This window comes from Telmatherina bonti (genome assembly GCF_933228915.1).
Source record: "Telmatherina bonti genome assembly, chromosome: 24".
NCBI classification, from domain to species: domain Eukaryota; kingdom Metazoa; phylum Chordata; class Actinopteri; order Atheriniformes; family Telmatherinidae; genus Telmatherina; species Telmatherina bonti.
The window spans coordinates 9,694,412-9,838,590 of NC_136633.1; the positions used below are offsets into that span (position 1 = coordinate 9,694,412).

At 40.2% G+C, this 144,179-nt stretch overlaps 4 protein-coding genes across 4 annotated transcripts; 2 read left to right on the plus strand and 2 right to left on the minus strand.

The window, feature by feature from the left end:
* Window positions 1-40,641: 40,641 nt before the first annotated feature.
* On the plus strand, window positions 40,642-42,155 carry tceanc (transcription elongation factor A N-terminal and central domain containing). Its single transcript, XM_079264008.1, has 2 exons — window positions 40,642-40,725; window positions 40,873-42,155. Exon 2 carries the CDS (start codon window positions 40,878-40,880, stop codon window positions 41,826-41,828), a length of 951 nt encoding a protein of 316 aa, XP_079120134.1. The 5' UTR covers window positions 40,642-40,725; window positions 40,873-40,877; the 3' UTR covers window positions 41,829-42,155.
* A 2,920-nt stretch (window positions 42,156-45,075) lies between these two features.
* LOC306773956 (ras-related protein Rab-9A-like) lies at window positions 45,076-53,612 on the plus strand. The gene is made up of 2 exons (XM_079263906.1): window positions 45,076-45,119; window positions 52,281-53,612. The coding sequence occupies exon 2, from the start codon at window positions 52,331-52,333 to the stop codon at window positions 52,934-52,936; it is 606 nt and encodes a 201-aa protein (XP_079120032.1). The 5' UTR covers window positions 45,076-45,119; window positions 52,281-52,330; the 3' UTR covers window positions 52,937-53,612.
* A 3,755-nt stretch (window positions 53,613-57,367) lies between these two features.
* Window positions 57,368-92,743, minus strand: LOC306774053 (neuronal membrane glycoprotein M6-b-like; the record flags this gene model as incomplete). The annotated part of the gene is made up of 7 exons (XM_079264035.1): window positions 57,368-57,520; window positions 61,620-61,685; window positions 61,768-61,841; window positions 66,363-66,531; window positions 66,801-66,960; window positions 69,125-69,311; window positions 92,674-92,743. 7 exons carry the CDS (start codon window positions 92,741-92,743, stop codon window positions 57,368-57,370), a joined length of 879 nt encoding a protein of 292 aa, XP_079120161.1.
* Window positions 92,744-116,707: 23,964 nt separating this feature from the next.
* gemin8 (gem (nuclear organelle) associated protein 8) lies at window positions 116,708-121,215 on the minus strand. The gene is made up of 4 exons (XM_079264007.1): window positions 121,135-121,215; window positions 120,879-120,923; window positions 117,244-117,547; window positions 116,708-117,167 (listed from the first exon to the last, which is right to left on the minus strand). The coding sequence occupies exons 1-4, from the start codon at window positions 121,147-121,149 to the stop codon at window positions 116,908-116,910; spliced, it is 624 nt and encodes a 207-aa protein (XP_079120133.1). The 5' UTR covers window positions 121,150-121,215; the 3' UTR covers window positions 116,708-116,907.
* Window positions 121,216-144,179: the final 22,964 nt, after the last annotated feature.

Genomic DNA, 144,179 nt, shown 5'->3' on the forward strand with positions numbered 1-144,179 from the left:
CTGCTGGCGTGTTTGGAGATTATGAACGCTGCCCGTTGTGCTGCGACGTCTATATTTAAACACATGGGACCATCTGGCTCCTGCTGCATTGTCACTGGCCGCCATAGCAGAGTGTCTGATTAACGCTTACAGAGTAAACACGTGGCTGGATCTTTGTCTGCTCACAGATGCGACTGGTTTGGGGTCACCAGTTGTCACTGCAGGGGAGGAATTGTTTCAGCCACTTTAATAAACCTGAAATATTCCAGTTATTGGATGGATTTCTGGGAAATCTGATGATATCGAGGATTCTGAGAAAATAAAACACAACAGTGTTGCTTATCCTCTTATCCTCTCCTGCTGAGCCACCAACAGGTTATCATTTTCACTTCATTGTATTGTTGGAAAAACCTCCTAGATGGCTAAACAAGATGATCCCCTGACTTTTCCCCTCTGGAAACACCATTCAGCCTGAATATTATCTATCTGTACCTCATTGGCAGAGACAAACACCGGCTCTGCTGTGGATTTCCATGGCAACCACCCTCCCAGGAGCTACATTTGCTGTCGCCGTCATGGGGGGATGTGTCTGCCACCGGCCGCACATTCAAACCTGACCACTTTTCTTTAAAGATTTCGGGCTTTATGGCTGCAGAGACACAAACAAAGCCAAGAGGCCAAACAGGAAGTACATGTTTTGGGTAGCATGTTTGTGTCATTACAGCTTCCTGTTTAAAGCAGATATCTAGACAGTCTGAGAGCTTTTAGTTGCATGTTGCAGACCTGTTGTGTCATACACACAAAGAAGGAGCACAAGTTTCTGCAAGCTAATATGCAGCATTTGTTCTTTTATAACCCGCTGCTGCATCAGAGGTCAAATACAACTTTTTATATGAACACGTGGGAGTGTGGAGCATGTGGGGTCAGCCTAAAGCATGTGACTTCAGAGAATTCTCTAAATACCCGGGAACTTCCACGTCTTCATATGGAGGAAACTGAGATCTTTAAATTAGACCAGAAACAACACATCTTTCATGTATTCTCTAAAGTTCTTGAAGTACAGATCCAACCTGAGCCTGTTGTAATTATTTTGGGTAGTTTAGACACACTGAGATCACTAAGTAAAACAACTCTTTTTGTCATACGGTTTGATTACAGCCAAGAAGTTGATTTTAATGTGTTGGAAGAGGACAAAGGTCCCCACACTGAAAAGATGGTTTACAGAACTAATAGACACACTTCATTTAGAGAAGATCAGGCGCTCCATTAAGGATAGAATAATTTGAAAAGATTTGGCGACCACTACTCTCCTTCCTGGAAAAGGAGCAGACCTCCTCCTAATCTATGTGTTTGGGGTTTTACTGCACTGCAAAAACTCAGCCTTAAAAAACAAGAAAAAAAATATACAAAAATGAGGTAAATTTGGCTTAAAATAAGATAAATTATCTGCCAACAGAACAAGAAAATCTGGCTTGTCAAGACTTCTCAAAACAAGTAGAAATACTCTTAAAATGAGAGGAATTCTCTGGCATAAAAACTAAGAACTATCTTACCTTTAAAAAAATAAGCATATGTGTATTTAATTTAAGATTTTTAATCTTAGATTTCAGTTTTTGCAGTGTGGCGAAGGAGGGTGTAGAGGGCAAAGCTTTTTTTTGTTTTTTTTCTAGGGGGGTTTCTTTGTTTTTATGTTTTCTTTATGTTTCTTTTATGGCTTTCTTTCTCTTTTTTGTTTGTTTTTTTGGTTTGTTTTCCTTCCTCTCTCCTTCCTCTGGAGTTTTTGTCCTTAGCAGAGTACTTTGAATTTTGTATTGGACCCCGCGTATTTCCCCCTCTTTTATTTTTGTTTTTTCTGTATCCGTTCTTTAAATGAATAAAATAGTTATGGGAAAGGAGAACAGGAGGAAAAACGTACCTTCGCTAGGTTAGATTTTTTTTTGTTTCCCTTTTTTCTTTTTCACATTAAGAAAAGGGGGGAAGAAGGAAAGGGAGGAAAAAATATGTTAACTATATATGAAATTATTGTTTGTTTGTTTATGATTTGTCTTTTACACATAAAAAGATTTAAAACCGGAAACAACACAAGAGGTTTATTATTCTATTTTATTTTAATTTCTCTTTGTGTGGATAACAGTGAAGGGTATCGTAATGTATTAACGTTGTTATGCTAGGAATCAGTAACTGAGGCTTCTGGAGACAAACAGTCATGTGACACACAGCAAAGTGATAGAAGGAACCACTATACCTGCAGATATGTTGTTTTTTTACAGAACAGACAAGATAATTGATCTTTTATTTACACGTATAAAACCACAGATTTTCTTATTTAATAGAGAAGAAGCTGGATGGAGGTTGGGGGTGGCGTCACAAAGATGTGAGAAACTGATCAAATCCTGCAGTAAATGACTTCAAGTTGCTAAAGGTAGTTCTAAAAATGTTTTTTTCACAGGTTGCTTGTGGTTTTTTACCCACTGCTTCTGCATTTTCTTCCATTTCTTTATAACCTTACATCCTGACATGACAGGGACTTAACCTCTCCATCCCTTTGAAGATTCTGGCTTGAAAATGACATACTCAAATACAATTGCATATTTCTCTGTGATTATACACTCTACATAAACTATCTTGGTATCAAATTAAAGCTAACACTTGTGGGATTCTATCTGAAGTGAAATAACACCCACAAGTGTTACTGTTTTAATGTTATTGAAGATGGAACATGAGAAAATGTTTTTTTTTTTTCCTCGTCTAAATAATTTTCGCATTTCAAAGAATATAAAAGCTTTAAAAGTTGCCACTGAAGGCAAAAACACCCAGAAAACCATTCCTCAACATGTGGACAGTACCTGTGCAAAGTTTCATGCAGCTGATGCAAAGCACAACAAAGTTACAGGGATTTGAGTAAAGAGGTGGCCAGGCGTTCTTCAGTTCGGCACAGTTTGGTACCATGACCACAGATTTAAATATTTTAGTGTATTGTAGCTTAGACATGACCCAACTTAAACCCTTAATGCTGACTGAAGCTAATCACAGAGTTAACATACAACAGCTGGAGCTTGGAAATGTTTCACCAGTCATGTCCTCTTTCTGTGCAACGTGTTTACAGAAAGGTGCCAGAAACTGACTTTTTATAGCTCTTGTCTGAACAAAGAAACAAAGTGCTCTGACACTAAAAAGGTGAGCAAAACACTCAGAGCGGCCAACTGCATTAAAAAAAACAGACAGTAGAGGAATCAGTCTTTGCAGCTACAAAGGTGGAGCTAGATTTCAGACTGTGTTAATGACAAGGTTTGGTTGATTAAACTGAGACTTTTATGAATTAAAAGGCAGAGAGTGAGGATGGCCCCATGTTTCAGACTGCAGCAGCCTCAGCTGCTTGTCTCTCGCTGGGGTTGATTATCCTGGACATGCTCTATTAGTCTGGCCCCTGGAGAGTCCACATCGATGCTGCCTGAATGGTGTCGACAGTCCCTGTTGCCTGTAAATGCATCAGCTGAAGCGTGGACTGGGAATCGATACAGCTGCAGAGACAGCAGCACTCATCACTGACTCGTTCTGAGTCGATGAGAAACTCCAGAAAACACCAAACCCAGCAGCGTGCATCTGACTCCTGCAGCTGATGTGTCACCTTCATGCACCTGTCGGGTGTAAACACGGACTGACTGCTGCCCTGGTGTTGACACAAAGCCACAGCGCCGACGCGACGCCTCCTCCCCTGCTGCAGATCTGGGCCAGTCTGCAGCTCCTCTACCTCCTCACTGGAGATGATGCTGCAGGAACAGACACTTCTGCTTTTAGAAAACAGAGCACAGTGGAATTTTCTGCAGGGTGCATTGTATAGCTTCACCATTTTCATGTACTTGCAGGAAAAAATAAAAAAGTATTTTTAGCTTTACTGTAGCTGACTTCTGCTTTCCAATAAAAGACTAAATGGAAAGTTGCTGTGGATTAAAAAGGTCTTAAATCTAATTCAGAGCAAGGTGGTGTAACTAACAGGGGACTCAACAGGTCAAAATATTTCTACTTTATGATATTTAAAGCAGAGAAAGAGGCCAAATCCCTCGCTGGAAAGATGTTGATCATTAGTGTTAATTACCGGGTAATCCCTGGAGAGATCTCCTTAATTACCAGGCCTTGTTAATAACAAGCGTGGTCATGCTGCACCCTTATTCAGGTTTTCTTCCTCAGATGGAGACAGAAACCCCCCAAACTGACTCAGATGCTCCCTACTGCTGTTTGTACTGCATCTAAACAATAAATAACATTTTATCATGTATGTCTAACATACATCTGATATGTTTAAACAATATATGTGAAGGTAAAATGTTTTAACAGAACTTATGGTAGAACCATATTTCCATTCATATGAGGAGGGTTTTGAAATCTTCCCAGAGGGACATACCTGGAACACCTCACCAGGGAGGTCCAGGAGGCATCCTAACCAGATGCCCGAGCCACCTCAACTGGTTCCTCTCGATGCGGAGGAGCAGCGGCTCTACTCTGAGCCCCTCCCAGATGGCCGAGCTCCTCACCCTATCTCTAAGGGTGAGCCCGGCCACCCTGCGGAGGAAACTCATTTCAGCCGCCTGTATACGAGATCTGGTTCTTTCGGTCACGACCCACAGTTCATGACCATAGGTGAGGGTAGGAATGTAGATCGACTGGTAAATCGAGAGCTTCGCCTTCTGGCTCAGCTCCTTCTTCACCACGACAGACCGGCGCAGAGTCTGCATTACTGCAGACGCCGCACCGATCCATCTGTCGATCTCACGCTCCATCCTTCCCTCACTTGTGAACAAGACCCCGAGATATTTAAACTCCTCCACTTGAGGCAGGACCTCACTCCCGACCTAGAGAGGGCAATCCACCCTATTCCGGCTGAGGACCATGGTCTCAGATTTGGAGGTGCTGGTTCTCATCCCAGCAGCTTCACAGTCGACTGCGAATCGCTCAAGCGAGAGCTGGAGATCACGACCAGATGAAGCCAACAGGACCACGTCATCCGCAAAAAGCAGGGACCCAATCCTGAGGCCACCAAGTCGGATCCCCTCAACACCTCAGCTACGCCTAGAAATTTTGTCCATATAAGTTATGAACAGAATTAGCGATAAAGGGCAGCCTTGGCGGAGTCCAACCCTCACCGGAAACGAATCCGACTTACTACCGGCCTGCCAGATCTGACCGGCTTCCTCCCCCACCATCTGAGCCAACTCACCACCAGGTGGTGATCAGTTGACAACTCCGTCCCCTCTTCACCCAAGTGTCCAAGGCATTTGGCCGCAGGTCCGACGATACGACTACAAAATCGATCATCGAACTGCGGCCCAGGGAATCCTGATGCCAGCTGTACATATGGACACTCTTATGTTGGAACATGGTGTTCGTTATGGACAATCCATGACGAGCACAGGAGTCCAATAACAAAACACCATTTGGGTTCAGAGGGGGGGGACCATGCCTCCCAATCACTCCCCTCCAGGTCTCGCTGTCATTGCCCACGTGAGCATTGAAGTCCCCCAGCAGAACAATGGAGTCCCCAAAAGGAGCACCCTCCAGCACTCCCTCCAAGGACTCCAGAAAGGGTGGGTACTCTGAACTGCTGTTCAGCGCATGAGCACAGACAACTGCCAGAACCCGCCCCTCCCACCCAAAGGCGGAGGGAAACTACCCTTTCATCCACTGGGGTAAACCCCAACGTGCAGGCACCAAGCTGGGGGCTGATGAGAATCTCACCAGGAGCAACTCCAGAGTGGAAGAAAGTCCAGCCCCTTTCGAGGGTACTGGTTCCAGCCCAAGCAATGCGTCAAGGTGAGTCCAACTATATCTAGCCGGAACCGCTCAACCTCACGCACAAGCTCAGGCTCCTTCCCCACCAGAGAGGTGACATTCCACGTCCCTAGAGCCAGCTTCTGCAGCTGGGGATCGGACTGCCAGGGTCCCCGCCCCTTGCTGCCGCCCAGCTCACATTGCACCTGACCCCTACGGCTCCTACTGCAGATGGTGAGCCCACTGGAGGGCACGCTGGAGGGATCATATCTCTCAGCTGGCCTAGGAACGCCTCGGGATCTCCCCCGCAGAGTTGGCAAATGTGGCTGGGGAGAGGGAAGTCTGGGCTTCCCTGCTTAGGCTGCTGCCCCCGCTACCCGACCCTGGATAAGCGGCATGAAGACGAGACGAGACGGGTTTTGAAATCAGCGACGATAAATAACAAAGTGTGGTTATGAATAGAAGTTATAATTTTACCATTTATCCACAGATTCGTACAATCTATGTCTTCTCCAACAAGAACTATGAGGATTCTTTTGCTTTTTGACCCCCTGCTCTGCATGTTTCAGACATGATCCTCCTCCAAAACACGTGATTCAGATTATTACACTTCCTCGTCAAGTTCTTTACAGCCTGTTAACAAACCTTTATTTCATCCAGGTGTGTTCAGATAGGGTTTATTAGAGTTAAGGTAGGGTTTATTAAAGTTAAGGTATGGTTTATTGAGGATAAGGTAAGGTTTATTAAGGTTGAGGTAGGGTTTATTAGTGTTAAGGTAGGGTTTATTAATGTAAGGTAGGGTTTATTAAGGTAAGGTAGGGTTTATTAAGGTTAAGGTAGGGTTTATTAAGGTAAGGTGGGGTTTATTAAGGTAAGGTAGGGTTTATTAAGGTTAAGGTAGGGTTTATTAGAGTTAAGGTAGGGTTTATTAAGGTAAGGTAGGGTTTATTAAGGTTAAGGTAGGGTTTATTAAGGTAAGGTAGGGTTTATTAAGGTAATGTAGGGTTTATTAAGGTTAAGGTAGGGTTTATTAGAGTTAAGGTAGGGTTTATTAATGTAAGGTAGGGTTTATTAAGGTAAGGTAGGGTTTATTAAGGTTAAGGTAGGGTTTATTAAGGTAAGGTGGGGTTTATTAAGGTAAGGTAGGGTTTATTAAGGTTAAGGTAGGGTTTATTAGAGTTAAGGTAGGGTTTATTAAGGTAAGGTAGGGTTTATTAAGGTAAGGTAGGGTTTATTAAGGTTAAGATAGGGTTTATTAGAGTTAAGGTAGGGTTTATAAAGGTAAGGTAGGGTTTATTAAGGTTAAGGTAGGGTTTATTAAGGATAAGGTAGGGTTTATTAAGGTATGGTGGGGTTTATTAGAGTTAAGGTAGGGTTTATTAAGTTAAGGTAGGGTTTATTAAGGTAAGGGAGGGTTTATTAAGGTTAAGGTAGGGTTTATTAGAGTTAAGGTAGGGTTTATAAAGGTAAGGTAGGGTTTATTAAGGTTAAGGTAGGGTTTATTAAGGATAAGGTAGGGTTTATTAAGGTATGGTGGGGTTTATTAGAGTTAAGGTAGGGTTTATTAAGTTAAGGTAGGGTTTATTAAGTTAAGGTAGGGTTTATTAAGGTTAAGGTAGGGTTTATTGAGGTTAAGGTAGGGTTTATTAAGGTTAAGGTAGGGTTTATTAAGGTTAAGGTAGGGTTTATTAAGGTAAGGTAGGGTTTATTAAGGTTAAGGTAGGGTTTATTAAGGATAAGGTAGGGTTTATTAGAGTTAAGGTAGGGTTTATTAGAGTTAAGGTAGGGTTTATTAAGGTAAGGTAGGGTTTATTAAGGTAAGGTGGGGTTTATTAAGGTTAAGGTAGGGTTTATTAAGGTTAAGGTAGGGTTTATGAAGGTAAGGTAGGGTTTATTAAGGTTAAGGTAGGGTTTATTAGAGTTAAGGTAGGGTTTATTAAGGTAAGGTAGGGTTTATTAAGGTAAGGTAGGGTTTATTAAGGTTAAGGATTAGTCTGATCTGGTTTGGTAAAACCAAACCAGATCAGACTAATCAGCGTCTTCTACTGGAAGTCAACGTCATGCTTTATGTATGAAAATGTGGATAAATGTTAGCTGAATTTAGCGCTTTATGCAGGAGTTTGGTGATGACAGTGAGTGACAGATCCACATGTTTGACCTTTTCTTACCTGTTTCTGAAGATAGGTCTATGTGATGTGTTAATGCATTGATGTTACTCTGACTAGTGACATTTACCAGCTGGGGTTAAACAAACGTTGCATTTTCAACAAGAAGCAGATCAGCTAAACGGAGATTCACTGTGTTGATAATGTTCTGATCCTTATCGGGGAGGTTTTATTCTGTGGCTTTTACATTTTTATGTTGGTAAAGGTGCAGATGGAGCTTAAATGTTATGTTTGTTGTTTTTTTATTAGGCTAAATGGGAGAATATAAATGTCATTACTAGAGCTGGCCTGCAGCACATCAATCTGATCTGATTCCTCCGCTCTGCTCGTACAGGTACACTGCCTGGGGAAACATTTTCAACCTGCAGAGTGTGTGCTGCACAACTTCTGAATGATGATTCAGTTCTGGAAAGGTGCCTGCAGCGTTTTACTCTGTCCCAACTCGAGCTGCGGGTCTCTGAATAAACCTGCGTTCTCCTGCTGTGTGAAGAACTTGCTGGGCTTTCTGCCCCATGCTGCTGCTTACACATTAAACCAGGAATGAACGGAGTCTGCCAGTAGAGCTGCCAACATTTTCCAGTTTGTGTCTGTGTTATCAGGGTGGAGTCGTGCTGATAATTTAATGACCGTACCTTCTGGGTTTCTTACGGTTTCCAAACAATGTCTCACTGTTCTTCTCTGCACATGGCCTGAAGGAGAGTTTATTATTCCACACATGAATGGCAGAGAAGCACGTGAAATATGCCTTTTGCTGTCTATTGTGTTGAGGCCCTCAGGTTGTTGGTGTGCTCACGCTGTGCTCTTTAAGATAACCTCTTCATCTCATTGTTCTCTGAGTTAAACCTCCTCATGGCGATGTTTCAACACTGTTCGCCAATGGCATTATTGCGCAATAACCCCTCGAGGCCTGTATTATTGTGAGTCTTGCTAACTGGTGCAAGACGTGCAGACAGTTGTCTAAATATGCTTTAATTGAAGGATCTCAGGAGTTTAAGGTGAAACCGCACCCACATCCCACTTATCTGTATTTGTTTGTCATGTTATTTGGTTTTTATTTCCTGTAAGGCAAGGCCAGATTAGAGACATACTGCTTGCTGTCATGGTGGTGAGTCACTCTGGGCTAAGGTCATCTGGAAACTGTGTCAACAGCCCTGAAGCCGCATGCTTCTAGTCCAAGGTAAGGCAACAAGGAAGCTGGAGGCCTGCCAGAGTACACACAAAGCAAAACATTAGCACTCATGTTGACAACATTCACTTTTTAAGATCACTCTTCAAAAGTCTAAATATAATCTTGGTTCAATGTTATGTTTTGTTAGGAGATCCTTTCGGAATAAACAAGAATGAATATTTTGTTTTAAGGAACGTTAAAAACACAAACTAGCTTGTTCTTCATAGCATGAATAAGATAGGGGAAGTTTATCTTTCCAAATTTAGAAGTAAAATCTCACTAAAGCTACAGATGTGCTGTATATCAGTGTACAGCTCAAAAATTTCATATTTACTCATGTTTTCACCGTGGCCCTGAGTACTAAACAGGACAAAAACAAGAACAACACATTAAAATGAAAAGTAGAAGTAGAAAAACAATAAAAACACAGTAAATAATATTTTTATTTCGACATAGTATGACAAAAAGAAAAAAAACATCAAACTGATTAGCACTTAGCTACAACTTAATGATGTCGCCTTATCTAATTTAAATAATGTCATCTTTTCCTGGATGTTTGTTGCAGCTTGTTACATGGTTTGCAAACTCTTTAAATAATCTTAAAATTTTATTTTTTTTACTCTTTGGATAAAACCAGACAACGCAGCAGGCTATTAAAGTCTTTGTGCTAGGTTATGCTAACTAGTGAATTTCTCTACTTTCTTTTATTTGCTTGTTTTACATGACCTGGATTTCTGGCCTGGTAAACTCTTTGTCCATGCTGGCGTTTTTTTTTTTTTTTTTATATAGTTTTATTATTTTTGTGGTTAGTTTTTTATCATCACATGCCTGTGGCTCATGCTATGCTATGCTATGCTAGGCTAAGCTAACTGGCAAATGCTTTGTCAGCTTTAAGGCAGCTTTTAATTGCTGTTGCTTGTTTCTTTCTTTGTCTTTGTTTTTGTTCTGCCACAAACCCATGAAAGAAAGTGTTTTTGACACCTTTGGACAAAACCAGACCTTTTCTGCTAAGCAATGCTATCTAGCTAATTTCTAAACACAATCATTTGGGAAAAATGGAAAAAAAAAATGAGTAAATTACTATATTTTCACTGATATCAAACTGTTTTTTTTTTTGTATTTTAAAAAGCTGCTTCTCTGTATAAGTGGTGTATTTAGTGACTGCCATCATGGAAATGTGGCTTTGCTGGATTCTTTAATACATTAAACAGAGAAAAGCAGAGTGCTTCATGGAGCAACACACACACACCTGCAATCACACCCCCAGAAACACACACATTCATGAGAGCCAGGACACTTTAACAGCAAAAATTGGCTGATTTTCCCTTGTTAGCGGAAAATTTCACCTCACCCTGAGATTTATAGCAGTTTTTACATCACAACAACTAAAAGCAGGATGCAAGTAGCGTGTGCATAGAACGTACTATAACGTTGTGGCCCATTTTCTCGCAGCCACATCAGCATTACATGATTAAAACCATGGCATGTTGAAAGAAGAGGTTGTAGGAAACAAGACGAGGATTGTTGTTGAGCATCTGGGACGGTCAAATACACAACACAAAAAACCTGAAGTGATCGAGCTCTCAGGCATGTGAGGAATTCTGCACCACATGCTGCTTTGTCTAAAGGAGGTCAATGTTCTCATTCAGTAACAAAAAGATATCATTTTAAATTTTATTTGTCACCTCCAACCTGCATGAATACGGCTACATCTAAACGCCTAAAATCTGCTTTAAATTGACATTTTTATGTGTTTTACTAAATAAATTTGAGCCTCATTATTGTCTCCTGCACATAGCGATCAAAAGCCTTGTTGTAGCTAAGATCTGGGCTTCCTCTGCCTCCTGAATGCCCCAGCATGCCTTTCACCACTCTGTGTGTGTATCTGATGAAAAGGCTGTTGTTAGCTGAGTCAGTTCAAAAAAGAGAAGTCTGGCTGCATTTTACTTCCTCTCAGTAATTACTGCACTTGCTCCTTTTTGGAAACAAAGTTTCAGAATTGGTTTAATTTAAGTGACAAGAACCATATAACTCGTAGAAATGACCTAAAGGAGGAAGTTTGAACCAAAACGTTCTGGTGAAACTGCTCTGTGGAAAGAAATCTTAATATGTTTTACATTCCTTGACAGATAGTTGATACAAGCGGTGGCTTATTCTGTCCCCATCACGTGTGGCTGGAGTCAGACTGGTCTCCATGGCAACAGACCAGGGAATTCTCCGCAGAAATGGGGCCGAGCTTACGTCTGCGTTCGCTGCTAAACAATAAATTTAACTGTTCACACTCAGAGAGCTTTAATGCTTCCTCGTTAGGGCATGTGGTGAGGAGAGGAAACTGATGTGGTAAAGCTTTCAGTATGAAATGTGCAACATAACATCTGTAAAAAGGTGCAAGACACCCTCCAGCAGCCGTACTTCGTCTTCAATGTTAACTGTTCACTTGATAAAATAAACAACCACAGACGCAATCAGAACTTTTTACTGCCTGATAAGGCATTTACTCTCAGACTGATAGTGTGTCCGAAATATAGGCCAACACCCAATCAATAAAGATAACAAGGCCTGATTTGCTTACAGCATAAACTGTAATCTCAATTACAAAAGTACAGCCAGTGGCTATTGTTAAGGCCGTTAATCTCTGGGGATTAAAAGTTTGTGTGGAAACAACTTAAACACTGCTGGTTTGCATTGGCGATTGCAACAACAGCCTAATTAAAAGGCGTTTCTGTGCTGTGCAACTAAGTCGTTTGGAGTTAAGTAAGACTTTGCAGGTCCTTTGCTGGTATGAGTGCAGAAGGAAATGAAGGAACTGATTGCTCTTCCTGTTTTTGGGTGCAAGCTGCACTCCCTTGTGCCAAGTTTCCTTCCTTTGAGTATCAAAGGTTAAAAGACTTTGTTCTGAGGTCTGGATTAATGAATGATGAAGGTTTGCGGATAAGAGATTTATTTGTTGTTGGGGGACACTTCCTACAAAAACAAGCCATGGAAGGGGGAAGTAATGTGAATAAAGTTACACCTGACTAAAAAAGAACCTAAAGGACTAAGAGAATACATGTGGTTCCACACAGAATCTCCTTTTTGAAGCAGATACTGCTTTACTTATACTTGTATTTCCCCAAATGGTGGCTCTACAGACAGAGCCGATGCTGGGTTGATACCCAGATGCCAGAGAAACAGCCGGTCCCTGTGTCTTTTTGTCCGTTGAGGCCCCTTTCTTACATAAAAGCTTTGGTCAGACGTGTGCCTACATTCCCTCCTTGCCACCCCCTCAACCAATCCTTCAACGTCACAAGTTCTACTGGACTTTTGCCCAGATGGGCACCAACTCACCCTCTTTGTCTGCAAATCTAGCACATGAGTAGCTTTGGCAGCTAGGACCATGGGCTGGGCTTCAAACGCCACCCACGCCCCCATTGTTCCCTGTGCCCTGCATTGCCCCAGAAAAACTTCCCTGCGTTCAAGTGTAGGCCCGTTGCCAAGACGGGCACAACAACAATCAGTGCTGCGCTGTAACGGCTTCATTTGGCACAAGCCTCATGTTTGTGTTTGGTCCGTCTCAGCTTGGCAGAATTAAGACAAATTCCTCTTTGACATCATCTGAGCAGCTTTGCGGCATCAAGAACCACTTTTAAATGGCATCACAATGTTTTTCTAGAAGATCTGCAATTAGATGAAAACCAGTTTTTCTGCTTTAAAGCAAGATGTTCAAATCTTTGACACTTAATCTTCCAAACGAGGACACAACGTAATGAAAACCGCATGGTGCAGAGCAGTGGGACCCCAGGAATATTATCTTTTGTCAAGAACAACAATGACAACCTAACCTGTTAAGGCCCAAAGAAAATGGGGAGAAAAGTCAAATGACTTTAAATTATTAGGATTATTTGTCATGATGTGATGTTTTTTTCCTCTTTAGTTCTGGTTTCTTGGTTTGGTTTGTAGTTTTCCTTGTTTACTTCTCATGTCTAGGTGTTCATAAGTTCACCTGGTTTGATTTTATGAGTGGTTTCACCTGTGTCTAGTTCCTTCCTCTGTGTATTTATACCCCTTGGCTTGTGTTCTCAGTTGCTGGATCATTGTGTTAGTTTAGTTGCTTGTCCCTGTGTTTCTCAGCTTCCCCATGTCCGGTCAGACTTCCGTCTGTTTCTGGATTAAAACCTCATACTTCTGCATTCCTGACTTCCACACCTTTGTTGCCACCTTGACAGAATTATTGTTATATTTCAGTATCTGAAGGTGTACAACAGGGATATGAGAAAAGGATTTACCATAAAACGATGGAAAAGGTCTCAAAAGCTGTATATACCAATTGTATTAATGGAATAATATGGTTAAATATCAGTTAAGTGTCTTTAAAAGTGAAAAAACCCAACAAAATGACCTCTCATAGAGATTTTTCCCACCTTCAGAGAAGAAGTGGAATAATATAAGCAACACTGTTGAATATAAGTTGTGTGTCTGCATGTGAACACTTCTACAAAGAAGAGAATAAACAGATAGAGGCCCCATCTTCCAAATTAGCCTTCATCTGAATATAAATGTTTAGATTGGCATGGAGAAGCAGAGGTTTCACTCCCATCTGTCCCATGGTAGATGAGCATTCCAGTGTAGTTTGGACTTCACTGGATGTAGGAAGGAAAAGCTGTAGTGGGTAGGCAGGGAATGTCAGCTGAGAGTTGGGGCGACCCCGAAATGTCTGTAAAACCATTCTATGAAGGACAGAAGTGATGGTTGTATGACTTTTTTCTGCAAAAGGTTGCTCCAGGTCACTGGAAGAAAAGAATCCTTACATGTTATTTGGTAAGTATTTCATTTTAATGAAAGCAGATGAATGAGGGTTTAAAATACGCAAAGTATGAGGATGGGTCCTCAACAAGAAATGGGCTCCACGGCTGCAGCCAAAATATTCCCCAGTGGGAGCCAAGCGAGTGAATCCCACTCAATCTTGACCTTGTTTTCATTTGATTAAAGGGTAATATTTCTTCATACTACGGCTTGTTATGAGATTGTTTGGCCCTCAGCTCAGATGGGAAATTTCAGACAAAACAAGGGTGGTTTAGCATAAGAAACACAGAGTGAATTTTGGTTGTGGTGGGGGGCGTTCTGAATAGAGACAAAATCCCAAAGAATCCTCCTCCTCCTCCGCCTTTATCCACCCACCCCCTGCTTCTCCTCCCGGAGGTCAAAACAGGGTTATTTCCCAGAAACTGGCCCACTCTCCATCTGTGTCTTTCCATAACAAATCTCTCCCCAAACACAAGAGCACTTATATCCCAAAGAGCAGAAATACTCTGCGTTTAAGAGCTCTGCATGAGTTTCACACAGTTACAGAATGTTGAAGGCTCATGTGAGAAGTGATACGTCATCTGAAGTCTGTAGTCTTTCTGAACCGGAGTCAAACCCTGTCATGCTTTTTGTTACTTTCCAGAACGATCCCTGTGAGATCTGCTGTTGTTTACCCTGAAGCTAATAATGACTAAAGCAGCCGTTTCCACGTTGTTTTGAGTTGTGTTAAGGGATTGTGTCTAAATCCTTGTAAAACTGTTTAAGTCAAATCAACCAAAGCTTGCCGAGTGAAGCAACAGGCTTGGTGAAAATCCTATAACTAGCGAGCTAACTGCTATGCTAACATGCAGGAAACAAGTTAGCGATAGCCACAGCAGCTGAGAACACCTGGTGTGTTGGTTGTGTACTTTAACAAGCCATAAAATCTCTCCTTTATATCATAAACAGCTGGAATTCAGCTTGTACTGTATCCCTAAAAAGGATTTTATGGATTGTTTTAGCTAGTTCTTGCTAAAAACTAGCATCTTTTATATTGTTAAAAGGGTTGCAGTGTTGTTTTGGTTTCTGAGTCTGTAGGAAAAAAGCGAACTGTATTTATGAAGTCAAGTGTGTCCTGCTGAAGGAACACTGATAGATACCTCATTAAGTCTACTGACATTGACAAAGTCAGTGAAGACAAATACATAAGCAGCTCTAAACATTCCTCCAAGCTAATGGGGCGATGAGATCAGATAGTGGTCCAGCCAAAGCTCAAGTTTCCCAACAATGCTGCATCTATATTCTAATCAACATCTTGATAGGGAGACAATGGGGAAACTGGCAGCTTCTTGCATTCCTGCGCCCACTTGACATGTTGTCCGTGGTCCGTGCAAGCTAATCAATTTGCACTGTGGCGGGAACATCTCTACTAAATGGCTTCTCACTTTTACACATCTGTGTCATTTTAGGGTTTGTAAAGGGCAGCAGGAGCACCCGTTTACCATGCGGGTGAAATGGTCCAGATGAATTGTGACACTGGGCTTGGTTCTGATTACGGGGACAACTGGTGGCTAGCTACGGTAAGGGTGTATGTTGGGAGGGAAGGTTTATGTTTTTTTCTTTACGCTCAACAGAAGAGACATTTTGCTGACCGTACAGACAGATTAGGAAGCTGTAATAATGGTTAAGAAGATTTTAAGTGCTATCTAAAACGAAACATGAGAGGAGAAGCTAAAACTGAGCTTATATCAAAAGATAAAATCTAAGTGCATTTCTGATTTTAACCATCATGCATAGCATATGCAGGTTGCAGCACATTAAGTGACCTAATACAGAACAAGCATGTTTTGACTGGATCAAAGTCCTCAGACACTCAGCAACTTGTCAGCGAGAACACACCAACACACTGACACACATTAATCCACCCTGACAGGATGCTGATCACGTTGAAGAGAAGGCAGCCGGTTACTTCGGATAGACATGCAGGTCCTGTCAGGCTCGTGCAGTGGCTCTGTGTGAGCGGGGCCCAAGGCTGGATCTTACATAACTAATGACATTCAGTCAGAAAGACAGTCACACAAATTGACTTTGAGGGTATTTGGAGGTTTACATTCCTACTTTTCTGCTTCCTGCTCTGTCAGTGCTGAGGTTGACGCGGTTTGTCTATGTGTTGAGTATCTATCTGACAATCTGACAACGAAGACGTCCCAACAGCTACGGTTTTCACCGTGCACTGTAACACAAGGTTTCTATTTGGGTTATATGTCAGTGAGGTATTATCCCTTAATTGAATTAAAGTCAATTGAATTTTATTTTATTTATATTTGCAGCTGAGTCTAGTCTCCAAATTACCAAGATGAATAAAGGAGGAACTTGCGTAAAACTTAAATACATGCCCACCTTATAGGTTTTTAATGTGTGCAACAACCCCCCCATGATCCCTCTCACAACACCATCAACCTTATTTTTCTTCATTTATTTCCATTGGAAACTTTCTAAAAGAAAGAGTAAACATCACACAATTAATTCTAACACATGCATGAATCCTTGTTTAGACTTTACCCGAACTAAGGTGCTCTTAGTTAATGTCTGATAGAGCCAACATGTGAAAGAAGTAAGTAACGTAGACCACTTCATGGCAGCAACAGATGATATCCGGGCGTGATTTCCTGGTGTAAGGAAACAGCTGTACTCTGCATTTAATTGCTATTTTTGTCAATCGTCAACTTGAGTTAAAGTGAAACTATGGTAAACCGCCAGGAAGTTGTGCTTAAAGAAGGTTAACATTAAGACTCAAGAAGAAATAAATAAACTAAGGTAATCCAATAATTTAGTTTCTTCATATTTAATCATCTCTGCTAGGAAGCTAATCAGATAAAGGCTTTAAACTCACATGTGATCTAATAAATACAGACCAGGATATCAATATTTCAACAAATTACATTAGATGTCCACAACAGTCAGCTGACGTGACGTCATTTCTGCTGGCATGCTGAGCTAGAACTACAGCTAGAAATGTGAGGCGCTTCCTAGAAATGCAGTAAAATAACAGAAAAGGATGTAATCTTTGTTCTGATTGTACATTTCTGTGCAATAAAATAGTCTTCAACAGTAATCCTATAAAAAGCAGCATGGTCTCAGAGGTCTGTAAAACGTTGCGGTTGTGTTGCAGAAAAGGTCAGGTAATAAAAGATAAGACATGAAATTCAGTCGTTCAGAAGCACTTCCCTGTCCTGGGGAGGAAACAGTTCTTCAGTCTGAGCCCTCATGACCCTGAGCTCACCAGAGGAGGAGGATGTCAAAAATCCCCTTTCCTGGGTGTGTGCAGTCGGACCTGATCTTTTAAGCTCTGTTTCTCAGCCTGGCAGGGTCTGAGTGCTCCAGGGGAGGAAGAAGAAGCAGGAAAAATCTTTAGAGCAGAAATTTGCTGCAGGTTTGTCCTGCTGAGGTTCAGCCAGAGCAGCAAACCACGAGGAAACGAGTTTTTATGAGTGTCCACTGGAATTAGTCTCTCCTGAGACGTCAAGGCACTTAAAACTCCTCACCTGTGTGACTTTGTCTCCACTAAACCAATCTGTCTGATTGGTGTTGAACACTGCAAAAATAAAAAAAACAAAAAACTTTACACTGCAAAAACTGAAATCTAAGATTAAAAATCTTAAATTGAGTCCACATATACTTATTTTTATAAAGGTAAGAAAATTCTTAGTTTTAATGCCAGAGAATTCCTCTTGTTTTCAGAGTATTTTTACCTGTTTTGGGAAGTTTTGACAACATTATTTGAAGCAACATTTACCTCATTTTTGTATATTTTTTTCTTGTTTTTAAGGCTGAGTTTTTGCAGTGTGCTATGGAACTAAATTATATATTTAGATCTAAACAGGCATATTTCTAAACACACAGAATAATATACGAGGTGGCAGTGGATGATCTGTTAAGTTATCTTGACAAGCAGCAAGAATTCATGATAAATCCTGCAATAATTAATGCATTAAACCATTATGAGGTACGAATTAGTTAAGTGTATGATTGGTACTATGACTGTAAAATGTTACCATAGTTTGTATCTGAGAGAAATGAAAGAGATGTTTAGTTCTGCTCACCGTTAAAATGGAAAACAAACGTCAACCTGCAGTGAATTATCTGTGGATGTTGCTGTTAAACACGTGTTTCACACCACTGAAACAACTGTGAACGCTTCTCTTTCACAGCTAGGTCAGAAACTTTGAGGAGTGTGTGCAAGAGTTGAGTGGGACTGTCCGAACCCCCGAGGAAATGAAAAAGCCAGAGAGAGAAAAGCGGATCCGTTCGCAGAGAGAAGCTTGTTTTTACGGGAACTGGAGAAACGATGGGGATGTGATGTTTGGCTTTTTTTAAAAACCACAACGTAAACTTCCTCTAAAAGCTTAATAATACCGTGATCCGCTTGGTATTAAATCTGGACCACAGCTGACCCTGAAACATGCACTTGTGTCATTTTTCAGCAGGTTTTTGTTGTAAATAAAGAGCATGCAGGATTACAGCAGACGGTGTAACAAACACAGAAATGAAAAACATTCTCCACATGAACAGACTGCAGACTTAAATAAGACTCCGTTTATTAACGCTGCGTTGTCATGGAAATGTATACCAGCGCCAAAACAGAGCAGATGGCTCGACAAAATCAATGGCGACGACTCAAACAAGCTGATCTGCTGATTTGCTTCAGATCCGGAGGGGGGGGGGGGGTGTGTGTGTGTGTTTGGGCTCGTTTGCAGTTTGTGTTTCACGGGGCCACACATGCGTTAGGGTGAAGCGTGCACAGGCATGCTGCTATCACACACACCAGAGGTTTGTTGTCTTCTGGCTCAGACTTGTCAGAAATTCCCAGTAAAGGTGTGACTTTGCTGGACGGGAAACGTCGACCGGAGGCTCATCTTGAAACCCAGTTTTACTCCTCGGCCTTTAACCCAACGTCAGACAGCTTCCGGTCAGTGTGCCTTGTTTTTATTATTGGTTTTTACTTCCTATTTATTTGGTTAATGTGAATGCCCATTGGGGCATTATTGGTCATTTTTATTAATATTCCACCAAACTTTGCCGCGCTGCTCCTCCTGCACCGTTCAGGTCACATCAATCATTCAGATCTTAAACCCTGCAGATCCTTCGGGAGATGTGTGCTACGACGTTTGTCGTATCAAATCTTTGTAGTTTTTGAGATATTTAGCATTTTGTAAAAAAAATAATTCAGCCTTGTGATTGCATGAAAGTCCTTCCAACCAAATTGGTCCACAGGGTTTCAGAGCTCTGCACCAGTTTGCAGTGTCCGGTTCATCAATTTCTCATCCCCATTGTCTTTCCTGCAAAGACTTTGAAACGCTACTCCTCCGACACCGTTTGTCTCACTTCAACCATTCAAGTATCAAACTCTTCAGCCCATTCAGGAGATATGTTCTACGACTTTTGGTATTTATAACATTTAAACTTTTCAAGTTATTCAAGTTTTTGTCAATGGATTGAAATCCGTTCCTGTGATTGGACGAAACAGAATTCAGCTCAGTGATTGGTCCATTTTGTGCACCGGTACACAGGTACACATACAAGGCACGGGTTCAAATGCAGCATTTAACATACAGCTCCATTGTTGTCTGTCGGCTGTTGCTTGTGTGATGGCATGTAGTTCTGCAGGCTGCTTATCATGAACTATTGGTCTCAGCTGCACTTCAAGGAGCAAAGGAATTTATTTGCAAATGTCTCAGTTAAATATTTGTTCCAACAATACTCCCTGCAACATTTCAACACTTTGATAAATCTTAAACACAAAGTTTTTCACATTGAACAAAGTCTGTCACATCTTTACTGGAGTTTAGTTTAACTTTGCACGCTTTTGCAATCCCGCTAATTCCACCCTGCTGGAAGTGGAAAAAAAAACCCATTCCCATCCCAGTGGGAAGAAATGTCAACGCTTTTTTTCCCAAGGTGCTACAAAGAGTACTAGTGGCATCGTAAGTCTTCAATGCAGAAGTTCATGGGTTCAATCCCAATGTGTGGCAATTAGAAAAAATGTTAGTTGTGTTTTATTATTTCAATTTCTTACACTTATGCAATTTCATTTCAGTCATTCAGCGTCGTTCAATAAATGGAGTTCACAGTTGTTCTTATTTCAATAATAGCTGCTGCTAGTTTGTGTTATTGTTTTAATTCCATATTCCTTGTATGCCCTTTTGTTTTATTGTGTCATTTATTTGCATTTGAACTGTTTTATTCTGTTTTTATTTTGACTGATTGTGTTCAGCACTTTGTTTCAACTCTGGTTGTTTTAAAGGACTTTAAAAAATAAAGTTGAGCTGAAAACTCTCCGAACTCTTCAGCTAAAACATCGAATTTAACTCGTTCGTGTGTAACAGCGGAAATACTCCTTTAAAAAAATGGATTTAATCATGTCATTATGTAATCTTGTCATCTCTAATTCTATTTATTTTCTTTCCCCTCTGCTCATATTTTTACCTGCAGTGTGGTTAAACTGGACAAATAAGATAAATCTCATTGTTTTCTTCCCTCCTTCTGCTTCCTGCCTTCTCCATCACTGTAAATATAAGCATCAACCCAGCCTGGAGCAACAGACTAAACCGTCAGAACGACAGGCTGTCTGGCCTGAACGCAACTTTCCAGTATTACCCAGAATCCACCAGGGCGCATCTGTGCAGAGCGGTCCAGTTATCGTGCTTCCAGGCGGCCAATCAGACCTCTTCTTATGTAATCACAGCGTTCATCTAGAGGAACGATGCATGTGGAGCGACTGCACACACACACACACACACACACACACACTTGCAGTAATTGCTACCATCCCTCTCAAACCAAACGTCGCCTGTTTTTCCTCAGATGTGAGCCGCTGTTCTGCTGACATCATCACACACACATGGTGTGTGAACTAAACGTGACGTAAAGCCTCTGGATGGTTGGGATGTCACATGGATGACGACTTGTTGGGGGGGGTTATGGCGGTAAAATAGTTTAATGGGTTCGTTTAGCCACAGTGAATGTGAAGCCCGTCTTCCAGCATGCTCTCACCCCCCCCCTCTTCCAGCTGCTGCTGTGTTGACATGCTGTCAGCAGCAGGACAGCGATTCTCCTGCCTCTTAAAGCCGTTCGCCTACATTTTCCTTCAAGCTGTTTCAGCTCGACGAGGTCCGTTTTCATGCAGTTACAATAAATCCTGTTTTTTATTTCACACACACACACACAACTAAAAGTCTCAGACAACACCTGCAGAAAGTTGGTTTACGTCTCTTTTATTTGTCTTCTTGTATTTCTGAGCCTTAACAGTCACCGTGACAGGAAGTTGCCTTCAAATGTGCAACATTTTATCTGGTAAAGGGAAGTGTTGTCATTCCTGTCCTCATGGTCTTCGGCTGATAATGTTCTATAACCATCTCTCCTACTAATACACATTTCATAGCTTTCAGCTGCAGAGATGCTGCAAGGGGAGAGAAAGTGAATATTAATTAATTATTATATGAATTATACAGTTGTGCTCGTATTGTATTTCATTGAGATTTATTTTAATCCATCCTTACTCAGAGACACCAGGTGACATTTCTTCTCTTCCCTCACACACAGTTGTGCTCATAATATTATATAAAAACATAAAATTCATCTCCTTTCATTAAAGAAAAGCTGAATTTACAACAGTCACTCAAATAACTGGAGACTTATAAAAGGAACAATAACTAAAAATTTGCAAAAATATAATTTAGTAATATAAGACACTGTTTTTTCATTTAACTGAGTTGAAAAAAACAAACAAACAAATGTGTTCTGGACAAATGAGAGACTTTTCTGTTGAACAGTGGGACAAAATACCTGTCAACAGGTGCAGAAGTCTGACTGAGAGGAACAGAAAACACCTGACTGGAGCGGAAACATTAAAGGATTCTTCAACTAAATATTACTTTATGACTGATGGAATATGGAATAAATTATCTTATTTGTTTGCTTTTTAAAAAAAATTATTTCTATTGAACCAGAAATAGAAAATAATGTCATGATTTTCATAAAATATTTATTTATTATTACTTTAGTCTATTTCAGCTTATTTTACAGGCAGCTGTTTGTTTTTCCTTCTTTAATGAATAAATATGAGGACAACTATTAATGAAAATGAATATTAACCCTGCATTTTCCTCTCCTCTCTCTTCCCTGCTGATGTTCTTCATCACTTTATCAACTCTGTCCGGTATCTGAACCCCGTGGCGGGAAAAGCCAGTTGTCTGATCCGGAACCTTTTGGCTTGAAGACAACAGGCGGCCAATAGGAGACACCCTGCTGTTTCACTGATCTGTTGGCATTTCTGCTCATTAGCAACCTTTCTGTGTGTGTGTGTGTGTGTGTGTGTGTGATGAGGGCAGGTGATGTAAAAGGGTGAAAGTGAATCTTTTGTGAGAGAAGCTGCACGGCAGGTGCACCAAAGACTTCTCACTGTTTGGGATTCCACAGGTCAGAGGTCAGTTCCTGGGTTTCCAGAATCTGGGTGCTGAAAAGTGAACCTCTTATATACACACACACACACACACACACACACATTTATTCAAGTATGTCACTCTTACCTCACTTTTCGTTTCTTGCCAAGTGCCAGCATTCAACCGTATTTGGACACGGCTCCAGTTTTCTCCAGAGGAATGTCTGAATCTGACCTCCTATCTCTGCTAACGGCTGCTGTGATAAGATACGTTTGTGGTGCAGAACTGTATCTTTCAGTACAGAGGAATAAAAAGAAACATGTCAGACAAATAACTTTGTGCGTGTTTTACTCCAGGCTGCAACTTTTAATGGAAGATTTGAGGAGAAGTTGTTGGATTTGTGTTTTCTTGTTGGGTGGCAGGAATGTGTGAGAGGTGAAGGGAAAACAAGTGTGTTGCAACACTTTATCCACCTCAGTCTGAGCTGCTTTTTGGATTTGCACTCTTTCTTTTTGGTTTTTCAAGTGGGCATAAAGGTTTTCAAGCATGAGGTCAGCGCCAAAGAATGTGGGCCGTCCCTTCCTCTGTTACACAGAAACCAGCCAGATAACCTGCCCATTACAAGGGTAATGTGTTACCACATGAAGAGGGACTTTTTCTCTCCCCAACACACATTCTCTGAGCTGCAGAACCACTGCTTCTATGTGCAGCCATTATTTCAGGTATGTGGGAGGTACGGTGTGTTTATTAAGGCCTGAAAAGACACCGTAGGCATTGGATTATTTCCATTTAGGTACTTTTTGATGATAATTATTATGTGACATCCAATAAAGGAACATATTGTGAGGGAAAAAAGCAGAAAAAACAACAATAACAAAACATTCACAGCAGAACAGATGGAGCATTACAACTCAGTGTACTGGGATGTCTGGTACCAGGTCTTTCATTGCCCATTTAGACCCCTAACCACTAGAAAGAGCTCCTGCAATGCACAAATAAATGTCAGATTTGGAAGAATAATGTTTTCTATTATATCTGTGCATGCAAAACTTAGTGGTAAGCAATTAGACCATGATGCACTCTGATCATAGACTGTATATATAAAGATGGGCGGAGCCTCTGTGACATCACCCGTAGGTTTCTGAAGAGCTGAATTGAAGCTCAGTGGGCGGTTCCCACCATCACCATCTTGGCAGAGGCATGCGTATCGTCTCGCCAGGAAAATACAAATATGGGCAAAGAGGTGGAGCTGAGAGGGGGGCTGTGAGCGTCGTGGTGGATGATTGACATCGAGCGAACTCCGAGCTTTCTGTAGCTAAGAGCTAACCGAGCTAACCTGGAGATAACAGGAGCTAACCAGCTAACAGAGGAAAGCAGGCTAAAGCTAAGTCACGTTGTTAACCGGCTAAAAACTGCGGTTGAGATCGGGTACCTGTCAATCAAAAGGACACGCCCCTAAATATGCCAAACTTTGAGATTAAATTACTTTTAATCGGGCGAGTTAGAAAAAAATTCACTCCCCCCACAGTTGTCATGAAGGTAAACCTGACCTGTTAAACCTAAAATGGATTTATTTACAAGGCTGTAAACATGTTTATTCCTGCTGTGAAGTCGGTCTTTTTAACATGGGAGTCTACTGAGATTTGCTCTGTTTTGCAGCCCCTAGTGGATGAATGTGGAACTGCAGTTTTATGCACTTCCACATAGGCTTTACTTTTAACCACCGAAGGCTTCGTCCATCTTTCATTTACGGTCTCTGACTCTGATGCGATCTGTGCCTCTTCATCTCCTTCATGATCATGTACGACCTGCTCTCAGTCTCCTCGTCAACTTTCCACCCGTCTCCTCAGCCCCAGTCTGGTCCGTGCAAATCCAAATAAACCTTCAATCCCTCCATCTAATAAGTTGTGTGTCTGGACCTGGAAACAAGAAGGTAAGCTGATGGAAGCAGTGTGATGCTGGAGCCAGACTTCCAGGCTTCACGTTGGTGCTGCCTTTGTGGCAAAGATACTCCTTTGTGTTGGGATAATGCTTTCAGGAGTGTTGGCTCGGTCTTCTCTGCCTCCACAAACAAGTCCAGCACCTGCCTCGTAGTTTGCGCAACACAAAAATATGCAGTGGTGCCTGGTAGCACCATCCGGCTCTGGAGTTCCTGTGGAGTTCATGTCAGCGGTGCGGCAATGTTTTATTAATCACCAGAAACCAAAAAGGAACTAAACCGGTAGTTTTTTACAGTGTAGCGCCGCGTACGTTTAGTCACAAGACAATGATCATTGGGTCTTATTGGTTTTACATGAAAAGTAGGCCTGCTGAAATATGATTTCTACTAATGATAGGGGAAAAAACTGGATCAAAATGGATTTATCTTTAATTTTTCTTGGTAAAAGAGACAAAAAGGACTATGAAGATTGTGGAGGCCATTTATGTACTTTTGTTTTCTTTTATGACAAGTTAAATTATTTTTTGTATTTTAGTATTTTAGGTTATATTACACAGATAAATTTTTATTTATAGAGTTTTATTTAGCTTTTTGATGAGTGTGAGAACGGTGAGGGAAGACAGGTAATTTATGTCACGTCCGGGGGTGGTGTGAGTTTTTATTTGTTGGAAACCAGTGTCAGGTGGTGTGATGATGACGATAAAATGATTTTTTGACCACTTTCAGGGGTTTTGTTGGTTTTTTGTTAACTGGAACAAAAATATAACAATTTTTTCTTGTTTAAAGAAACAATAAATTATTGGTAATTTTCTAAATCCTTTCCCTTCCAGTCCGTCGTTAAAAGAAACGTGGAAAAGGCTGGAACATCGATGACGGCTAGAGAACTGAGAATGATCTCTCTTCCAGTCAAACTCTTCATACTTCTGTATTTGCTTTCAGCGAGGAGGAAGTGGGAGAGCCAACTTCCTGTTGCTGAAACAGGTGGGCGGGGCCAGAGGAAAAGGGGCGGGACTAACTGTACCTTCAACCTTTACCCAGAATCCTTTGTTTAATTCAAGTAGCAGAAAGGCAGGAAGCGTGACCCAGGCTTGATAACAGCGGGGGCTGCTATTTCTGCAAATGGCGAGCGCGGCGCAGACAAGGAGGTGTCTGTTCGGTTTCCTGTTAGTTGTTTTGTCAGATGTGAGCATCTGAATGTGTCTTTATGTGTCAAAATGAGCTGTTTGTGCTCTGAGGTCGACACACGACACAAAGAAAGCTCCACATGAGTGACGGCATGAAAACCTTACTCTTCTTCATCGCATTTCCTACGACTTCCACCCAAATGTTTCCTTCCAGCCTCTAGATATGTGTTAACCTCCACGGCTTGAGAGGCTGCTGCTGCCTCTACATCACGCTCAGATTGATAAAAACCCCATGTGGAGTTTTGGCCTTTGGCGCCTCCTTCCTTCCCTTTTTTTTTTCTTCTTCTCTGGGACGCCAAATAAGGCCACATCTGCTGAAATCCACGGCCGCCGTTTTCAGCCTCAGCTCATCTGACTGAAAGAATGACGGGACAGAAAAGAAGAGGTGATTTTTGCAGACTTTATCCCTTTCTGTTACTATCAAATCAATGACATCATCCCATTTTTTCACCCCTTCCCCCGCTTTTTCTCTTGTCTTCCTTGTTTCCACCTTTTTTTCTCTTCACATGTAAGTTGTTATGTAACTATGAGGCAGCCATGGTGAACCTTTACATCACGTGGCGTGGACGCTTCCCCTCTTTACCCCTGTCAGAACGAGAAAACGCACATTTAACCCAAGAATCTACAGATTTCTTCAGCTGTGTCTTAAATAAAGGCCTGAAAACTGCAGCAGCTTGTGTGTCTGCTGGGTTAAGTTGGGCAATCAGTTTGTCATTGCCGGAAAGAGAAGCACCATATTTGTAGCTTTTAAAAGACTTTCATGCACAGCTAACCCCTATGACAAGTCATTCCTGCTTATTTGATCTAATAGTTATTTATTTTCAATATAAATCAGCAGGATTCGATAGGATTGAACAGAAACAAGCATTGTTATTTCAGCTCGTCGGATGGCGGTTCCTGCTGGATGTGAGTAAAATGAGGCTCGGTGCCAGACGGCGCAGCTACACGGCAGCTTCCTGTCAAGTGCCACTTCCTTAAAACTGTGAAGCTGCACAATGTGTGTGTTTTTCTTGTATTTAAGTTCCTTTTTAAAAAAAAAAAAAAAAAACTGAGACGACATGTTGCCTCAAAGCAAGGAAGTGAGACAGAGTGATGTGGTTTACCTCGGTTCAAAGCCCAGGAGGGAAAGAAAAGAGCATGACCTGTGTTCAGATCTCCCCACATGGGTTTCATCGTAGCATTACACAGCAGCTTTCTTCCTTTGAATGTAGCTGAATGATCACCACACATCCCATATGTTCTGCAGTTTAGATGGAGAATCAACAGGCGCGGAGGAGACGTAGCTTTTGGACACACTCATCCAGTGTTTTTAGGGTGTGTGTTCATACCAAGCATGTTTCAGATGGTTTGCTTGACCCCTGAACTGCTTTAACCAGTTTGATTTGATGATTTTCTGAGAGTATTTTTCTGCCTCTGAACTTGAAATTTGAGGTTAAACTAGGAAGGTATGCAGAGTATGCAGGTACCTGTCAGCGCAGCGGGACGGATTTGTCACGGCTTGTTTTGCTTCCACCTCTCTCAGGTTGTGCAATGTCACATAAGTTATTTGGATTATAATTGTAGAAAAGCTTAGCATCTTAGATTTGTTGGTTTAAATTTGATATTTTTTTATCTGCAGGACAATTTAGTTTGATCAATAACACAGGCATAACTTAACAGCACGTCGCTGAAGACTGTTTGACTAACAAAAGGCTGATTAATTGTGTGCTACAAGAAAACGAATAAGCATTCATCCATAATTTCTCATTTTTAAAGGGGTTTAAGTATTTAACTACAAGCCCGATTAAAAAAAAAAAAAAAAAGTTGGGATATTGTGTAATGTGTAAATTAACTTGCAATGCGTCATATTTTATCCCCAAAAGAGCTTAAACAACATATTAGGTGCAGAAAATGACATATTTGACCATTTTCATGTTGTATTCCTTGGTAATGCATACAAAAAAATATATTTTTCAGAAAAATAGCAAATTAGGACTTTAAAGCAAAACAAGTCGATCTAAAGTTCAGCATCAAAAGTTTCAAAGAATCAGGAGGAATCTCTGTACGCAGGGGACGAGGTCAAAGATCAAAACTGGATGCGTGTGATCTTCGAGCCTTCAGGCAGTGCTGCTTCTACTGAAGTGGACACACTATTATCTTGATTATAAAGTAGTGTGAAGAGCATATTTACAGTCACAGAGTGATGTTTGTGTCCTAGATCCTTATTATTATTATTATTATTATTTCACCCAGACTGTGTTTACTGGGTTAAGTCTAGTAAAAGAATATTTTTAATTTAAAAGTTTAAATTAAATTTAAAAAGTCCACATCTTGTATTCTTGTATAATTTGCAAAAATACAGCGAAACAGAAACCTAAAAGTTTGTGGGAAACGTGTGGGTTGGGTGTCAAAGGGTCTGCGGCGGGGGGAATGGTGAACTAACACCCTGTCCTTTTCATCCTCTCCTCGCTTTGAAGCATTTGTGGTCAAATCTACCAAATTTCTAGCTGGTCACAATGCAACATAAAACATAAGGTGAGAAGTAAGACTCAGTATTTAGGCGAGGCAACTTTACTTATAAATCTAAATACAGAAAACTTGTGTTCAGTTTGCTGCACAAAGGAACACACAACGTCAGAGAAACACAAATAGAAGGAAGGAAAACAAAGTAACACATCAGGAAAGGCTAAAGCATAAACAAGCATCTTAGGAAAACTGAAAAATGTCCGGTTTAGCCTTGTAGAAAGTTCTGGAGTCGGATCAAAACTCAGGCTGTAGCTACTTCTCAGTGACAACATGCACAGTTTTAAACAACTTGTTAAATCTTCTCAGCTTCTCTTCGACACTGCTTGATGGTTTTAAACTTAAATAGTCTAATTCCACATCACAATCTAATGTATAATAATGCCATCATGGCCAGGGAGACAGGGGACTAACTGTGTCATATGATCGAGCAGAATGGTACATTAACATCTGGGTTCCTGCAGACAGATTGTTTCCTTTGCTCTGCTTAAATATGAATAAAACTGATTTGTAAATGAGGATTTTCAGTGTTAAAACAATAAAAACTTTTACATAATTGCACATTTTTCCATTTATTTTCCTCATGTCATTGTTCAAATAAAAGGTTATGTGTGTGTGCAGCTATATTGATAATCCAGAGTCAGATGGATGATGCTTATAAAGCCATGCTGAAGCTGCAGCCATCCTACATCTGTGATTTAATCCCACCTAGATGTGTTGATTCTTATTTATTGCGATCAAACGATCATTTGATGCTTTCTGTTCCATTTGTCCGCACAGATCTGGTAAAACAGGGCCTTGGTCTACTCCGCTCCGTCTACGTGGAACTCTGCAGAAATCGTTCCAACTTATTTCTTTGAACGGTTTTAAGTCCAGAATGAGAGATTTTGATACGTCCTCCTTTAGTTGTTTTTAATTATTTGTTCTGTTAAAGTGGTGACATGTAACTCCTGCTGCCTCTTGGCCAGGAGGAGAAAGTTGTTCTGAACCTCAACGGGACTTAAAATAAGGTTAAATAAATGGAGCGAAACATCTGGCATCTCCTCTTATCTGTCGAGTGGTGATGTTTTTGCCAAATGACCAATCAGGAATGTGTATGAGCATGTGTGACCGTGCACACGAGCGCATGCATTAAGTTAAAATGCGTGTGCCTCATCTTATTCTCTTTTCTCCCCCCTCTCTCTCCTTCTCCCCCTCGGCTCGTCTTCTCATAAAGTATGTCAGGCTGTGGTGAAGCAGCTCAGGGTTCGGATCGCAGCTCCATCAGACTAAAGTTTAGGAAAGGCGCCAGGAGGAGAAATGGAGGATGTAGGAAGGGGGGGGAGGAATGTGTTTGGTAAATCGGCAGGGGGAGGTTGTGTGAGAGGAGCAGTGGTGTGGGGGAGGAGAAAAGGAGGAGGACAAGAGCAGGAAATGAAGGAGAAGGAAACTACTGAATGAAAAGAGTTAAAGGGTTAGTGGAGCTGCTGCATCCAGCACAGCGCCATGAATCCGAACTGTGGGATATCTGGAATTCAACGGAAATGACCAGAGAGGGGTGGGTGTGGGGTCGAGGAGAAGCTCAACACGAACAGCAACTCTTGACTCTGTGCTTTCTGATTTGGGGGAAAAAAGTGTTTCAGTTCTAACTATGGTGCAGAAGTGGTGAAACTTGGGTGAATGATTGTCTAATGCAGAGAGACCGACCTGGACACTGATAAAAACCTGATGAGACGTGGAGCACAAAAGCCTTCTGTTGCACTTGTGATACGCCCTTCCAGACAAATGCTCTTCCTGCTCTGATCAAAGTTCTTGATCATACCAGATGAAACAGAATACGTGCACGCTGATAGTATTGATACACACGTGCAGGAGATCTGTCCTTCTGCAGTGAACTGGTGCACCGACTGCACCAAGAATGAAGGGTGAGATCATCACCTTAATCCCAACTACGGGCCTCCTTTTGTTAGCCAGCCAGGAGGCTGACATTTTTCATCTCCATTTTATTTATTCATTCATCATTTTGAGTGCGTTCCCTTTGGTGAACATCAGGAAAACATCATTTGGCATTACTATAGTTAGTCAGTTTGTAATGTTTTATTATGCAATGCGTTTCCTATACTCTTCATTATCAGCTGAGAAGACTTACACATGCAAAGAATGACCCTTCAGGCCTCTGAGACGCTTGCTAATAAACCTCATGCTCATAGGCCTCCAGCTTAGCATACTTGTTTGTAACCAGAATCCCCCACTAAGGGGCCAGCAGCACATGAGATCACAACTTTTGCAGGATCTTAATGTTAAAAGTCAAGGTCAGATTTAATGATCATTTACGGTTAAAGAGCTGTAAAAAAAACATAAAAGCTCAAAATAAGAATAAACACTGCAGATTATCTACACAAAATAACACAAAGACAACATGGTATGGTATTTAAAACCAGTAAATCAAGCAGCGTGTCTTTCCAGTAAAAATTGTCCTAACGTTGCCTTTAAAGGTCACCTCATCTTCTGCACATTTATTTCTGAAGATAAATACTGATAAAAATGTAACACTGGTGCTGGATTTCTGCAGGGGGGCACGAACTCCTCCCCACCACCAGTAAGCATCCAGGGAGCGGACGTTGGGATGATATCGTAAAAGCAACTGGACATTCACCTGAATGATAAACTGGAGTGCATAATGAGCAGCAGTGAGCTTTACAAGAAAGGCCAAGGCAGACTTGAAGTGTTTTCTTGGAGCACAGTGCCCTCCTAAAGACCTTTAATGACTCAGTAGAGGCGGGCATTTTTTTATGGAGTTATCAGAGCAGCAGCAGCATATCAGCTGTGGACAGAAAGAGACATGAAACTGATCAGGAAGTTCACTCTGTGCTGGGATGCCCCCTGGATTTAGTACAAGATGGTGGGAGGGAGGAGGATGATGGCTAGCTGTCATCCTTGTTGAAGAACAGCTTTCAACCCCTCCACAGCGCGTTGACAGCACTGCAGATGTCCTTCAGCGACAGGGACACAAAAACACAAGACAGGAAAGGCTCTTTATCACGGAAAAACGTTTCTAAAAGCATGTTAAACAACATGATGAATTTTTTTGGTAAATCATTTCATTTATTATAGCAACAAAAACAAAGAGATGCATTTGGTGCTTTTAGTATAATATGGTGACCAGTTGGATTTATGCATTTTGGTACAAAAATGCATGGAATATTATTTAAATGTTTTTGTATATGATACAATATTTGGAAAATAATCAGCAGAACTCTAAAAAGCATTAAATTTTACAGACAGAAAAGCATTGAGATGAAGGTGGTAAGTTCTGGAGAAACATTAAATGACCACTAATAGTTAATAATAATAAAGAAAATAATTAGATTAAAAACAGTTACTCTTAATCAAGTAAAATGAGCTGATTGATCCTTTTGTCTCTGCAGCTTTCTGCACAAAAATTGCACCTTCATTATAAAAATGAGTATATTTATGCAACTACAATGTGTATTTGAATACTTTTGGATTCAGAATAAAGGCAACCCTTGTTAGATTCTTTTAAAGGTATGTTAATATGACTGCATGTTTCTGGAAAAGAATAAAAGATGATGGCAAATAGCTCAAATGAAAAATATTTTGGGCTTAACGAAAGAAAAACAAAACTATAACAAAATAAAAAACAAAACAACTAACAAACACTATCCATCCATCCATCCATCCATCCACCTTCTATCACTTATCCAGGGTCGGGTCGCGGGGGCAGCAGCCTAAGCAGGGAAGCCCAGACTTCCCTCTCCCCAGCCACATTTGCCAACTCTGCGGGGGGATCCCGAGGCGTTCCCAGGCCAGCCGAGAGATATAATCCCTCCAGCGTGTCCTGGGTCTTCCCCGGGGTCTCCTCCCAGAGGGACGTGCCTGGAACACCTCACCAGGGAGGTCCAGGAGGCATCCTGACCAGATGCCCGAGCCACCTCAACTGGTTCCTCTCGATGCGGAGGAGCAGCGGCTCTACTCTGTTCTCCTCCCGGATGATCGAGCTCCTCACCCTATCTCTAAGGGTGAGCCCGGCCACCCTGTGGAGGAAACTCATTTCAGCCGCCCGTATATGAGATCTTGTTCTTTCGGTCACGACCCACAGCTCATGACCATAGGTGAGGGTAGGAACGTAGATCGACTGGTAAATGGAGAGCTTCGCCTTCTGGCTCAGCTCCTTCTTCACCACGACAGACCGGCGCAGAGTCCGCGGTACTGCAGACGCCGCACCGATCCGTCTGTCAATCTCACGCTCCATCCTTCCCTCATTCGTGAACAAGACCCCGAGATATTTAAACTCCTCCACTTGAGGCAGGACCTGACTCCCGACCCGGAGAGGGCAATCCACCCTATTCCAGCTGAGGACCATGGTCTCAGATTTGGAGGTGCTGATTCTCATCCCAGCCGCTTCATACTCGGCCGCGAATCGCTCAAGTGAGAGCTGGAGATCACGACCAGATGAAGCCAACAGGACCACGTCATCTGCAAAAAGCAGGGACCCAATCCTGAGGCCACCAAGTCGGATCCCCTCAGCACCTCAGCTGCACCTAGAAATTCTGTCCATATAAGTTATTAACAGAATCGGTGATAAAGGGCAGCCTTGGCGGAGTCCAACCCTCATCGGAAACGAATCCGACTTACAACCGGCAATGCGGACCAAGCTCTGACACCTGTCGTACAGGGACCGGACAGCTCGTACAAGGGGGTCCGGTACCCCATACTCCCGGAGTACCCCCCACAGTACCCCCATGGTCGAACGTCTTCTCCAGGTCCACAAAGCACATGTAGACTGGTTGGGCAAACTCCCATGTCCCCTCCAGGACCCCAAAGAGGGTATAGAGCTGGTCCACTGTTCTGCGACCAGGACGAAAACCACACTGCTCCTCCTCAATCCGGGATTCGACTATCCGGCGGACCCTCCTCTCCAGGACCCCTGAATAGACCTTACCAGGGAGGCTGAGGAGTGTGATTCCCCTGTAATTGGAACACACCCTCCGGTCCCCCTTTTTAAAAAGGGGGACCACCACCATAGTCTCCTAGTCCAGATGCACCATCCCCGATGTCCACGCGATGCTGCAGAGGCGTGTCAGCCAGGACAGCCCCACAACATCCAGAGCCTTAAGAAACTCCGGGCGGATCTCATCCACCCCCGGGGCCTTGCCACCAAGGAGTTTTCTAACCACCTCAGTGATTTTAGCCCTAGGGAGGCGGGGGCATGCCTCCTAATCACTCCCTTCCAGGTCTCACTGTCATTGCCCACGTGAGCATTGAAGTCCCCCAGCAGAACAATTGAGTCCCCAGAAGGAGCACCCTCCAGCACTCCATCCAAGGACTCCAGAAAGGGTGGGTACTCTGAACTTCTGCTCAGTGCATAAGCACATACAACAGTCAGGACCCGTCCCCCCACCCGAAGGCGGAGGGAAACTACCCCAACGTGCAGGCACCAAGCTGGGGGCTGATGAGAATGCCCATACCTGTTCTCTCACCATGAGCGACTCCATAGTGGAAGAAAGTCCAGCCCCTCTCGAGGGTACTGGTTCCAGAGCCCAAGCCATGCGTCAAGGTGAGTCCAACTATATCTAGCCGGAACCGCTCAACCTCGCGCACAAGATCAGGCTGCTTCCCCACCAGAGAGGTGACGTTCCACATCCCTAGAGCCAGCTTTTGCAGCCGGGGATTGGACTGTCAGGGTCCCCGCCCCTTGCTGCCGCCCAGCTCACACTTCAACCGACCCCTACGGCTCCTCCCGCAGATGGTGAGCCCACAGGAGGTGGGGCCCATGTAACCCTTTCGGGCTGAACCTGACCGGGCCCTACGGGCAAAGACCCGGCCACCAGGCGCTCGCTCTTGTACCCCAGCCCCAGGCCTGGCTCCAAGGGGGGGTCCCGGTAACCCGTGTCCGGGTAAGAGAACATCTCCCCCATGGTCATTGTCATTATAGGGGCATTGAGCAGCACTTAGTCTGGTCCCTCTCCTAGACACCTGCTTGCCATAGGTGACCCTACCAGGAGCATAAAGACCCAGACAACATAGCTGCTAGGATCTTCAGAAACTCCTCCATCACGATAAGGTGGCGGGTCAGCGATGAACCAACAAACACTTTCAGGATAAATGTGACTATATTGGAATAAAGCAGCAGTATCTAAATCTCAATCAAATTGTTAAGCAATACACAAAGGTTATCTCTCCAAAGGCTAACTCTGATTAAGCTAAATTTACCAAAGTTAGACTGATTTTAGTTCAGACAGTTCAGGCAAGGTCTCTAAAATAGCCGTTTTGGCACAAACTGGCTCCATCTGTTCTCAAAGTTCCCCAATGATTGGATCTCAATTAGAGTCAAATCCTTCCCAAATCGAGTTCAATTAATACTGTAGCGAAAATTTTAAAAATGCTTTTTAATATGTGTTTCAAAGTGATGTCATGGACAGGGAAGTTTGTTAACCTTTGTTTTTCATCGGTAGGTAAAAGTTCAAGCTGTTGGGGCTTCCCCTTTTCTTTATTAGCAACTCTAACTCGTAGACTCAGCTGCTGAGTGAAATTGTTCTCTCACAGCTGAACTAATATAAAGAACAATCCCTTGCACCTGTGCACAAGTCACATTTGTAGACCTCCTCTGTGATCACGTTACAAATATACAAAATGTCTTGTAGATGCTGAACAACTGTGAGCAATGGGAGGATGTGGTTAGTTGCAACCATGCAAGGCCCACCGGTGGTGAATTTCCCACAAGACTGAGCATTTGTCCAGTTGCTACATGTGTGTGAGTGTGTGTGTGTGAGTGAGAGGAAGGGAGGGTTTCATGGGAAAACAAATGTGATGAATCAATGATAACTCTGTGCAGTGGAGAGAGCATATGGTGGTGAGCACACAGGACTTTCAGAACAAAGTCATGTCTGAAAGTCAGAAAATCGATACACAAAGTTTCTCTTACGTTTCAGGTCAATGCTTTTGTTACAACTGCTTAACAGAGGTAATTATTTTAAAAAAATAAACAACTTAAAACGTAAGAATTTGCTATCACTGAAATTGCAGCATTACGTCAGCGAAGGTGTTTACGAAATTCAGGCAGAACAAACTGAAGGAGAGAGCTGATGCATCTTGTGATTAAGCTTCGTGTCTCACTCCCTGCCTGTGGAGCAAAATCCAGACAAGCTCATATCTGTATCTTCCTTGCTGTTTCTGGCTTCAACAAAAGTTCATCAGAAAGAGAAAAACATTATGATCGTCCACGGCAGACATAACAGCAGCTGATTTTTATGGTTGCATGTTTGGGGAGTCTCATTTCCTGCCCGAGGTGAAGCAAGATGGTTCATAAGTACAAACGCAAGTCTGTGACTCTTTGTGTCGTTTATAAGCTCTAAAATAGAAAGTAGCATTGAAACCTTGCAGTGCATCAGTCAAAACAGGAAGAAATGTGTGGCAGAAGCTGAGGGGGAAAGAAGTAAACTCCACTCATCTGTGATCACGGTCAAGGTCTCTGCAGGGTGGGGTTGGTGGGTAGGATGGGAGAGGAACAGCAAAGCAGCTCCCTCTTTTCAATGACACACATGTGCCATGTCAAAAGCATTAGACATCGGGTTGAATTTGCTTTTGCAGCATAAAAACTAATCTCTCTTTCCTGTGTGCTTTTGCACAAGTTGCACCTTTCTGACATCTGATTTCAAACATTCATCACCCACAGCGTATTTTATAATACCTGACTAAATAAAAATACACTAAATTATGTCACCATTGGTGGTGGAGATGGTAAGGACCCAAATGCAGAACCAGGAGCCAGAGATTCAAAATCAGGGAGTTTTGATTGCAGAACACTGAAGGGAACACATGAACCTAACGTAAACACAATGGACCAGCAATGAGAACAGAAACCAAGGGGTAGAAATGCAGGAAAACCAAACAAAACACAGATGTGGTGAAAGATCTAAACAAGACCAGGTGAATCTAATGAACAGGAACTAAACAAGAAAGACCAGAACTAAAGATACAAAACAAGATACCAAAACTAAAATTATGTTGTTTTACTTTTACATACTGCTTCTTGAATGATAACAAAAGAAATAATTGCTTAATAAAAACTACAGGGTTAGAACCATCCAGCAGTGGATTAGCTTTGCATTAAAGCTCCTATAAAATCCAACTTCATGTCTCACTGTTCAGTGCTAAACACCTATAAGACGGTTATTATTCTGATTTAACAGAATTTTTGGCTGTTTTCTGTGAGATCAGTGGAAAAATAAATGACTGGACTGATGCATTATCACCAACCAAATATGGTTAAGATAGTGAGTGGATGATGTTTTAGCCCACTAGCGCTGACCAATCACAGCTGACTGTGCTGCTTTTAGGAGAGGTGGCGTCCTCAGTTTGTTTTTACAGGAAATGCACAAATGCTGTATACAGACACAAATAGAAGTAATCTAGCCACTTTATGAGAAATGTTTAGCTTTTTTCAGGCAATATGCTAATCAAATCTTCAAAGACTTAATTCAATATATGTAGCTCAATCAGTAGCTGCATAGCTAGCTTGTTTGAGTAGTTTCCCTGTTTTGTATGCACAAAAAAATCTTGCCACAAAGTGTAAGAAGCAGTTTATTTCTCTGCTGACAAATGGTTTTTCTAAATGTAGCATCCTCCACAGTCATCTTCTGGTAATAGCAGCAAGAGTTAGCTTAACTCAGCACATTTAAAAAGCATTAACATCTGCGGTGGTGGAAGTATTAAATCTGTTGTGAGAGAGCAATAAGCCAGATGTTTTTAGATCCATGATGCCATTTCTTTTGTTTGTTTGTAACTTTTTAAAATCTGTCTAGATAAACCGGTTTTATATCAACATTTTTGGGCCGTTTGAATGATGTCTACTCAGCTGCACTAACAGTACCTAAGAGTGACACATTCCACAGTCCACACATGGAAAGCTTGATAGCAATACATGCTATTCATTGATAAACAAAGTGCACCACAGAAACAGACGCAGTCTAATGCAAAATATCATTTATTCCTGGGAATTCGGCATTCAGAGTAGCCATGTTTGTATTAATTAAATCAGTTTAAAGAGATGATTTCAGTGCAATCTAAAGGCTAGCCTTCCCTTTAGCCTGCAGTGCTGGCCACTCCATCGTGCAAGCTCAATGTAACCTGATTTAACAACTTCTGACAGCCTTCTTTTCACTCAGGTGCTTTGTGTGCTGTACAAATTAGACTCAGACACTTGGTGTGTTCGGGATTTCCAATGCATGTCTGAGTATGAAGAAACTGATCAGTAAGAAGAAAGCCTCCCTCCTCCTTTGGATTTCTCAAGCTCAGGGCGGGGTAGTGTGCATGAGTGTGTGCTCATGCGTGCACGCCACCGAGTGTGGCGTGGTCCGCTCAAGAGGCGGAGACAACAAAAGCAGGATGTGATACAGCAGTACTCCACTTCCTCATGCATCTTTGTTGGAACCAGCAAAGTGCATAGAGCGCCACCTCCTGGTGTGTGCTTCTCACAGCAGCAGCATGCTGGTAAAATTCCATTCCCACAGATAAGGAACGCACAAGTGCAAACAGGCTGCAACGACATTTCTTGATAACTTCTTTGAAACATTATGGTGGTTTTTGGAATTCAAGCCATAAGCTGGAAGTAATAAAATGCAAAGGGCTTGTCGAGTTGAACAGCTGAGGGAGGTTTTGCTTTTTTATTTAGTGTTTTTTTTGTCCTGTTCTGATGGAGCAGTAGGACCCCACCCATATCAATCCACACAGCAGGAAAACATACAATTAAAGTGGTAGATAGTTTTGTATCTAAAGGCTGAAGGTTCGGCCCAACATTTCCCATTCTTAAAAGCACAAACATCACCACTGCAATGTCTTAAAAATCTGTTGCTGCACATTCTTGGCCCAACAGCAGACAACTCCTCAGGCCAGAGCTCTTGTGCTCTGACTCGGAAAGTTACACATTAACGCTGCTAAAAGCTTCCTGGAGGTTTAGATTTCCATTTGGACTTTCAAAGGCCGCTTTCTGAAGACTTGACAGCCTGGAGGTGTTATAGAAGAGACTCTGTATCACTTTTCCTCACAGGGTTTCCACTACCACTGGCCCAAGATGCACGAGTCTTAAAAGCAACATTTTTAATATAAGATGAGGAGGGTGATGTCATACCAATGGTTATGTAATGGCACCCTGCTTATCTATTTATGTCACAGAGGTATTTATGCATGGAAAATAACATATAATTTAACATGAGTGTGCTTTTAAAATCACTTTACTGAATTCAAGCCGTTTCGTCGTGAAACCTTTCTGGTTGAGTTTGCTGCACCACTAACAGCTTGGAAGAGTGTCTGAACATGCGTATTGATTATAAACTGACCCCAACATTGCTGCTCTTGGTCATGTTTCTACAGTTTTACACACATAGTAAAAAGGTCCTAATAATAGCTGCAGTTTTTAGATTCAGTTGGAAAAAGATGAGTAAATCAGCTTTTATCTGGAAAAATATCAGTGAGAAACCTGATGGAGCGCTGTAGCAGAACAAGCAGGAAATATAGTTCATTAGCCACATTAGCTTACTAATGCTATTTCCACTCATCTGCCAGAGAATAAACTGCTCTGTAAGAGCTTGCAGTGTGCTGAACCCTCTTTCTTATACAGGTACTTTATGCAGCTTTACAACTGCATCGCATGTTAGCAAGACCTATAGTTTCCGTTTAAAGCGTTCCTCTGGCCCTTTCTTCAGACCAAAAGGAACCACAACATCGCTGCATACTGAAACCCATTCATTCTGAAGGCTGGTAGTTACTGTGTAATGATTACTGTGCCAAAGTGTAAGACTTATGAATAGCTCAGGGAGTCTGCGACATGCTGTGCAGTCAGTGCCAGATGCAAAATAAAGAAGGCAATTTGTTGTCAGACAACTTTGTTGGGACGCCTGTTGCCATGGGATACTTAATTCTACTCTGTATTCTAACACATGATAAAAGATGAGTTAATTAAAAGTTATCAGGCAAATAAGGTTATTTTTTAAAGCAATGTATGTTGAATTCTATGATTTATTGTGTGTATTACGACTGTATACTGTTTAAGTTTTATTGTAATGGAATTTAATGTGTATTACTACATTTCTCATGCTGTGAAAATTTTACGGTGTCATTGATAAGGGGTTTTGGACTAGATAAGTGCCCAACTTCTTCCAAAACCCTTTTTCAAACTTAAGCTTATTTTATTTGTTGTTTGTTGTAGTCAATATTTGTTCTTTTAAAAGTAATTTTTTTCTTTTAGTTTGAAATAAATAAATAAAAAAAACCAAAAAAAAAACCAAATGCATATTCTCATCCAAGGCACAATTCCTTTTTTTTTTTTTTACACTTTTCAGACTAATGTTAGCATGGAACATGTACATTTTTCCTTGCAAGCAAAATATACTACAACAAGGTGAAAAGCTCAAAGTTTTCAAATATCCCATTTGACTTTGTGCAGCTAAGTACAGACCATCGCGCTGAACCTAGAGGCGAGTGCAGGCTGCTCATGTCGTGTTCAGCCTGAAAGGGTCATAAAGGGCAACATCTAGCCCTTGTGAGCTGTACTGCTTAAATTCTTCATTGTAAGTTTTGCCTTCAGTCTGTGATAAAACAGAAAATCAGTCGGTAATCCACACATAAGCCCAAGCTGTCTGGCACGGATTCATTTTGCATTGGCTTATCCGATTGATTTAATATTTGGTTATGTTTATTACAAGTGTTTGTGTTGGATTTAAGGACATAAAGTCTCCTTTAAAGTCTGTCTGCTTTGCCTCTTTTAGTCATTAATGTTAACATGATTACTAATAGTTAGTGGGTTAACTTAGCAGTAAGAAGTAAGACAAAAGATTCAAACGCCCTCATCTCCTCAGTCATTTCTGTAAGATGCCTCAGTGGTACCTAAAGGGACGTGTGATGCCATGCTGTAATTTCCTCCTAATATTAATATGTTTCTAAGCTGCTAAAGATACTGACTCTGAGGGTTTTATAAGAATTACATGTAAACTATTCACTGTTGCAGTTTTATGTCCAGAAACATTTCTGGTCTTGACTCTAAAACCACAAATCATCCAAAACACTCACTCATCTTCCTCTTTCATAATATATTCTTGCAACAGAGCCGAAAGACTTGCCTCATCTTGTTATGAGATACCTTTTGAATTCTTGTCTGGAGGCCATTTAGGTGTTTGTGTTGAAGGTCTGCTTGTTCCTGCATGTCATGAGATTCTATCACTTAAGTAAATTCTCCACCAGTATAAGATTCATACAGGTATTGCAATAATCACACAAATGAATGTATGTTTGAAATATTAACCTTTGGTCACACCTTTGATGTAGATAATCCAGTTATAGTCAGAGATGAAATTGAACACAAACCTGTGTACCTGCTGTGGGAATAACCCAAAAAGTCGAATGCACACAAGTAAATCCTTAAAAACATGCACACACACTAATCCCACAGTGGATTTTAGTCAAATTACAGAATGACACAGCTGCTGTAAGTCCCCTGTTGTGATACTTTTACAGATTAAACAACTCCTTCATGCATGATCACATAATCCAGGATGACATGTACCCCTCCGACTTGCATTTAAAAATGCTTTGCATTTCACTCATCTGAAACTTTATGAAGACAGTGAAGTAAACTACAGCAAACTTACTGAAAAAAACCTCCATGACCATACTTCCTGGTATGATTCTGTGAGGCTACAGCTCCATCTAGCGGCAGATTCAAGCAGTTCGCTCTTTGAGGAAACATTCAAGATGGCTGCTCCTATGCAGACGGTTTGGAGAGCTCTGTTAGCGAGAAGAATCTGCAAACCATGATGGAAAACAGGTAAACCAGTTCTGCAGTTTGATTAAATATGTTTTAATGTGGTGAATGATGTACGCTCGTACATCTTATGTGAAGAAATTGGCACATGCTTCCACTAAAAGTGCCAAAATCCTGCATGTTACATTTAATGGTATATCCTGTCTGCAGTTGCAATGGATGCAAAGCACCTAGTCCACTGTGCGCTTCAGATAGAAAAGTTTACAGCAGACAGAAGCTATGGGAGCATCTGGATCCTCCTTGGTGATCTTGAGAAGAGTGATGTTACTGCAGAGCAGCTGGAAACAACAGACATCGTCAAGGTTCTGTACAGGCTCCTGAAAACCTGCGCAGACAACAACCTGAGAAAGACCGTCAAGAACTTGTTGTCAAAGTGGAAGAAACGGTATAGCAACGAGAGGAGGGGGTCGAAATGTTCAAATGGGAGTAAGGACGCTGAGCGCTTTAGCGCTACAGAGACTGGGGAATCCTGGTTCGGCTCAGCACATGCATGCAACACGTGGGAGGACGGGGAAAAACCTGGCATCCAGAATCACATTTCCTCTGCAGAAGGACCGTCGACTTCTTCCAACCCTGTGAGAAGAAAATGTGTTGAGTTTCTCCTTGCCGCCCTCTGCCCCAAACCTTCCGATCAAGACAACACAGCAGAGCTGGCGGAGAACATCGAGCATCACATCCACAAGCTTCACAGAACCAGTCAGGTGAAGTACAAAGCATGCGTGAGGAGCAAGGTGGCAAACCTCCGAAACCCCAAAAATGGTCACCTACGCCAGGGTCTTCTCAGCGGCTCACTGCTCCCTGAGGACTTTGCACGGATGTCTGCAGAGGAGATGGCCAACGCAGAGCTCCGGCAGCTGCGGGAGGTGTACTCATCTCAGGGTGTGAGTGAAAGGCAGCTTCCACAAGGCGTGGAGGGGACGCAGACGCAGAAGATTCACTGCAAAAGGTGTGAAGGGTCAGACTGCAGTGTGAAGCAGATGTCCAGGGGTGCCCTTTTCCTGCCTGCATGGGTAAGGCGAGGGGGCCCTGATGAAGATGCAATGACGTTTGTGACCTGTAACGGGTGTGGGCAGCAATGGTACCATAGTGGCTGGATCTGCCTCTAAAATCCAAAATCAGGTTGATTAAGAAACACTGGAGTGATAACCAGTAATGGACTGGTGGACAAAAACAATCCAATAATTGTTTTACCCTCTTAGTCAAGAATGAACAAAACATGTTCCACATGGTGGACCTTGAGATCAGCTGGCCCTCCTTAAATCCATCTATTGTTTCAAACTTTCATTAGTCTGGATTAACAATGCAATAACTTAGTGCCCATCCTTTTTTCTATTCCCTAACTTGACATTTGTTTTATTAAACCAACAAAGCACATAGTTGGAATTCTTGGAACCCTCTGAAAGTGTTGTTTTGCTATTAAATCTGCCATTGCTTTGCTGTCATTTGAGTGGGTTTCCCTCATTTATTCAATGATTTAAAACAGAGTTTAGTAACGTGACAAAAAGAAAATGCTGAATCTGCCTTCGACAGTGATATATGGGGCAGACAGAAAAGAATCAAAACAAGCAGCTTATTCTACTTCTTCCTAATGCTCTTAATCCTAGTTTCAAGAATCCACTGTGCCTGAATAAAGTCGGCTAGTCAAAGGGAGAAGTCATTGGGTTCACGCCTTGGCGTATGAGCTAGGTGGAAAAAAAAGCCATTATTTTGTAAGAACGATAAAAGTTTATGGTGTCATCGATCAGGGCAGAGAGAGGCGGGTGGGATGGGGGTGTTCGTTGAAGTTTTCATCTTCAAAATGTTCTCAAGCGCTGCTTGACAATGGACCACATTCTGCGCATTTCCACGTCTTCGGCTACATTTTCATGCTCTATTTCAGCACATTTCCATGGTTTAAATCGATATTCTATTCTCCAGTCATTTGGCAGATGCTTCATGTATTTTTCTAACCATACAAGGTTAACATACACCTCTTCTCTCCTGTCTGATTGGTTGCACATGATTTTGTACATGATAATGTGGTTAATGTTTATGTCATTAATGTTAATATGTCCAAAAATAACCCCCAAAAAGGCATAGACAATGACTTAGCTATTTATATGGAAGCAGAGAGTGGTCATTCATTCATCCACCCTTTTTATTAACCACTTAGTCCAATTAAGGGTCTTGGGGGAACTGGAGCCTATCCTAGCAGTCACTGGGCGAGAGGCAGGACAGGTCACTAGTCCATATCAGGGTGCAGAGAGTGGCTGAGCTCACATATTTTTTAAATGCCATTCTTCATGGTAACAGGATAATTGCTCTTGTTATCTGTTAAAAAGAAAAAGTTGTTTTTTGAGATCCAACACAGAGACAAGCGTTCAGTCAGACTCGCACTCATTCCTAGCGAGACTATAGACAAGAGAACCCACACATAGGTGGAGAACATGCAAACTTCACACTGGTTCCCCTTGGAAACATACAAGAATTCTAATAAATATGCATATAAATTAAGTATGTACATTTATCATTTTATGTGTGAGTGGGTGGTGGGGGGTATGGGGCAGTGCAGCAGGACTGTCCTACAAACCAGCAACAGATGTGTTACGTCCCAACTCTTCATGAGGGTGTGAGGCGTAACAAATGAGAACTGGACAGGTGTTAAATGTGAATTTCTGAGAATTTATTGTCTCAAGTGGAGATAAGAACAAAGAAGAGGTGGCAATATTACCAGTGTTGGGCTTAGCATAGCTGCGTAAGGAAAGGACAGCTACAAAACAAAAACCATCCAGTAAAAAAAAAAAAAAAAGGCACAAAATGTGAAAAACAAAACCTGGTCTGCTAAACTAAAGCAAACAGAAAGTGAAGCAGCTCCAATAGCTATGCTTCAAAGCCAACAGTACTATATACAAATAAAACAGAAATACTTACTAGCCCAACACATTCTAACTTTAACAAAACACTATAAATGCAACCAAAAGGAGGAGCCAAAAGGGCTTTAGAATACAATTTACAAATATAACAAAGAAGGCCAAAAGGGCTTTACTTTGGCTATGAAAACAACAAAAAACTACTTCGCAAGAGAAATAAACAGAGAACACGAAACCAACCAGTTTTAACACCGCTGGAAAAAACACAAGACCAAGCAGTTTTTAAACACAGAAACAAAACTCTACTAACCAAACAAAGTCTACTTAAATTACCACCAACAAAAGCACACACTCAAACTCCACAGATTATAAGCCTAGACCAGACTGTCTGAGCCAAACAGTTGCCAATGAGCTGCTGCCGGTTTAAATCTCCCTCCAATGTTGCTGCAGTGTTGTTGATAGGTCAGGCAACTGTCCAATCAGCAAGCAGGGAACAAGGGCGTGGTGAGCAGAGCCAATCGTCAGGTGGTGACGGCACACAGGGATTTGCATACAAAATAAAACAGCAACTAGGTGGATTGGCAGGCAGCCGTAACAAGATCATCACTGATCCGACTTTACTTCTGTCAAGTCTGACAAACTCTGACAAATAAGTTGTAGCGGCGACTCATTCACATAATTACACACCTTGACTATGGCCCTGCGCTGCTGTCATGGGGTGTGTTTAGATCAATGCTATCAGATAAAACAGCCACCACTGAATCTGGATCATCTTGTTATGTTGAGACAATGAATAAAAGTGGAATAAAGTCAAGCACTGAAGAAGAAAGGTATGAAAGAGAACACATCCCAGGCCTCTTACCATACCCAGTGCATTGGTGATGAACAGAATCCAGTGCATGAGGCATGTGACTGGCATGTGAGCCAGTAGTACCCTGCAGGAGCGGCCATTGGGCTGACATGGTGCAATGATTCATGCACACATCTCTATGATGTCACATGGAGGGGTTATGACTTGAGTCTGTAACGAGGCATGTTTCTTTTCTGACCAAAGATAACATGTCTTGTTCGAACAGCCCGCATGCTGCCAGACACACAGCTGCAGATCTGACTGTGTGGGTTTTTTACTCATACTCTGAAGCCATCAAACACACACAGTTTAGACAGGGTTTCTGGAAATACAAGTCCAGACTGGAAGATACCTTAATGGGCATGTAAAGCAGCAGAGATGGAACTGGGTCAGGATACCATCAGGTTCTGGTTGGCTGGTTTTACTTCACACATTTCTTTTAACAAATCTAACATCTCCTCTTCTGATTTCCTCCAATGTTAATTACTTTTTTTCAACCTAAACATTGTGTGTGAGCGGACTGGATGTAGCAGAGGGCCTGAGGGGAGGAGGCGTGACGGCACCGGGTCATATGAGCGTCATCTGCGGTGCCAGAGGGCGCAGCGCAGCGCCATGTCACCGAGGGGAAAGCGCGCCGTGCCGGGATAAGAGAGCTGAATTTCCCCCCTGGAACCAGGCAGTGAACATCACGTCCACAGGTATAGTTACAGCGAGGTGAAAAGAAATACTTTTTAAACGTGTTTATCTGCTGGCGAGGTTGCGAACCTCCAGCCACGGGTGCGCCCATTATCGGACAGTAGTTGTGGTGATGCTTCCATTATCGGACAAACTTCTTTCTGCTTTCTGTCACTTTATATCGAAAAAAAACTTCACCTGGTATGGTTTGGAGTGATAAATATCTCGGCTGAAGGTACATGTGTGCAAACATCATGATTTATTCATCTAAACTTGGATTTATTATGGATTTATGCTCAAAGTTTAGCAGGGGAAAAAAGCAAAGCTGCATTTATGACGTAATTATCTGTACTTCAACCTTTATTTGCAGGTTTATTGCAGCATGTGGATGCTGCTCCTTGTGTTTTGTATCATTTGAACAGATGAGATGAATCAGCTCTCCTTCCATGTTTGTTTGGTACATTATTACCTTGCTGATTGAGAGTTTTTCCACTTTTAAACTGAGTTTAAAACTAAGATTTGACTGCATTTTGCCGGCTTTAATACACGGAGTGAAGTGAAAGAGCAGTGTGCCCTTCAATCTCCTTTTCCTCCTGTGAATGAAGCACATGACCGAGTGTGTGACTGCATGATCGTGTGTATGCATTCATTCCTGCTTCTTATTCTGCTGCATTGCTGCATCTCTCCAGAGGGAATAGCAGAAGCAGCAGTCTAAAGGTCCGAGACAAAGATGCCTTTCACTTTACTTTAGTGCTGCTGAAAATGCTTTTGGTTGCTGATAATTATGTAAAATGTCACAATGAGCAGCGACCAGTTTGGTGTAAAAAGTTGCAGGTTGCCAGTGAAGCCATTTCCTTGGACACCCAACGTGACGCTGTCTGCAGAAGCTCCAGTTTAGTTTCACATGTAAAAAGAAAATGTATTCATCTAAAAACAGTCATAAGTTTTCTCTCTTTTCCGACCATGTTTTTGATATTTGATTTAGCTAAATTCAGTCAGACTCTTGGTAGGGTGGACAACGTCCCATAACTGAGTTTCATTAAAAGTAAATCACACCTTTTCTGTTTTATGGTTTTATATAATATACATAAAAAAATAAAGATAAAATGTCCAGTCCTTACCAGGTATATAGATAAAGTTCACCATAAAAAACACACGACATATTACACTGTATCGTTCTGTTTTTAACAAAACAAAACTAAAAGGTAGAAGCAGCATGTAAACAACTAAACACACACTCTGTTTCCATATGAATTACAGGATTAAATTACAGACACATCCTGTGAATTGATTCTCATCCACATTAAACACCTCTGTAAATGAGACGGTTTAGCAGGAGGCTGGTTTAGAGCAGATGTGTGTTTACATAATGCCAAGGAGGAAAGACATCAGCACTGATGTAACAGAAGCCATCGATGCTACTGGAAATTGTAATAAAATCATTTCCAGACTATCTGGATTCCATTATTCGGTTGTGGGAAAAGTTCTGGTCAAGTGGAAAACATTGAAGAGTTGTCCGTCTTCATAGGAGTTCAGCCTGAAATTAGAGCTTGGTAGAAAACCCAGAAAGTTTCATCTCAGACTCTACAAGCCTCCGTCAGCGTGGTCTTCACAGGTCATGCCTCAGAAGCTGGTTCTGCTGGAGGTTTCCTTCCCGTTAAAGGGGAGTTTTTTCCTTCCCACTGTCGCCTCATGCATGGCCAGGATGGGGGATTGGATCCAAGTCATGACTCCATGCAATCAGTTGGTTTCTATTATAGGATATGTATGAATTGGCTCGAAATGACGTGTATGTAACGTGTCCTGAGACAACATTGTTGTGAAATGACGCTATACAAATAAAGCTGAATTTAATTGAAAGAAGTAAAAGCGACAAAATATCCATTGTGAGTGGAAAAAAATCTACTCAACGTCAGAGCAAGTCTGGTTCATAGAACATCTGGTGCGATATGCAGACGCAGGACTCCAGCATTTTATTTTGTAGTAGATCCAAATGCATTTATTTAGGTTTGGGATGGTCATCAAGAAATCAGAATAAAAGCAGATTCAACTTTATTGTACAAGTACAATGCAACGAAACGCAGTTGGCATCTAACCAGAGTGAAATAAGCAACAAGTATATATTATCTGCAGTATGTACAAGTATTTTACAGCTGTGGCATTGAGTGATTGTCACAGTTTACTGATTTGAGTACTATGAGCATTAAATACAGATGGGTATGGGCTTTAAATGTACATCCAGTGTTGGGAGAAGCTATTAACATTGTTACAGATGGTATGAACAGGTCTAATACCTTAACACTAGTGGAACTGGATATTAAATAGTATAAATAATAATAATAATGAGCAGCAGGCTAAGTAAACTGTGAAGTAAATTCAGATCCTTTGTGTTCCTGGGTTTGGAGGGAAAAGACTGGACTAATCTGAAGGACTGGGTTTCATAACGTCCTGTTGGGTAACAGGTAATGGTGGGAGTGGTGATATCAGGTAAGGCGGTGGTAAACCGGTGCTGGAGGTCAGCTGACCTGCTGCTCCTGGAGTAGCGAGGTCTGAACGGAAGCTCAGAAGGGACAAAACTAAACTGGAATGAGCTCCCCCTCCAGATTAGACAACTTCCTCTCTGTCCACGTTTAAAACTCATCTTAAGACCAATTTTTATTCCTCTGCTTTTCACCCGACGTGAGTCTGCTTCTGGTCAGTGTGCTGTAGTTTGGTTTTATTGGTTTTTATTTACTATTTTGTTATTTTGTTTTATTATTATGATTTTTTTATTCCTCGTATGATCTATTTATTGTTTTATTATTCATTTATCTCTTAATTATTCTACTCTCTGGTTGTTTCGGCTGATGTACACCACTTCGTCTCAAATTTGATTGTTTTTAAGGGCTTTATAAATAAAGTTGAGTTGAGTTAAACAACTTGCGATTTAACTGGGAGAAAACAACATATTTTCTACAACTTTTTACTCTTTTTTTTCACCTCGGGGCCGATGAGCATTTTTGGTGTAATTTGACCTTTAATCAGCAGCTAGTTAGCAGAGCCTGGATCTGCGATGACATCCTTAAAACCATTTAAGTTATATTTAATGTATTGTCTGGAGGTATGGGCTAATTCCTACGATGCTAATTTAAGGCCTTTAATTACTTTGCAAAAGAGAGAAATAAGAATAATATATAAAACTGCTCGTAAAGAGCATACGACGGAATTGTTCTGGAAGTTAAAACTGCAAGATTTGGTTGTGTGGAAAACATTAATAATCATGCATAAAACTAAACAACTCCTGTTTAGCGCCGGGGCTGCAAATTCTTTTTGTTTTAAACAATGAAACAAGAGGAAATTGTGATTTTAAACAACCTTTTGCAAGAACTAGACTCAAACAAACGAGTATTTCAGTGGTTGGTGGAAAACAGTGGAACGCACTGAAAAGCCATTTTGAAAGTTGTTCAGATTATTTACAATTTAAACTGAAATATAAAGAGTACATACTAAAACTGTATGCAAAAAAACTGATAAAACAAGAGTATTTCATGCCTGTGTTTCCTTCTTAGTGTTTGCCATCCAGTTGGTTTACTTTGAAGCGAGGAGGTTTATTAGATTAATTCTTCTTCTTACTCCAATTTTCTTTTCTTCTTTACATGAAATGTACAACAAAGGTTGTGTAGTTGTTGTAACTCTGGAGTTTACTTTCTGTTGTTGTTTTTTTGGATTTGCCAGTTTATTATGGAAAAGAAAAGAGAATAAAACATGTTGAAATGAAAGAAGCTAGATGCTAAAGAAGTATTTACATCCAGTTCGGCGACGGATCGCTCGGTGACGAGACGGCGCCGTCTCCTCATGAATGTGACGACGGGGTGATCCTCCTCTTGTACCCAACATGATTAAACGTCCCACATTAAGCCTCAGATCTGCCCTGAGATGTAGGTGGAAAGACTAAAACTCATTATTCTAAGAACTACTGTGTGTGGTGCAGGATTAAACTCGCTCTTAACCATCATCAGTCGCTTTCTTTTCCCATCCGAGACGGAGAGGGTGGTTCTGATCCGTCCTCTGCTCCACTTTATCTACAGACGCCTGGAACTTCTGTAAACCTTCAGCATGGTCCTGTGACCAGTGTCCATGTGATGTACTTCACAGAGCATGTCATGCATAACATATTCCATGCAGCGTAGGAAGTTCAGTGGTCGGGTGGTGTAATGAGCGGGCGATGGCTGTTTAATCCCATTAGCTCGATGGTTAACTTGAATCAGCTGTCCTTGTGGTCGGAGTAGAAGGAGACATGGAGACGAGTCATGTCACCCACTTGGAAGGACATGCGATTAAAATAAACGTTAGCAAACAATCTGTTCTCATGTTTCATGTGAAAACGCTGTTTTTCATGCTTCATGTGTTGCCTGATGGAAGAGAGCAGGAAATGAAAACTAAGTCTCACTTCTGCTCATGTTCTGCAGCTGTTTGCAGGTCGGTCATAAAAAACCCGAGACGGCGTGTTGTAACTAAAAGTTCAGGTGTTTCAGGAGGATTTAGACTGGTCAGCTTTGCAGAGTCAGCTTCTCCTCGTTTCTGCTGACTAAAGTTATGAATATCTCCAGTTATAGCTGCTTATTGCAACACACACACGTGCATTTTTCTGAACATCGACTGGTATTTACAAACATTTCCAGGCGAAATCTTTGCACAGGTCAGATGAGGTGTATGGAGCAGTTTAATCTGGATGCAGTTAGGTGGAAACGGGGGAAAAAACGGGTTAAAACAGACCAATTTAAAGCTAGCAAAACAAACAAAATAGCTTTTTAAAATCTAGTTTTTTTACAAGTAATTCTAATAAATAGTTTATTTGTTGTCTTTCTGTCCTCTTCCCCCCACACAGCAGAGGCAGATGGCTGCCTGTCCCTCAGCCGGGTTCTGCCGGTAGTTTCCTTCCTGTTAAAATGGAGTTTTTTCCTTCCCACTGTCGCCGTGTGCTTGCTCAGGATGGGAGATTGAGTTGGACTCAACTCAATGTGTTGTTTTCCTTATATAGGCTGTTATGAATTGTGTATTTTTTTCCTGTCTGTAAAGCGTCTTGAGATGGCATTGCCATGATTTGACGCTATATAAATAAAGTTTAATTGAACTGAATTGAATTTATTGTTCAGATTTTCTGATTTAAGATAGACTTTTGGACTTGTGACCTGCCAGGGTTTACCTCTCGCCCAGTGGTGACTGGTATGGGCTCCAGCTTCCCACAACCCTTAACTGGAACAAGCAGTGAAGAAAATGGATGGAATAAAATATACAGTTGTGTTCATATGTATTCATTAAAGAAGGAAAAAAAACAGCTGCCTATAAAATAAGCTGAAATTGACTAAAGTCATAATAAATAAAAAAATTTTGAAAATCATTACATTATTTTCTAATTCTGGTTCAATAGAAATATTTTTTTTAAAAAAAGCAAACAAATAAGATAATTTATTCCATATTCCATCAGTCATAAAGTAATATTTAGTTGAACAATCCTTTAATGTTTCCGCTCCAGTCAGGTGTTTTCTGTTCCTCTCAGTCAGACTTCTGCACCTGTTGACAGGTATTTTGTCCCACTGTTCAACAGAAAAGTCTCTAATTTGTCCAGGACACATTTGTTTGTTTGTTTGTTTTTTTCTTTCTTCAACTCAATTAAATGAAAAAACAGTGTCTTATATTACTAAATTATTGCAAATTTTTAAACTATTGTTCCTTTTTTAAGTCTCCAGTTATTTGAGTGACTGTTGTAAATTCAACCTTTTCTTTAATGTCAAGCACATCAACACTAGTTTTCATATTGACCAACCATGAGACAATTAAAACTGCTTTTTACCGATATCTTCCTAGAAAACCTGTTAAATTCAATAAACAATAATAAAGGTTAGGTGAAATAAAAGAAAAATGACGTCTGTGCAGACATGTTTGCAGGACCTCAAATCAAATGCTGAAATAGAAACACTTCTTCTTCACTACAACCAAACTGGGCGTTTCTCTCTTCACGTCTTAACGCTTTACCACCCCCTGGTGGACGAAGAGAACACTGCACTGCAAAGCCAAACAAAAGACAACTCTGGATGTCTGCTGGCAGTTTTGGCTGTAATTTTATTTTCAGTGTAAAAAAAAAAAAAAAAAATGCAGGAAATAATTAGCCTTCATAAAAACACTAATTAAAACTAAAAGTGATAAATAAATACAGCAAATGAATCGTTTCATCTTATGTGGTCAGTTACTTCTTCACTAACATTTGACACCTGTTGACAGGTATTTTGTCCCACTATTCAACAGTAAAGTCTCTAATTTGTCCAGGACACATTTGTTTCTTGCTTTTTTTTTCTTTCTTCAACTCAATTAAATGAAAAAACAGTGTCTTATATTACTAAATTATATTTTTGCAAATTTTTATTTATTGTTTCTTTTTTAAGTCTCCAGTTATTTGAGTGACTGTTGTAAATTCAGCTTTTCTTTAATGAAAGAAAAGCTGAATATATATATATATATAATATATATATATATATATATATATATATATATATATATATATATATATATATATATATATATATATATATATATTATATATATATGTATATATATATATATATATATATATATATATATATATATATATATATATATATATATATATATATATATATAAGCAGTTTTTAGCTCATTATGCAAAGTCCGACCAATCAGTCAAATCCGCATTTGGTTGAAAGGGCTTTCATCCAATCACAAGGCTAAATAATTTGTTTTACAAAATGCTAAATATCTCAAAAACTACCAAAATTTGAAATAACAAAAGTCGTAGCACACATCTCCTGAAGGAGCTGCAGGGTTTGGATGTAAACGATGGAAGTGAGCCGAACGGCGCAGGAGGAGTAGCGCGGCAAAGTTTGGCGGAATATTTTGGCATTCACATTAATTACGAACAACAAAAAAAGTTTCATACATTCATTTTGTTTTTAATCTACAAAAATCAGCAATAATGAAGAATTTTGAGAATGGCAATCTAAGTCGAATCAGCACCCAAAAAGTTGGAATCGAATCGGGACAAAAGCGTATCGTCACTATTAAGCTACATTTCCTTAAACATGAGAATCATCGTTTTCTGGAGCTGAAGAAGTATAAAATGAAGATGTAGTGTGTGCTTGTCAGTAATCTGATGTCTCCTCCTCCTGCAGGTCAGGTTGCTGGCGGTCCTGTTGGCTTTCTGTCAGACGGATTAGCCGCTATGACGTCCAAGTCGGCCCTGCTGAAGGTCATCCTCCTGGGTGACGGCGGCGTCGGTAAATCATCGTTAATGAACCGCTACGTCACCAACAAGTTCGACTCACACCTCTTCCACACGATCGGCGTGGAGTTCCTGAACAAAGAGATGGAGGTGGACGGGAAACACGTCACGCTCCAGATCTGGGACACGGCGGGTCAGGAGCGCTTCCGCAGCCTCCGCACGCCGTTCTACCGCGGCTCTGACTGCTGCCTCCTCACCTTCAGCCTGGATGACGGACAGAGCTTCCTCAACCTGGCAAACTGGAAGAAGGAGTTCGCCTACTACGCTGACCTGAAGGAGCCCGACAGCTTCCCCATTGTGGTGCTGGGAAACAAACTGGACGTTCCAGAGCGGCAGGTGTCCGGCGACGATGCCCGGCGGTGGTGCCGGGAGAACGGTGGACACCCGTACTTTGAGACGAGCGCCAAGGATGCCACTAATGTGGCGTTGGCCTTTGAGGAGGCGGTGCGGCGTATTCTGGCCTCAGATGACAGAGATGATCACCTCATTCACACGAACATGGTAGACTTGCAGAAGAAGAGTCCCACGGCGCCGCGGTGCTGCTGAGCCGCGTGCAGAATGGCCGGAAGCGACGTTTACACCATTGTCTTGTTGTGTTTTTTTAATTATAGCTGATGGTTTGTTGTGTTTTTTACGATTTCCACACCAACATCAAGCTCCGAACATTTCTGGAGCTGTTATAAAGAAATGATTGTTTTATGTCGTGACTGAAATGACGAATCGAGAATGATTTATTATGATTGTTGAAGTTTGAGGATCATAAGTGTGTTTGTGATTTTAAACCACTGCTCTGTGCGGCTTTAGGGGTCTGAAAACACAGGATTTCCTCTCCATGTAGTGAAAAAGGAAAAAAAAGGGGCTGTGATTAAAGTTGTCTCTGAATGTTTCAACCTATAATAAAAATGAAGTTTTAAAATAACTACAGGACCTAAAAGTGCTGAAGGAAAGCTAAGCATGGTCGCATTTAGAGGTAAAATATTTGGATTTAGTAATTATTGACCTGAAGTTTTTTAGTAACAAGATCAAATCTTAAATGCAGGCTATGCAGAAGCTCAGATTGTTTTTTTTGTTTTTTTTTTTTTTAACAGTTTCAAGGTCCAAATATAATTCTTTTGGTCATTATTTTAAATCATAAAAACATTTTTCTTTTTAATTTCCAACTCATGAAGCGTAAATAATAGATTTTTTTTAAAGGTACTGATTATTTCAAGTAAGTATCAAATCAGCCATTATCAAATGTTAGTGAAGAAGTAACTGACCACATAAGATGAAACGATTCATTTGCTGTATTTATTTATCACTTTTAGTTTTAATTAGTGTTTTTATGAAGGCTAATTATTTCCTGCATTTTTTTTTTTTTTTTTTTTACACTGAAAATAAAATTACAGCCAAAACTGCCAGCAGACATCCAGAGTTGTCTTTTGTTTGGCTTTGCAGTGCAGTGTTCTCTTCGTCCACCAGGGGGTGGTAAAGCGTTAAGACGTGAAGAGAGAAACGCCCAGTTTGGTTGTAGTGAAGAAGAAGTGTTTTTATTTCAGCATTTGATTTGAGGTCCTGCACACATGTCTGCACAGACGTCATTTTTCTTTTATTTCACCTAACCTTTATTATTGTTTATTGAATTTAACAGGTTTTCTAGGAAGATATCGATAAAAAGCAGTTTTAATTGTCTCATGGTTGGTCAATATGAAAACTAGTGTTGATGTGCTTGACATTAAAGAAAAGGCTGAATTTACAACAGTCACTCAAATAACTGGAGACTTAAAAAAGGAACAATAGTTAAAAAATTTGCAATAATTTAGTAATATAAGACACTGTTTTTTCATTTAATTGAGTTGAAGAAAGAAAAAAACAAACAAATGTGTCCTGGACAAATTAGAGACTTTTCTGTAGAACAGTGGGACAAAATACCTGTCAACAGGTGCAGAAGTCTGACTGAGAGGAACAGAAAACACCTGACTGGAGCGGAAACATTAAAGGATTGTTACACTAAATATTAGCTTATGACTCATGTAATATGGAATAAATGATCTTGTTTGCTTATTTGTTACAATATATATACATACATACATACATATATATATATATATATATATATATATATATATATATATATATACATACATATATATATATATATACATATATATATATATATATATATATATATATATATATATATATATATATATATATATATATATATATATATATATATATATATATATAAGCTGTAGTAATGTACAAAATAAAACAGAAAAAAAAAGGGAAAAGTGTTTATTTCATGAAGTCAAAACGGACTTATTTACAACTAAGCAATTTAGTCTTAAACATGTTCACCGTTTGTGCCTCAGAGTTGATGTTTTTATGTATTTTTTTTTTGGCGGTAACAGCTGAAGTGTTTAGGTGTGGTCAGACATTGTTCTAGCTGAAATAAGCTTCATCTTCCTGAAACATCTGCAGCCAAACGTGTTGCTTCCAATCTGTATCATCCCGTGTTAAATTCACATCTCAGACGGGACTCTTATCCATCCATCCTTAGTGCCGACATGAGACCAAAATAATCAATCAACACTGTTTTTCAGCCTCATCTGTGTGATGAGTCCTGATTCTTTTAAATGACATGAATTGTCGATGATGAAACTAGAAACCGAATCTCTGTCATGATCTTTTATCCTCCGTTCTGCTGATAAGTCTGATTTATTCATCGCTTCACATCCCGCGTTCCCCTTGTCCCAATAAAAGAAGCCAGAGACAACAATGTCACGATAATAAAAAATATCGGTTTTACTAGAGAAGGTTACAAAAATCATCACTATATAGGAGTCATAGAACTATTTCCAACTTAAAAAATGAAACCATAATGAAACACCTACAGGGACTACAATGCCATCAAAGTACAATGGAGTTTTCTTTAGAAAAGAGGGGGGGGGGGGGGCAAACACCGCCTACCATAGTTGTCAGTACAAATGACTACACATCACCTGAAAAAACTGCAAAGACACAGTCATGTCTCCTTCATGCAAAAAAACGAGGAAACAACAACATCCCGACACGCATCGTCGTCTCCTAGGAAACGGAAGTTCGCCTTTACATCAACCTGCCGGCAAAGCACGGATATTTATCAAACAGAACACACATGGCAATATAGTCCTTTTTTTATACAGAGTAGACAGCTGCACACATGGACAATACTGACATGCTTCATCTCGTCAAAAATGTGTCGTCTTTAGCATTTTTTTATTTTTTTATTTTTTTTTTAAGTTGACTAACCGGTGCTAATTATTATAGAATATAGCTCATGATTATTAAACAATATCTGGTTATAAAATTAATGTATGAAAAGTCCTGACTTGTTTTTATTCTGAGTGTAAACATCCAAAACAGTCTCTGTGGTTTATATGAGAGAGAGAAAATGAAAAAGCTAAAGAAAATTATAAATAAAAAGTGACTTTTTGTGTCAATGTGTTGACGAGTCACTCATCCGTCGAAACATAAGCACAAACATCTTCCATAAAATCAGAATTAAATCACAATAACCCAGCTGCCTAAATATTAAAAATCAATTCCCGTATGGTTTTTTTTCTTCACATTTTAAAATGTATACGTCACAATCACCTGAATCCATCATATCATGACTGCACTGAATCCCTCCCACCACATATCATTTAAGATGTTACATTACAATTATTATATCAAATGCAGAACTAGTATTTGAGTGCTAAACACATATCTCAAAGGGTACATTTACATATATTTGTGGAAAAAAAAGAAATAATCAGAGCATGGCAAAACACTGATTGTGTTCTCCCCGTTGTGGGTCCTTGTTTTTCGGGTGATTTGACTATTTACAGATGATCATTCCTAAAAAGGAGGAAGGGATAAAGCAGGATTTTTAGTGTATAATTCACACAGGACAGTTTAGTAATCTGGTCATAGTTTAGACGGTGAAGCAATCAGATTTGGCTTGATACCTGAGGTGTGTGTGTCTTTAAAGACCTGGTCGATTAGCCGGTTTTTATGTTATTTCTGCTGTCGCTGGTGATGAGTGTCGCGAAAACCACAACGGTCGGCATGGTGATTTGCATCCACGGAGAGGACGAGATGACACATTAAGAGCTCCTGCTGTGGCTTCCTACAAAGAACTAGTACTTGTACTATGAGTTTACTACCGTCACTTTTCTAATAATTTGGCAGTTAAAACCTGTAAATGCACACTAAACCTTGACATATCGTGTGACTTGAGGGTTTTCTTTGAAAGAGAGGGTTTGGGGTGTTTTTATTTTAATTTAACGTCTTAAATAGTGCAACAATGTACCGAGCAGAAGCAATAAAAAAGTTAAAGATGGAGAGAAAAGTAAAGGAAGAAAGAAACATGAAGAAGAAAGATCATAGTAGTACCTGGCATACTTTTCAGAGTATTAAAAAAAAAAAAAAAAAAAAAAAAAGAACAACATTCACACACATTCGCACAATATATTCATATTCATATATATATGCATATAAAACACCAAAAACAAAGGAAGTTGGTCGCAGCCTGGCTTCCCATTGGCCGAAGCAGACGGTGAACAATGTTTTTTTTTTTGTTTTTATTATTATTTTTTATTTATTAGGCTGTTTAGGAGCTGTGTGTGGAGACGCCGTGCTGATTCAGCGCAGACGGGCCACGTTCACGAGCCGCCGCCCAAAATCACAAGGGGGGGGACGAGACGCTTCTGAACCCCCCTGGCGGGCGAGCTCTCACGTTCTGAAGCAACGGCCGCCGTCTGGGCCTGCCGCCTCTCCTGACCCTCGATTCTCTTCCTCTCTGGTTGCTCAGAGGGAAGAGGATGGAGAACCAGGAGGTTGGGGGACTATCAGACATGACCGAGGTGGTTTGTTTTATTGGAGGGAGGGGGGAGGGGGCTGTGGGGTTGGTGGGATGAGGGTCGAGGTGTGGAGAGGAGATGGGCGGCGGTGGAGGAGGATCGCCTGTCCTTATGAGTAGGAGGAGGAGTTCTGGCCGTCCTTTGAGCGCGCCTCGGCCTCCAGGTCTTGGTCATCCTTGGTTTTGATGTCCTGATAGTCGTGCGTGGAGGCGGCGCTCTTCAGATAAGCCCAGTTGGCCGCCAAAATCATCAGGTAGTGGACCTGAAGGGAGAAGGAAATCCATAACACCACTAGTACTTATATAGTGCATAAACATAAATACACGGCTCAAAACACCAAAGTAACACGTTGTAGATCTGAATGAATGAAATATTTTTATTAAATACTTTGTTCTTTAGCTGAATGTTCTGACAACAAAATCACACAAAAATGATCAATGAAAACCAAATGTATCAACCCATGGAGGTCTGGATTTGGAGTTATACTCAAAATGAAAGAGGAAAAACACTACAGGCAGATCAAACTTTGATGTAATGTCCTTTAAACAAGTCAGAATGAGGCTCAGTAGTGTGTGTGGCCTCCGCATGCCTGTATGACCTCCCTACAACGCCTGGACATGCTCCTGATGAGGCGGCAGATGTTCTCCTGAGGGATCTCCTCCCAGACCTGGACTAAAGCATCCGCCAACTCCTGGACAGTCTGTGGTGCAACTTGGCGTTGGTGGATGGAGCGAGACATGATGTCCCAGATGTGCTCAGCTGGATCCAGGTCTGGGGAACGGGCGGGCCAGTCCATAACATCAATGCCTTCGTGTTGCAGGAACTGCTGACACACTCCAGCCACATGAGGTCTAGCATTGTTTTGCATTAGGAGGAACCCAGGGCCAACCGCACCAGCATATGGTCCCACAAGGGGTCTGAGGATCTTATCTCGGTACCTAATGGCAGTCAGGCTACCTCTGGCGAGCACATGGAGGGCTGTGCGGCCCTCCAAAGAAATGCCACCCCACACCATTACTGACCCACTGCCTAACTGGTTATGCTGGAGGATGTTGCAGGCAGCAGAACGTTCTCCACGGCGTCTCCAGACTCTGTCACAAGCAGAGAACACCGAATTTGCCAATCTTGGTGTTCTCTGACAAATGCCAAACGTCCTGCACGGTGTTGGGCTGTAAGCACAACCCCCACCTGTGGACGTCGGGCCCTCATACCACCCTCATGGAGTCTGTTTCTGACTGTTGGAGCAGACACATGCACATTGTGGCCTGCTGGAGCTCATTCTGCAGGACTCTGGCAGTGCTCCTCCTGTTCCTCCTTGCACAAAGAAGGAGGTAGCAGTCCTGCTGCTGGGTTGTTGACCTCCCACGGCCTCCTCCACGTCTCCTGATGGACTGGCCTTTCTCCTGGTAGCGCCTCCATGCTCTGGACACTACGCTGACAGACACAGCAAACCTTCTTGCCACAGCTGGCATTGATGTGCCATCCTGGATGAGCTGCACTACCTGAGCCACTTGTGTGGGTTGTAGACTCCGTCTCATGTTACCACTAGAGTGAAAGCACCGCCAGCATTCAAAAGTGACCAAAACATCAGAAAGCATCGGAACTGAGAAGTGGTCTGTGGTCACCACCTGCAGAACCACTCCTTTATTGGGTGTGTTTTACCAGTTGCCTATAATTTCCACCTGTTGTCTATTCCATTTGCACAACAGCAGGTGGAACTGATTGTCAGTCAGTGTTGCTTCCTAAGTGGACAGTTCCATTTCACAGAAGTCTGGTTGACTTGGAGTTACACTGTGTTGTTTAAGTGTTCCCTTTATTTTTTTTAGCAGTGTAAATAAAAAAAAGGCTTCATTTCTTCAATGTCAATGTTCCACTTAGGTATTTTATGCATAATTTAAAACCTCAAGACATAAAAACGATATGTACTGAGAGGCGACAAACCCAAGAAGCTTTTTAAGGCGACTTTGTGATGCTGGAAAAGCGACACAGTGAACTTTACTCATTTTACTTTTCCTCTCCTCTCCTCTCTTTCCATCTCTCTGTGACTAAGAACCCGATCTCAGGATTTCTGAGCACGCTTCAATTCCTGATCTACATCTGGAAAAGTGAGCCGAAGGAGCAGAAGAAAGGAGCAGCAGCAGCTATGGGTAAGTAGACGGTATACTTTATAAAATCCTTTTCAACAGATGTGATATATCAACATGAACAGTGGATTGAATGAAAAGCTGTGGGTTTTTGTCTGACAGATCATGCGGTTGCACCACACATGATCTTTAATTGATATTGATTTAAAATGACAGCAGAGTAAGATGTTTAAGGACAGGAAGAGGAGGTCAGGAAAGAAGGACTGGATGAGAAATTAGTTGGAAAACACTATTTTAATATATAACATTTAGGCTGATCTTTACAAGCTCTGGACTGCAGTAAACTGACTCCAGAGAAAACTCATTTATAAATGTATGTGTGACAAAATGTCTGGGATTTCTTAACAACTTCAGATATGCCGCTTCAGAAGCTCAGACGTCACGGTTAAAATGCTTCACTTAAAGTTTCAAAGAGGAATATGAACCAGGAGGTGGCGCGGTAGAAACCACAACCACCTAAATAATAAGGATTCTGCTCATTTCATTCATACACTTTTTTACTAATTAAATATTTGTCCATGTTTTCTTTATTTTCTCAGACATATTCTGACCTGGAAATGACAAAAACAAGCTTTATATTTGTCATGTGTGCATAAAAAACAATGTTTTTGTGAGCTGAATGAAAATGAACCGGTTTATAAAAAAACAACGTATTTTAATTGCAGAACATTAGAAGGTGATACACCGATTACACCCCCCCCCCGTCACAACACAGCTATGTCTCAGCTAACAACTTTGAAACTATATTTCATATATATATATATATATATATATATATATATCAACTAATCCAGCAATGTTTTCTGGTGATACTGGAGACCTTGGGAGGCTAATGTAAAAGCGCTAATCCCGCTTGCTGTTGGTGGCAGTGGTGTGTGTGTTGACCCCCTCCCTGTCCAAAAGAACACAACCAGCAGCTTTGTCGACACGCAGCGTCCAGCTTCAAGCTGCAGTCAGAGCAGGAGGCGATCGCCTCTGCTGCAGGACCGGACTGGCTGATCCCGTCCTGGTTTACTGGTATTAATCTCTATTATTGTGGATGAAAACGTTGAAATGATAAAAACACAGTGACATGTTGTTAGATTAGAGCTGTTTACTGACAGTTTAACTTTAGGTCTGTTTTCTATTTCTTTTTGACTGCTTTCAAACTAAATGCAATTTCCCCGACATTAATCGAGCTTGAGTTTACAGGCAGGGCCGGATTAAAAGTGCACCGGCCCCCTGGGCCCAGAGGGCTCCAGGGGCCCCCCTTCCCCACCGCAACATTGTGAAAATTGTGAATGATACACTGAAACAACATTTCTAACATCTCTCAGCCAGTGGGACCAGTAGCAACACACTAGAACCATGGTGGAACCATCTGGCTTTTGTGTACATTTTGTTTCACGTCCAAACTGCTGGTGTTTGGCGTACGTGGCCCCCCAAGTGCGGCCATAATGTCCACTGGATAATCCGGCCTTGGTTTACAGTATTAATGTTTGTGTATATTATTGGATTTAGTCATCCACCAAAATCCATTAAGAAATCTAGCTTTTAGGGGCTTATATATATTGTTATGTGATTAATTATAAAGCCTGCAATTAATTCATTTTATGATTAGAGTCCGTCTAGTAACCATAAGGTGTCAGTCCAACCACCTGCCATCTTACTCTTCTGGGAGATTCTGCCTTTCTAAGGTGTTTTTTTTTTTCCCATTTATGGGACTAAACTGTTGCTAATAAACCAAATTAGTGACATGTTCCTCCAGCTTTGTATCTTTAACATAATTTATTTTTACAACTTTTCAGCTGTGGGAATAAAATCATAGATTTGTAAATCACTGAATTCTGTTCAAATCGATCCTTTACACTGTTTTGATTTTGGCCCAAAAATCAGTTTTTAAACGTATCATTGCATCTCTTTCTGCTTCCAGAGCAGCTGCTTTTAAAAGACATCAGACTTCCACGTAACCCAGTGCAACATCTGGAGGGCTGCTCGATGCTTATTTAGTGTCTCCTTTTCCCTGCATGCGAAACAAAAACAGCCACAGCAGAGTAAAACTCTGACCCTCTGTGTGTGTGCACACACTCCCAAACACAAAGGCAGGCTACAGGGCAGCATTTCCGCTGACAGGATGACATATGTGAGAGGCGGCGTTGCTATGGCAACAGATAAGCATGCCATGGCAACATGCATATTTTGAGCAGCACATTATCTGAGCGATGATGAGGAGCTTACCAGCGCGATGACAGTGGCTCCGGCGCCGGCTAACGCGACAATGTAGAGGTGGTAGGACAGGTAGAACTGTGGAGGGGAAGAAAGACGAGTCAGACGAGGAGAAGAAGGGAAAAAAGAAGAAGTAATGAAAAGAAGAAGATCCCTTCACCTCGCTGGTGGCACAGATCTCTCCCAGTGTGGCCCCACAAGCCTTTCCCGGCGTGGCGTTCAGGGGAATTATACCTGCAGGATGAGAGAGATGGAACGTCACACAAGAAGCTTTTCCCACCCGGCGACTGTGTGACTGAAGCTTCAGGAATCAGCTCAGATAGAGATTAAAGCAAACGGGGATGTGTTTTCCACTGCTGGTGGGAAAATATGGGTCATTATTCTGAATCCCTTATAGCTGCAGATTCTTTTTCTCTGTCCTGCTCGTGTAGACGCTGATATCTGATTCATATTTTACCTCTCTCCTCACTTCTTTTACCTTTTTTTTTCTTGTCTTTTCAGCCATATTCTCAATAGGAAAAAAATAAGTAGATGCTTTGCAGAAAAACAAATGTTCTAACCTGTCATTGACCACTGATTGATTGTAGCTTTTGAGCTGCTGAACATAAATTGACTGCTAGTAATTGGGGTTAATATTTCATAAAGCGTAAAAGTACAGCTCTACAGCCAATGAAGCATATGATCCTCCTCCTACTTTGTAAGCAGGCCAGCTGTCTTTCAGATGTGGGTCACATAATGTACATTAGATCATCAAACGGATAGCCAGATATGCAATGTGTTACTGTGCTGTAATACTGCATGAACATGGCCATTCAGAGACTGAATTGGAAAGCAAAGTATATTCTGCTGGTACAGCCTGGATATTTCATGTATAGTTACAAGCTTTTCCTGCCTTTATGTTTGAGCTTGTCGTGAGAACATCTCCTGCACACGTCGACGAATCAAAATGCAGCAAATATGTGCAACACGTTGCGTTGGGAGGGGAATTATAGGAACTGTTTTAGTCCTGTAGCTCAGGGAAAGAGGTTTTACTCTTAAATTAGATTATAAAGACCAGATTATTAAAAAAAAGATCTTTTCTGAATCTATAAATTCTTAATTAACTACATCATTTGATCAACATGACATATTATTAGAGCTAGGGCGGGAAAATCGAATACCAGGAGTTTTTGGTTCACAATTAAAAAATAAATAAATAAATAAAATAAAAATTTTTTTTAAATAAATAAAATGAATCCACTATAAAATTAGTCATTTTTATTGTTTTTATTGATCTTTTAACTTGTCTTCTTGGGCATTTTAGCAGCAGAATGATGGTCTGGCTACTGTGTTGTTTTTTCCTCATTATAATCAAGAAAAATGACGAGCAAAAAAAGTTTTATGCATTTTGTCTTTTGCTTTTATTCTCCAAAAATCAGCAATATGGAAGAGTTGTGAGAATTACAGTTTAAATCAATTGGCATCCGAAAAATCAGAATCGAATTGAATCGGGTCAAAAGCGTATCGTCATAGCAGCATAATTTTAAGGGTATATAAGCGTAATTGTGCCGCTATATAGCGTAATTATATCAGCACAATAAATCACTTGAGTATTGTCATACATGTGTGCAATAGTATATATAATATGTAGAGTTGCCAGGTAGGTTGTTTACAAGTTGTGCAATAAAAATATATGTTCATCTAGAAACAATAAATAATCGTGATTAATAATTGTGATTACAGTATTGCTCAAAATAATCGTGATTATTTTGGTTATAATCGTGCAGCCCTACAAAAAAGGGAAGATCAGTGCAGGTTAATTATCAACAAGATGGCAGAAATACAGCAGAACTTAGGTACTATAGAAGTCATCTGTTAAAAAATCCCTGTATATTTCTATTCTGCAATATATATGTCAGGGTTAAAAAATATGACAACGTCAAGTCCCAGCATGAACTTTAAGGATTTTCTCACTGTTCACTAAGTATGATGCAACGAGTCTCACATGTTTGAGGGGTTTTGCCCAGTCGTCTCTACAATGTTGCTTCAGCTCATTGAAGTCTGCAAGCGTTTGTTTACCCTCAGCTCCCTTGAGGTCCCGGCATTTCAAACAGACTGAAGCTGAAGTTTGACTGGCTCGTTGCAACATCTTCTTTCTTGTCATTCTGTTGTGAATTAGTCCTGCTGCATGACCCAATCTCAGACAAGTTTTAGCCACAAATTTGACTTTAAAAGACTTTGGTGTGCCAGATTCATGGTGGTGGTGTGTCCTGTAGCTGCAAAACGAACCCGGAGCATCACCGTGCCTGACAGGTAGAAAATGTTTGTGTTGATATGAAGACAGAGAGGCTGCTGCGTGTTCTGACCAAATCACTCCTATTTCAGCCAGTTTTCAAGAGAATATTGTTCTGTAAAGCTTGTTCCATCCTCCACGAGAACAAGAACTGAGTTCTTGTTCTTGAGGCTGCAAGAACAACAAACTTCTGCTTTTTCAGTCTGCTTTATGTGCGATGAACCCGGTTGTTACCTCCACCAAGGAGGTTATGTTTTTCCCGGCATCTCAAGATAACGCAAAAGGTTACGGACGGATTTTTATGAACATTTCAAGAGTTGTTGGAAATGTGAAAATGAAGAACTGAATACATTTTGGTGGTGATCCGGATCACCGTTTGGATCCAGGAATGTTTTAAAAGGAATCTTAAACATTGTGCTTGGTGGAGGTTTCCGCTTTCCAAGTTTCTAGCTTCATATTTAACGAGCAACTTCGTCCACGGCAGGGCGGGTCGTGCACGTGGCAGGGCGGGTTGTGCACGCGGCAGGGCTGGTCGCGCACACGGCTAGGTCCGAGTGTTTTAACGCTAAATGTAAAAATGTTTGTACTTTCTCACCACCTTGATAAGCTGTTTTATCAAAACAATCCGTTTTACCTGCAACAGTAAAAACACGGAAGCAGCAACTCCGCTTCCTGCTTTCTCCGTGTTGACGACGCCCACCTCAAATGACCGACCAATCACACGATACTTCTCGGAGCACCGCAAGAAAAAAGTTCTGCCAGCCCGATGTGTCGAGAACTGTCTTCAAACAAAACAGAATGACGTCATTTTCTTCTCGGAGCCTCGAGAACAAGAAAAAAGTTCCAGCTTCTGGTTGAGGATGGAACAAGCTTAAGTATCTGTTCAGATGCAACTTAGCAAACCAGAGTTTGTGTTTTTGTGACTGAGCTGATCATTTAAAGTTTCAGATTAGTCTGATTTAACATTTCTGTAATAAAAATGTGTCTTATCTAATTAGATAAGGTGAAGGGAACCAGAGCTTTAGCAGAAACGTACCAGACAACCTTACCTCAGCAGGGTGAAAATAAGAGGAAAACATTTAGAAGACTGTGGTGCACTATAACATTCATCCATGTTCTATACCGCTTAGTCCAGTTCAGTGTTGCAAGGAGCTGGAGCCTGTCCCAGCAATCATCAGGCGAGATGTGGGGTACACCCTGGACAGGTCACCAGTCCACTACTGGGCCAACACAGACTGGCCAAAACCGTTCACATACTAACGCTCACATTCATTCCTACAGTCACCATCTGATTTGTCTTTGAATGATGGTAGGAAGCCGTAGCACCCAGAAGAAACCCATGCATACACAGGGAGAACATGCAAACCCTGCATATAAAGGCCACTGTTCAATCCTCCCAGCCAAGGCTCGAACCAGCGACCTTCTTGCTGTGAGGCTGCACTACGATTAATAATCCTTTTTTTACAATATCTGACGTAGAAAATACTATCCCGTCACGATGCCTCGTGATATTTTTGTGCTGATTAGGAGGTCATTGTTCATTCAGTGGTTTCTATAAATATCCGCTTCTTAATCTGTTTATTCTAATTTACAACAATTGTTCATGGCAAAGCTACTGGTATGAGAAGCAAAGATGCTACACTGTAGGGCTACACAATGAATCGGATTTTGATCGTGATCACGATTTTGGTGTCCACAATTAAACAATCAATTAAACAGTCTACGATATTTACATTCAAAACGCGACCTCTGCTGTGTTTCTGATCACACAATTCTCAACCAGTAGTCTGCCGACCACTAGGGGGCGAACGCGTGGTTAAGGCTTCATTAAGCTGCCTAAATACCAAGCGCACACCTTTTACCAGCAGTCAGTTCGGTATCGTTGGATTGGTTGGACATTTGAGGGCTGCATTTTTCCTATTGCAGGTAAAACAGATTGTTTTGATTAAACAGCTGATCGAGGTGGTAAAAAATATGAGCATTTTTACAACACGTAGGATTAAAATACACGAACCTTGTGCACAACCTGTCCTGCCGCGGTCAAAGTTGCCCGTTAAATATTAAATAAGCAGCTTCATCGCACAAAAAGCAGACATCGCCGCCCGCATTGATCCCTCCCGGCTTCAGACGAAGCTTCTCGTGGAGGATGTAACACGTTTTAGACTGATGAGAGCAAGTCATGTCGAGAATGGAAAATACAGCTGCATCAAAACACTGGATAAGAAATATGAGATCCCTTCCTGTAATTATTTTCCCATAGGGGCGTCGCCTGGACTATATGGACCAGGTAGGTTGTTTACAAGTGGTACAATAAAAATACATGTTTTTCCAGACACAATGAATGATCGCGGTTAATAATCGCGATTACAATATTGCTCAAAATAATCATGATTATTATTTTGGTCATAATCGTGCAGCTCTACTACACTCCCCTTATAACCTAATATGAAGACAAATACGACTATATAAGCAGATTTACTGACCGTACTGCCTCACGTCCACACAGATGGACTCGGGAGAGGTGATGTTGGAGTCAGGAGATCTCATGGCAGCACAGGTATTCCACATGTTAAAGAAAAGATAAACTGGTATCGCCGTGAAGCAGAAGATGGCGAGGAAGGCCAGAGCAAAGATGTAAGTCAGGAACATGAACTGAGAGAGCAGGGAGGTGAGAAGAGAGGAGAATTTTTAGACTTAAACATGTTTGCTTTGCATAAAGAAAATAGGTTAATAACATACTTAAGACATAACCACCCACACACACATCCAGTCTGGTTTTATGCTAATGTAACTGGACATCTGTAGTAATTAAAGTAATCAGGCTAGAAAGGACAAACTGTGCCGGAGCAACTCTGAGGGCTCAAGTAAAGGACAACTCTTGCAAAGAAAGAACATAAAAACGGAGTAGCTTGTTGGCGTACAAAGGCAGTGATGCAGCGTCCGCAGGCAGTTGTTTTGAAGTCGCTCTGCAGCTCCTTCTTGATGGCGCTGGTGGTGTAAAATCCCTCAGCCAACAGAATGACGGCATAGACGATGAAGAAGGAGGCGATGCCATAGATGACGTACTGGAACACCTGAATCCTGGACGACAGTAGACAGAAACGGGACACAACCTGTGACCAAATTACACAGTAAACTTCAGTTTTAGGTAATTTAACGGATACAAGTCATATATCCTGATACAAATGTGACTAGTAGTTTAATGTTGAGAATTGTGACCAGTTTAGAAAAAAGAAGCTGTTGTAGGAGCCATGTTTCTTTAATAAGTTCCCCATCCACCAGGGGGTGGTATTGCGGGGGTCATGATTTTACTCTGTTATGCTTTTTGATCTAAAACTAAACGAACAACAGAGAGACAATAAATACAGACTTGATCTCACGACAACGGAGAGGATTGATCACTGTTGAGGAAGTACACGTAGAATGCTCAATAAGCCATTGACAACCAGTAGCGTGTTGTAGATGTTAAACGCTACGGCCGTTATATAACGACAAACTTATTTAGATAAATACGGAGCTTGAGAGTCACAGTGATTGATTAACATGAGAGAGATATGAATAGTAGCTTTGGTGGAATGGCGAGTGGCTTCCGATGGCTAATGCTAGCTTACATTAGAGAGCTTGTAAGCTAAGGAGAACTGAAACTGTGTATATTTGTTGGGTTTATAGAAATATGACAACACTGGCTTGTATTCAGCAACTTTTGCTGTTTACTTTCTGAACTCTTTTCTTGATGGCATTGATTTTAACCACTATCCCCTCTCCTAATTATTTTTCTGTGGATTCAAAGTCTTGAGCTTCCCTTTATTAGCAGACAGCTAATAGTATTCAACCTGTTGCCCACTCGGGTTAACCTTGTCTGTTAACACCTTTCTTCCTGTGTCCTTATTAATCCTTTGGTGTTTCTTTTCTTGCAGTTTAGTTCTCTGGTGATACTCCTTCCAACAAGACACGAGTCGTGTATTGTATTTAAATGCTTATTTTAGGTAATCTATAAACATGATTTATCAGTAGTCATTGGTGCTTATTGTTGGGTAACCTTGGAGAAATGTTAAAGATGCATTACATAACTTTCAGATCTTAAAACTCCATATTCCGGACTTGTTCTATGACATGGTGACATCTATCATGTGCATTTCTAGAGTCCCGAGATGGATGGAAGATGGAAGTCGTATTAGCCTTCCATAGATTGCGCGTGACGGGAAAAATGGTAAAAGTTCAGAAGTGTGTCTTTAACAGGTTACATTATGCACAATAGTGTTTTTTTTTAAAATAGTTATTGTTTATAGGGATGCACCGATCCACTTTTTGGGAGTTCCAATACCTGAAACTTGAATATCCGCCAATTCCGATATTTGATGATACCAAATCTGTTTATGTGAACATTATTGTGACTATGTTATTATTGCTGTTATAACTGTGTAAGATTTCATTAGATTGTAATAAATTACCCATCCTTTCTGAAGTTACCTCATCAATACAAATATAAAAACATTACCGATCTAACTATTTCAACATGTTTTAGTTTGATTTGGCACATTTTACCTAAAGCTATAAATGTGTCGTTTTAAAACAAAGATCTCGCTTTTAGTGGGACAAAAAATGTCACATTTTAACATTTAAGGCATTTATTTCTCTTAAAACATGTCTGAAGCATGTCATCAAACACATCTGGTCAGGCTTAACTGGTGTGGTATCGTTACACTTTTATCAATACCAAGTACGAGTACACACACATGGTACTGAGCCGATACCAATACTGATATTGATGCATCCCTACTTGTTATACATCTATGTCTTGTAGAGCTTGTAGCATACTCTAACATAATTCGTCACATATAATCATCCTTTGTAACAGCAGGATTCATTTTAAATGTAAAAGTACTAGAAATACTTTTACTACAGAGGGATTTTAGTTTAGTAAACATTCAGTTATCGCACCCTTCATGTGGACACACAAGCTCGCTCCCTCACTTATAAGATCATTTGCGTGGTTTCAGGCAGTTGTGCAGTAAAGCTCACAATGTGGGCGGCTGTCCTCGATGGATTTATTAATACAGATAGTCTTTGTATGAGACTATCTGTATTAAACACTGAAATAGAGGTAAAAGACATATAGCAGCATATTTAACAAAACATGCATATGCTACAGCGGTGGTACCGTGGAGGCAAAAACCAGGGATAACACCATCACACCAGGGAAAAAACATGTTTATTTAAATGCTTGGAAACGAGGAGGCCTTACACCAGAGTGAGGGTGGCGTGGTCGTCTGTAACCCTTGAGAAATGGTTCTCTAGCATGGTCAGGGTGCCGGTCAGCGCCACATGGCCACAGCCGCAGAAAAGAGCCACGCCTGAGAAGCAGAGGATGGTGGCCACCAGCGAGGCATAGGGCACCCCACCCAGACATTTGATGCAGCACTCGAAGCAACCTACAGAGGGAGACAGAGAGCAGAACCCTTTTACTTTCCTGATGCATTCGGCTGCAAGAAACAGAAGCTTTGAGGATCTACAACAAAGAATTTAGGTCAAATCTGAAAGTGCGCTGTCAAAGATTCGTTTTAATGAGGAAAGCTGAAGAAAGCAGACAACAGCAACATGACATCTCTTAGTGGCTCCAATGCTTTGATGCCTGTGCAGCGTTCAGCGGCCCTTACGACCACCGCCGTTTGATTTTTATCCATTTAACTCAAACAGAAACCTGCAGCTGATAAGTGCACAAGTCTTCCCCTCTCAGAGACACACTCCTCTCGCTCTGAGCTCAGCTGGGAACGCTGATTCCTTTACAGGTAAATAAAACCAAAGTCTGTAAGACGTTCAGGTAAAATAGGCACCATCTACCTAAAACCGCTAAATCTGCAGGCTGACGCCCACTCACATTTCCCTCACAGCCTTAAACGTTTCCAAACCCTCATGAATAATTAAGAACCATCTTTTGTGCTTGAATGAATTAGTAAATTTGTTTTCCATGAATCCCAGCAGCTTCCTGCGTGAGTTATTGGGCTTGGGGACGTCCAGGTGGATCCTGCTTCTCAGCGAAGACGATGAAGAAGAGAGAAACTAAAGCGTCCAATTGAGCACAAGAGCGGCGTCTTATATAACGCCTGTTAAAAATAACTCCTCCAGCAAAAGCAGGAAGTTACTCCAGTAGAATAAAAAAAAAAAAGGGAAAAAAATACAAAATGAACTGTCTTGTGTGTGCCACTTTGCTGTTTCCATGACAACATGCTCCAGTTGGCATCCTGCGAGCATCACTATTTCATGCCAGACGTTTGTTGAATCTAAACGTTCCTGCTTGTAACGCCCCGACGTGACGAGCGACCGCGAAGGAAACCTTTCAAACCTGCAAACGCAGGACGATTTGGTCCCGACAGCCTCGGCAAACCGAGAGAATAACACACTCCGAGACCGTCGTGGTGCTTTATGACCTGCACAGAACGTGCCAGTCTATCCGATGAGGTTCACTCTGATCCTCTGACAGCTTTTAACAACATCAAACTTAATCAATACGCGATAAGATCTAATACCAGGTGGCAAATAAACCACAAACATACACAAGCGAAATGAAAAACTCCTCACTGAAACACAAACTGCTGGAGCGCCGCGCCGCATTGTAAAGCAGTGGGTAATCGTTATCGATGAGTTTAAAAGAGCCAATTGATTTCAGCGGCCCTAAGGGGAGAAGAATCATCAATATCATCACTGCACTTGAAGGAAAGAAAAACATTATTTCCCTGTTTTTACATTTAGTTTCTCCTCTGTAAAGTAAATTACATGGAGGCCATTTATGTGTAACTAAACTGTGTTTTCTGACTTTATTCTCCATCATCCTTCACTTGATCACTAAAAATAAAGATGTTAATTAAATAAAAAGTCAAACTGAATAATAATAAAGAAGATAAAACTAAAAAAAAAAAAAAGCAATCTTCGAGCTCTGCGACGTCACTATAAATGACTTCAGGTTCCTTCCTGGTCTAAGCTGCATGAACGGAGATGAAGACCCGTCCTTAAACGGAAGATGCTGCTGCTGTTGATGAAGACTTTGTGTTGCGTAACCCGGCAGAGGCTCATTGCATAATAGATCCAAATCCTATTAATGTTAATGAAGGAAGCGGGTTGATGGAGAAGTTCAGCTCATAAGGCTGGACGGCTCCGAAACCCCGAGGCGAGACGCAGGCCAGGCCTCTCTGAGGGGGCGCGGGGGGGCTGATGCACCTCCATGCTGCTTTAAAATACCGCTCTGAACAGGTAACTGAGTCGTTTCCAGTCAGATTTATTTAGAAGAGAGAATAAAAGAAGTGCTAATCCTTCTTTTTTAAATGCAAATGAGGAATTTCTAGGTGATACCGCTCTTATCTCCATTCCTGGACGTGACGAATGTGACTTGAAAGAGGACTTCTTAAGACAAATCCCAAGATTTCATCGGTGCTATTTCAGGCTGAAATCATTTCTGCTGTTAACTCTCCTCCATGGCCTCCATGCAACTTCATGGATGATTTCACAGGTTTCTTTTCACTACAGCAGCCCCGTTAACCGCGACGCCTCTGGCGACGCCTGTTTATCAGACTTAGTTTAAAAGTGCGCTAATGGGAAACAGACAGGCGGAGTGGTCAGCTCCAGCCGCTTCTAATGGAAATCAATGGTCTATTCATTACAGCAGAATTTAGGTGACACGCCGAGGCTGAACTATCTCCCTCGTTTTATACCTCACCGCCTCTGCCGTCTTCTCTGCTTTATGAAATACGACCGCATGGCCACGCTGCACTTACTGAGCCAGCTGGAGTTAATCGTCGAAACAATACGTTACGATTCTGTTTCATACATCATCTCAACAATCTGAAACCAAGGCTGAAGCATAACTAGTTCACTAAAAGATGAGGCCTTCCTGCTCCTTTTTACAGCAACAGAGCAGTAGACGGCTTAAACCAGGGATTTAAACTCCTTTTTTTTCATAAATATTTCTATTTGTGGCTGAAAGTTATGTGAGCTATGATAAACAGATGCTTTATTTCTCTGTAGAGAGAAGAGGAAAGGAGATGAAAAGAGGGAAAGAAAGAAGAAAAGATGAATAAATAGCAAAGGAAGAAAGGATGAGTGAAAAGAGAAGAAAGTGAGGAAAGCGGCAGAAGAAAAGGATGAGAAACGTGGAAGTGGAAAGGAGTTCTTGGCCCCAGGGCCGGCAAATGGTAGTTGCCATAGCAACGTGTTACCCACGACCCAGTTCGGCAGTACCATAGTCCTTCACACACATACGCACACACACACACACACACACACACAGACTGATGTAACCTTAATCAAAACTCAAAGATCTGTGTTAAATAGTGACAGCTGCCTGGAGGTTAAACACCAGAAATAACCAAACAAGACGAAGGACATGAAAGAACGGACAATATGTCTATTCATGTTGCTGCGCTGAGGTTTACAGAAGTGGGTCGAACTGAAACTGCATTACGGAAATAAAAGAGGGAGAGATACAGAAAAAAAAGAGGGTTTCTTTCTTTTCCCAACACGCTCCTTCATTCATTATGAAACAAGCAGACGATCGGTGGAGATGGTTCCTTCAGCTTTCGTCGCTTATATAAAAAAAACTGCACCAACAGCAAAAATGGTCTCATGTTTAAATCGTTCAGCTACATCTGTTGTATTTTTATGTAAATAAGCATTAGGGCTGGGCGGTATATCGAATATACTCGATATATCGTGGCTAGTCCCCTGTAGGATATAGAAAATGTCTATATTGGAGTAGCCTGTTGTCACGCAGTTGTTTTTAGCTGTGGGCGGGGTTTTCTCCCTCCTCCTAGATCGTACCTAGTTACGTACGTAACGTGAACTACGTGCTACATCATGAGAGGAAGAGTGTTGGGGCTGGGCGATATGACCTTTTACTAATATCCCGATATTTTTATGACGTGTCACGATATACGATATATATCTCGATATTTACCTTAGCTTTGAATGAATGCTTTGGTGCATACAATCACATCAGTAAGATGATTTTGTGTCTCCATTTAAACATAATTGTTCATACTGCATTAAGATATGCTGATTTTAAACATTCATGCCAAAAGGATGAAATTGTAACGAAGCAAACTGATCAAAACCGTATTTATTGAACAGTTAAAGCAGTGGCAGAAACATGTCATTTTAAAACAAAATAAAGTGACTTTACATGATGTAATAAATGCAACGTATGAAAATAGGTGCTCTACGGGGGGACTTTTCAAATGAGATGAGATAAATATGTGGTACTTCTACCTTTTGTGGCGACATACTTTGCATACGACAGTTGTTTGGTCAACATCTTCTCTCCAGTGTCCAAACCACCGCCAGATGATGGATCCTCTACTATTTTTCTTCGGAACAAATTCTTCCTTCTCCATTTTTTGTTACTCGCGCTGCTACTGCTACACGCTGCCTCTCATGATGTAGCACGTAGCTCGCATTATGTACGTAGCTAGGTACGCTCTGTGCAAAGCGGTGCAGAGAGTCGAGGAGGGAGAAAACCCCGACCACAGCTAAAAACAACTGCGTGACAACAGGGCTACTTGAATATGACGAATATAGACATTTTTTATATCCCACAGGGGACTAGCCATGATATCTTGAGTATAATCGATATATCGCCCAGCCCTAGCGTGTTGCAGCTTTTTAGCAGAGAACTCCGGAAGCAGTAGCAGCGCGAGTTACAGAAAACGGAGGAAGAATTTGTTCCGAAGAAAAACAGGATCCATCATCTGGCGGTGGTTTGGAGAGAGGATGTTGACCAAACAACTGTCGTATGCGCTGGTCGTTGGCACTAAGGTACAACACACCATGCATTAAATCGACTATTTTTTTCTACTTTTGATTTATGGCACAAGAAGAAATGCCCCCCCCCCCCCAAAAAAAAATGTTGCGAACTTTTCATTTTCACTTTATCAGGCAGCTAATTTTCATTTTCCTGTTATTTGAAAATCTCTGCATTTTTTTTTCATTATTACAGTAGCTCAGTTATACAAGAAAGAACTTTATTTATCAATTTATTTCTTACTGCTGTTGTGCACTGCACTAAATGTGCACTTGAATTTATATTATTTTCATACGTTGCATTTATTACATCATGCAAAGGCACTTTATTTTGTTCTAAAATGACATATTTCTGCCACTTTAACTGTTCAGTAAATACAGTTTTGATCCATTTGCTTAGTTATAATTTCATCCTTTTGGCATGAATGTTTAAAATCAGCATATCTTAATGCAGTATGAACAATTATGTTTTAATGGAGACACAAAATCATCTCACTGATGTGATTGTATGCACCAAAGCATTAATTCAAGGCTAAGGTAAATATCGAGATATATATCGTATATCATGACATGTCATAAAAATATCAGGATATTACTAAAAGGTCATATCGCCCAGCCCTCATAAGCATCAGATTATTCATACAGTGAATGTTTAAGCTTAACCATCATTTATTCCTTTTACTACTTAACACATGATGTTGGAAAGAAAAAGAATAAATTATGCTTTATTTAAGAAATTCACTTTTTAAATGTCTTGTTTTGGTCTCTGCATCCGGTTCCTTACATGATGCTCAAGCAATTGCTTCACTTTAAATAACTTGAATGGATCCTGCTGGAAATGGTGGAGAATTTTAAAATCGCAAGCTGAGAAACTAAAACCCTGATCTGAAAGAATCTAAAATGCTCAGTGGGGCTGAAGGAGCTTTGATTTCAGTAGTTTAGTCATTTTATTGCATTATAAACTACTAGTTATAGCAGCTTTACATTCATTTGTCTCTGCAGAAGCCATGCAAAGAGCATGGATGCAAGAGAAAACCACCACTCCCTTCCCAACATATCCAAATTGTAATGTTATTATTGGACCAGAGAGCTTCATTCAGGCAGTTTGACTGGATAAATGAGGCCTGACATGCAGGAGATGTCGTTGGAAAAAAAGAAGCTGTCAACGATTGCTGACATCTTTTGTGATGACACTCCGCTTCTTGTCAATCGGCTGACAAACCCGACACGAAATAATCCCTCAAACGCACGTCGCCATACAAACTGAGCTGTCACTTGCTTTTAATTTGTAGCGTGTGCACAGAAAACCAGATGTCTTAGTAGATGCAATGCAATAGAAACCACCATATCCTCATTTGGTAGCAACACCTGTGGTAATAACGCTGCATTTTTCTGGCTGCATTCATTCCCTCAGTGCTGTGCCTGTAAACCACAAGCTGGGAGAAGAGGATGGAGATTACATCCACTGTCCTAATAGTTAATGATTTGCCATAAACTGTGCAACCCGGTGGCACAGCATGATTATTGCTAACTGTTCAAATGTGTGGCGCATCTGCCGGGAATAACGGCGTTCGTAAAGCTTTGTGAATGTTGCAGTAGCCGATCTGGTCCCTGCCTGTGGCCGGAGTTAAATTTAGAAGTACTGCGTTGGTTGTAGCGCGGTTTCAACACAGAGCATTATGGGTAGATTTCCAGAGAGATTAAAGGGAGTGGAAGTCAGAGAAACTAAAGGTGTGGGAAGGTAAAGGGAGGGAGGGAAGATGGACTGTCACTTTTGGTTGAGATGAAAAAGAAACTCCATCTGTTTGATGGGAGCAGACTGTAGCCACAACACACACACTCATAACAGCTCAGGAGATTTCTGGAAACATGAAATATGGACTCGGCGATAAATCGGATTTTAATCTCAACTAAAAATCTAAATAAAAATAAAAGGGTGTGATTATTTTTCTCTCTGCAGTTTCCTCTCCTGCTGTCTTCAGCTGCTAATCGAGCGTCTCTGGCGTTGCAGCGCTGTGCTGTAAACTCCTCCCACAGCCGCTTTGCTTTCATTCAGACACTGTTGCCAACTTGGCTTTTGTTAAAAGCAACAAATCTAGCAACTTTTACTGGAGTTATTAGAGACTTTTCTGGTGTTTTGGCGACTGACTTGAAGGCACATATTGTTCTGCAGTTACTGTAAGGAAGGAGCAGCGGGAGCCTCTCCCGTCCTAAAGCACTCCCAGGCGGCCAGTCTCAGTCGGCTCTGGCTGCAGGTCAATGTAGAATAACTGCAGTAGGTTGTGGAAGTTCACCTAAACATAGTTTATACCATCGTCAGTGACAACTGGCTGCATTATTTTCCTATACATAGTTCGGCCAGTTAAACACTGTAATATCCCTCCGTTACGGGGCGTTACCATAGCAACGCGTTAACCAGCTGGTTCAGATCAGCCGTCTTTTAACAGATGAATGAGAGAAACGCGCTGCAGCCTGACAGCGGTTGTTTGGTATAAAACGTACATCCAGGCCAACGTAAAATAGTTCCTATATAAGCGGTAAAACCAGATTAAACAACTTGGAACCGTCCATTAGACGGTTATAATGCACGACACGGAGTCTAGAACACCACGACGCGCAGCGTTGTTTAAAAATACTGGATAATTGTTAAATAATCAAGATCTCAATTTCAGTCAAAATAATCGTGATTATAATTTTTGTCATAATCGAGCAGCCCTAATGGACTTATCAGGTTAACTGGGAACATGCTGAATGTTAGTCAAATTATTTATGTCTCTCAGCAGAAAACTGTCAAAGCTGATACAGTTGCACCATAACCCGCGATCTGATAAACATCTTTTTAAGAAGTTTAATATCATAAATGGTCCACGATAAATTTCCTGAGCTGAAACCATCCCATGCCATCTGCAGCTGCAGCGGGTCCGTTCCTTTTCTACACCTGATGAATTCAGACACAGAACTTTCTGTAAATCATTTGCATTTTAGAAGTACAGAAGCCATTGTATGCAGTTATGTATCAACAACTTAAAATGTAAATATTAGGGGTGGGAAAATCAGATTGAAAAATCGAATATCGGGATTTTTTGTTTCACAATTTTAAAACAAAAAAATAAAAATAAAAAAAATTAAACAAATCAAATCAATTTTTGCCAAAAAAATCTTTTTTTTTTCAATTAAATAATTTGTCATAAAATTTTTGTCATTTTTATTGTTTTTATTGATCTTTTTACTTGTCTTCTTGTGCATTATGGCAACAGAATGATGGTTTGACTGTTGCGTTGTTTTTTCCTGATTGAAGTCTAGAAATGACGACCAAAAAAAAAGTTTTAAACATTTTTTTTGTTTTTAATCCACAAAAATCAGCAATATGGAAGAATTGTGAGAATCGCAGTTTAAATCGAATCATCACCCAAAGAAATTCCGAATCAACGGGAGAACAAAAGCGTGTCGTCACAGCCCTAGTAAATATAAAAATGTAAACCAAACGCTCTGGGTTTCAGTCAAGCAGCCAGCTGTTCTCATCAGTCCAAAATCTGATCAGTGAGGCATAAATTTAAAGAAACTCAGAATGAACAAATTATAACCATGCATAAAAAAGAGCTTTTCTATATCGCAAACATTTATTTTCATGATGTAGGAAATACATGGCAAAGGAGATACATTCATATATAAGACAGAAATACTTGCATAGAAGAGATGAGTTAAGTTTCCTGCTCACATCGCCGAAATTATCTCCTCTCTCCCTCCTTCAATAATCCACTCATATTTCAACAGCAAATGTTAAAAGGATACACTATGATCCAGGTAAGGGTAACCAATTATATTTATTATCCTTATTTTCCTACAGGACAATACTGACCCTAATCCTGTGTTTCTGCGAAACCCCTCCCTGGTTGTGTGGCATTACGAAGGCCACGAGTTCAGCCTGTGGCGTAACTCAGTCTGATGGGCGGCACAGCTCTTAAATCTTCTTCTTGGAACTGTTTTGGGTGATCAATATGTTTATCCCACTGATTAGTTGCATGTTTGCTTTATCTAATACTTTTTCCACTTCTGTATGAAGGTTTTTTTTTTTAATGCTAATGTTTTTATGAATGAAAAAAGAAACAAAACTGGGTGAGAAAGCTGAACATAGAAGCCAGTGGGGGTGGTGTGTTGTGAAAACCCATCACTGACCAGATGATGTATGCCAAAATGTATATCAAAAAAACGTAAAAAAGTGATAATATTCCTGCAGCTGAATATGGAAAAAATACAGTGAAAGCGCAGGTAAAAAATAAATACTAAATTCCATAAAAAAAATAGATTTTTTTTCCATTTACTGTTAAATGGGATCTTTGGTTTTATTCAAATTAAATTATGATGAATCTGAAAATGTATAATAGTATTTTTTGTGTGAAATGAAATTATATTTCATGTGATGGACTGGCGAGCTGTCCAGGGTGTACCCTGCCTTTGGTCCAGTGGTTGCTGGGATAGGCTCCAGCTTCCCCGCGCCTTGATTGGATCACGCAGTTAGGAAAATGGATGGACAGAAATTATATTTCCCTTTTAAAAAAAATCTAAATGGATGTATTTTTAGAGTTACAGCTGTCATGTTATTTTCTATTAGACATAAATTAGCAGTCTGTTAGCATAACCTTATTAATAAAGTTTTATAAAACCCTGGGAAAATGTGAATTAATGCAGAAAATCACTTTTTTTTTTTTTTTTTTTTTTTTTTACAGTGCAACATGGGGATATGTGGGATAAGTGGCTAAGAACATCTCCAAACAAACTACAATTGCTGCACTGAAAAAAAGAGCAAAAAGACAGCCATGTCCACCCACGTTTCCCGTGTCCTGGTGACTTTAACCGGAGCAAGTCAATGCAGCTGCAGAGTTTACCTCTCATGCTTCTCATGCAAGCTCACTTCTCAGGTCCCCATGCTCAGAGCCAATAGCTTCCACATGAACAGACAACATTTTCAGCCTAAACAAACTTTACTCTTTTCTTCTGCAGCCAATCTGAGCTAAATGCTCCCAGCTGAGGAGGGACTCGTGTCCAAAGAAACATACTTCCAACATATTCCCATGTTAAATGTTTGAACATGTGGAGCAAAAAGAATAAAAAGTAAGTATGGGGAACATACGCTGCACACAACAGCCGGTTCTTTTGATCAAACTAAACACAGATGCAGGGAAACAACTATCTCTTGGAAATTTGCATCTTCCCTGTCACATCTGAAGCGTCCATCCTATAAATGCAATAAATAAATCAAGTAAACCATTAGAAGTTTAGAAGCCTCTCCAGACACACATCCATCAACTGAAGTGTATAATCTCACAATGAGGGCCGTAATCCTTGTGGGTTATTAGGTATAATTAGCTGATTGCAGCAAACAGCCGAGCAGTAAAAGAGTTAATTTTCTGTACGCTTGAGCGATAAGATCTAAACCCTGATGACAGATAGTCTACAGGCTGCCTACACGGTGTGAAAACTGGATCAGCAGGATCACCTGTCCTGAGCTGCCGTCAGCAGAGCGGTGGCAACGCTGTTAGCTTGAGTCTTGTTCCATCAAAATGTAAAATGGCCCCTCCGGCCAGAAGTGCTGTGCCTTTAGTGGTTACGCAACCAACTTGGCTAATGTCACTTTCCCTGAGATGTCAAAGAAGCAAGCGGCCCTCCCCTGGCCCTTTAGTCTTTGTCCATAACCCCTTCCCTCCTGCTGATGTAATTATGGATTCACTTTTCCTGCAGCTCAGGGGCAGATGAACAGTGTATGAGCATTAACGCTCCCATATGAATTTCACCTACTGTGGTACAAAGAAGCTGCCTCTGAAGGCACATCTACACATCTCCTAATGTTAATAGAAAATAAAATATTAGATAGAAAATTATAGGAATCGAGGAATGAGCAACAAAAGATGTGTATCTTTGGAAGTAGTCTGTTTGTTGACTGTAACTAAAAACAAGGACCCAAACAGACCCTGGGCTGAAACTGAGAGACAGGATGACCCACACATCATTCAGGCGAGTCACTTATTGATGTCAGCCACGGCTAATGATGACAAGAGCTAATTGGCATCAGGCGTTTTATGGGCCATGGATGAGAGGAGCAGATTGGGCATCAGTTGGTGATGGAAGATGGCCAGATGAGGCTGGCATCACTCAGGAACAAGGCCTGCTGCGCCAACCTGCCGCTTGCTGCTATTCATAAACGCGCTGCAGACTCGGGTGCAAACATAGACCAAGTGTTAGAGGGGTGGCTTCACATTTTCTGATGGTAATATAAATATTTGTCACATCTTTCTAGGGCTACAAAATTATGTTAATCAATTCAGTATCTTTTCTTTTTACTATATGGATTTTACTATAATTTATTACTTAAAAGTAAAAATTAACAAATTTCAAACACCTTGTTTAGTAAAAAAGTAAATAAAGATTTATCAGAGCCTTAAACCAGTTTTGGTTTGGTTTGGTAGTTAAACTGTTTAGCTTTTGTTACTAAATTCTACATATAGAAGTATAAAAGAGTGTTTTATTTTACGATAAAATTAGTTGGTAATTTACTTTAAGTAGACAATGGTCAGAACCAACACTGTGGAGAAATGGGAAGGAATTCTGTAGGGGTGGGAAAATCACATCGAAAAAAATAAAAAATCGTGATTTTTTGCTTTACAATTTTAAAATTCTTTTTACAATAAAAAATACTTTTTTTTTCTCAAATAAACTAAAATAATTCATTATAAAATTTTTGTCATTTTTCTTGTTTTTATTGATCTTTTTACTTGTCTTCTTGGGCGTTATAGCAGCAGAATTATGATATGGCTACTGTGTTGTTTTTTTTTCCCTCATTGAAATCAAGAAAAATGACCAACAAAAAAATCTTTTTATACATTTTTTCTGTTTTTAAATCTCCAAAAATCAGCAATATTTAGGATTTGTAAGACTCGCAATTTAAATCAAATCGGCACCCAAAAAAAATCGGAATCGAATTGAATCAGGACGTAAGGATATCATCATACCCTAGAATTCTGATCGAGGAGCTAAGTGACAGGAGAAAATGGAGCATTTTGATATCTAAAAAAAAATCAGATCAAGAAAATGTCATAGTGGGTTTAAAATCTGCTGTACTGTGAATTTTTAGTCATTTTTGTGTCAGGAGGGTATTTGTTGTTATTTACATTACTAAATAGGGTTGTGACGATTTTCTTTTGTCCCGATTCAATTCAATTCTGATTTTTTGGTGCTGATTCGATTTAAATTGCGATTCTCACAATTCTATGATATTTCAGATTTTTGTTGGCCAAAAACAAAAAAAATATGTATCAAACGTTTCTTCATTTTTCTTCATTTCATCTAGGAAAAATCAACCCAGTAGCCAGACCCTCATTCTGCAGGATTATTTTGCTTTATCTAAAAAAACCAACAATTTATTAACAAAAATAAAAAACTGCAGTTCCCCCTTCATCCACTAGGGGCTGCAAAACAGAGAAAATCCCCATAGACTCCCATGTTAAAAAGACCAACTTCACAGCTGAAATAAACATGTTTACAGCAGAAATAAACACGTTTACAGCCTGGTCCAAAAATCCATTTTAAGTTTAATCAGTCAGATTTACCTTCATGACAACTGTGGAGGGAGTGAATTTTTTATAACTCATTTCTTTAGAAATAATTAAATCTTGATGTTCGGCATAATTGACACTAGTCCTTTTGATTGACAGGTACCCGATGTCAGGCTAAAAGAAGGCAGAGTTTAGCACAACCCCAATTTTAAGCTGACTAACAGTATGACTTAGCGTTAGCCTGCTTAGCTCTGTTCGCTCATTAGCGCCTGTTAGCTCATTAGCTCCTGTTAGCTCATTAGCTCCTGTTAGCTCATTAGCTCCTGTTAGTTCAGTTAGCTTTTAGCTTGTATGGAGTCAGTGGTAGCTCTACATATTTACATGATTTTTCTACATCATACTGCTGAATTGTGTTAAATGGTGACGGAAAAAGAGTGCCTTAAGATTGAACAACAGCAGAAAAAACACAATCGTGTCACAAACAATCGTCAAACAATTTGCTGGTTTTGTCTGTTTGAGTAAATCAGTGATGGTAAATACGTGTTCACATAAAAATATGGAATTCACAACCATTTAATTGTGAATTGTGTTTTCCTTTTAAATAGGAAGTGAAAGTTTAATCAAATAAGCGTCTTTAAGTCCTTTTCAGACACGAATTGTATGAGATTAGATGGGTAGCACACAACCAGAGAAAACTACTGTGAAACGCAGAGATTCTGAAACAGAGCAAACAGAGCCAGTGTGTGGCTTCTCAAACATAAATCCCTCCATCATGCTAATGATCCCGACAACTCCATTCACCTGTCTGAAAGTCACAGTAGACATCCACTGTGCAATATATGTTAGCATACCAAATGCTGGGTGGTTATATAAAACATAATGATGGTGTATAATATATTTAATATACTGCTTTTCCCCTTATATACTGCTTTTAAGCTTATTGAACAGATGGTATATAATGTGAGGGATTATATTGCACTTACATCAGCTACTACTAACTAGCATGTTTCCATTGTCTCGGATTAAAACAAGACTTTTTAGTACATCCGATTTTTACATTATTTTAAATTTTTCAAAGCCCAACTAAGAATGGGCCAAGTGTGAAACAAATCCTCTAGTTTACCAGAAATAACAGAAGAAGTAGATGAACAAGAAGTATAAGCTGGTAATGATGGCATATTGTTTACAAAAATGAATAAATCAATACATCTGGTACACAGTACCTAGAAAATGCACAAAGCTAAAGGCGTCTAACTCACCACCGAGAGCTGCTGAGTTGGACATCCCTCTATCTAGATATGGATTCCCCTCCCATGTTTGAACATTGGGACAAGGAATACAGAAGTTAGTTGACTTATCAGTGCATTGAAACGCGTTGTTCGCGCATGTGGCGCAGGTTAAGATTTGCCGTGTTGAAAGAGTGCAGACTGCAAGTAAGTCTACCAAAGTAGAAGTCCTCTAATAGGCGACTTTTACAAATTTAAAACTTTTAACAAAGACTCATGGTGAGTCTTCTTTTTGTTTTTATGCTCCATATTTGTGGTGGATACTGTTAAGGTTTTTAAAAGTCGGCTCAAGACCCATCTTTTTAATCAAGCTTTTAATTAGTTCTATTTTTAGACTTTTCTTTTATGATTGTCATTTAAATTTTTTTATTTTAGTCATTTTTTGTGTGTGTGTGCCGATGTAGATCCTTAAGATTGGTTTGATGAGAGTGTTTTATGTGTTTTATCTATGTGAGTGTGTGTGAAAAGTGAGTATATGTGTAAGACTTTGGGTAAATTCTATATTTTTGTATATGAAGGCAGGTTTTTAACCTTGTTTTATTTTTGCTTTTTATTTTGTAAAGCACTTTGTGCTACTTTTGTATGAAAAGTGCTGTATAAATAAACTTTGATTGTTTGAGTGATTGAAAGTAAGTGGTAGGATGTTCATTCAGACATGAAACTGACACGTTTGTTTGCTGTCACGTTATTTGGAAGGAAGTGGGGACATCAGTTTCAAATGTTTTTATACATCACTGCTCATATTTCCATGCATCTTTTACGTACAGTTAGGAAATCAGTACATACTCGTCTAGAAAGTGGTGTTAAGTAAAGAGTTCACATCTGTGTTTTAACCAAGCAGCTACCTTTGTTGGACTCAAGTGAAGCGTATGTGGAAGTGCATAATTTCAGTTCCCCCTTCATCCACTTAGGGGCTGCAAAAGGGAGTCAATTCCTCTAGAGTCCCGTGTTAAAAAGGCCAATTTCACAGCAAAAACAAACATTACAGCCTGGTTCAGAAAACAATTGTAGGTTTAATAGGCCAGGTTTACCTTCATGACAACTGTGGGGGGAGTGATTGCTCTTTTCTCAAATGACTCATCACTTCAGAAGTGATTTCATCTTGAAATTTGGCATAATTGTCCTATTGTGTGTGTCCTATTGACTGACAGGTACAGTTGTAGCACAACCACAGTTTTTAGCCAGATAACATTGGGACTCAGCTTTAACTCACCTACCTTAGGTGGTTAGCTCCCTTTAGCTCCACGTTAGCACAGTTAGCTCTTAACTACAGGCAGATTGGAGTTTGATAGATGTCAATCATCTACCCCCATGCTCACAGCCCCCCTCTCAGCTCTACCTTGTTGCCCATTTCTATATGTTACAGTAGCCACTGAATACATGACACGATAGGAACTGCCCACTTAGCTTCACTTCAGCTCTTCTGAAGCCTGCAGGTGACATCACAGAGACTCCATCCATTTTTTAATATACAATCTATGGTTTTGACACCAGTTGGTAGCGGTAATAAACCACTCTAAAGCCATTTACAACCACCCCAAAACACCAGAAGTAGTAGAAGAACACAATCACTTTGCTGTTTTCAATCTGTGTTTTTTCTAGGTACTTTTTATTCTTCTACCTTTTCCTTTCTTTTGCTGGTTGCATGTCAGCAATGCAATTCAACCCTGCTCCAGTGATTTCCAGTGGTATTGCTCCATTTACTGCCTCAAGCAACGGCTAGCTAAGCTCCTTGAAAATGGACCAAATTACATGCGCAACCGACGCGGGAGATGGGCCAAACTGTCCATCCGTCTGCGTATACGTCTTCCACGTCGTGAATAAATGGGCCTTAAGTCTCAAAGGAGCTTACAAGGAACTAAATCTTGTAGATGAACTGAGGGCAAATTTTAAAGGTCAGTGTAAGCATTTTTTAAATGAAGAGTAGGTACAACAGATAATAGTACAATATCTTTTTCCTTTTAAAGCAGGAGACAAAAAAAGACATCTTCAGGGGTTTTCCATGATTCAAAAGAAGAAAGCTGCTAATTACAGCTTGTATTGTGCATGTGTGCACAGTAGAAAGCACATTTAAATATAAATGTGGCCACGGCGCTGGGATGGAGAGCGATGAATATGAGCATTACGGTGAACCACACAGTCTTACCCACATGTATGAGCTCAAAAATAGAGACTTTCCTTTGGTGTAAGCAAAGCACTCTTATAGACATTCCCCTCAACCACTCCTGGTCATTGACACGTAAACAAATGCAAACACACATGCCAACACTATCCAGCATAAACACACACACATATCCAGATGGAGGCTGACAGCATGCTTTGGGCAAATGGCTTCACATGAAGAACACATGAACCTCTCTCTGTGTGACGGCTTTCACATGCTCCCACAACCTCACACACCTCCAGGGCGAGCGGAAGATAGGCAAAGTGTGTGGACGGTGATTGTGTGAGCGGGGAAGAGAGATACAGGAAGGAGGCGGTGAGAGCTGGACAGTAAAGACAATGGAGCCAAAGATGAGAGGGAAACTTGTCAATAAAGAGTCTTTGACTTGCAGTTTGCAACGCATCTCGCACAGTGATATTTTGAAGTAAGGATGTGTTGCTACGTTTGGAAATGAAACAAGATTTTGTTTAGTTTCCTCGTTTTTGGATTCCTTGAAAGCAAAGATGAACCAAAAGTGAAGTAACTGGAAATGACCCAAAGCTGAAGCATTATTCTGTCTTATTGGCAATTGAACCGATTGAGACTAATTCCAGTGCTGGTAGTTGACGTGGGTGTCAGCTATGACAGGTAATAAGGCAAATACTTCTTTTATGCCTTATGTTTCATTCATAGACTGTATATAAAAAGATGGGCGGAGCCTCCGTGACACCATCTGTAGGTTTCTGAAGAGCTGAATGGAAGCTCGGTGGGCGGTTCCTACCATCGCCATCTTGGCAGGGGCATATGTGTCGTCTCGCCCGGAAAATACAAATATGGACAAAGAGGTGGAGCTGAGAGGGGGGCTGTGAGCATCATGGTGAATGATTGACATCAAGCGAACTCTAGCTAAAAGCTAACTGAGCTAACCCAGAGATAACGGGAGCTAACCAGCTAACAGAGGTAAGCGGGCTAAAGCTAAGTCACAATGTTAAATGCTAAAAACTGCGGTTGTTCTACGTTCTCCTTTCTTGAAGCGGGAGATCGGGTATCTGTCAATCAAAACGACACGCCCCCCCTAAATATGCCAAACTTTGTGATTAAATTACTTTTAAACGGGCAAGTTAGAAAATAATTTACTCCCCCCACAGTTGTCATGAAGGTAAACCTGACCTATTAAACCTAAAATGGATTTTTGAACCAGGCTGTAAACATGTTTATTTCTGCTGTGAAGTTGGTCTTTTTAACATGGGAGTCTATGGGGATTTCCTCTGTTTTGCAGCCCCTAGTGGATGAAGGGGGAACTGCAGTTTTATGCACTTCTACATAGGCTTCACTTTTAACCGCTTGGTTTCATGACATAGCACCTGTATATGTGGTTAATAACAAGCTCTTTATTCTCATATTTGCAAACTTTATCTGTTGTCCATTCAAGCACCCAGTTAAGATTCGGCACGAGTGTTAGCAAAGCTAAATAGATAAATGTGTGAATTAACTAGTTGTTGGCCTTGAGGTTATTCCACACATACAAGAGAGGAATAATGAGTGGTTTTCTGTGAACTCTCAATCCTCTGTGGGTGTGAAGAAGATGAGGATTTATCTGTGTGTGTTTGTGTGCGATTGTATGTGTGTAGGGGAGCAGCAGGGCTTTGCTTTGGTCTGTAAATTGGATTACAACACAGTAACAACAAATAATCTTAATCAGAAGTGGAATACAAGTATATTTTCTGCACTACTTGCTGCAACGATATTTTGTGTTACTGTAATGATGGATTCAAGTAGAAGGGAAATTCTACAAAAAGGTAGAGTTGTTTATTAAAGGGTTAAAATGTTAAATTCCAAATTTGGTGCCCTATATTTTTGACAATGAGCTGTAGAAAGAAGAGAAGAGAATGAATGACAAAACAAATGTCAGAACTAACAGCCAGTGCAGCCCAGTTTCTCTTGATGATCATCAAATGGGGGTTGGCCTTTAGATTCAAGGGCTCAGCCTGTGCTCAGCTGGACCGGGTTTTGGCCCTTTTGTGTCACATGACTGACATGTTTGGGGCCAGCATAAAAAAAAGACAAAAACTAATCATTTCAGTCTCAGGTCAGGTTGGACAAAAACATCATCCTTCATCAGACTGAAAAAAATTACAAATTGGTTTCAGGTCTATTTAAAGAATCAAGAGCCAAGGTGTCAGTTTATTAATAAGATAACAAAAACTACTGATGGCTAGTAGTGAAAACTAAAGCTGGCAGGTTTTATGTTACTTGGTGGAGAAATGTGGTTTTGCCATATAAATGAAGTATGCATTGATTTTTTGGGAGGGGGAACGACCCAACACAGTACCAGCCTCAATGGAGAATGTAGTCTGGTTGTACATTGGATCCAAACCTCTTCAAGGGTTTATCTTTTTTGGAGATGGATGATAAAAGTTTTAGGTTTGCTTTTACATCACTTCCAGCACAACCAATTGGTTACTTGTTCATCCACTGGTCTCAGGTTCCCAGCACATATCCTGAAAACCTCATAGTGTTGTCAGTCTTGTCATTGGACAGTAGGGCTGTGACGATATGCTTTCGTCCCGATTTGATTCCGATGTTTTCAGTGCCGATTCGATTTAAAATGTGATTCTCGAAATTCTTTGATATTGCTGATTTTTGTAGACTAAAAACAATAAAATAAAAAAACAACTTTTTTTTGCCAGTAATTTTTCTTGAATTTAGTATGAAAACACAACAAAGTAGCCAGACCATAATTCTGCTGCTGCAATACCCAAGAAGACAAGTTAAAAGATCAATAAAACCAATAAAAATTACCAACATTTTATCGTGGATTGATTTTATTTAGGAAAAAAAACATTAAAAAAAAAAAAAACTACTTTAAAATTGTGAAACAAAAAAAATCCCAATTTTCGATTTTTCAATTTGATTTTCCCACCATATTGATGGTTTCAAGTTCCTACTTCAGCTATTTGTCAAACAGCTAAACCTTGTACACCTTTAACTTATCAATGTTGCAGATGTACAACAAATAATCCACCAAAATTTTATTCCTTACCTACTTATTCTACACATTATTCATGCGTAGATATGTGTTCCCAGAAATACTAACTCCAAAACTCTAACGAGTTTGGCACAAGCCATGAAGTTACAAATAAAGACATGAGAAATAATAATGTGCAAAAAGACATGATTAAATTTACTAATTAGTTTAGCTATATTTGTCGGAAAGTTGGCGAACTTAGCCCAGTTCTTTGCAATAAACATTATGGTACTATTTCTTTGTATTTTAACATTAGTAATATTATGGGGTGGAAAGGGAGAAAAAAAAAAGCCTGTAGCACTTCATGTAATGGCAGTGTAAACAGTCTGAGCTTATATTTAACATATAAAGTCTAATGTTAAAATGAAACCAACTGAACCCCAAACTGGAGTCAGAAACATGAAGGGAAGAAAACAAGCCAGCAAACTTCACAATTTTCCTGTAGATTTCCAGCCCTGCCTCCTCTCCATCTGCAAGTGATCAGTCTAAAAGCATCTTTTAAACTTGCCCAGGTCAAACATCACAGATTATACCCAGGAGGGGAGAAAAAACACTTGAAGGTCTTATTTAAAGGAACTCTGAGTTGGTGCAGCAGCTCTGCCCTTCAACCATAAATTCAACTAAATCTGCACCTCTCCAGACGATGATGTAATCTGTTACGGTTCTGATCTTAGCATTATAACCGACAACGGCAAGCCAGCACTGTTATGTAAGAGCGGGCACACATGAGCAGAGCGAAGGGAGGTGTGTGTGAACAGGCCATACATCTACAACACAGCGAGGAACAGATGAAATATGCTCAGGGCCACTTGGAAACCTTCAGATGCCGGAGGGAACAACATTACAGGTAGAAATAAAACATCACACCAGACACACATTGCCTAATCAAACTGTCTCATACTAACCACATCTGATGTGATTCTGGCTTGGAAAGCGGAGCTAAAGTCTCGTTATCCGACTCCTAAACACAGAGTACCTCTGTGCACAAACAGATTAGAGATTATAGTATGCAATCATGTAAAAAGATCGATCCATATCCACCAACTCTCCATGTTCCCCAGGATTACAAACAATGCCTGCCTACATTTTATGATTTGAAGTAGTTGTGCAATAAAAAAGGGCTTTATCTATCATGAGGATATAAGCGACATGTAACGGAGGCATGCACATGAAATGAAGACAAATAAGTCAAATTGAAACAATCTTTTCTGGCAAAGAGGTAAAAATGCCAATAGTGCATTAGCTGAGACGGGTCCTAACCCTTGATTTAAAGGCTTATACTTTTCTGCTTTTATTTTGAAATGTTAAAATTATACCAATAATAGGGGTGGGAAAATCGAATCAAACAATTGAGAATCTGGATTTTTTTTTTACTTCACAATTTTAAAATAGATTTTTTTTCATATAAATAAATATAATCCATTACAAAATTTGTCATTTTTATTATTTTTATTGATCTTTTAACTTGTCTTCTTGGGCATTATAGCAGCAGAATGATGGTCTGACTACTGTGTTGTTTTTTCCTGATTTAAATCAAGAAAAATGACGAGCAAAAAAAAAAAAAGTTTTATACATCTTTTTTTTTGCTTTTAATTTACAAAAATTAGCAATGTTGAAGAATTGTGAGAATCGCAATTTAATCGAATCGGGACAAAAGCGTATCGTCACAGTCCTAACAAATAATATCTCAAACATATTCAAAGTTTGTCTTCAGCGCTTGAAAAACTTTTTTTTTTTTTGTTGTTGTTGTTGTTGCAATTTCCTGTAAATTAGAAGCTTCATATATCTGCACCGTGTTGATCATCAGTAGATAGACTGGAATTAAGTATCAGACAACTTCCTGATAAGCATCAATACCTGATAACTGAGCAGGGACGAGCCACAGCGAAGATGTGACACAACTGGAATGCAAACCAGACATGAACGTAACGTATTACGTAACTTCTGGTCAGATTCAATACACCCGACTTGGTTTGGCTGCTTCCTCAAATCAGTTTCTAAAACTCTAATTTTAAGATATTGCCTAAAATACAAAACAAAATGGCTTTTTTCACTCCATAAAAGCATTTTCTCAAAACCTCATCCTTACATTGCACACACACACACACACACACACACACACACACACACACACACACACACACACACACACACTCTCCACAAGCTCCTTACATGACAGCTCTCGCCTTCTTGCCCCCCACTGTAAATCTCCAGCTTCTTAACGGATGCTACAAGATTATGGTCACATTCCAGATGTCGAATGACTCCACCGACAAACCGGTCCACAGATCCAGTCTACTTTGGCTTGTCGGTGTAGGTGGCTTGTTGCACAACATCACACCTGGGGCGCAGCATTCCAGGCATGCAGAGGTTGAACTGAAAGCATCTTGATCATTTCACTGCCTCCAGGAGACGATTTGGGATTCATAGGAAACACAGCGGCGCTCCAGGGGCTGAAAAACGCCTCTATCAACTGAAATGACACGATAAAGTCTGTGATTGGACTGTGGACACCGGCCTGGGTGTCAGAGCGCGCCTCAGGAGAGGATGATGTAATGCCTTTTAGAAAACATCCCTGCTGAGGGACACCCAACTCTTCTGCGCCTTACGTCACTGGATATGACCCAGCAGTAGGACTGGGGCAGCATCAGCTATGAAGGATGTTTTACATGTTTTTGGCAGCTGGATTACAAAGTCAAAACTCAGACAGAATGATCAAATAAAACCACATAGCTAAATGAGGCTAAATGTGATTTCTAAGGTAGTGAGTTGAGGGGCGATATGTGTGAGCCCACCTGGTTGTGATCTGGAGTTAGATCTCTGTAAACCAGCTGGTTTTGGTCCATGGCTGCCAGGTTTGGTCAGTATTGGCCAGTATGGACCAGTATTGGCCAGTATGGGCCAGTATGAGCCAGTATGGGCCAGTATGGGCCAGGTTTGGCCAGTATTGGCCAGTATGGACCAGTATTGGCCAGTATGGGCCAGTATTGGCCAGTATGGACCAATATTGGCCAGTATGGGCCAGTATTGGCCAGTATTGGCCAGTATGGGCCAGTATTGGCCAGTATGGGCCAGTATGGGCCAGTATTGGCCAGTATGGGCCAGTATGGGCTGAGAACTGGCACAGCAAGCTGCATTCTGACATGTGACAGACATGACCAGCCCAAGATATATTATCATAACACCTCTGTATCTACTCAAACTTCGCCATTTTAATAGATCAAAAAGGAAGATTTTGCTCTTATTGTGAGGGAAGCTTGAATGCTGTTCCACAAATCAAAGTTGCTTAGGATTAAAGTACAGAGTAATGGGTGAAGCAGATCCAGATCAGGCTTGATTTACCAAACTTTGTCCATATTGGGCCAACTTTTATGTTTCTGGCCAAACCACTTTATAGCATTATTGGATAATTTGCAATAATAAAGGTTCAAATAGAAACATTTTGTACATAGTTTGTTTAAATAGAACATCCACCCCTTCTTTTAAGCACAAAAGGTGAACCTTTGGATCAAGGCCGGATTATCCAATGGGCATTACGCGCACAGGCCCATTGGGGGCCAATGTGGGGCCAACACCAGCAGTTTGGACATGAAACAAACTGTATATAAAAGCCAGATAATTACACCAGTGTCCAGTGTGTTGCTATTGGTACCACTGGCCGAGAGATGTTAGAAATGTCGTTTTACAGTGTATCACTCACAATTTTCCCAATGTTAAGGTGGGGAAGGGGGCCACTGGAACACTTTAGGCCCAGGGCCCTGTGCATTTTTAGTCCGGCCCTACTTTGGATGACGCTCACATGTGAGGATGTGAGGTGTTAAGTCCTCCAGGCCTGTGTGCAGAGGTTTGGTCCAACTCACTAACAGCCAACGGGGCAAACAGGCGTTGTGCCGGAACAGCTGGGACACCATCCATGACAACGCAGCTGTAAATAAAAAGCTATAACTAAGATTTTCTAAAATCTATACAACTAATAATTGATGCATACATTAAGATCCATATATTTACTTAAAGAAAAACTGCACATGGTTTATTCATACAAAGCTGAAAGGACACAGTAAACGGCCTGTTGCTCTAAATGCAAACAGATCAGTCACATCCAGTCTTGCATGGGCAAGACACGCCTACACCACACACTGATGTAAAAGCAACAGTCTGGGTATGATTTACAGGAAAAATACCTGGATTCAGACTCGTGTGCACCACTATTTTCATCTTTATTTTTCTATTTTTAAAGAAAACGTTTAACAAATAACATTTTACGCATTCAAGTGACGTGTTGTTGCAAATTGATGTAAAAAAAAAAAATCTTTTATCAATATAAAAACTGGCTGTATGCATCATAGAGAGGCTGCATTAACCCGTCTTCTCCGGGTTGGGGGTGTAACTGATGGTGCGTCTGGTCGTCTCCTCTCTCTGGAACTCATCACTGCAGTCGCGCAGAAACAAACCCAAAAAGATCTCCCGCACCTTCCAGCAGCCACAGCGCAGACAGAAGAGACAAGAAGCCTCTGTGCGTCCTGCTGATGGGGATCGGAGCGGTTGCAGCAGAAGGATCCACCTGGTGGAGAACAATGCCGCCGTGCACGCAGCGCAGCGCGCGGCCAGCCTCCTCATCTACCCCTCATTAGGCAGAAATAAGCTCATGATGGTGCAGCAACGGAAAAGCAAATTGGCATTAATGCATGCTCCGTAAATCCAAACCGAGCACGTTCCTCTCCCCATCCACCCTCCCCCCCACCCCCGTTCCCCCTCCCCTCCCTCCCTCCCCCAGCTTCCAAATGCCTCCACAGCCACAAAACCCCGCAACGTCGAATGCAGCGGGAATAATCTGTCATCACCTGCTGCAGGGGAGCTGGAGCGGCCACTTAGACATGGAGGAGAGGCCAAACAGCATCGCTGTTGTGTCGCCATTGCAAGTAGGTTAAACCGCTCAGGATGGCGCAGACGCAAAGGTCTCCAACAGAAAATGGAAAAAGCTGAACACATCAGCGGTACCTTTGCTCTCCTGCCCCTCGTCCTGGGTCTCCTCCGCGTTGGATTCCATCACCGGCTTTGTTCCATCCATGATTCTGCTGGGAAACAGCCTCCTTGTGCTTGGACTAGTACCTTACAGTGTGTGGACGCTGGAGCCTGTCTGGTGACTTGATGCGCGCTTTCTCTCTCTCCCTCCCTCCCTCTCATGCACGCTCCCTCCCTCCACCCTCTATCTCTCCTCCCCAGTGAAGCTTAGCACCCATCTCTCTATGTATATTAACAATCTAAAATGCAAAGGCGCTGACAGTCTGGATTTATTTCACCCCGTTTGGATTTGTCCCCCCAGGATGAAGCCACATGAAGCCTTTTGCTCCCTAAAGTAAAATCATACAGATGATTTACTTCTTAAGATTGCATTTATATGGCGTCATCATGATCCCATCTTCCATGTTCACCATGTCACCCAGAGTCTTTTTCTATTGTTTGCTGTTAGACAAAAGGGTGTAAGGACAAAATGTGCAGGATATGTAAATATGCAAACTCATGGGTAACCATGCATGCATGAACACACACACACACACACACACACACTCACCGCCCCCTCTCCATCTGGTGAGCTGAGTGAGATACAGTCAGAGAGAAGGAGGGAAAAGAAGATGAAAGAGTGCAAAAAAAAAACAAAAAACTGGTAAGGTCTAGTTTTTCTGTCACTAAACTTGTTTAGAACATTTTAAACTCTGAATATCTGACAGATCGTCCCAAACACACACAACGATGCTTGGTGACACCAGTCCGTCTGTAATAAATGTTATCACACTCAGTGAAATATGATTTTCTCTCCTGTTCTGGAAACATCAGATTGACTTAAATTGATCTGAGCTGTGATTGGATTACTTTCCACCAATCAGAGCTTCTTAGCTGCTAAACAGCCAAGCGTCTGCTTGGCTTAAGAAGGGGTCCCTTTGTTTGTCACCCAGGTTGCCGGCTTATTGGTGGATGGTACAATCCAATAAGAAATCCAGCAAGGTGAGTAAATGGATTCTGGAAATGGTTAAAAGTGGGTGTGGTGCGTTGGTTCAGAGAAAGGAGGGGGAAGGGGGGAAGAGGGGTGCAGTCTTCATCGCTCACCCCATTTTCCAATAATAAACGCATCCCCAAACAATGGCTCACCATCTGTCCTGAATCCTCTTAAATGAGGGTTTAATACAGGCCCACGTGCCCCTGTTTCAGACAAAGCTCAGCCCACCAAGCAGTTCAGGAACCCCCCCCTCCAGTATACACCCCCTCCTCTAAATCACACAATGCAGACAAAGGTGACCACAAAGCCTGTGATGTTTTCATGCAACAAAACATCAGACAGAAGAGCAGCTAAAGTGACATATATGTGACATTTAGTGGATCCATTTACCCTGAGGGCTGAAATTAACACCCACTCTGCAAACATATGCTGGCGTATCCGAGAGTCCACCATCACAATGGCTTCATGGCTTCTGAATGGCTTTCAAAGCCAAAAGGAAACCTGATCCACTGCATAAAGCAAATACTGTCAACATGAAATGTTTGGAAAAATATCTTTGTTGAGATATTCAGACTTGTTAGTGAGCTCATGTTAACCAATAAACATCCATATTTGTGCTGCTGCTGGTCAGTTTACTTCTTTTTCGCCTTGTTGATACCAAGGAAAGCAAACTGATTACAAAAAAAACAAACTATATTACGATTTTAACATGATCATTCTTGAATTCATGTGAATTAAAAGCAATTACTTTCACAGCTGATTGATCTTATTTCATTTTTTATTCAGGAATTTATCATTCAGATTTAACAGCTGGATGTAACGCCAGCATACCCACTGGATCTTACTTTTCTTTGTCTGTCAGTTCTGCTCAGACAATCAGTTAAAGTCTTATCCTTTCCTGTCCTCTCCACCCCAACCAGTGGAGGCAGATGGCTGCCCTCCCTGAGCCGGGTTCTTCCTGTTAAAGGGGAGTTTTTTCCTTCCCACTGTCGCCGCGTGCAGCTCAGGATGGGGGATTGGATCGAAGTCATGACTCGATGCAATCAGTTGGTTTCTATTATAGGATATGTATGAATTGGCTTGAAATGATGTGTATGTAAAGTGTTCTGTGACAACATTGTTGTGAAGTGGAGCTATACAAATAAAGCTGAATTACCTGCCTGGTCTACTGTTGTGTCTGCCTCGGTTATCATCAGAAGGTGCGTTTCACCATTACACCTAGAATTGCACAAAAACTAAATATCGCAATAAAAATCACTAATGGAAACACCTACATTTAGAAAAAAAAAGTTTCAAATATTGCTAGAGAGAGTTTTTACACTCTCATGAGATGGTTTTTCTGATGTTTCAAAGAGAAATATATCACAAAAGTGTAATGGAAACTTTTTTTGCATTTACGTGTCCCCGGATGTGATGTCCGACAGGCCTCTTCTGTACCTGTTTTTAAATCACGTCTTAAAACCCATCTGTTTTCATTGGCTTTTAACACCAACTGAGATGTTGACATTATTAATCTGACTGTTTATTATTAGTCTGTCCATGTCTAATTTTTGGTTTTATTTACGATATTTACTCTTATTCTATTGAACTTTACATAAAAACATTTCCATAGCCGAAGGGCTGATACACATCCTGCCATGAAGCATTAATATGATTTTCTAAGATTTTAATCCTGCCCCTGTTCACTATGACTATTAGTTGACAAGGTAACTGTACATTTGGTGGGAAGCTAAATCCCGTCGCCAAATCTCAGTCAGTTGGCATTTTTGAAGGTTTGAAAACAAGGATTTTGGAAAATAATCCATGTTTTTTCCACTAACCAGCACACATTAAAAAACATATTGCTGTCTGACCTGACCACATAAGTGCTAAAATAGTTTGGAGAGTATGAAGTCCACTAGCGCCCCATTATTGATGAGAAACTGTTAACAGCAAATTAACACTGGATAACAGCAGCTAACCCAACATGGTGGCAAAAGAGATAATGGAACGTCACTGAGAAAATAATAGACAGATCGTTAAACAGCAAAATAAAGACCAGAATTTTTCTGCCCATTATTTTAAAGCGCAGAAAGGGTTAACTTGCAGTTTTAGACCTCCGCAAATACATTACAAAGAAAAAACTTCCTTATAACTACCCTGTCTTTATGCTTTTTATTAACCAAACCACAAATACTCAATGCAATCCTGTTTCCATAACTAATGCACTTAATGCCACATTTACTCACTTCCATTCACTGATCCTCTGTTGGATCTATTGGAGCCCTCTAGTGCAAAAAGCATTAAAGAGCCCATATGATCCTCATGTACGGATTATTTTCCTATTTTAGGAGGACACCAGAGTAAGTTTGTGTGATTTAATGTTTAGAAATAAAAATATTTTTTTTCATACTGTGCATTACTGTGGGAAAGAATTATGTCTGCTTCAGGCTTTGTATATTTGTATTATACTATTTCCATGTATGCAAAGAAGGCAAGTAATGGGACTTAAATGCATATAAAGACATGCAACAGTTTACAAAACTAAAATGTTACATAATAGAAATGGGCCGTTATATGTTGAGGACACAACACTGTTGCACAGATGGTTTTAAACATTTACTGTATTTCTAAATCATATGTTTAAGTGATTTACTCTTGGGAGATGGAGAAACTAACATCCGTCTGTAGATACATGGGATACTATTTGGAAATTCTGTTCTTTCTTTATCTTTTGTTGTTTTTTTCCCAGTTTCATTTAGTTTCAGATCATGTCCCTTTAAGCAGGATAAGCCCTTTCAGCAAAATATCAAACTCCATGACCACGTCGCCAACTTGGCAACAAATACTAAAAAACATACAATTAAGAAATTAAAGAAAAAATATTGTCAGTATAGGACAAAAAAACTTCCTGTTCCTAAACCAAAATGGAAATTTACACAATTAGGGCAAAGAATAAGCTATTTTTTTAGCCATAATTTTTTGTGGCCAATACTACAAACAGAATGTGTTTGTAAATCAATAAGAAATGTACAAAAAGAAATGGTCAGATAAAATCTACACTTGTCAGCTATCAGGCTTAAAGGGGACAGAAGCTCCGTTTTTCTCTCAGAACCCCCATAATCTCTTGCTGGCTCACACAGATTAAGCACTTGTCCAGAAGATGAGATACAGTGTTCTCTGGCACTCTCACCACCCCATCATACACATTCACATACACACAAGATGTGAGTTCTTGGACTCGGGCCTCTGACCATTTCCCGTTCCAGAGAGTCAGAAATCTCCTAATTCCTACCAAGAAAACTCCAGCCAAACATCTCATCAAATAGAAAATTCAATATAAGACATGACAACAAAGAGTTTGACTGCAAGTTTCTTATTCATTCATTCATTCATTCATTTTCCGAACCACTTATTCCAATTCAGGGTCGCGGGGAAGCTGGAGCCTATCCCAGCCGGCTTTGGGCGATAGGCAGGGTACACCCTGGACAGCTCGCCAGTCCATCGCAGGGCAAGTTTCTTATTTTAAAGCACAAATTAAGCCCAAATTTCACACTGATTTATGGAAAATGGAAGTAGTTTTGGTGCTTTTCTCACAACAGAACTAACATTCTTCTAACTATAAGTTAAAACTCCACAACCATTAGTATTGTTTGCATTTGTCATGGCATTAATTACACTGCAAATGCTTTTTTACGTAGAGCATTTGCTTTCATATAATTCTGTTTTAATTACCTCCGCCAACAAGGTTATGTTTCTACTGGCATTTATCTGTTTGTTTCTGGTCAAGATAACTCAAAAAGTTATTGACGAATATACATGAAATTGTCAGGAGTTGTTGGAAATGTGAAAAGGAAAAACTAATTTAATTTTGGTGCTGATCTTGATCACCGTTTGGATCCAGGAATTTTTTAGAAAGGATTCTTTAACATTGGCGGAGGTTTGCGCTCTCCGAGTGCTTTTCTAGTTTTTATGTAATTTGTTTTGTTCATATCAGTCAAAATTAACTATACTTAGAACTACAAAATCATCAATCCCCATAAAACTTATAGTTCTTATTTAATTGTGTGTCATTATATACAAAGGAGTTAAGTTATTTGTCAAAATGTTCTGCAGAGGGGGTTTTCTCGCTGCTTCCCAAGGGATGATATCAGTGATATCAGATGTCATATCTTGTGCAGCCATTAAATCCAATGGGAAAGTGTGTATACTATACCACTGGGTATAGTATATATCTTTACCAAATTACATAGCAATCCATTTCCAGGACAATATTCTAAAGACATGGGCCAAATGAGTCATTCTGTAGGGCCACAGTTTATATTCAGTGTATGAGTAGAGATTTCTAAGAAATTCCACGATTTAGCTCTGTAAAGCTAAATCCACGCCGCGTTCATGCAGTAATTCATGCAAAAGGAGGCCCAACCAGGTACTGGGTGCATGGAAATGAACAAACTGTTAAGAAGTCTGACATTTCTGTTTAATATATCCTTCTTTTCATTGATCTGATGTAATATTCTAATTTTCTGAGACACTACATTTTGGGTTTTCATTATCTATAAGCAACAATCATCAACATTTCAAGAACTAAATGTTTAAATGTTTCACTCTAATGAATCTATATAATATATGGGTTTGACATTTTGAAATGAGTGGGAAAAAAAAAAGATAAAATGTACCGGTAAACATTACGCGTGTTGTAGGGGTTGGTGATCAGACCTTAATAAATATATACTCTCCTTTTGCTGTCTATTTGTGACTGTGTGGAGAATATTTACCAAAAACAGGTAACAACAGAGCAAGATCTGGACTGAACAAAGGGCACCGAGGATAAATGCATGTCCATGACTGGAACAGTTTGAACCTTAAACAGTGTGTTTGTGTGAGCATGTGTGTAAATGTCAGCAATGCCAGCCATTGTTTTGAAAGCAAACTCACATATTGAAGGTTTAGGTTCAGAACTGACCCGTGCACCTGCTGATTGTGCTCATTTTCGTATCATCAAGAACACATTTAGCGAGTTACTTGGGCCCAAAGGAGATTCTGTGAAGATTGTGCTCCTGCAGAGTGGCAGAAACTTTCTTATCTGCCTCCACAACTCCATCCATTAAAGGGAAAGCCATGAAGGCTTGTCGAATGCCTGTCTTCCCTCATTAAAGCGAGACAGAAGAGAAAGTGGAGCCCAAATGGGGCTCTCCAGCAGTAACGAGGACACTGCAGCTCCTTCAATGAGCATATGTGGAGCTGGTGAAGAAGAATAAAATGAGGACAAAGCAGCCTCTGGACACCTCTGTAAAGTCCATCATGCCTAGCTGTTTAAAACATTAAGCGGAGGCTCATTGGGTGGCCGTATATCCAACATGAGAGTCTGTTTTCTAAGTGATACAAGCTTTTACCACAGATATGTGAAGTGCCTCTGTTAAGACGGAGTGTTGCAGATCTTTTAGCGATACTATCAGTTCCGAGAAAACTTTCCACATTGCCTAGTTTAAGTTCACATTGACAAAAAGCCATATACCCAATCATTAAGATCTCTACTGACAGAGAGAAACCTTATCAACACATGCAGCCGCTGTGTTTAAGCTCTTTACATTTAAAAATACGAGAGGAAAGACTTTCATTTTTCAAAATAAACAATGTGTCTCTGTGAGTGGAAGCAATGGTCTGCAAGATTCTTTACATTCCAGGTAAAATCTGGCACTTTACTAGGTACACGTTGCTGGTGCCACGTTGGACCCCTATGCCTTCAGAACTGCCTGAATCCTTCATGGCATAGATCCAGCAAGGTGTTGGAAACTTTCCACCACCAGCCTGAATCATAGAAATAAGGCAGGATGGATCCAAGCTTTCATTGCACATTATTTATTTTTATTTTAAATGCTTTATGACAATCAGTTTGAACTTTAGGGAGTCGTCTTGACCATGTCCATACGAGTGAATTGCATTGAGTTGCTGCCATGTGATTTGCTGATTGGCTAATTGTGTTAGTTGAATAGCTGTACCTAATAAAGTTACCAGCAAGTGTAGATTCAAGCACAAAATATCTTGAATTTTTTAAATAAATACATTCATTTAGTCATTTTCCTAACAGCTTAATCCAATTCAGGATCGCTGGGAAGCTGGAGCCTATCCCAGCAGTCTTTGGGCGACAGGCAGGGTACACCCTGGACAGCTTAAATAAATTCTTTTTATTATAAATGATTGGATCAATATATTAATCTTACATGCCTTGAAGATGAAACCAGTCCTTCCAGTCAACAAAGATGCATGGGTCCTCAGAAAGTTACGCTATTCCTAACGCTGGTTGTTGTCTCTCCTGCATCTGTCAGCCTCTCTACAGGCATCGCATTGACCTTCTAACGGGCTTCCTGGCATGCTGCTCCAGGCCAGCATGCCTTTCTTTCCGTCTGACAGTTAGCTCAGAGGTTGAGGGGAAGAGTGTTTAGCTTCACAGTAAAGCTTATGTTTAGGCCAATCTGTGGGATCAAGAGGTGATTCCAGAGGCTGGCCTCTTTACGACCCTGCGGTGTCTGTTGTTCCACGCCTTCAGAGAGGACTTCTGCAGCGAACTCTGCTTGCCCCAGCCTGACAGGGGGTCCAATAGGTTGCTGAAAAACTGCTTCAGCAGAATGGGATGCAGAAAACTAATGTGGCAACCAGGATGGATGCTTTCTGTAGATTTATAGTTATTTATTTATTTTCCTTCCATTTTCACCAGCTTAGTGTTCCCTTGGGCTTGGCTAACCCGTAGTGTGGCTGCATGATTTTTGTTTGTTTTTCTGCTGTATTTATATGTATTTGTATGTAAATCTATATACATACTTCGAGTGGAAGTCATTACCCTTTCTTTTAAGTCTACAAAACCAGTTTTAATGTACCAAGTGCTGAAGGAAGAGCTTCTTTCTGCCTCCAACTGGGGTAAGGTTTGGCTTTCTTTGGTCATGGAAATGTAGTTCTCACCTAACATCCTAACAAAACAATATTCTGGGAGCTGTCATTGGGGAGAAAATGATTCTACTCCTGTCTGTCCATTTTCCAAATACATATCTGTACATTTTTATTCCTTAGCGCATTGCATGCTTCCAAAGCCAACAAATTCTCCATGACAGAATATGTTCTGTTAGAAATGCTGAAAAACCAAACGGCCACCACATAAGGATGATAGTACAACCACTGAAACAAAAACAACGTCTCAGCGACAGCTTTGGGAGCTTCCCGCCGTCACTTTAGTCTAATCCTTGCCATTTTAATGGGCTCCTGGCTTCCTGTAAAAGAAGAAACCTTTGGCACGGAATGGAGCCAAAGGTTGCTCATCTCTCACCTGTTAGGTTCTAATTTCTCTACAGAGAAAGGTGTGTGTGTATGAAGTTCTGCTTTTCCTGCCCTTTCCTTTGTGTGTTCATCGCTGTATGTGTTTATGTCCAGATCTGAGGCCTTAATCTGTGGTGGTGATGATGACCCACTTTCCGCCCTGCCCTCAGCTAACGGTCGCCAAGGAGACACAACCCTCTCATCTCTGAGCAGAACCGTCAGACACTGACAAAGGTTAATCCATCTCCACAACACACACATTTACGCACAGAATGTAAAGATATCAGGATTAACGCTAACGCATAAATTTGGGTCAGTCTTGTTATGATTTGGAATTTAACACAAACGGGACTGTCAAAACAAATGGGACGTGTGAGGAATGTCTTTATATTTATTTCTGCTTCTTCAACTCTTTTCTGTCCTCGGTTTAAACAGAAGGCAGACAACTTTAGTGCAAATTCATGCAAAATCGTCTTGTGGTGTTTATTCACTGTCTGAAACACCTGCACTTCTGTGGCTTTGAATTAGCCTGTAATTAAGTTTGAGTTATGTATGCTGTGAAACAAGGCAGTTAGGATGCTGTAAAAGTGTGTATCATCTCTCTAATACACACATGTACATGGCTGACGATCTGCTTTAGTCACGATTCGATTCAATTCTGATTTTTTTGGTTGTAAATTCAATTAAAATTGTGATTCTCGCAATTCCTCAATATTGGTGATTTTTGTAGATGAACATGAAAACATAAAAACAAACAAAAAAAAAATGTAAAAAACCTTATTTTGCTCATAATTTTTCTTGATTTCAAATACGAAAAAACAACCCAGCAGCCAGACCATCGTTCTGCTGCTATAACGCCAAAGAAGACAAGTAAAAAGATCAATAAAAACAATAAAAATGACAATTTTATAACAGATTGTTTTTATTTAATTTGAAAAAAAAACAATTGATTATTTTTTAACAACAACAAAAAAAAAAAATCGATTTTAAAATTTTAAAGCAAAAAAAAAAGGCGATATTCCATTTTTCGATTGGGTTTTCCGTCCTCTATTGCAGACACATAAAGAAATAAAACCAATATATTTCCACACATTGTCTTATCTACAATTTCTGACTCCTGTCAGTACGGATGGCTTAACCTACACTTACTTCCAGACACACACACACACACACACACACACACACACAGGCCTACACGCCCATCCCCCTCCCTCCTCTCAGCAATTTATCCGACGAGCTGCTAATCCCGCTGGCCCAGATTTGGCCCTCAGTCTGCTCCACATGATGTTACGCTATCACTGCCATCACAACTGCACACTCACCCTCACCTAATGCCACACTCACACACACACACACACACACACACACACACACACACACACACACACACACACACACACACACACACACACACACACACACACACACACACACCCGCCTGACTTCAGACTGTCTGCTTGCATCATGACTGCCCTGCAGGAGTCATGTGACTCAGGAGCTGCTTCACCTGTGACCTACTGTATGGAAACGCAGCACAGAGCAGCAGCAACGCGGGGTAAGAGCCGCTTCTGTCCACGGTGTGCCGACACACCGTGAGTCACCATGCAAAATGGGGTGGGCTCATCATCTTCATCACAATCTTCATCACTGCAGAGGTGGGAGAACAGCAGAAGAGTGGTGAGGGAGAGTGGCATCCCCTGCTGCCTGTGGGTCATGCTATATTTATATATACGCTCTATTTTTTGCATGTGTGGGCTCTTGTGAGCAGATGTAAGACTCTTCGCATGTGCAGAGATTTGAAATGACGCCTGCCTTCAAGCACTTTGCATCGCTGCGTTGCCTTGGCAACAGGTCCTCTACACAACGGCTGATTCTGACACATCAGAGTTGCCCTTTTTTCCAAAAATCTTCACAAGGCAGAGATGAAAGAAGCCTGAAATTTTATTTTCCACTATGCGAGACAGCCAACTCTCATATTTGCTCTTTTTTAATTAGTGGCCAGAATAAGCCTTAACCAGAGTCAAAGTAACAATGATTAAAAATCATTATTATTATTATCAAAAATTATTATTATTATTAAAAATGATTCTTATAAAATAATTATAATTAATAATAATAATGATTAATAATTATATTATATAATAATTTTATTTTATATTAATTTTATATATATATATATATATATATATATATATATATATATATATATATATATATATATATATATATATATATAATTTATTATTATATATGTTAATTATTTATAATTATATTATAAAATGATTAATTATTATTATAATTAAAAATGATAATTATAAAAGTCCTAAAATTGCACATAAAGAAGCGGTGTAAAAAAGCAAACATTGTTTTACTTAAAGGGTGGAAGTTGGTGGAAAAACGGATGCTAAGTTTGCCGAGAAGAAAACGCCTTGACCCTATGATGTTGTGTTAAACCAGTACTATAAAAGTGATTCATGCAAACACAAACTTCACTTCTGAGGTTAACAGAAAGACGAATCACAGATGGCGAGGAGCTAATTCCTGGCAAGAGAACAGAGAAACAGGCCTGTCTTAAAGTTGCAGATGATGTCCTCTAAATTGCTAAAAGTGGACGCCGAGGCTGAAAGAGACCACAGATCTGGCCAGTAGGAACAGCCTTTCCATCACCTTTTAGTCTGATATTTGTCACTAACTTTAATACAGTTCAAGGCATCTATCTGGTGACAATCCTCTAAAAAGCCCTTCATGGATGCATACATCACTCCATCATCTTCAGATGCCTTTTCACCAAACACTTCTACTACAAGCAATGCAAGTTGTTCCAGTTAAGCTGGTGGTGAAATGGCTGAAGTCTGAGATATTTTCTGAACTATTAAACATCATTTTGCATTGTGACGATCAGCAACACAATTATACATGAAGTCATGACATTTAGACAAACATTTAGATAAACACAGAAAAAAATGACTTGCAACTTTTTACATCTATGTTCAACTGAGTACACAACAAAGACGAGATAGTTCATCTTAAAATCGATAGATTTTTGTTTTTTGCAACAATTCAGACATTTTGGATTTGACGCTGTCGGTATGTTCCAACAAAGCCGAGACTGAGGCCATAAAAGAAGTTAAGGAAGTCGAGGAATGCTCAAAAACACAACATTCCACAGTGGAACAGGTGAGTAACATGACTGGTTATAACAGGAGCCTTCCTGAATGGCTCAGTCATTCAGAAGCAGGGATGTGGGGAGGTTCTCCGCTTTACCATCACATGACAACATAGTCCAGACCAGAGGTGGCAGTTCCTGGTCCAGAAAGTAAAAGTCCAAGCTATTCCTACCAGTCACCAAACCAGCTGAATTAAATGAGTTTATTTGCCAGGTAAACGAGCCTTTTAGGGAAAACACCTGTTTTAAATGTGCAAGTAGGTCTGGACAATTAATCGGATTTTAATCTCAACTACGATCTGGGTTTTCATCGATCATAAAAATAAAAGGGTGTGATTATTTTCCTCTCTGCAGTTTCCTCTCCTGCTGTCTTCAGCTGCTAATCGAGCGTCTCTGGCGTTGCAGCGCTGTGCTGTAAACTCCTCCCACAGCCGCTTTGCTTTCATTCAGACACTGCTGCCAACTTGGCGACTTTCTCGCTAAATCTGGAGACTTTTTATGTTAAAAGCGACAAATCTAGCAGCTTTTACTGGAGTTATTAGAGACTTTTCTGGTGTTTTGGCGACTGACTTGAAGGCACATATTGTTCTGCAGTTACTGTAAGGAAGGAGCAGCGGGAGCCTCTCCCGTCCTAAAGCACTCCCAGGCGGCCAGTCTCAGTCGGCTCCGGCTGCAGGTCAATGTAGAATAACTGCAGTAGGTTGTGGAAGTTCACCTAAACATAGTTTATACCATTGTCATGGACAACTGGCTGCATTATTTTCCTATACATAGTTCGGCCAGTTAAACACTGTAATATCCCTCCGTTACCGGGGCGTTACCATAGCAACGCGTTAACCAGCTGGTTCAGATCAGCCGTCTTTTAACAGGTGAATGAGAGAAACGCGCTGCAGCCTGACAGCGGTTGTTTGGTATAAAACGTACATCCAGGCCAACGTAAAATAGTTCCTAAATAAGCAGTAAAAGCAGATTAAACAACTTGGAACCGTCCATTAGACGGTTATAATGTACGACACGGAGTCTAGAACACCACGACGCGCAGCGCTGTTTAAAAATACTGGATGATTGTGTTAAATAATCAAGATCTCAGTTTCAGTCAAAATAATCGTGATTATAATTTTTGTCATAATCGAGCAGCTGTATGTCATTATCCTGTTGAAGTGATTTAGTTTTAATCTTCAGCTCTTCTCTTGCACATGGAATTGTTTACTTGAAGAATTTGCTGATTCATTCTCCTTCTTAACGTAGAAATGTCTTTTGTGCAACACAATCCCAAAGTATGATCAACCCACTCCTGTGCCTAACAGCTAGATCAGAGTCTCTGTCCTGAAAATTTGCATAGATTTTTCCATCAACACACATTATCTCAGTGTGACTAAATTACTTTGTCCACAGTACCAGTGACGCCCAGTTGTCGGTTCTGGATAATTGTGTTAAATAATCAAGATCTCAGTTTCAGTCAGAATAATCGTGATTATGATTTTTGTCATAATCCAGCAGCTCTATGAACAGGTAGATCCAAAAACATGGCAGGACTTTTACTTTCTGGACCAGGAATTACCACCTCTGTTCCACACCAACAGTTGAAGAACAACATTTCTCAACATAAAATTACCAAGAATTTATGGATTTAATCATCTACAGTTCATAATATCATCAAAAGATTCAGAAAATCTGGAGGAATCTCTGTACATAAGCGCCAAGGCCAAAACCCAACCCTGAATGTCTGACCTTTGATCTCTCAGGTGGCACTGCATTAAAAACCCCGTTAATTATGAAGAGGAGATTAGTGCTTGTTTATGATGCACTTTAATGTACTATACTGAGGACATGTCTTGTCTGTCACCTCAATACATTTAAAGTACGTTTTTATTAAATTTGTGTACATTATAGTGATTTAAATAAGAAGCAATGTTTTTGAAAGTAAAATAGGAGTAAAAAGTAAAAGAAAGAAGTAAAGAAAAGGGGGATTCCCAAAAATTAAAATGGAAAAAACAGAATTTAGGAAAAAATCAAATGGAATTTGGAAAAAAAGTAAAAGATTTTTTTGGGCCCTAGAAAAGGATATTATTACATCTACAAGTTCAAGTTAAAACTCTGCCATGCAAAGCAAAAGTCACATCAACAGCACCCAGAAACGCCGCCGGCTGTCGTGTGTTGTGGTGCGACGAGTCCACATTTCAAATTGTTTCTGTAAATCATGGCTGTCGTGTCCTCCGGGCCAAAGAGAGAAAGGATGATCCGAACTGTCATCAGAACAAGTTTAAAAACCAGCATCTGTGATGGTTCTGGGTGTTGGTGCCCATTAAAAACTTGCACATCTGTAAAAACACCATTAATGCTGAAACAGGTTTTAGAGCAACATGTGCTGCATCCAGGTGACGTCACAGAGATGTTCCTACTTGTTTCACCATGACAACGCCAAGCCGCATCCCCGACGTTACAACCGTGTGGCTTCCAGTAAACGGCTCCAGACCTGTCTCCTGTTGAAAATGTGTGCTGCAAGCATGAAGAGCGAAATATGCCAACGGAGACGCCGAACTGTGGAGCATCGGAAGTTTTACATCAAGCAAGAACAGAAAAAAATCCACCTACAAACTTTCAACAGCTCAACATAACTCAACTTTATTTATATCGCACTTTCACACAACGCCAGCTGCAATATGCAGGGACATTATAACCATAGAAGTTAAAGGCATAAAAGATAAAACAATCAAAGCAATCAAAAGTGAAAGAAATTAAAACAAAACAATAAAGCAGTACATAAGAGAGAATAGAAAGCAGAATCTCAAACTGGACAAAATGCCAGGTCATAAAAACGGGTCTTTAGGCGGGTTTTAAAAGTTCGCAGCGATGTGGCTTCTCTGATTTGTAGCAGCAGAAGATTCCACAGTTTTGGAGCTCTGTCTCCTCTGAGCTTCCGCCTGATCTCGGTACCTCTACAAGGAACTGATCAGCTGATCTGATACTCTCTGACCTCAGTTCCTAAAAGTAAAGTGTGTGTTGTTAAAAGGAAAAGCGGTGCAACACGGTGGGAAACATAAGTCCTCATTCTGTGTCACAGCAGTGTCTCAGGCATGCAATACAAGATGAGTATATTCACAAAAAACTAAACAGTTTATTATAAGTCTATTGTCTTTGTAGTAAATTAAATTTATTACAAGTTAAAAATAATGTTTGTTTTAATTCACATTTTATAAAATATCACAACTTTATTGGAGTTGGGGTTGTATGTTAAATATTATCGAAACATTAGAAATAAAATAAATGTTCTGCTTAAAATCCATTATTTTTACTCCGACTTCATCCTGCAGGAGATGGGACGTACTCTAACTGGCCCAAGGAAGATGGTCCCACTTTGTAACACAGAGTATGCACATGCTCTCCTCTAATCTGTGGCCATTTATGTGTAAAGAAGCATAAAAATTCAGGTAATTCAGTTGCTCTAGACTTCTTAATGTGCAAATGAGAAAAAGAGCAGAGAATAAGCCGGGGTGGCCGAGTCCGGTCATCGATTCTGCAACTTTTAGATGCATCCCTTCTCCAACATACCAGAATAAAAGAGCTGAATTCCCCCGCCTGCATGGCAGAGGCCTGTAAGGAGCTTTCTGTTTGATCAGGTGGGTTGAAGGGTTGCATCTTAAAGTTGCAAGATGGTCAAGGACCAAAACTTTTCCCATCTGGAACAAGCTGTTTATGCAACAAGTCGCCTATACTGGTGGACAAAGCTCAGGCTTAAGATATGCATTACTTTCCACACATTTAAGAAATGCACCACTTCTTATTCTAGTTCTTCTTGGTATTTAGTCAAAATAAATCAGTCCAGAGAAATTTTCCAGATATTGTTCATAATGACTCACTTATGTCAATAATGACATACCAGAGTATACTATAAGTCCATATAATCTGAGTTAACATGACATTTTTAGTCCCATCATCTGAGAGCTAAACCAATAACTGGTTATGTCCAGTAACTTCCTCTTGGTGTTTGTCACAAACTCTGACCTCAAACTGTCAGATCTCAGCGTCCTAAAACTTCCTTTTTTGTTGACGTTCTCTCGTTCCTCCTTTCTTTTCTCATTAACTAAAATGTCCAAACTCGTTTTTGTTTTTCCAAGTTTAAAGTTCTTTTTATGTTTCACACTGAATGTGCGCGTGACAAAAGCCGTTTGTCCGTCTTCTGCATGTTTTTCTCTGAGTAATTTGGGCCATTTTTCAGAGAACTGCAAAGCCCTTAAGTCCATCATGTAGACCTACCATCTCCTGCAAGTTTTAAATGCATTCCTCCTCCATACACCGAAAGGAAATAGCTGAGTTCCCTCATTCCCGTGTCAGTCAGCCGGGTAATGAGCCATTCATTGGTAATTCAGGTGTGTTGGAGAAGAGACTTGTCTAAAAGTAAAGCTGCACCAACTCAGGCTGGTAGGTAAACGGCACCACATATGTTAAGTAAGCAATGAATGCAAATAGAGTAACAGCTCTGCAAGGAAAAATAAACATAATTTGCTAAATAATAATAATTAAAAACAATAATAATAAAATAAAATAATAAAACAGGAATAATAATAATAATAATAATAATAATAGTAAAAATAATAAAATAAAATTATAATAGTAAAGATAACAATAAAATAAAATAATAATAATAAAAATCGTTAAATTATATTAAAAATAATACAAAATAATACAAAATAATAATAATAATAATAATAATAATAAAAAAATAAAATAATAAAACATGCTGTTTTTCATACCTGCAAAAATGTATTTTAATCTACATTTGTTGGGTTTACAGGTCTGTCTTTAGAGCCCTGGTTGAAAACCCAACGCATGCAAAGGAATCCTGGTCCATATGATGCCAGGCTGCACTGCTGTGACTACATCGTTGGTATACTTTTATTCTAATCAGATCAGTAGACTGTTCCACTTTCTCCTTTTCTCCAGCCGAGTGATCATTTATTCTCTCAGTATAAAACATCCCGTTAAAATCGGAGGCCTTTGAAGTGTCTCTGCTTGACGGCGGTTACATTCAGCATCTACTCTGTGGATCAGCGCGAAGCAAATCCACAGGAGAGGATGCAAGAGGATACAAGGTTTCAGCTAGAGCTGAGAGGAGACGAACTGCAGCAAGGAAAAAAAAAAGGCACAAAGAGTGAATTCATGTAGGAGGATACATGGACGGGGTGGAGGAGGAGGTGGTGGAGAAAATAATGATGAAGGCAGAAAGCAGGGAGCTGATGAACGATGGGGTGATGATGAGACAACAAGCTGAAGTTTGGGGGTGATAACAGGCGCTAAGGGGAGGTGAATGAGGAGAAGTTTACAAGAGCTTCCCACAGAAAAACGGTTGTGTTTCTCCATCACAATAAATCATGTCACTAGACTACATCCTGTCTGCTCCCAACTCCTCACCAGCCGGAAGGCAATAAACAGGCCTTCTGCCTTATTGGAAGCAGATGTCGTGGATGTTGGAGGAGAGGCAGTGAAAACAGGAGGAGATCCAGAGGAGGAGGGTCAGGAGAGACGTAGTAGAAATGTTAGGCGAAGTTGGATCATTGGCCTAATTAGATCAAACTGGACGCTACTGCTGTCATGTCAGCTTCCAGTTAAAAAGAGACGGCGATGAATCTGGGCTCCAGCCTCCTTGTTCTTATTCCTGAACAAACTGGAAGCAAATGGAGCACCCAGCTCCACCATTTGCCTCCTGATGGTGTTGAGTATGATAGAAAAGCGGTCATTGGAAAGCCGTGTGATGCCTGGAACAAATCTGTAAACTCAGCCAGGATTTTTCCATAACTTTCAATGCTTTAACCGATGTTATCCCTGTCACACCTACTGCGCAGATAATCTCTGGAGCACAAAGCGGACTGCTTTATCTGCACGTAAGAGGCATTAACTGTTATTATACCAGCCACGGCTTTTCAGGTTTGACATTTGGCCATTTTTGAGCCTGAATTAACTGTATTTAGATCAGTCTGGACAGAGCTGGAGAGACTGGAAATGTGGAAGATGCGGGACAAAACCTGAAGCCTGACTAGAGACACTGGTGAAGGTTTTTATCAATTGATTTATTTTTTAAACGAACAGCTGAAGAATAATCATAAGGAGTGATACTGGTTAGTTTTACCATAATGACTTGTGGGGAGAATGTTATTTATCATTTCATAGGAAAAAATAAAGGCTTTTTGAATACCTTTTCAAGCAAGTGAGGAACTTGGAGCAAGCCCCTAGTGGCTATAAATGGTATTGCAATCTAAAGCTGGTAACGCTTCAGGACATAGGCTGGATGTTAGGGACATTTCTTTTGTGCAATCAGTGGATAATCGCTCTAATTTTGAGAAACTGATGGAAAATTATTCATCTACTTGTATAAAAAGAGCTCTCTGACCAAGCGGCAACCTCCGGTGGTTAAAAGTGAAGCCTATGTAAAAGTGCATAAAACTGCAGTTCCCCCTTCATCCACTAGGGGCTGCAAAACAGAGCGAATCCCCACAGACTCCCATGTTAAACAGACCAACTTCACAGCAGAAATAAACATGTTTACAGCCTGGTTCAAAAATCCATTTTAGGTTTATAGGTCAGGTTTACCTTCATGACAACTGTGGGAGAGTGAATTCTTTTCTAACTCACTCGTTTAAAAGTAATTTAATCTTGAAATTCTGCATATTTAGGGGCGTGTACTTTTGATTGACAGGTACCGATCTCCCGCTTCAAGTCAGAAGAACGTAGAACAACCGCGGTTTTAAGACGGCTAACAACGTGACTTAGCTTTAGCCCGCTTACCTCCGTTAGCTGGTTAGCTCCTGTTATCTCGGGGTTAGCTCGGTTAGCTCTTAGCTACAGAAAGCTCAGAGTTCGCTCGATGTCAATCATCCACCATGATGCTCACAACCCCCCTCTCAGCTCCACCTCTTTCCCCATATTTGTATTTTCCGAGCGAGACGACATGCATGCCCCTGCCAAGATGGTGATGGTAGGAACCGCCCACCGAGGTTCAATTCAGCTCTTCAGAAACCTACGGGTGACGTCACGGAGGCTCCGCCCATCTTTATATACAGTCTATGTATCTGACCTATTTTGATGAGCATATATTGACATAAACATCCCGGACACAGTTTTATAACCAAATATTACAGTAATGCTGTGAGTACTTTTTGGTTTTACACCAGATAATAATTAAGACTCCATAAACTTGGAGACAATTTATTGAATTTACAGCACAATAATTGAGTTAAATGATATTAATAGTACTGATCATAAACTAAAAGTGGTAGAAAATTACCAGAAAAAATGGTGTCGCAGTCACATTTATGATAACTCATCGTAAGTGACCTGGATATGAGGATACAGTTTGTCCTCTATTTTATTTATGTCTGAAGATTTAACGTCATCAGGGTCAACAACCATCAGCGCACCACCTTGACTTAATTTTGTATACAATACATGCATAAAGGAGTGAAAAGTCAAAATAAACACCATGGCTCTGTTTTATTTAGACTCATTCAGTATATTAACATGACCATAGAAAGGAAAATTAGGAAAAGGAGTCAATGTGTCAGTGACAAAAATGAGACACTCAAAATACACGTACACATAGCTAAACTATGTAGTTGTAATCCATACCTGTCACTGAAGGTATTTTATTATTCTTGAACTGTCGTCTGCCTCAAATTTAATTTCAATGGACAAATTATTTCACTTTAAAACTAACACTTTGTCCCAAAAACACCTATTAGTTTAGTTAAAAGAAGGGACAAAGCAACCAACAATTGAAGATATTGCAACTTATTTAAAAAAAAAAAAAAAGACTCTCTTCAGATAGTAGGTTTAACAATGAGCAAACCCCAGTACTCCAACTTTTTGTTCCTTCTGTACTATCTGGTTCGGACTTGAAAAACGTACTTGATCCATGGCCGGATTAAAAGTGTACAGGGCCCAGAGTGACCCATAGGCCCCCCTTCCCCAGCGCAACATTGTGAAAATTGTGAATGTAAAGGAATACAGTAGACACTGTGGTGTAACTATCTGGCTTTTATGTACATTTTGTTTCATGTCCAAACTGCGGATGTATGGCCTATGTGGGCCCCACTAGTCGCCAAATGGGCCCCAATGGGGGGTGGGCCCCTGGGCCCGTGCCCACAATGCCCATTGGATAATCCAGCCTTGTCTAGATCTCAGCCAGATGAACGGATTTAGATAAAACTCCAAGAAATCCGTAAAGCCTTCTAGTTCTTGTAACATGCATGAACATCTATTGCAAATCTATGGAACCATCTTCCTTGTTTCAAGCTCATCAGGCCTTTTTAATCCACAACGATGGAAGAGATCACTGCCTCTTAATCCAATCATCATCAGCTTTCACGTGAGAATCTGACATGGAGACGATGAGCCAGGTAGTCTCAAACTTTACCAGCCAGAAAAATACACAAAATTACAAAGCAGTGACTGGATCTTTGTAAATATTCAACTTTCATGACAAAAGCTGGAACTTTATGAAAGCTTTGGGGGAAAATAATATTCTAGGCAATAGAGACCACTTCAGAAAGAAAACTATTACATTTTGGGAACCCCAGTAGAAAGAATTAAGTAGTGAGATGAGTTCAATATATTTGTTGTTAAAGCAGAAACATTTCAAGCACCATTACTTTTCCAATCCCTCCTGTTGCTATGTGAAATAACTTTGCCTCAAGAAGAAATCTGTGGTACCTTTTTTATGGTCATTATAGGTCTGGACAATTAATCGGATTTTAATCTCAACTACAATCTGGGTTTCCAACGATGATAAAAATAAAAGGGTGTGATTATTTTTCTCTCTGCAGTTTCCTCTCCTGCTGTCTTCAGCTGCTAATCGAGCGTCTCTGGCGTTGCAGCGCTGTGCTGTAAACTCCTCCCACAGCCGCTTTGCTTTCATTCAGACACTGCTGCCAACTTGGAGACTTTCTCGCTAAATCTGGAGACTTTTTTTGTTAAAAGCGACAAATCTAGCAGCTTTTACTGGAGTTATTAGAGACTTTTCTGGTGTTGTGGCGACTGACTTGAAGGCACATATTGTTCTGCAGTTACTGTAAGGAAGGAGCAGCGGGAGCCTCTCCCGTCCTAAAGCACTCCCAGGCGGCCAGTCTCAGTCGGCTCCGGCTGCAGGTCCATGTAGAATAACTGCAGTAGGTTGTGGAAGTTCACCTAAACATAGTTTATACCATTGTCATGGACAACTGGCTGCATTATTTTCCTATACATAGTTCGGCCAGTTAAACACTGTAATATCCCTCTGTTACCGGGGCGTTACCATAGCAACGCGTTAATCAGCTGGTTCAGATCAGCCGTCTTTTAACAGGTGAATGAGAGAAACGCGCTGCAGCCTGACAGCGGTTGTTTGGCATAAAACGTACATCCAGGCCAACGTAAAATAGTTCCTATATAAGCGGTAAAAGCAGATTAAACAACTTGGAACCGTCCATTAGACGGTTATAATGTACGACACGGAGTCTAGAACACCACGACGCGCAGCGTTGTTTAAAAATACTGGATGATTGTGTTAAATAATCGCGATCTCAATTTCAGTGAAAAATAATCGTGATTATATTTTTGTCATAATCGAGCAGCTGTATGTCATTATCCTGTTGAAGTGATTTAGTTTTAATCTTCAGCTCTTCTCTTGCACATGGAATTGTTTACTTGAAGAATTTGCTGATTCATTCTCTCTCCTGATGTAGAAATGTCTTTTTTGCAACACAATCCCAAAGTATGATCAACCCACTCCCGTGCCGAACAACTAGATCGGAGTCTTTGTCCTGAAAATTTGCATAGATTTTTCCATCAACACACATTATCTCAGTGTGACTAAATTACTTTGTCCACAGTACCAGTGACGCCCAGTTGCCGGTGTCTGGGACTTTTTCCATGGATATCAGACCTCTATAGCTGCTGCTGCACCAGAACTAGTCTGATATGTTCCTAAAAGTCTTTACAGTCAAATGACAAATTTAGCAGCGATTTCCATCCTGCATGTTCCTGTTTAGTGGACTTAGACAGATATCTGACAATTAACCCAAAAGATTGATCACAAACTGAACCAAATCGTGTTAAATTGTACTAAATAGTAACAATGAAAATAGTTCAGTGTTAAATCTGTAAGTTTAGATATTATTAGAGATCAATTCATCTCATTTCACACCAACAAACCTTTACCTAAATAAGTCCAATGAAACTTTAGTGTTACCCAGTTAAGAGAAACCGTTTAAGTCAAATCTGCTCTACAAACACACACACACACACACACACACACACACACACGCTGACGCTGGATGCATTTTCTTTGTAAAACATGCAGTCAGACTGCTGTTGGCGCAGCTGCAGAAACGCGCAGCTCCAACAGTGTTTAAATGACGCAAACATAGGAAACTGACCGCCTTAAGTGTCTAAACGGTGCAAATAAATTAGGAATTAAAAGGTTTAAACTGTTTCCACGCGTGGGTGTGAACTTCCCACGCTGCGCAGCAAAGCTCTGCCGCCGTTTAATGTAAAGAAAACTGGGATAAATGTGGAGATGACGCCTGAAAACGTCCACAACCAACACCAGGAAAGCATCAGGTAAAGTTTACCTACCCATTTTCTCTTCCTGCTGCCGTGGAAAGTTTCCCTGAGACTAAAAAACACGGAGGAGGTGTGTGTGTCTGTCCACAGGTTGTCGCGCGGACTGGACGTCCTGAGGAGTCCGGGAGGGGATGTGGCGATCCAAAGCTGGATCAGACCTTTTAATCCAAGCCTCTTCGTGGGATCTACGTGCCATTTCTCATCCAGTGCGTGATGAAGAGCAAAAGCACAGCGAGTTCAGTTTCTCTGCTGGAAATCCGTGACTTCAGATTCATCCAATAAAGTGTAAATAAATCACTTCAAACTCTCAGACACCGTTTGATTTGATCAGTTTATCAATTAAAACTCTTTTAAATGACAAAAATGTTACATATGAAAAGTTTTAATATGTAAAAATCTCTTTTTTCAGGCTTTGCTTTTAATAAAAGACTTGACTAAAAAGCTGCTGATGGAGATATTTCCATCACTTCATTGGTGTGGTCGCAGGTGCAAGATGTGCTATCGATCCAAACTATATTAAAATCTCTTGCTGTAACCTGCACAGACCTTCTCAGGAACTCCATCCTGAGGCTGCAACCCACCACAAAATAGCAGAACACAGATAGCAGGAACATTAGGAGGTCTAATCCAGGGGTGCCCAAACTTTTAGCCTCCAAGGACCAAACTGAAATGAACAACTGAAAGTTATTTTAATTGTTGTTCAATAGAAAATACAGTTTATTGTTTTCTGATCTGGGCAAATTAAATGTTACATAAAACATCAAGACAGCAATAGAACAAAGAAGCCATAGTTAATTAATTACAGCCACTAAACTTTAACCAAGTGCAACGTGTCAACAACCAGAAACATGTGGAACAAGGCCAGTTGTTGTTACTTAGTGGAAAACATGAAGTTGATCTTCAGACATCACCAGTCTCTCCATGTTGGGTTGCACCTGGTTCATGTCAGTCAGGATCCCTCTGAGTCTGGTCTTATTGGGGTTCTTGACACTGAAAATGTATTTTCATCAAACTGTATAGAGCATTAATATAAACAATGACTTAAAGGTAGAGTATGTAAGATTTTCAATATTTTCAAAATAAATAAACTAAAAAAAAAAACCAACAACCATAATTAGTTTTTTTAAACATGTAGGTTCCAGTCTGTTCATATTTGATGCGTTATTAAATTACAAGTTTAATTTATGACAAAGACCCTTCTTTAATGTTTTCTGACCAGTAAAAAAAAAAAAAAAAAAGTACTTTTTTCCACCAGTAGGGGGAGTATAAACCCATTTATTGCAGAGCGGCTCTGAGCTGCAGCTCACAAGCGATTCCTGCCCTCATTGGAGCTGGCAAGGAGGAGGGGTAAGGGGTGAGTTTTGCTCATTACTGCCAACCTGTGGTCGTTTGTGGAGGTAGTTTTGTGGTTTTGCTCACGACCTGGTGGTGGAAAGAATCACCTTGAAATCTTACGTACTTTTTTACGTACGTAAAAGCCGATTTTGGCCCCACTTTGGGCACCCCTGGTCTCATCAATACAGAGCTCTAAAGCAACAAAAAGGCTTGAATGTACAGGAAGAAAACACTGTTTGGTGGTTTTTATGGTAAAGAAAAACCCCTAAAGGAGCCGTCTTTAGAGAGGATGTATCGTTATCCAAGTCCACCATCAGACTCCTCAGAGATTCCCCCTCCAGGTGGAACATTTCATGTCTCCAGACCAGTTTGGATGTAAACTGGGATCAGCTGGATGTTAAAGTGTAACAAATGCACTGAAGTTTCCTGTTCATGCTTCACCCAAAGCAAACCTTAAACACAGAATATTCAGGTTGTTTCATCTGCGAATAAAGAAAAACATCACAAAGGAGCTAAAAGATGAAAACCATAGAAGTTCGGCTGATCGTGGAACTATGGACAAAACAAACACTCAGTAAAATGTTACATGGAAATATTAGAGGGGAGTAGATGGACTAAATCTACCTAAAATCAACACTGAAAATCAGGTTTTATTCACACTTTTAATCATTTAATTATAAATAAAACTTCGCCTGCAAGACATCTTCCAGTTTAAAACCAGAAATAAAGCAGCAGGTCAGACTGGGAGCGCTGTGGTTCAGACATAAAACCACCCCAGTGCATCAGAAGCAGCCATGTTTTACTGCTTCAACCAGCGTGGAGCTCCTCCCAGCGAGGCGGCGAGGAGCTCCGCCTACAGCTTCAGAGGGATGACCGGCCAGTATCTGGGCTGCTTCAGGTCACAGTTCCGGTCAAACGTCAGCTGCATGGCCGCCTCCATGGCGAGGATCTTGGCGGCGTCCTTGCCGTAGAGCTTCTTCATCTCGGCCGCGCGTCTCTCGCCGGGCCGCTCAGAGGGAGGAGCGCCGCTGCTCCGCCAGGCGGTGCCGTGCAGGTCGTGGTCGGCGGGGACGTAGCGCTCGTGTTGCTCCGCCTCCATCTGCTGCTGCCTCTCTGGAAAACGGCGAGCATCCATCAGAAGGATCGTTAGTCGCGAAGCGGAGGTGGAAACTGGAAACGGAGGACTTACTCAGCTCCTCTCGGTGTCGCTCTGTCTGGGCGAAGTACTGCCGAAGCTCCTCGCTGATCTCCATGTTGCTGATGTCACACTCGATCTCGCCGTCCGAGCTGCTCTCCTCGCCGTGCCAGTCGGCGTAGCGCTGGTTTCTGCCGGGACGCTCCTCCTGCCAGCAGGAGGGAGCGGAAGCAGCATCCAGAGCTTTCCGGTAGGCCCGCCGGTGTCTGTGGAGCCAAGACATGGCCTGGTGGTAGTGCTGCCAGTAGCGGCTGTAGGCGGGGCTGGAAAACCACGACATCACGCCGCCGATGTCCGCCTGCAGAGGAAACACGTCAGAACATTCACTTTACAGAGATTACATTAGATAGATATAGATACATATAATGAATAGATACATAGAATGAATAGATACATAGAATGAAGATAGATATAGATACATAGAATGAAGATAGATATAGATACATAGAATGAATAGATACATAGAATGAATAGATATAGATACATGGAATGAATAGATATAGATACATAGAATGAATAGATATAGATACATAGAATGAAGATAGATATAGATACATAGAATGGAGATAGATACATAGAATGAATAGATACATAGAATGAATAGATAGATATAGATACATAGAATGGAGATAGATACATATAATGAATAGATACATAGAATGAATAGATAGATATAGATACATAGAATGAAGATAGATATAGATACATAGAATGAAGATAGATATAGATACATAGAATGAATAGATACATAGAATGAATAGATATAGATACATAGAATGAATAGATATAGATACATAGAATGAAGATAGATATAGATACATAGAATGGAGATAGATACATAGAATGAATAGATACATAGAATGAATAGATACATAGAATGAATAGATAGATATAGATACATAGAATGGAGATAGATACATACAATGAATAGATACATAGAATGAATAGATAGATATAGATACATAGAATGGAGATAGATACATATAATGAATAGATATAGATACATAGAATGAATAGATATAGATACATAGAATGAAGATAGATATAGATACATAGAATGGAGATAGATACATAGAATGAATAGATAGATATAGATACATAGAATGGAGATAGATACATATAATGAATAGATATAGATACATAGAATGAATAGATAGATATAGATACATAGAATGAATAGATATAGATACATAGAATAGATATAGATACATAGAATGAATAGATATAGATACATAGAATGAATAGATATAGCTACATAGAATGAATAGATATAGATACATGGAATGAATAGATAGATATAGATACATAGAATGAATAGATATAGATACATAGAATAGATATAGATACATAGAATGAATAGATATAGATACATAGAATGAATAGATATAGCTACATAGAATGAATAGATATAGATACATAGAATGAATAGATATAGCTACATAGAATGAATAGATATAGATACATGGAATGAATAGATAGATATAGATACATAGAATGAATAGATATAGATACATAGAATGAATAAATAGATATAGATACATAGAATGGAGATAGATACATAGAATGAATAGATATAGATAGAATGAATAGATATAGATACATAGAATGAATAGATATAGATACATAGAATGAACAGATATAGATACATGGAATGAATAGATATACATTACATAGAATTAATAGATAGAAATATATACCTAAAATAGAGACAGACAGACAGATATCTCTTTGTTTCAGACAAAATAACACAATTTAATCAACAGGTTAAAAGCAGCAGTTATTAAAGCATCTGAAAAGAAGCAGGATGAAGTGATGACATTCTCGTCAACTTGTGTGGGAATCAGCAGTTTGTTTCACTTCTTAATTTAGTTACATATGATGAAAGGCTGCACGGTGGGATAGTGGAGCCACTGTGGCTTCACAGCAAGAAGGCCGCTGGTTCGATCCTCGGCTGGGGCGAGGTTTGGACAGTGTGCAGTTTGCATGTTCTCTCCTACCGTGATTGGCTGAAGTAGCTAAATCGCCCCTAGATGTCTTTATGTGGCGGCGCGATGGACTGGCCAGCTGTCCAGGGTGTACCTCACCGCTCATCTGGGACAGGCTGCAGCTCCCTGAACTGGATTAAGCGGTTAGGAAATGAATGATTGATGGAGAAAAAAAAGATCTAATATACGAGGATAAATCTCTTGAGCAGCACAAAAATCACTTACTTGAAACTCTTCTTGTTAAGAGCCATCATAATACAAGAAATAAAAACCATACAGCGAACCTGGCGGTATATTAATTACATGAATGATTCTGGGTTTAGTGTTGAGAAACGAGCTGTTTGAGCTCCACAGCGAAGCGGGAACTTATCCCGGGTGAGAGGAAGGTACACCTAGGAGCCGTCGCCAGTCCATCGCAGGGCAGCTGTTTGAACTTGTCAAGTCTTTCGGAAGTAGTATTTTGTTAAAATGTTGTTTTTATTTTCACTTTTGTGTCTGAGCTTGCAGTTGTGTTCATATTTATTCATTACAGAAGAAAAAAAACAGCTGCCTTTAAAATAAGCTGAAATGAACTAAAGTAATAATAAATAAGAATTTTATCAAAAATCATGACATTTTTTTCTAATTCTGGTTCAATAGAAATATTTTTTTTTAGAAACCAACAAATAAGATCATTTATTCCATATTCCATCAGTCATAAAGTAATATTTAGTTGAACAATCCTTTAATGTTTCCGCTCCAGTCAGGTGTTTTCTGTTCCTCTCAGTCAGACTTCTGCACCTGTTGACAGGTATTTTGTCCCACTGTTCTACAGGAAAGTCTCTAATTTGTCCAGGACACAATTGTTTGTTTGTTTGTTTTTTCTTTCTTCAACTTAATTAAATAAAAAAAAAAAACAGTGTCTTATATTACTAAATTATATTTTTGCACATTTTTATTTATTGTTCCTTTTTCAAGTCTCCAGTTATTTGAGTGACTGTTGTAAATTCAACCTTTTCTTTAATGAAAGGAGATGAAGACATATGAGCACAACTGTATGTGAGGAGGACAGTAAACATCTAAAAGGATTTCAAAATGCAATGAAATTGAGAAAAACAGTTATTTTATTTCTAATTTCCTTCAAAGTTAAAGAAACAAACTTAAAAAAAAAAAAATCTTATAGATTTACCTAGCAAAAAAAAAATAAAAATCCCAATCTTGGTAAAAACAAACATCCAAAAAGCATTTTATAAAACAACAACTGAACAAACTTACCAAATTTAATACAATGAAAAAGCTACTTAAGCGCTGCTTAAAAAAAAAAGTCATATATATATATATATATATATATATATATATATATATATATATATATATATATATATATATATGACTTATATGTATATATATATGACTTTTTTTTTAAAGCTGCGCTTAAGTAGCTATATATATATATATATATATATATATATATATTTATGTTACTTTCTAATAAATCAAATCCATCCTAATACATCCTAATACATCCTGCAGGATCCAGGCTTTTCATCACTTCCCTGCAGGTTCTAGTCCAACTCTCTTGTTTTATTTCATTCTTTTGCTGCTACCTTACGTCGTAATCTGAAGACAGAAGCATTGTTGAGTTATAAAAGTAAGTTTTCTTACCATGACTGGTTGTGTGTCGCCAGCAGAACCGTCTCTATCTGCTGTCTGGAAAAACAAAACAATGTAAACATCAACAGCGTGGTCAATAACAAGCTACATTCTGTGTTTTTACAGGAAGTACAGACATCTTTTATTTAAAACTGCTGTTAAATTTTCCAGAACAAAGCCAGAGTATAAACCTGAGATGAGATACGCATATATTTATGTCATTTAAACTTGTTTTACAGGAAAATGTTTGGTATAAAGAGATATTTACCTCCTCGGTGTCCATGCGGCTCAGGTTTCTTCTTCGGCGGAAATTTCCCAGCAGGCTTTTGGATGCGAGGGGAAAACAAAGGCTGGTTGTGTGGCGCCCTCTGGTGGCTACTGGGTGGAACTGCATAATAAAATGAAATGGAAAAATACTTTATTAATCCTACAAAGGGAAATTTATTACTGTAACAGATAATAATTAACTAGAACAATTAACTTGTTCCGGATGGCTGCTGGCAGGAGCCTGAAGAAGCCTCTCACTGAACACACTTTGTTGTTTCATCACTGTGTTGTGGAAAGGGTGTGAAGAATCCTCCATCATCTTCATCAGCTTGTGCAGCATTCTTCTTTGGACAATCAGCTCCAGCGGCTCCAGAGTTACTCCAAGCACAGAAGCAGCTTTCTGGATCAGTTTGTTGATTGTCTTAATTAAATCCAAACAGCAGTATACTGTTGACTGAGGCACGGAAAATTAAATGGCATTTATCTGTGAAAGCTTTAATGTTATTAAAGGCAACTTCGATTATTTATTTTCCTCATACAGTTGTGTTCATATGTATTCATCCCCTTTCATTAAAGAAAAGGCTGAATTTACAACAATAACTGGAGACTTAAAAAAGGAACAATAAATACAAATGTGCAAAAATTATAATTTGGTAATATAAGAAAGCAAAAAACAAACAAACAAACAAACAAATGTGCCCTGGACAAATTAGAGCACTTTTCTGTTGAACAGTGGGACAAAATACCTGTCAACAGGTGCAGAAGTCTGACTGAGAGGAACAGAAAACACCTGACTGGAGCGGAAACATTAAAGGATTGTTCAACTAAATATTACTTTATGACTGATGGAATATGGAATAAATTATCTTATTTGTTTGCTTTCCAGAATTAGAAAATAATGTAATGATTTTCATCAAATTTTTATTTATTATTACTTTAGTCACTTACAGCTTATTTTACAGGCAGCTGTTTTTTCCCCTTCTTTTATGAATAAATATGAACACAACTGTTGGTGGTCCACTATTTTTTATTTTTTTTTATTTTATAAGAACTTCTCAGGGAACAATTTTTTTTCTTTATTTATCTCAAACACAAACACCACATTTGTGTAACATTATACATTGTTTGAGAAGTAGCAGAAAGAAGCCCAAGGCTTATTTAAATACTACTCCTTATCTACAGTCTTTAATTTACACAGTTATATGGCTTTATACACAGTTTACATCCTAAAAGTCATGAGTCAGAAGGCAAAATTTAAAGTAGCAAAATAAATGATGAATTTTCTTCTTTTTTATATTTATCCAAGAACAATTTCTTTTAAATTTTTTTTCAACTGAATAATATTATTACATAATTTTAAATCATCACTTAGTCCATGAAAGACTGAGACTCCTCCTGCTTCGACGTTTTAAGCAAAAGGTTTGTGTTGGTGCTTCAGACTGCGTCTCACCAGGTTAACAACTTTTTCATCTCAACATGGTGTGATGGGAATTAAATGTAGGAACAGAAACTGGTCATCTTTTTATTTTAACACAAATACTTTATTTTCTTTTACAGATTTTCAAAAATAGCGTCCAGGGTTTACCTTTCTATTTTAAAGAACATTTCACAGTATTGGGGAGATGGGAACAAGTTTCCTCTGGCTTTTCTTTAGCTTGAAGCTAGTGAGGAGTTTTAATATTCAAAGTGAAGCCGAGGAAAACAACATTTGACCTCCATGATGGGAAACCTAACGGGTGTCTCCTTGTTATTTGCTAAATTTGAATCTGTTCTGTGTATTTCTCAGGTTTTTTACTCCTGTTTCTGTTTACATAAAAGACAAGAATCATAAAAGAACATGCACTGCTTAAATCCTGCAACATGATAAATTCATTTCAATAGTTACATGAAAGGTGTGCAGACGTCAGGATTTAACATTTTAGGCACATAACTGTTTGTTTCTGCGGTTTTGGCTTAAATGCAGCGGAGATCTGCTAAATGAAGCCAACGTGTTCCACCGTATGAGTGAGGACATGTTGAGGAACAGCGTGTAAAGCAGAATACTTGTGCACAGTTAAAGCTGTGAGACACGTTAGACTCTATGTGGGTCATGCTTTGGCTCGAGGCTTCAAGCTTTCAAAAGGAACGCAAAAAGACAACTTTTCAAAATGTATTTCCTCCTTTTTGATGTTAAAATATGTGTTAACATTGTAATGCTCATGTTTTGAGGAGCCAAATTCACTCCTTAACTACTAATGCAGAGTAAGTTTCCACACTGAGGGTATAAATGACAGAGGGAGAGAATAGAAACCACTCCACCTTATCTATCTGTCCGTCTGTTTGTCTGACTTTGTTTCCCATGATGACACATGTAAGGGAACATTATCATCCACAGCCTTTGTTTGTATTAACTGTTAGGTAGCCTAAATTAGAAGGAAATAACCAGACATATAAACATAGATTTGATGTGATTCTGCTGTATTTTGGAGTTTATGCACATAAAGTATAAAACATTGTGTTCATTTGAGGCCTGTTGGAATGTGCAGAACACAGGAAGGTTGTGAAAGAGTTTTCTCTGAAGTTTATCTGATTCATGTCACTTATATCTTTAGTTAGAAGTGCAGGTGTTTTATGTCTAGACGCAGCTCAGCTTTGCAGGATTCTCTGTGATCTGCCCGGCGACTATAACGTGTAATCTTGTGTTACTTCTGCATCAGAGCTCTCTCCACCATGGTGTGAATAAAAAAAACCAACAAAGACAGCTTTGATTTGGCATCATTTATTCTCATCCACAAAGATTTTCCAGAACACATATAGTTATAAACTATCTTCATTTGGTTTCAGATGGAATTTATTTTATATTTGTGGCCAAACTTGGTTTAAAAGTCATGTTTATCTCTTTGGAAAACTCAAAACATTTGACTTCTATTTCCTTTATTTCTGTAAAAAATCGATCATGTGTGCACATTTACATGACATTCTTGCCAAAGTAAGCTAATAACAGTACAGAACTTAAAGTAAATGTTTGTTAGTTGCACCTCACCACCGACATGAAACTGTGACCAAAACTTGAATGCACGCATTAAAACAGCATCTGTGTTTTCAGACAACTGACTCGCAGGAGATCTTGACCTACTTTCATTCACCCTTTCCGTTTGTTGACTGTGTTGCAGAGTTCAAGTTTAAATTTACCACTGTGACCACTCGTATCATCCGGCCCTGAGAGCTGCCACAATGCAGGCCTATATGCATGCATCTACATATCTGCCTTTTGTAAGTCTACATAAAGCCTGTATGTTCTTGGCATAGATGAAGTCAGAGATAATGTGTCACAAGTAAAACCTACAGCGAGGTCTTGTTTCACCACGACGACCCTGGTGGAGCCTCTGAGGACCTCAGGGCTCCAGATGCAGCTGAAGAAAAGAGAAAAGAGCTTTTTATCCTTTTTTATTTCTATTATTTATCTTTTTATTATTTATTTATTTATTTATTATTATTATTATTGTTCATTTATCTTTTTTATTTTTATTTTTTTATCTTTTTAATTTTTTTTTAGCTTTTTTTTTATAAAAGAAGAAAAAAGAAGCTTCGCTTTTATTAGCTTAGCGTTTAAATGGATCTTTTTTGTAGTTGTATTTTAGTCTTTTATTTATTTTTAGCCTCTTATTTTGTCCTGTTTAAGCACATTATTTCCATGTATCTTTTAAACTTCTGATTTTATCTGTTGTGGCTTTTTAGGTTTGAAATTTGTTTGAACTTTTGACTCCAGTGTTTTCCTCACTGGGACCCTTTGCCTGCAGTAATTGGCTGGGGTCCGACACTGCAGCCCTATGGCTGTGGTGGGGACCCGGCCTGCCATAATCATACTATTCCCTATGGTGATACCCACCGTACCCACCATGCAACAATTTCTTCTATTATATAAAGCACTTTGTGCTGCTTTTTGGCCAAAAATCTCTCTGAGAAGTGATCCATAAAACCAATTTAATCGTACTTTTGATATGTTTAAATTTCTTACATATCATGGGACCTGAGCTTAATCTTGGTTCAGTTTCACTCTTTTGTCATTAATGTTACATGTCTGGATGTCAAACCTTGGACGAGCTGCCTTGAACTCTGAATTTCCCCTCGGGGAAGAATAAAATATCTTTGATTTGATTGATTGATGTTAAAAGGATTTCTTATAACTGCAGAGACTGTTGTGAAAACCAGTGGAAGAGGACCAGAAACCACCCCAGTGTGCACCAGTGGGAACTTGGGCAGCGTTGTGTTTGTATCATGTAGGATCAGCACAGGAAGACACGGCAGTGGAGAGTGCTGCTTGTTGTACACAGAGACGTATTCCAACCACAAATGTGACTCCAGATTCAGACTGATAAACGTAAACCATACCGTCTTCATCCACCTGACGGGTTTAACCTCAGAAGACAGCGGGAACTACACCTGTGAATGTTCATATGGGAAGGGAACACACACTTTACATCTTAGTTTAACTGTGGACTGTAAGTCATTCAGCCACTTTTTATTAACAAAAACATGGATAAATATTCATTCTAACATATCACGGCTGACAGATTAAAGCCGTCATTTTGGATTGTTCTGCAGATGGAGACGACAGATTTTCTAGCCTGAAGTTTGTGGCTGTGGTTGCCGTGGTTACTGTTGCCATGACAGTTATCAGTGCTGCTGGACTAATGTGTTGCATCCTGAAAAGGAATAAAAGGTAAAAAAAAAACAAAAAAAAAACTCTTTTACGTTTACTTTAAACCAGCATTTTGTTCATCACATGATTCAGTCAAATTAGAATCATGAAATGACTGAATGTGAAGAGTGGGACCGTTTTTCTAAATGGTAAATAACCGTGTTGTGTACATGTACACACAGCAAGCTGGGCTGTCAACATTTCAACATGTAAAGGAGTTTCTCACAGGAAGTATCCACCTACTAATACAGATTTATACCAACAGAAGATGAACCGGGGGCACGCGAGATGAGGAGATCTGAAACTCTCGACACTGTGGTGAGCTCTGCTTGGTTCTCATTTACATGAAATGGCTGCGATAATTGGACAGACTTTGTACTTTTAACCACATTTAAGTCACAAAAGAGAACCTTTGGTTGGTTTTTGTAGGTCCAAAATGACTGCTACGCAAGGCTTCAGCGTCCAACCAGTGACGTTTACCAAACTCTGTCAAGCATGCCTCATGGTGCCAAGGCTGCACCGACTGGCATGGACGGTACAGAGTACGAGAACTGTACACGTCAGGAAATGGATGGAATAAAGTTTGATTCATCTCCAGTTTATGAAACTGTCTTAAATGAACTAGGAGCTGATTATGAGATAATTCATGACAGGCATGAGTGTTTTGGTTTGCTGTAGTAACACACTGATGGTAGTTTCATAAAGACAAAGATGATGTTTTAGTACTCATACTAAGCCAACTGTGTATGGACGGTGTTACATTTCATTTTGGAAGAAGTGGTCAGTGAGAGGAAAGTCTGGTTTCCCCTGCTTGGACTGCTGTCCCTTTGGACAGACCCTGGACAAGCAGCAAGAAGAGATGGATGAGGAATTTTTCGTTCTTTACAAATTCTTTTAGACCACTATTCCAAAACAATGTCCATGTACTCTTAACATTATTTCTCTAGTCATGCTCAAGTGTATTGGCATCCTCCCATTGAACAACTGTCACTAAAATCACTTGAAATTGACACAACTACAAACAAAAGGAGCAGGTGAAGAGTCAGGGCCGTGAACTTCGGGGCCTTCATTATGCAGTTAATGACCAGTTTCCAAGAGAGATCCTGGATCGGCGGAGAGTTTTGTTCCCTATCAGGAGAAAATCCATCGCCGAAGGAGCTCGCGCTGTCATCGCCGTGGATAAATTATTTATCAATGGACAGTTGTACCGCGACCCAAACATCACTACGTGGCTCTACTGACTTGTTGGTATGTTCCTTAATAATCTTAAATCTTAAATAAGTTATGCCATATTTGTTATACTGTGGTTTCAAAATAATTATCAGTATTTTCTCCACCCGTCTCTGCTACACCGTTCTCGTCACGGATGTTTCTTTTACATTATTTTCTTCCTTTGGCACGGTCACTTTTTTCTCTTTTCACTTTTCTTTGTTTGAACCCTTTCACTTTTATCAGTAATGTCACCTACTTCTCTATTTATATGTTTCATGGCGCACGCACAAGATTAAACATCGGACACAGCGTTATGCATGATTCACACATAAACTCACAGTTCAGTATGAGGAAAGCACACATAGAGACACTTAACGCGCAGATCCAGGTACTGCACACAGCTGACAGGCGCACAAGCAGCGGGTTACACACAGACACACGCTGTAATAATATGCACACAACCTCCATCTCTGCTGGTGTATGGATACACTGAGGTTTGTAATATGCAGATAGTCTTCGTTTTTGTTGGTTTATGGATGCACTGAGGTTTGTCTCTTGGAATGTGCGTGGAGCTGGTACAAGAGAGAAGAGTTAAAAATTCTTAATCAGATGCGTGAAATGAAGGTACACATCGTTCTCCTGCAGGAGACTCATTTATCTAATTCAACAATAAATCTTTCAACGGACCAGTTTCCACATGTTTACTCAGCTTGCTATAATTCCAGACAAAGAGGAGTAGCCACTCTTATTAATAAAAGTTTAAAATTTGACATTGATCAAACAATCACAGATCCAGAAGGCAGATTTTTAATAGTTACATTATCTATTCAAAATGTTAAGTTAACTATTGCAAATGTTTATGGCCCAAATGTTGATGACTCCTCCTTTTTTCACTCCCTCTTTACTTCGCTCTATGATCACTTAGATAACACAATCATTGTAGCAGGGGACTTAAATGTTATTCTTGACAAATACAGTTCATCAGGGAAGCATCGAGGTTGGAAATCAGCTGAAACGGTTAAACAGTACATGAAGGATTTTGGTCTTTGCGATGCATGGTGTTCTCATCACCCGACACTGAGAGAATACACTTTCTTCTCTTCAGTTCACCATACCTATTCTAGACTAGATTACTTCCTAATCAGCTGTTCACTCATGAGTGACATATCAGAGATAAAGATCCATCCCATAATCATCAGTGATCATGCACCTGTATCATTAACCCTTAGAAGTAAAAACTGTAAGCCAGCCACTAGAAACTGGAGATTTAATACATCATTACTTACAGATTCTGAGTTTATCAGTTACTTTAAAAGAGAATGGTCCCCATATCTAGAAAACAATAACAGACCAGAAACTTCAGCGTGTGTTCTGTGGGAAGCAGGAAAAGCAGTAATGAGAGGGAAAATAATATCCTTCTCTTCCCATAAGAAAAAGAAGGAAACTTTGAGAACATCAGAATTAGAACTCAGAATTAAATCACTAGAGGAAGCTTACCATGTCTCCCCAGAAGAACACACACTGAATGATATTAGAAAAGCCAAATTAGAACTTAATGAAATAATAGATAAAAGAACACAATTCATGGTGCAAAGACTTCGATTGGACAATTTTGAACATGGTAACAAATCTGGAAAGTTCCTGGCTAACCAACTAAAGGCAAATAAGGAGAAAACAACAATTTCCTCTATAAAAGATTCAGAAGGAAATATCAGCCATGATCCTGACATGATAAACAATACTTTCAAAGAATTTTACAAAGCATTATATTCATCACAAATAAATCCAACAGATGAGAATATTAACCAATTTCTTAGCAGCATCAATCTTCCTAAAATAAATCAGGAAAATAAAATGGCTCTAGATTCACCTATTTCAGTTCATGAGCTCCATGAAGCTCTCCACCGTATGCCAAATAATAAAGCACCGGGTCCAGATGGTTATCCAGCTGAATTCTACAAAGAATTCTGGACAACACTGGCTCCAACCTTATACAGCATGGTATTAGAAATAAAGGAAAAGCAAAAAATACCCTCCAATATGAACTTGGCGAATATTTCAGTCCTATTAAAACCAGGAAAGGACCCTACACTCCCATCCAGTTACCGTCCAATTTCATTAATAAACGTAGATCTCAAAATAATCAGCAAAGCTCTAGCCAGAAGGATAGAGAAAATAACCCCTTCCATTATTCACCCTGATCAAACAGGCTTTATAAAAGGTAGACATTCCTACACTAACATGCGCAGATTAATTAACATAATAGATTATTCAACTCTACACAATCTGAAGTCCACAGTTATATCTTTAGATGCAGAAAAAGCATTTGACCGTGTAAACTGGAAACTTTTATTTGCAACTTTAAAAGAATTTGGGTTTGGGTCATCATTTATTGACTGGATAAAAATATTATACAACAACCCAAATGCATGTGTGAAGACTAATGACAAAACTTCTCCAAACTTCTGCTTACAGAGAGGCACCAGACAGGGCTGCCCACTTTCTCCATCACTCTTTGCCATTTTTATTGAACCTCTGGCAGCTGCCATAAGACAAAACCCAGAAATCAAAGGAATTCAAGCTAAAAATATTGAACATAAAATTAGTCTTTACGCAGATGACATCTTACTTTTCCTTAACAACTCACAAACAACACTTTCTCAAACAATCACACTAATTAATACATTCTCTTCAATATCAGACTATTCTATTAACTGGTTAAAGACTACAGCAATGCCCATTAACTGTGACTTTAAAAACATATCTAACACCACTATACAGTCAGGAAATATTAGTTATTTAGGTATAATAATCTCTCCCAGACTAACCGAACTAATAAAGTTAAATCATGATCAGCTAATAAAAACAGTAGAGGATGACCTCTCAAGGTGGAACCGCTTGCCCATATCACTTATGGGGAGGGTTTCCACTGTTAAAATGATGGTTTTACCAAAAGTTAATTACCTTTTCTCAATGGTTCCCATCAGACCATCCTCCACTTGGTTTAAATCACTAGACTCCCACATATCCAGATTTCTCTGGAAAAACAAGCCATCCCGCATTAGTCTAAAAACTTTACAACAGACCAAAGACAGAGGTGGGTTGGACCTGCCAAATTTTAATCAATATTTCTTATGTAATAGGCTGCAATGCATCTCCAAGTGGCTTAATCCAAGTTCTTTGGATGAGCCATGGCTGGATGTTGAGCAAGCATTGTGTGAGGATTTAGTCATCTCTGATTTACCATTCATCAGCTCAACTGTCAAGTCATATAAGTGTTTTAAAAGCATTAACATCAGCTCCAGTTTAACGGCTTGGTGGGAATTCCTGAAAGTAACCAAGTCTGCGCTTATTCCATGTAAGCTCACACCGATCTGGAACAATCCTGACTTCCTGCAAAACAAAAAGATGATAAACTTCCCTCGGTGGAAGAATAAAGGAGTAAAGCAGTTAGAACATATAGTAGAAAATGGAAACTTTCTGCCATTTGATGCAATTTCTTCACGGTATGAATTCAGCAGCACCAAATTCTTAGAATACCACCAACTTAAATCTATCATAAGTAAGAAATACACCACTGATCAACTAAACTTACAGTTACCTATAAGGGTTGCAGAATTCCTAAATCTTAAGGCCCCGAAGCTACTATCCAAAATATACAGATTACTATTGAAGCTAGAAGATTCCATCTCTCTCCCAACATCTAAATGGGAAGCAGACTTATCCAGCAACTTCAATCAAAATGAATGGTCACAAATCTGCTTAAACACATTCAAAATGACTAAGAATTCAAGCATGCAATTAATACAATTCAAAATTCTACACAGAACTCATTATACGGGACACAGGATGTTCAAGATGGGTCTGTTACACTCACATATCTGTTCACACTGTACTGACAACATGATTGACAGCTACTACCATGCCTTATGGTCTTGTCCACCTGTCCAGAAATTCTGGCTCCAGGTATGTAAAGATCTGTCAGACTGGTTTAAATGTAATATCCCTGCAAACCCCAAATTGTGCCTATTGAGTCACTTAGGTGAAAATAACATAGGGTTTAATTTAGCAAAACCAATCCTCAGCAGCCTGTGCATTGCAAAGAAAACTATCCTTGTGAACTGGAAAAGCAAACAGAATCTGTGTATCCAGCAGTTTAGAAATCTGTTATTAGATTACATCAGCATGGAAATGATGTCTGCCTCCTCAAAGGATCAGTCAGTTGAATTTCACTCTCTCTGGTCTCCTGTGATCAGCTCAATCACTTAGTGTAGGGGTGAGAGTGTGACCTCATCCTGCTCGGGGCTGGGGAGTGGCTGGGTGGCTCAGGTGGCTATGGGTCTGGGGTGGAGCCCTGGACGGGGATCTTGGCTGCTTCATTACTGGGGGGGCTAGGTTTCCAGACCTGGCGGGAGGCCTTGGGTTGATCAATGGTTGGAGTTGCCTTTTGGCGGTGGGGCGAGGTCGCTGGCGGGGGCTGGATCGGCGGGTATTGGCTCCGTGACGGGTGGCCGTGCCGCTGTGGGGTGGGCGGGGTGCGGGTCCTGGGCTCCGGTGCCCGGGGCTGTCCCCTGCTTCTCGGGGATGGGGGGTCGGCCCTGCCGTGGGGGGGTTGGGCTGACCTGGACCTGCCGCTGCAGCGGGGGCGGGTCCGTGCCCTGGTGCCCGGCAGAGGGACCCGGGCCCAAGATAGTTGAGGATGGGGGGGTGCCTGTGTATATATGGGGTGTGTATGGAGGAGTGTAGTGGTACATGAATGTATGGGGGGTAGGGGTGCGTGTATGTGGGAGTGTGTTGAGGCATGTATGTGTGGGGGTGTATGTATGAGGGAGTGCGGTGGTGTATATGCGGGGTGTGTATAGAGGATTGTAGCGGTACATGAAGGTATAGGGGGTGAGGGGTGTGTGTATGCGGGAGTGTGTGAGGGGTGTTGGGGTGGAGGTTTAGGGGACTGTGATAGTACATGAGTGTGTGGGGTGTAGGAAGTGTGTGGTGGTTTATATGTGGGGGGTTTATGGGGAGTGTAGTGGAGCATGAGTTTGTGGGGGGTAGGGTTGTGTGTAAGGGGGAGTGTGTTAGGGCATGTAGGTGTGGGGGTGGAGGTTTTGGGGCGTGTGATAGTACATGATTGTGTGGGGGGTTGGGGTTGTGAATGAGGGAGTGGGTGTGTGTGTGTGTGTGTGTGTGTGTGTGTGTATGGGAAGGGGTAAGGGCTTGTGTGTGGATAATCTGGTGTTAAATGCATGGGAGATAGGGGTGTGTATATAGAGGAGTATTGAGATGCATGTGTATGGGGGGTAGTGGCCCGTGTGTAGGGGGGAGTGGGGGGGTGCATGTGTATGTAGGTGTATAGGGGGGTGAAGGGTCATGATTATGAAGGGGGTAGGACTTCAGTGAGAGAAGTGGGGAGTTGTAGTGGTTTGTTCTAGGGTAGGTGGAATGAGAAGGGGTGTTTTGTGATGGGCAGGGAGGTGAGTGGGATGTAGGGTTTTGGAGGTGGACTAATCTTTTGGCCGTGTATCTGTTAGAATGGGTGTGTATGTGTATAGATGTATGTGTGGGTCTGTAGGTGTGTGTGTGTGTGTAGATGTGTGTGTATACCAGGCTGATGGTGAGGGGGTGTGAATGTGTTGGTGTGTAAAGGAGAAGGGAATGCAACGTGTCTCTGGGTGGGGGCGTCTCCCAGGGGTGTGGGGGCGGTGGGCCCTTGGTCTGTCTCTCCTTCTCCCGCCCCTCCTCTTCTTTGCCCCCCCCCCCCCCCCCCCCCACTTTTGCATGTGGTTCGTTGGTGCCTTCTGGGGCCGGTGGCGGCTCCTTTATTGGGGTTGCTGAGGGCCCTGGTTGTTGGGGCAGCTGCCCTTGGCCTGTCCTGGCCTTCGGGGGCCCCGGGAATGGGGGACGTGCCTCGTGCCGCAGGTGGCTCATCTTCTTGAGGGAGGCGCGCTTCCCTTGGGACCTAAATCCCCGGACTCCCCTCCTTCCCTTCTTCCACCACACACAGGCGGAAGGTGGACACGTTGATCTGGATGGTGAAAGAGGCCATCAAGGTGGTTTCGATCGCTGCACCCAGCATCGGTTCACCTCCCAGTTTTAATTACACTTAGTCAACATAACACAAAAAACACACACTGACAACACATGGACATACTTTGGGGGGCGGGCCATGCAGTGTGCGGTGGGCGGGGCTGCTTTGGTGGTCCCGCTCCCAACATGATGTGGTTACTTCTTCCCAATTTTAATTGCAAACAACACACACTTCACAATCATTCATAAGCTGGGAGGGAGGGGGTGACAATGGGGTCCTGCCACGCCCCTATTTCTGGGGCTGTGCCGGAGGAGTTTGGGTGGGGGGGGGTGGTGCTGTTCAGGGGGCCTGGGTCTGGGCTGGCCTGGCGGGGGTGGGACTGCTGCTGGCCCTGGGTGGTGCTGGATCGGCTGCATGTGTGGAGTGGTGGGGGGGCATTGACAGGGGTGGGGGGTAGTTGTGGGGCCCTGATCGGGGCCCTCCTATCCCCTGCTCCCCCGGGGGTATCTCACAGGGGACACGTTGGGAAAGAAAGGTGAGGGCGTGCATGAGCCAATGGATGAAGTGGTGACTGAATGTTAGGGTAGAGGGGGGGTGGGGGGATCAGGGTGAAAGAATTTAGGAAAGTGGATGGCCGCTGGGATAGGGGGAGGGTGGGGGGGGTGTATGCAGATGGGTGGGGGTGCGTATGTGGGGTTATGTTGGTGGTACAGGGAAGTGATGGGGTGGGTGTACAATGAGGAGTGTGAATGTGGATAGAGGGGTGTAGGGAGGTGTGTGTGTGTGTGTGTAGAGTGGGGTATGCGTGTATGGAAGAATGGGTGATTATAGAGGGAGCAGGGATGTGTGTGTGAGGGGGTGTGTGTGTATAAAGAACGGGGGTAGGAGAGTGTGAGTTTGAGCGTGTGTAAGAGAATGGGTGTATAGGGTGTGTTTAAGGAGGAAGTGTGGATGCATGTGGGTGGGGGTAGGTGGGTGGGTGCATGTGTGTGTGTGTGTGTGTGTGCGTGTGTGTGTGTATGTGCACATGTGTGTGCGTATGTGTGTGTGCGTGTGTGTTTGTGTGCGTGGGTGCGTGGAGGGTCTTGGTGCTCGGGGAGCGCTGCTGGTGCACTGGGGTGCGGCCTGGCTGCCGCTCGGTGGCGGTCTGGGGATCCCGGCCCTCCGTCGGTGTGGGCTGGGCCCTCTGCCTGCGGGGGTGGGGGGTTGCTTCTGGGCTCTTGGGGCCGTGGGGCCCGCGCTCTGTCTGCCCTGGGTGGCCGGTGCCCGGCGGGGCCGGTCCTCGCTGGTCCGGGCCTGCTGGGGCCTGTTCCCCCTGACTGCGGGGGACTCTGGCTGGGACCCCCCTCTGCCTCCTCCTGGGTCGGTGCATGGCTGGCTCCGGGGTGGGGCGGTTGGGGTCTGCGCCTGGGGATGGCTGCCGATGGCCCTGGTCTCGGGGGTACTCCTGGCGTGCCTCTTGCCTTTGTGTGGGAAGGGTCACACTGGCATGATCACCTTTTCCGGAACACGTTCCACTCTGCATGTTCTGCATGTGACACAGTCACCGAGTCGTCACGCAGTTTTATTCACTAACAGCAGCTAGTTTTCTCATTTCTGTTTGTTTCTCATTTATATTTAACTTTTTAGATTCATAGTTTAGTTACTATGATCTAAAGTTGGCTTGTATGTGTATGTATATGTGTTAATACTGGCGAGTGCGTATATGTTTGTACGTATGTATGTGTGTGTATGTGTGTGCATAGAGGTGTGTGTGTAAATGTATGTATGTGTATATGTATATGTGTACATATGTATATATTTGTGTATATATATATATTATGTGTGTATACGTGTGTGTATATGTATGTGTATGTATGCGTGTGTATGTGTGTGTATATGTATGTGTGTATGTATACATCTGTAGGTTGTTTTCTTTCTTTTTGTTTTTGGGTTATTTTTTAGTTGTTGTTTTTTTCTCTCCCTTTTCTCTCCCTTTATCTCTTTCCCTTTTCTTATGAGGTGTTTCTTCTCCTTTCTCTTTCTGTCTTTTGTCTGTCCTCTCTGGTCCAGCAGTACAAACTCTACAATTCAAACAACAATACAAAATAAACATAGAAATAAAATAAAAAATCAGAAAGTCAAGGGGATCATTATATCTATAAAGCTTCCCTTGGCAGAGAAAATTTGCTCAGCAGAACACAGCATCCAGACCATCATTCTGCTTGCCTAAATGCTGGACAAGACAAAAAAAAAAAAAAGAAAAAAAAAAAAAAAGAAATTGACACATACATATATATATATATACATATATATACATATATTTATATATGTGTATATATATGTATATATATATATATATATATATATATATATATATATATATATATATATATATATATATATATATATATAAATAAAGTAATATATATTTGCATTAACTTATTTAGGAAACTTATTTATTCTTACTTTTTTCAGAATGACTGTTGCTGAATGCTGATATACTTGAGCACAACTGTATGAAGAGGAAATGTGATCTGTTAGAGGAATGTTCTGTTTTTCAATCTGGACCATTTTCTCCACTGTGGTATATTTTAATAATAAATGAAATATGAACTAAAGCAGTTATTATTGCGAATATGACTTGTATTATACACTGCTTTACTGCATCCCACCCTGAAACTGATACAGATCTAGTTGAGTCTCTACATGCTGCTTGTTTTTAGTTCTGGAAATCCATGTTGTTGAATTACTTAAATTAACCAAACTGATTAAATAATATCATAAAATAAGGGGGGCAGAGGGATTTTAGATATTTACATGTTGCTTTAGAAATGAATTTCTTCAATTTTCTATTTTTATTTTCTCTGTCTACACATAACTAACGCACCTGTCAGTGAGCATTTTGAAGATTCAATGCCAAATGGTCCTTTTAAAAGCTCCAGTTCAGTGGTTTATATTGTCTTTCAGAAAAAAAAGAAAAGAAAACCATGGTCTCAAATTTTAATAAGATGATCTAAAAGGAATAAATAAATAATATAATAAAGGAATAAAGGAAATAAAGGAATAAAGAATAATAATAATAATTTAAAAAAAAAAACTGTTAAGGAAAAGCTTTTAGTTCATATAAAATTCCTCATTTCCAAAGCAACAGAAGGCAGGAAACTAAAACTGATGTCCAGGCTTGTAATTTTATTTTACTTTCTTTTCTTTTAAGTACACACTTGGTGTGTAACTCCACACAATGCCTAATAAAAAAAACAAAAAAACAACAACCACTAAATAAAGCCAGAAACTGCAGATGTGGGGATGTGAGGTCTTGGTAATAATAATAATAATAATATACTAATAAATATAATAATATACAAGCATACAAGCAAAAATGATTGAAAGCAAACAGCAGCTCGGCGGCCATCATGGAAAGAAATACAGATGTGCTTGTAGGAGTTACCCTGCTCCAACACACCTGAATCAAATGAATGGCAGCAGGTTCCTGCAGAGCTGAGTTACATGTGGATGCGAGAGTTTAGTCATTTGGTTCAGGTGTAGGAAAGAAGGGATGCATCTAAAACACAGGTGTCGAACTCCAGTCCTCGAGGGCCGCTATCCTGCAGGTTCCTGTTGTCTCCATGCTCCAACACACTTGACTGAAATTAATAAATAGCTTGACGAGAAGTTTCTGGATCCATTTGGTTTGAATCAGCTGTGTTGATAGAAGTAAAGAACAAAAACCGCTTGAGGACTGGAGTTTGACTCCCCTGATCTGAAAGTTGCAGGATAGTCGCGCTCAAGGATCAAACTTGGGCATCTCTAGAAAACAGTGACTTTTAATGGCCAAGGTAACGGAGTAGGTTCAGGGGTGTGGCGGTCCCTCAAGATGTGGGTATACTCTCCATCTTTTGCCCTTAATAAAAAAAGTGGCAGCAAGCATCTGGTATTAGACATATAAACATCTTTATTATGTCTATGTTCAGGCTAACAATCATGTATCTGCTGGCTAACTGCACCATTGTGGATTTGGTGTCATTAACTGAGCTGCTGGTGGACGTACATTCATGGGAATGTTTGTAACTGTAAAAGCAGCATCACAGACGCTTTAGAAGTGGGTTTACTCAATGCTGTAGGTATACTCCGCGTATACCACTGAGGGTGGTTAAAGATGATACAGTTGTGCTCATATTTATTCATCCCCTTTCATTAAAGAAGGAAAAAAAAAACAGCTGCCTGTAAAATAAGCTGAAACTGACTAAAGTAATAATAAATAAAAATTTGATGAAAATCATGACATTATTTTCTAATTCTGGTTCAATAGACTTTTTTTTTTTTTTTTTAAAAAGCAAACAAATAAGATCATTTATTCCATATTCCATCAGTCATAAAGTAATATTTAGTTGAACAATCCTTTAATGTTTCCGCTCCAGTCAGGTGTTTTCTGTTCCTCTCAGTCAGACTTCTGCACCTGTTGACAGGTATTTTGTCCCACTGTTCAACAGAAAAGTGCTCTAATTTGTCCAGGACACAATTTGTTTGTTTGGTTTTTTTTTTTTGCTTTCTTCAACTCAATTAAATGGAAAAAACAGTGTCTTATATTACTAAATTATATTTTTTAAAATTTTGAGTTATTGTTCCTTTTTTAAGTCTCCAGTTATTTGAGTGACTGTTGTAAATTCAACCTTTTATTTAATGTAAGGGGATGAATACATATGAGCACAACTGTATGTTTCAATATTTTTGTTGATACCCTTCATACATGTATAAACTGCCTTGCAAAATCACTTTTAGATATTTGTACTTGTGCTGTAATAAGCGTGTCTGCACCTCTGAAAGCTAATCTGGTCTAAAAATGAACTCAAGGGAGGTTAAGTTCACTCTTTTTTGCAGAACAGGTTAGAACTTGTTATGTCAGTGGAGTTTTGTTATAGACTGCACACTTTTATGTCCTTCCACAACATCTCTACAGGAATAAAGTTGGGCCTTTTACTCAGTCATTCCATGACAGCACCATGTTTTTATTCATTTCATCGCTCTTTCAGTGTTAGCATACAAGCAGAATAGATATTTTACACATCTTTTTTAGGAGCCCTCACACCAGCTCATACCCCTGAGAACTGAAAATATGTGGCTTTGGTGGGTTGAACTTTAAATACAAGGTACGGATGCCTTCCATATACATGTGTGGCATGCACAGCTTGCAACTGTAGCATCGTAGCTAACAGCCAGTACAGCTTGCAACTGTAGCATCGTAGCTAACAGCCAATCTACTAACCAGCATGAGCACATGAGAACTTTCCTACATGTTGCAAAGATTTAGTTCATACAAAAACATATAATGTAAAATAATTTATTGTTTTTGCTTGAAATAGAAAATGAACATTTTCAGTGTTTTAGTCAAAATGTTGCGATGAATGTTTGATACTTGACAACTCCTCTCTTTTTTTCTCTTAATCAACAGACGTCATGTAGAAGCCACCTGTGAAAACCTTTAGTCAAGAACCAGATGCAGCAATGACACAGAATTATACTCACCACTTATAGCGTGAGAAAAAGATGTGGTGTTAAGCTTCGAGGTGCAGAGGATTTCCTCCCGTTTAGCCATTTATATTTTGTGCTTCCAAAAAAGGTATTGTGCAATAACTACTTCTTCTTTACCATATATGTATGTTATTGTTAAATTCATCCTTTTTTTTAGGTTAATAAGAGAGAAATATAATATACAAGCATAAAATCTGCATTTTCTACTTAACAAGTCTGGTCTTTATCATTTATGTAGCATATTGTTAAATTAATCTTGGTCTTTTCATTAACAGAAATGATCTGGGAGTCCCAGGTGAAAACCTTTGGTCAAGAACCAGAAGATACTCCAATATGCAGCAATGACACACAGGATTATATCATACTTATAGTGTGTAAAATCTACACAGAGAGGAGCCGAGGTGAAGAGTGTCGCCTGGTGTATCGCTACATGCAAGGCTTTAAACAAGGATGTGGCTCCAAGTTCACACTGGTGACAATAAATCAGACTGTGTTTCTCCATCTGGACAATTTAACACCAGGGGATAGTGGGATCTACAACTGTACGTGTACACGGCCTGATGGAACGAATAAAATACAGCTTAACATCACTGTGGAAGGTAAGGGATTGATTTAATAACTTTTATCAATACTGAGTGTAATATAGTTTTTGTAAGAAGTTGTCATCACTGCATATTATTTAAGAAATCTCACGCGCTTCTTTATGGGAAAGAAAAATGACTAAAAACGACCCGTGAGTTTGGATTAGACCAGTGAAATACAACTTATTTTTATTTTGCTAATAATGAATGTTTTTGTTACTCTTCTGTTTTTAGAACATGAAGAAGCTGATAAGTCTCCAGGAAAATCTTCATCTATCGGTTTAATTGGAGTGACTTTAATCATTATCCCAACTGGACTCATACTGGGAATTATCTACATCAGCCTTTGTTGTGGGTAAGAAGTTGTTCTCATTTTTCTGATTAATAGAATAAAATAAACCAGTTTGATGTCATTTTTTTTGTTACTTTTGACATAATAATAATAATAATCTGATATAAAAGTTAAGGAATATAAGCTGCAGAAAATGAATCTAAAATATGACATTAAGGAAAATGAAAATATTTTTTTAAATTTATGTCTTGAGTTTTTTTTTTATTTTTTAATCGCTAATATTTTAGATTCTTGTTTTTTTTTCCTTAAAACTGCGTGTGGGTACATATATGGATGTTTTATATATATATATATATATGTGTTTGTGTGTGTGTGTGTGTGTATACTGTGCAAATTACAGTTTTGTGTGTACAAAATAAATGACATAGTGTAATGATCAGTTTGTAAAAAGCTGTTTATTGTCCTGTTTTCTCTACAAAGAAAACCAGAACCTGTGATCGGACACGTCCAGTACAGCATGATGACCTCCACGGTAAAATGATGTTCCGACTTCATTCTGCATGCTTTTAATTTTACTTTTAAAAGACTTTTTCTATTGAACTTGACTGTATTTTTACAGAAAGCCGTGCAGACTGAGCGGTGCAACGTCGACATGAAGACAGAGATGGTGTCATATTCAACTGTGAAAAATGTTCATTTGTAAAACTGAAAATAAAAAAAAAGTTTCCTGAAGTGATTTTGCGCATTTATAGATTCCTTTTTTTTGTTTAGGCCATCTACAAAAACCACCTATAAAGTGTGTCCAGTTGTCTTTTTTATTGGATAAAAACATTTGCTGTTCAGAAGTCAAATCTTTCATGTGGTATTTCAACTGCATTTTATTTCCCAGCTGAAGTGAAATATTTGTTACAGTTAAAGAAAATATGTTTTTATTATTTATTCTTATAAAAGGAGGGAAGTCCCAACAGGCCAAACTTTTCAGACATAAAATGTTTATTCTAATCATGTCATTGCTGTTTGCTGAAACCAACCTCACTGAGGTATCTTGGCTTCTATTATACCTGAAAGAAAGAAAAACGTGCATGTTGGATTTCAAAGGAAACGGCGTCTTGTGTTTTAGACACTTATAAAAATAAATCATTGTTTACTGCAGACTATTCTGTTGTAAAATAAAAACATTAACTACGCATGCTGTTCATGCAGAGTGAAGTTGTGAAGCTTGGCACAGTTTTGTCATGAAGCAACACACACCTCTGATGAGAAAAGACACCACAAGACCACCTTCACGACGCCAAATTACAAGAAAACCTGAAGCTCTCCGTTGTGGTCGTACCTGGCAGTCAGTCATGTGACACTTCCACTGTAAAAATACTAACTTTTTGAGTTTTTTTTTTAAAAGCACAAACATTTTTTTCCCATCTTATTTTCTAACTCTTGGCTTCAACTTGACTGCAGGACAAGTCGAATGTCATGCAGATCCTCTAAGGGTGCCCCTCAGCTCTTATCGTAGCGAGAGCCGAGAGTCTGAGGTTGTGGTCGCAGGAAGTATAGAGGCGTTTGTAATCCAATCGGCATGTTTCAGTACGGCATACACAACCAGAAGCAGCCTATTGCTTTGATGGATACATGGAAACTTTACTTTGTTTTGCTTCTACCCTTTATATTTTGTGCTTCCAGAAAAGGTATTGTGCAATAACTTTATTACATCTTCTTTATCATTTATGTAGCATATTGTTAAATTAATCTTGGTCTTTTCATTAACAGAAATGATCTGGGAGTCCCAGGTGAAAACCATTGGTCAAGAACCAGACGATACTCCAATATGCAGCAATGACACACAGGATTATATCATACTTATAGTGTGTAAAATCTACACAGAGAGGAGCCGAGGTGAAGAGTGTCGCCTGGTGTATCGCTACATACAAGGCTTTAAACAAGGATGTGGCTCCAAGTTCACACTGGTGACAATAAATCAGACTGTGTTTCTCCATCTGGACAATTTATCACCAGGGGATAGTGGGATCTACAACTGTACGTGTACACGGCCTGATGGAACGAATAAAATACAGCTTAACATCACTGTGGAAGGTAAGGGATTGATTTAATAACTTTTATTTTTAACTATTTTGACAAAAATTAGATGTTTTTTCTAATTATAATGTTTATTTTTTAAATTAAAGAGAAGGAAAATGCCACCAGTTCTTCAAAAACATCTGATGGATTAACTCCAGTAATATTAGTTGGTGTGATTGTAGTCATGATCATAGCTGGAGTCATGCTGGCAGTCATCTACAGAAAATGTTGTCATCGGTAAGGAAGACATGAACATCACATGGAAAATGATTAAAATAACAGTAAAAAGTTTATAGGATAAAAAATATGTGTGTATATAACTTCATATTTCTGTACTGTGGATCATATGAAGTCATTAAATCAACATTAAAGCATCATAGACTGAGGAAACAAAGATCAGCATGTTAATGTCAAATTCTCAGGAAAACACAGCCGCTACATAAAAACATCATCACAACACCGCTTGATCCACCGCAGGATGCCGTCTATTAATATATCCAAGCTGTTTTAAATACATATAAACCAGTTAAAGTGGTTTCTCTGGTGGTTATACCTGCATATGTTATAAAAGTCGTGTAATTAAAAATCAGACCATCTGATCATATTGTAATGTTTGCATCTTATTCACCCAGCAGAAAACAAGAAGTACCCATCACTCAACCAGTCACGGTAATGTAAATAGATTACTGCTGGGATTACTGCACTTTTGTCTGCTCTTTATTTTAATGTGTATTTTTGTCATCTTTATGTTGTCCTGCAGGGAATGGAAACCATTGAGCCATACAGCATCTTCATGCAGAAGGAGAACGGACTCTATTTAACATCTATAATACACAACTTGCCAAATAATATGAATTAAAATGTGTCTGAAAACTTGGAGTTCTTTTGCCAGTTCTCAAGCTCAGTAATATACGTTTGTTTATATACAGGAAATGGTGTGTGAAATAGTAAATTAACAATCAAAAGATCAATCAAACATAACTCAAATGAATTAAATGTAAAACTCTATTGTACGTGAACTTTCTCAGTGTTTAGTGTATTTCATCTGGAAACATGACGGAAATAGATTACCTGACTCTTATTTTCTTGGCTTGTTGTTTAGAGTTTCCTCTCCTGCTTCTGACACAGGAGCCACAAAATAAAGATATTTGTTTTAGTACCAATAATGGATAGTTAGTGAGTTGTTGGTAATAGACAAGAAACCGCTTCATACTTTCAGGCGTGACTTCCTGTTTTCACCACACTTACCACATTGCCATCTCAGTTGCATGTGTGAAGATGCACCATGGTCACACTTTTACAGACGGCTTCAAAGAAAGGAAAGGAAACGAGTGAAAAAATGACGTTCTGGATTTACTGTTGTTTTTTTCTCTGGCTCTGATCGAAGTTTCTCCCTCCTGCTGTTTCTACTGATGTTGGCGAAATAAATATGAATGACATCTCTGTCTGTCTCTGTCTGTGTATTCTGCATTTATTACCCTTTTTAACATTTCTTCTTTACTAAACATGTCTGCTTGAAATATTTGAAGTTGTCTGCTCGAGCACTGAGGCACAGAAGGACACAATGATCAGAGGTTAAAAGTAAATTTGTGAAAAGTGGGAGCTCTTATTCAGCTAGATGCACTGCACCCAGTAGAAAAACTAGACTACAACGCCTTGATGATGATGTTTGAGACATTCTTTTAATGCAAAACCAAAAGTATTTCTTCACTGACCTAATCTAAGGTGCAGAATATAACAAAATCAAAGGTCAAAGACAAACATTTGACATATCATTTAAAGGGGTTCTATTATGCTATTTCTACAGTGTTTTAGTGATAAATGCTCATCAGACATATGAGGGGCACTGTGTTTTTTTTTATCACCTAAATGCAGTTGTTCAGTTCTCTATATTCAGTTTCCATGGCAACGAAAATGATTGGTTTTAAAGTTTTTTCTACTTTAAAATTTTAGTGACGTCCCGGAGGAGGGACTCAGTGATTGGTCATCTTTTCTAGGTCAGCGGTTCTCCACCTTTTTGCAACACAACAGCCACGTACTACTTAACCACTACAAAGTATTTTTGGTTAAGAAAAAACATGAAATACGACACTTTCTCATTTGTGTTTGGTTGGTTAAAAGTTTAACCGTGCAAAACGATGGAAATCTCTACGACGCTTCAACCTGGACTCTATTGTTTGCGTTGTCAAGGCGACAGTGACTGACTAATATGCTTTGGCTCGTAACGGATGGGGTTCAATTCATGTTGGAATATGGGATTTTGGGAGGAATGAAATGGTGTAAATCTAAATGTAAATTCAGTTTATGAATGTATACTTACATTGGATGAAATATGTAAAATATTTATAAAGTATTGTTAATGTGAATGCCCATGGGGCATTATTGAGTTCCTGTTCTATATTTCTTTTTATTAATGTGAATGTGAACGCTTTTTCCAAGTTGCAACTAAGAGTACCAGTGGCGAAGTTAGTAAGTAAGTATGCTTCAATACAAAAATGAATGGGTTCAATCCTGATGTGGCGCCGTTAAAAAAAATGTCACTTGTACTTTTTTTTTCAATTTCAATCATTAATAGTTCAATAAATGGGCATTCACAGTTGCTATTATTTCAATAATAGCTGTTTCTAGTTATTATTATATATTATTCCACCAATTTTTGCCGTGCTACTAG

What these genes read in the sequence shown, in the direction of transcription:
- tceanc (XM_079264008.1), top strand. Translation starts at nt 40,878, where the DNA reads ATGGATGCAAAGCACCTAGTCCACTGTGCGCTTCAGATAGAAAAGTTT.
- LOC306773956 (XM_079263906.1), top strand. Translation starts at nt 52,331, where the DNA reads ATGACGTCCAAGTCGGCCCTGCTGAAGGTCATCCTCCTGGGTGACGGC.
- gemin8 (XM_079264007.1), bottom strand. An exon ending in GCGACACACAACCAGTCATG is followed by an intron (nt 117,548 to 120,878) that starts GTAAGAAAACTT and finishes TTTCCTCTGCAG; the next exon opens with GCGGACATCGGCGGCGTGAT. An exon ending in GCGACACCGAGAGGAGCTGA is followed by an intron (nt 117,168 to 117,243) that starts GTAAGTCCTCCG and finishes GCCGTTTTCCAG; the next exon opens with AGAGGCAGCAGCAGATGGAG.